General features: G+C 41.1%; 3 protein-coding genes across 10 annotated transcripts; 2 read left to right on the top strand and 1 right to left on the bottom strand.

Annotated features, from left to right (window-relative positions):
* The first annotated feature begins 44,493 nt into the window (after window positions 1-44,493).
* Window positions 44,494-73,268, top strand: Rnft1 (ring finger protein, transmembrane 1). Of its 7 annotated transcripts, none has more exons than XM_090351144.1 (10): window positions 44,494-44,531; window positions 49,332-49,499; window positions 60,137-60,590; window positions 60,788-60,864; window positions 63,393-63,493; window positions 64,645-64,798; window positions 67,377-67,535; window positions 68,780-68,845; window positions 69,749-69,850; window positions 70,882-71,947. In XM_090351144.1, the coding sequence occupies exons 3-10, from the start codon at window positions 60,185-60,187 to the stop codon at window positions 71,014-71,016; spliced, it is 1,200 nt and encodes a 399-aa protein (XP_090207270.1). In that variant the 5' UTR covers window positions 44,494-44,531; window positions 49,332-49,499; window positions 60,137-60,184; the 3' UTR covers window positions 71,017-71,947. The 7 variants fall into 7 exon arrangements, with proteins under 7 accessions (XP_090207270.1, XP_090207271.1, XP_090207272.1 ...); XM_090351145.1 differs by having other exon boundaries at window positions 49,332-49,515; XM_090351146.1 differs by lacking the exon at window positions 49,332-49,499 and having other exon boundaries at window positions 44,505-44,531.
* A 4,266-nt stretch (window positions 73,269-77,534) lies between these two features.
* On the bottom strand, window positions 77,535-121,815 carry Rps6kb1 (ribosomal protein S6 kinase B1). Its single transcript, XM_090351142.1, has 15 exons — window positions 121,604-121,815; window positions 111,683-111,732; window positions 110,345-110,465; window positions 107,459-107,527; window positions 99,242-99,389; window positions 95,814-95,871; window positions 94,297-94,397; window positions 92,297-92,387; window positions 92,003-92,093; window positions 88,816-88,923; window positions 85,864-85,926; window positions 85,611-85,688; window positions 83,236-83,343; window positions 80,419-80,531; window positions 77,535-78,491 (listed from the first exon to the last, which is right to left on the bottom strand). Exons 1-15 carry the CDS (start codon window positions 121,742-121,744, stop codon window positions 78,254-78,256), a joined length of 1,578 nt encoding a protein of 525 aa, XP_090207268.1. The 5' UTR covers window positions 121,745-121,815; the 3' UTR covers window positions 77,535-78,253.
* Window positions 121,816-124,106: 2,291 nt separating this feature from the next.
* Tubd1 (tubulin delta 1) lies at window positions 124,107-141,857 on the top strand. Of its 2 annotated transcripts, XM_090351141.1 has the most exons (8): window positions 124,107-124,335; window positions 125,902-126,049; window positions 128,078-128,294; window positions 130,290-130,521; window positions 131,867-132,031; window positions 135,612-135,752; window positions 138,127-138,310; window positions 138,818-141,857. In XM_090351141.1, the coding sequence occupies exons 1-8, from the start codon at window positions 124,164-124,166 to the stop codon at window positions 138,918-138,920; spliced, it is 1,362 nt and encodes a 453-aa protein (XP_090207267.1). In that variant the 5' UTR covers window positions 124,107-124,163; the 3' UTR covers window positions 138,921-141,857. The 2 variants fall into 2 exon arrangements, with proteins under 2 accessions (XP_090207267.1, XP_090207266.1); XM_090351140.1 differs by lacking the exon at window positions 124,107-124,335 and having other exon boundaries at window positions 125,906-126,049; window positions 130,290-130,524.
* Window positions 141,858-144,179: the final 2,322 nt, after the last annotated feature.

Raw genomic sequence — 144,179 nt, 5'->3', positions numbered from 1 at the left:
TTCCCTTCTTCAAACAATTTCAACAGGCTTCATTGTTCTATTTTCTTTTCTTTTTTTTTTTTTTTTTGGCCAGTCCTGGGCTTGAGCTCAGGGCCTGAGCACTGTCCTTGGATTTTCTCAAGGCTAGAGCTCTACCACTTGAGCCTCAGCACCACTTCCGTCTTTTTTCTATATATGTGGTACCGAAGAATCGAACCCGGGTCTTCATGCATGCTAGGCAAGCACTTTAACCACTAGGCCAAACTCCCAGTCCCTCATTGTTCTATTTTCACATATACAAAGTGCATCAAGCATCATCAACCTCCTTCACCCTCCGTGTTTACTCAATGCCCTCCCACAGATACCTACCCATCCCCCCGGAGAGCCCATTTTAGGTTCCTGTCATCTATGTGTGTGTGTGAGTATGAGTGTGTGTATTGATTTCTTCTGTTTTATGTCAGACCAGTGCTCTCTATCTTACCCAGAATGGGCTCAAAGTTCATGGTTCTTCTCTCTTGGCCTCCCAACTAGCTTAGATTGCAGCTGTGTGCTATTGTGCTTGGTATTAAATTTCATTTCTCACCTTGTATTTTAAGGTGCTATTCACATGTTTCTCCTTTTAGCCTAAAAATGAAGCATGGGTGGCACGGTGATGATTATATTCTCATTTTATAGCACAGCAAATAGGAACGAGAAGTTCACTTAGTGGGGGAGGTCCCGTAGACATAAGCCAGATCCCTGACCTCTAATTGAGTGCTTCCTTCTGCACAGTACTTAAGTTCTGTGACAGGGATGTTAGTGAAAGGAGAAGCTTTAAGGCTACGCTAAAGGAAAAAGCCTCGGCGATTTTCATCTAAGAATAGTTACTCCACTAGAAATATTGTGTGGGCATCTATTTTTGGCAGCATGCAAAGCTAGAGGGCCCATTAGCTGCAATACAATTAGATCTCTTTTTCTCTAGGCAAGCACTTCTCAGGAACCACACCTTTAGCCCTTTTTGCTTATGTGCCATTTTCCTAAATTATATTTTTATTATCTTTATTGTATTTTATTTTTAAGATAGGATCTCCCTAACTTTGCCAGCCACTGGCACCCTGCCTAGGTTTCTATTGTAATAAGAGAGATTTACTTCCTACATGGATGTTATTTGTACTAACCTAATTTACATATTAATCAATTTTAGTCAATTTTATGCAAATGTGTTTGCTGATATTTGAGTATTTTTCAGATTGTTTGGCAAAACTAAAATCAACATTTAACAATTAGAAAGTAAAATCAAAGTTATTATTTTTATTTTACGTCTGAGAGAAAAAAACTAAAAAAGTAGTGTTAATTCTTAAAATAAATTTCAACTTATTCAACCAATTTAAAATGATTTTCTTGTTTTCTTTATTTCCCTCATACTTTAATAGTTTCTAATTATCACTAAATTTATCTTTGAGTCGGATGAGTTACCTGGTTCCACTATAGTTTTACTTGTGTGTGTTTGTGCATATTTAATGTAATGAGGTTTACACTATCTTTTCAAAAATTACTTGCTCTTCCTTCAAAAATTCTATTAAAATTTTTCAAAATCTCTATGTCCTGTACATAGTTTAAATTTTTAATTTAAACCCCACTACCACAAGAAAAAAATTAGCAGCAGCCAACAACCTTCACCAACATAAAATGATCTATAGACAAAAGAAACAACTTATGTAAGAGGATACAAGAGAACTTTAAGCTGGAATCTGAATATACATATTGAGTTAAACTCTTTAGTTATATATAATCACTCATTTCATTGCATCTACCTAGTGATTCTTAGCTAACCTTTCCTAGAGCTCAGTGATGTCATGATATTAAGAATTCGTTTATTTGGACCAAGAGTTTGGCCTAGTGGTAGAGTGCTGGCCTTAGTATGTACGAAAACCTGGGATTGATTTCTCAGTACCACATACATAGAAAAATCCAGAAGTGGTGCTGTGGCTCAAGTGGTAAAGCTCTAGCCTTGAGAAAGCCCAAGAACAGTGCTCAAGCCCTGAGTTCAAGCCTAGGACTAGAAAAAAAAAAAAGAATTTGTATATCTGAGCAGGGTGCTGGAGGCTCACACCTGTAATTCCAGTTACTCAGGAGGATGAGATCTGAAGATTGTGGTTTGAAGCCAGCCCAGGCACAAAAGTCTGTGAAACTCTTATCTCCAATTAACCACCAGAAAACTGGAAGTGGCACTGTGGCTCAAATGGTAGAGCACTAGCCTTGAGCTGAAGAGCTCAAGAACAACGCTCAGGCCCAGAGTGTAAGCCTACAACCAACCAAAAAAACCAATCTGTTTATTTGTCAGGCACAGTAGCTCAATCCAATAACCCTAGCCATTTGGGAGATGGATGTCAAGAAATCATAGTTCAAGGTAGCCTGGGCATAAAGAGATCTCATGAGACTTCATCTCACTCAATGGCTGGACATAGTAGCACAAACCCTATCATCACAAACATGATAGCTTGTGGCATGGGCTTCTCATCCCCAGGGACACAGTGAAGGACAAGTAGGATCACAGATTGGCCTAGACATAAAATGAGACTCTACCTTGAGGCATGGTTCAAATGGGAGAGTGCCTGAGAGGCTTTGATTAAATACCTAAACGAAAGTTGCCTAACTTTTTTTTTGTCAGTCCTGGGCCTTGAACTTGGGGCCTGAGCACTGTCCTTGGGCTTTCTCAAGGCTAGAGCTCTACCACTGGAGCCATAGCACCATTTCCAGCTTTTTTTTCTTTCTATATATGTGATACCGAGGAACCAAACCTGGGTCTTCATGCATGCTAGACAAGCACTCTTACCACTAGGCCAAACTCCCCGGCCCCTAAACTTGTCTAACTTTTGCAATTCACAATTTTGATGTGCGTGTCAAGCGTGTGCCCCATAAGGGAGGCTACGTCTTCTTAGTTGGATGATGCACAGGTCATGCTGGGCAAGTAGAAGTAGAGGAATAATTAAAAGAACAAAAGAACTTCAAGGGGTCAGGAGTTTGGCCTAGTGGTAGAGTGCTTGCCTAGCATGCACGAAGACCCAGGTTCAATTCCTCAGTACCACATACATAGGAAAAAGCTGGAAGTGGTGCTGAGGCTCAAGTGGTAGAGCTCTAGCCTTGAGAAAGTCCAAGGACAGTGCTCAGGCCTTGAACTCAAGCCTAGTACTGGCAAAAAAAAAAAAGAACTTCAAGGTCCTAGCTTTCTGCAGCACCCATAAAATCTCCATTTCTGAAGCATCATACTGAAACCAGTTGCTTAGCTTTGTGACTTCCTTCTCTCAGAAGGCAGGTTAGGAAGAAAAATATACATGATTTAAAAATATATAAAATATACATAAGTCACTTCAGTAAGGAAGTGATTATAATTTTGTTGAATACATAGTATCTATGGGACTTGGGATACAAGTGTTCATTTAAACTATTTCTGGAATGAATAAACATTCAAAAAAGAGTAGGACAGGGGTGGTGGGAGGAAATGAGGACCAAGACATGAGAAAGGGTACCAATGTATGTGAATATAATGTAACCCTTCTATTAATTACAATAAAATATATGAAAAAAAAGAGTAGGACATAACATGCCTGAAGTAGCTATGACTGTATCATGTATGTTCCTTGAAATATTTTTTCATCTGATTTGCCTTTTGTGCAGTGCTGGGGACAGAATCGAGAGGTTCATATGTGATAAGCTCTACCACTGAGCTGCATCTGCAACCCCTTCTCTAATGGGAAAGTCATTCTGTCACTTAGCTATCCTTTAGGAATCAAGTTTAGATATAAAACCATGGCAGCAGGAATGTGGCCGTATAGAGAAGAAATCACCTGATACATCCCGCTAATGGCCACTGAGGTTGCCTTTAACCTAACCTGATAATCCAGAGCCAGTGAACCTGTAAATCTATGAGCTAAAGTCTCACCATAACCAATTTTATTTTTAAGAGTTTCTGAAAGTGTGCACATTTTTACAAAATTGTTGTTAGGCGTTTTGTAAGGGGTTACAGTTACATTCATCAGGTACTAGGTGCATTACTTCTCACACATTGATAGCCCTCTGAAAGTGTGTACATTTGTGTGTGTGTGTGTGTGTGTGTGTGTGTGTGTGTGTTTCAGCACTGGAGTTTGGACTCAGGGCGTAGCCACTGTCTCTGAGATTTTTTGCTCAAAGATAGTGCTCTACCACTTCAGCCACAGCTTCACTTCTGGCTTTTTGGTAGTTAACTAGAGATAAGTGTCACTGACTGGACTGGGAGTTTGGCCTAATGGTAGTGTGCTTGCCTAGCATGCATGAAGACCCGGATTCAATTCCTCAGTACCACATATATAGAAAAAAGCCAGAAGTGGTGCTGAGGCTCAAGTGGTAGAGTTCTAGCCCTGAGAAAGTCCAAGGACAGTGCTCAGGCCCTGAGCCCAGGCCCGGAACTGGCAAAAAAAAAAAAAAAAAGTACCACAGACTTGGCTGGGAGTTTGGCCTAGTGGTAGATTGCTTGCCGAACATGCACTAAGACCCAGGTTCGATTCCTCAGTACCATATACATAGAAAAAGCCAGAAATGGTGTTGTAGCTCAAGTGGTAGAGCTCTGTCCTTGAGAAAGCCCAAGGACAGTGCTTGGGCTCTGAGTTCAAGCCACAGTACTGGCAAAAACAAGTCTCACAGACTCCTGTCTTGAACCACAACACTCAGATCTCAGCCTCCTTAACAGCTAGAATTATAGGTGTGAGCCATCAGAACCCAGCTGAAATTTGTAATTTTGTAACTATCATTTTGCCAATATTAAAACTGAGGTTACATATAGGGTTTTCTATTACCTGCAGAACATGTACTTTGCTTTGGTGGCGTCGGTGTTTGAACTCAGAACGTCAGGCTTGCTTGATCATTTGCATCACACTTCTAGTCTTTCAGTTTTTTATTATTTTTGAATAATAAAAGGCCCATGATCTTTCTATTTACCATTCCCACATAGGATGACAGGCGTGTGCTACCATGCCAACCTAATTTTACTGCTGACACTTGGTCTTTTGAACTTTTTCTATGGTCTGGTCTGATCTAGAACCGGCATCCTTCTGGTATATATCCTCCTGAGTATAGGTATGAGGCACTGCGCCCCAACTGTGTTGATATATGTTTTACCTCCAGCACCTGCAAGAGCTAGGTGAGGAGTTTAGTAGTAAGTGAGCTGGATTGGTAGAAGTATTGGAAGAGTTGGGTTAGAAGAGAAAAAAAAGTATAGGAATAATATATCAGACAGCAAGTATATAATATATATATACAATATACAAATAATATACCAGAGACTGAGGGTTAAAATTGAGAAAAGACATGAGGGCAAGTATGAAACATAATTATGTTTATCCTATGATACAGTTATACTAAAGATAGAGACTGTATTTCTTCTCCAGCCCAGTCTCTCCACTCATATTAAACCTAAGCCTTGCACAGTACATAGAAGTCTCTTACCAGAGCCCCTCAAATGAAATTACATTCTTGGGAAAGGTTTCCAAGTCAAGAAAATATTATAAATAAATCCAGGTGTTTATGACAAATAGACAACTGTTACAATCCTCTCCTCTACCCAGCCTTCCTTCCTCTCTCCTGATCTTCCTTCCTCTCTCCTGACCTTCCTTCCTCTCTCCTGATCTTCCTTCCTCTCTCCTGACCTTCCTTCCTCTCTCCTGATCTTCCTTCCTCTCTCCTGACCTTCCTTCCTCTCTCCTGACCTTCCTTCCTCTCTCCTGATCTTCCTTCCTCTCTCCTGATCTTCCTTCCTCTCTCCTGACCTTCCTTCCTCTCTCCTGATCTTCCTTCCTCTCTCTTGACCTTCCTTCCTCTCTCCTGATCTTCCTTCCTCTCTCCTGACCTTCCTTCCTCTCTCCTGATCTTCCTTCCTCTCTCTTGACCTTCCTTCCTCTCTCCTGATCTTCCTTCCTCTCTCCTGATCTTCCTTCCTCTCTCCTGATCTTCCTTCCTCTCTCCTGACCTTCCTTCCTCTCTCCTGATCTTCCTTCCTCTCTCCTGATCTTCCTTCCTCTCTCCTGACCTTCCTTCCTCTCTCCTGACCTTCCTTCCTCTCTCCTGACCTTCCTTCCTCTCTCCTGATCTTCCTTCCTCTCTCCTGACCTTCCTTCCTCTCTCCTGATCTTCCTTCCTCTCTCCTGACCTTCCTTCCTCTCTCCTGATCTTCCTTCCTCTCTCCTGATCTTCCTTCCTCTCTCCTGATCTTCCTTCCTCTCTCCTGATCTTCCTTCCTCTCTCCTGACCTTCCTTCCTCTCTCCTGACCTTCCTTCCTCTCTCCTGATCTTCCTTCCTCTCTCCTGACCTTCCTTCCTCTCTCCTGACCTTCCTTCCTCTCTCCTGATCTTCCTTCCTCTCTCCTGACCTTCCTTCCTCTCTCCTGATCTTCCTTCCTCTCTCCTGACCTTCCTTCCTCTCTCCTGATCTTCCTTCCTCTCTCCTGATCTTCCTTCCTCTCTCCTGATCTTCCTTCCTCTCTCCTGATCTTCCTTCCTCTCTCCTGACCTTCCTTCCTCTCTCCTGACCTTCCTTCCTCTCTCCTGATCTTCCTTCCTCTCTCCTGACCTTCCTTCCTCTCTCCTGATCTTCCTTCCTCTCTCCTGATCTTCCTTCCTCTCTCCTGACCTCCCTTCCTCTCTTTATTGCCACCCATGTCTCTGGTTGACTGGACTTTTCTTGGTTCTGCCACCACCACAAGTAGGCTAGATGGTCACACAGAGTGTCTGGAAGTCTCCCATGGGGACAACGACAGCTGGCAAAGGCAGCATCCAGGTAGAGCAGGGAAATGGAAAAGAAGCAGAAACTAGACAGAGGAAAAGATGGGACCTGTCCTGCTCGTCCCTCGGGGGCTCCTGCAGAGCAGATGCTGTCCTGGGAGGTCCCAAGAGTGCTCTTCTGTCTTGGGACAGTGGAAATTCTCACCCTACCACCATCCTCGCCCCCTAATCACCCTCTCATTGCCCAAACCTCGGCCTTCAAACTCCAAATCAAAGAATGCTTTTTCAACTCTTCTCAGTCCCCTCTCCTCAATTCTCCTCACTTCTACCATCTTCCAGGTGAACCGTCCCTTGCCTCTGAATTTCTGGAAGAATCTATGCCTCTTTCTTTATAGCACAGGTCCACGGGAACCATGTCACATACTTTACACCCTTGCCTCATTGCCTTTCTTGGACAGGACCCATGTCCCCATGTCTGCTTTATGTCCACATTCCCCATGGCACCTGCCTCAGTGCCTTAACACAGCAGGTGACCGATAACATTCCATGAACCAATCGCCTAGCCCCTGCTCCACACAGAAGCATTCCCCTGGAGCATGGGTGTGTGCGGATTCCAATCCCCTTGCCTACTTGGGAATTTCCTGTCGCTGCTATCCTTTCTTCCAGTTCTTTCTCTCCCCTGCTGCCCAGCCAATCTCCTCATTAGGCCCACACAATGCTCCTCTAAAGACATGTTCTTTTGGCAGCTGCAAATCCCCCCCACCCCTTCTGATGTTTATATCCTTAATTCTACTGATACAGGTTGCCCCCAAGGCTCACTCTAACCAGACTTCACCTGTTCAAAAGTGACAGGCAGAAAGGCTTCACAGCAGCTTGCTCTGCCTCACCAGCCCTAGGGAGGGCTTATCTTGGCACTGAGCCTGACATTAATAACACGGTGAAGAGAAGAGACGAGAGTAGCACCTGCCTTGTAATCATTGTACATTAGCCTTTTTATGGAAGCAGTTTTTCTTGCAGAGGGCAAGACCTAACTTGTTCTAGAAATAAATTCATGTAATGATAAGCTGGGTTCTATTGTAACTTATATTTACTCTTTTGCTGATCTTAAAATACCAAACATGAAAGAAAATATGCCTATACGGACTGAATACTGTGATTTTGTTCAGTCAATGCCGAGTACACACACATACAACACACATGTTCGCACGCATGCACACACATGCCCCCCACGTGCATATATATACACACACATACTTTTTTAGAGAATTCTTTCTACCCATGACTCTGCTGCAATTAAAGAAGAGTTTGATCTGCCACCTCCTACCTGTGAGATTTCTGGGCTTATGGAGGTCTGTTGTCTGGTTCCAGGCCCTACAGCAAGTAATTAAATCTGGCTAGATTTTTTTTTTGTACAATAAATGGTTTTAGGACTTTCTTTGAACTCTTATCTCTTAATTTCTTATACATGACACCTACCTGAATTTCCCTTCTCAGGAAGAAGTTTCATGACACAGTGTGATGTAGGGTGAGCAAGTATAATGAATTCCAACACTAACTAAAGCATATACTACTAGCTGTCTTTCCCAAGTATGATAGATTCTTCTGCTTTTCTGACAGAATCCTGAATCATGAAAGACATTGACGTGGCCACCAAAAGACCAGCTTCCCTTATGAGCCTTAAAGGCCTCCTGACTGAATCCCGGCCACTTAGATAAAGTCAGTTGGAACAGGCTCCTTGGGTGTGAACTTAAATCAGATGGAGGTACTGTCAAGTCTCTCTTGGTTTTACTGAATTGAATATGGATAGAATGGCTGGATTTTCAGAACCATCTTCAACCATCACCAGCTGTGTACCATGATAACTGGTCTCTGAGAACTATGGAGCTGCCAGACCTGCCCTAAACATCTCCTTCATGTGAAAGATTAATGAGCTACCATATTAAACTATCGTTATCTTAAATTTTCATTTATGTACATCTGAATCTCATTGCCACTGACAAACATGCCTACTAACACATTTTATTGAGTTTTAAATGGACAAATCAGGATTTAAACATCTTTCTTCCTCTCAAATACATTATTAAATGACCACAAGCCTATCTCTTTTAATTTTTAAATAATTTCCTTTGAGGCTATAGTGGCTGTAAAGAGGCAGGAGGAAGCTTCTAGATGCTGGCCAAGTTTGTTTCTTGATGTATTCAGTTTGTGAAAATGTATTGAGTTGTACTTAAGGTTTATGTGTTTCTCTTAATACATTTTATACATCAGTAAAAGTTTTTAAATATATGAAATGTAAAAATTTTTAGTGGAACACCAATTTATTTAAGATTAGAGATCTTAAAAGGTAAGCTGGGTGAGATAGCTCACTCCTATCATCCTAGCTACTCAGGAGGCTGAGATCTGAGTATCACGACTCAAAGCCAGCCCAGGCACAAAAGTCTGCGAGACTCTTATCTCCAATTAATCACTAAAAACATGGGAAGTGGGGGCGGGGGGCTGGGAGTTTTGCCTAGTGGTTAGAGTGCTTGTCTAGCATGCATGGAGACCCTGCTTCAATTCCTCAGTACCACATACATAGAAAAAAAGCTGGAAGTGGTGATGTGGCTCAAGTGGTAGAGCATTAGCCTTGAGGGAAAAATAGCCCAAGGACAGTGCTCAGGCCCTGAGTTCACTCCCCAGGATTGGCAAAAAAAAAAAAAAAATGGGAAGTGGGGCTGTGGCTCAAGGGGTAGGATGGTAGCCTTGAGCTGAAGAGCTCAGGGACAATGCCCAGGCCCAGTGGTAGGGAGGTAACCTTGAGCTGAAGAGCCCAGGGACAGCACCCAGGCCCAGAGTTCAAGCCCCATGACCCACCAAAAAAAAAAAAAAAAGTAAAACCTTTAGAGAATTGTAAAGATAGAATGGTAAATGAAAAAAAATAAACATTGAGCATAAATTATTGAATATTAACCTATTTAGTTATGCATTGCATGAATATATTTGGAAAGCCTACTAGGCACTAGGCACTATTGGTAAAGTGAATTAGTGCAATTGCATTTTGTTTGTTTTTGTTTTTTAGTTGTGTTGTTTCTGTAGGCCAGGCTGCCCTGGTACTCACACTCTCTCTGAGTCAGCCTCCTAAATACCAAGTCCATATTACAGATGTGTGGAAGTACATTTACAGTTATATGCCATTTTATCTGGCCATTTAACTATCTTGTTGTGTTCCTCTTACTAGACCGCAAGCTTAATGGCAGCAGAGACTAATCTGTTAGGTTTATGTTATACACATAGTTATTTCTTGTCAGGCAAATGATAACTCTGTGTGTGTGTGTGTGTGTGTTAGCAAGGGGGCTTGAACTCAGGGCCTTGCATGCTCTCGCTTGGTTTTTGTGCTCAAAGCTGTTACTGTGCCACATGAGCTACACCTCTACTTTGAGCTTTTTGCTAATTAATTGGAGATGAGAGTCTCATGCAATTTTCTGCCTGGGCTTGCTTTAAACTTCAGTTTCAAATCTCAGCCTTCTCAACTAGGATAACAGATGTGAGCCACTAGTGCATGGCATCGAATGTTGGTCCTTAATGGAATGATCGAATGAATATATTATAGGTTAAATAACAACCTCTTTTAGATCACTGGGAGGATGTATTTTTAAATTCCAAAACAACTGTCTTGCGAGTGATCTTTTGGAATTCATTTGTAAATTAGGGGCAATCTAGGGCTCTCCAACATGAGTAGTAAATCATGAACTACAAGAAAATTTCAAGCAATTTTCTTAAAGCTTCAAAAATTATGTAGTCTACAACAGAAGAGGGTGAAAATCATAATGCAATTATCACAAGAAACCATCAAAAGCCTTTAACCACAATGGTTAAAAAGAGTGGAACAGATTAACTTTTTGATATCATAATGAGAATGCAAACACTATGACTAACACATACCATATCAAAATAGAACATTTTCATTGCATGGCAAAAAGAAAAGATGTCTGTGTTTTAAGCAATCAAAGAACAAAATTGAAAATGCAAGTGACTGGAAAATGGCAGTCCACAAAAATCCTCTGTTAAAAAATACAGTACATGTATAAATTAAAACTTTTTATTTAATTTTAAAATTTAAAAACTCCGGTTTTATAAAAAATTACCTAGATCTGTAACAGATCTATTTTGGGGTACATACTCAGCTTACAGTCCTTTCTGCTGAAATGGTTTCCTGGCAAAAGAACAGGCCTAGATAGTCATTTTTGTCAAGCACTTCAGCCACAGTTCTTTGGACAAATGGAGAATGCTCAACTCCCAAAAACACCAATCAGAATTTTTATTCTGAGAACATGAATCAGTATACGCTGAGTATATAGGTGGGTATGGACTTCATAACATGGCCTCAACTAGAATTGAGGCTGAGTTGGCATCCATGACTGACCAAAGTTTCATAAACATTAAAATTATAGTGACCAGAAAAGTAGAAGTGTGCAAAGAAAGCCTATTTTGAAACTGAGAAAGGGGAATCGATAGGCAGAGAAGAACAGAGGCATGAGCCTGTGGTCAGAGGGCAAGGTAAAGGAATGAGGAGTTCTGATTCAGATTTTTCAGTTCCCATGAGTAGAGGCTAACTCTTGTTTCTTGCTTTTCTTTTCTTTCTGTTTCGTTTTGAGACAGCGTCTCACCAGGCTGGCCTCAAACTCATGATCCTCCTGTATCAGCCTGCTGACTGCTAGCCTTAAAAACATTGCTTTTATGGGAGTAAATATTTCTTTAGTATTCACCATTTGCACTAAGGATATAGAAATTAAGGGCAAAAATTTCCTGAATTTATTGGGATCAAGTGGGGTAATTATAAAGAGTACAGAAGCAGATAATTATAACACAATGTAATGGGCACAACAACAGTAGAGAAAAGTGTGATAACATTACCATGAGAGAATATCTAGGGAGAAGCTCATCCAATGTTTTATTTGAATGAATTTATGTTAAATTTTACATCTTGCAATCAAGAGAATCTCTGCTTGAATGCCAATTTAAATAGATATAGTCAGGTGCCGATGGTTCATGCCTGCATTCTAGATATTCAGGAGTCTGAGATCTTAGGACAGTGGTTCAAAGTCAGACTGGACAGGAAAGTCTGTGAGACTCTTATCTCCACCAAAAAAGCTGGAAGTAAAGCTATGACTCAAGTGATAGAGCTCTAGTCTTGAGGACAAAAGCTAAAAGTTCAGTGTCTACACTCTGAATTCAAGCCCCAGTATTGGCACTAGACAAATAAATACATAAACAAATTTAAATATATAGGTATTAGACTTCTTTCACTTGCTTGTTCTCTAGGAGTTCAGGTTAATAAAGCAAGCAGATTACCTAGGTTAAAATTTAGATCAACATATAACTTAGAGAATATAAGTTATATATAACCTTTATGTACATTCGAGGGAAAAATTTCTCATGGGATTGCTATGAAGACTCATGGTAATTTATATGTGTAGCTTTGGAAGTCTATTTGACATTTGAGAAGTGCTCAGCAGTTGTTAGTTGCCATTTTTACGATTGTTGTGGCTGTTGCGTTAATCTTGTGTTTGTTGAAATTTGAAGAAATGTCAGCTGGGACAGTATGAGTAGCAGCACTTTTTCAGATTGCCTGCACATATTTAAGGTCTCATTCTCATCTTTGACAGTATGTATAAGAAACCAGCTTACTGTCCGTGTGTATAGGTATGTGTGTACATATACAGATCATACATATGTGCATATATAGCACCATTGCATATGTACATACACATATATATGTGTGCCAATTATTGATCACAATAAATTTGTATTGTCAAATAGTATGTTCCAGTAAGGTTGTGACTCTAGTGACTCAACTCTGCTATCAGAAACCCAACTACTCTCTTTATAAGTGGAGTAAAATATTATTTTTTCTTTTTCTTTTTTGCCAGTCCTGGGCTTCAGCTCAGGGCCTGAGCACTGTCCTGGGGCTTTCTCAAGGCTGGAGCTCTCACCACTTGAGCCTCAGCACCATTTCTGGCTTTTTTCTATGTATGTGGTACACTGAGGAATCGAACCCGGGTCTTTGTGCATGCTAGGTAAGCACTCTATCAGTGGGCCAAACTCCCGGCCCCAAATATTCTTTTTTTTCTTACTAACATGTCATTACTATTCTCTGGGAATTCTCACAGGCTACTCTGATTGAGTTCTGGGTGTGCCCAACTCTTTAGTCTCATTTTAGTGGTAGGTCTAATGTTCTTAATCATGACTGATTGTTATCTATCACCTGTATCACCTTTCAAGTCCTTTTTTTTTTTTTTTTTTTTTGTCCATCATGGGGCTTCAACTCTGGTCCTGGGCACTGTCCTTGGCTCTTCATCTCAAGGTTACCACCCTACCCCTTGAACCACAGTGCCATTTCCAGTTTTCTAGTGGTTAATTAGAGATAAGAGTCTCAGCTACTAGGACATTGGTACCTGCTGGCTTTGAAACTTGATCCTCAGATCTCAGCCTCCTGAGTAGCCAGGATTACAGGCATGAGTCACCACGCCCAGCACTTTCAAGCCTTTTTTTTTTTTTTTACTTTCAAGCCTTTTTATAATTTGAATTGTCACAGAAAATCTTGAGTTCAACTTAAGAAGAGCACTTACCCTTAGTATGAAGAATCATGTCAACTATTTAAAAATAATTTTATTCAATTTAAAATTACTATGTGCTTCTAGCCATGATAAAATGAACTTAATACCCTTTAAGTTGAGTCTAAAATTGTCTTCCTCCCTTCTTCTTGGAATCCTTGCTATTTAGATAACTCCAGAGGGGCAAATGCTTAAAGCATTGACTCATCTACATGAGAGAGAACACTTGGCACTTAAGTATGCTTTAATAGCGATCACTCCACAGAACAGATGTTTGTATGTTTCATGGGCATCATAAATATTAAGAATGATGCTATATAGTTTGGAAAGCATTTCCCATTAATTGTTAATGCTCACTGTGTAGATAAAAGAGAGAAATTCCTCAGGGGAAAATCAGGTAATTTTTATGTCTAACATTACTATATTTCAATTTCAGGGCTGATGCTGGAAAGTATTAGTCTCTGATTTCTGGAATATCATAGGAGATGTGGTGGAAGGAGAAAGCCGACCTGGATTCAAAGGCTATCATGTCTTCCTAGTTCAGGGACATGGACTTAGCCTCTCTGATAAAATTGAGGATAATAACATCTAGCTTAGAGATAAGATAAGTATATATAGTATAAATAGCTAGAAAGGCTAGGTAGATGTGTATGCTCATCTGGATTGTAGTTAATCCACTCTGCATCAAATTAGAAATAGCGAGTGCCTGTGAGCTATGCTGGTCAATCTGTGGCTGGAATTCTGTGACAGGATTGCTCAGTTTCTGACCATCACATGGAAGACTTTGCCTAGTAGGACATCAGATCCTTCACTGACGTCCCATACGCAGATTGGATGCCTATGGCTGTTTCCTATATGCCCACTGATTTATTATTTTGTGTATATGAGTGTGTGTGTGTGTGTGTGTGTGTGTGTGCACGCCCGAGCATGTGCACGCAAGCCCTGGGGCTTGAACTCAGCCAGGGTGCCATCTCTGAGCTTCTTTTGCTCAAGGCTAGTGCTCTACCACTAGAGTGACAGCTCCACTTGCAGCTTTCTTCAGCAGTTTATTGGAGATGTGCAGCGGACACACTTTCCTGCCCAGGATATGTTCAAACCATGATCCTCAGATGTCAGCCCTCCTCAGAAGCTGGGATTATAGGAAGGAGCCACCAGTGCCTGACCTTGTTCTTTTCTTCCTTCCTTCCTTTCTTTTCCTCCCCCCTGCTCTTCCTTCCTTCCTTTCATCTCTTCCTTCCTTCCCCTCCCTTCTTTTTCCCTCCCACCCTCCCTCCCTTTCTTCCTCCCTTCCTTCCTCTTTCTTTCTTTGAGGCAAGGTCTCACTATATATTCTGAGCTAGCTTCAAACTATGAATCCTTTTGCTTAAACCTCATGAGTGTTATAGGTATGCACTACCACACTTGGTTATTCATTTATTTATTATTTTTGTCAGTTGTGGGGCTTGAACTCCAGGCTGCTGTCCTTGAGTCTCCTTATGCTCAAAGTTAGTGCTCTATCACTTAAGCCAAGCACCAGTAGCAGTTTTTGAGCAGTTCAGTGGAGAGAAGAGTCTCACCTAGACTTTTCTGCCAAAGTTGGCTTCAAACCATAATCCTCAGACCTCAGCCTCATGAGTACCTAGTATTTCGGGTGTGCGCCACTGGTGCCCAACTTCATTCGAGGGTCCTTTAAGCACCCTAAAATCAATGTGAGTCTCTAACTTAAGCTCATGAACTAGTGGGATACATAGATGCAAAACCAATTAAAATATTATGCTAAGTACTATAAAAATCTGAAGGAACACATAGTACTGCTTAGGTAAGAGACATAGATAGATATTAAGAAATCCAGGAATCTACATATGGGGTATCATGTAAACCAGAAATATTCTGGTTAACTCAAGGTTCTGTCCAAACTCATTACTCTACAGATAATTTGGCTCTGCTTGCCCCTCAAAAGACAATACTTTCAGATGGAAATTAAACACACATGCACACGCGCACACGCGCGCGCACACACACACACACACACACACACACAAAAGTAGCAAACAAAAACCTCTCTAGAGCTGACCTATGTATGTTGATTAGTTTTGCCAATGAGCAGCTGCAGATGAAGTCAACTGAAATTCTGAAATCAAATCATGCATAGCACCAAGCTGTTTTTTCTGGAATGAATTTTAAACTGTTGCACTAAGTCTAAATTTTAAATCCTTTGGTATATCTCCCAAATAGTCTGATTCAGTAAATTGCAAAAGAAAATAGAAATGAGAACAAGAGTTATAGAAAAATGAGATTTCTTTTCAAACAACTTTGACTCTACATCAACCAGTACAAGTGGATAAAGCCCTCTTTTTATGTATTTTTTTTCCCCTTGGTGGCACTGGGGATCAAATCTTGTGCATGCTAGGCAAGCATCCTACACCTGAGTTACATCCTGAGCCCCCTCTTTTTATATATGTCATTAAAACACTGCTTACTTCCTAACTCCATCTAATAAATGTTGAACAATTATTTTAAGTATATTATTTGGACGAGGCACCCAATCATTAGTCTGCTTTCATGTCTCCATCTTTCCCCAGAAGAGGAGTAGAAAACACATCAGAGGAGATGACTTGTGGCTATCTACAGGGCTGAGTCTGACTTTAAAATGGTAGTAAACAGACAGATGCATGAGATGCCATTCAAAGAGACAAGAGCCTAAGAACTTGCCATGGTGAATCAGAGGGGTGGGGGAATAAAAATATTTATTTTTCTCTTGTTCCTTGCCCCAAACTTTTTATTTATTTATTTTATTTATTTATTTATTTATTTATTGCCAGTCCTGGGCTTAAGCTCAGGGCCTGAGCACTGTCCTTGGGTTTTTTCAAGGCTAGAGCTCTACCACTTGAGCATCAGCACCACTTCCAGCTTTTTTCTATGTATGTGGTACCAAGGAATCAAACCCGGGTCTTCATGCATGCTAGGCAAGCACTTTAACCACTAGGCCAAACTCCCGGCCCTGCCCCAAACTTTTTAAAAGGCTTGAATGTACTTGAAGTCTTCTATTCCTATTTTCTTCTAATCAATTCACTACAACCTGCACCATTCAACACAAATGCCCCATCCATAGTCATCAATGGCTTTCTTGTGTCAGTTGAGTATTTTTCGGATCTTGACTTAGTTGACTTGTCTATTTCCTCTCCCTGAGATGCTTTCTTCCCTTGGCTCTTTGGAATCACATCCTTTTGTCTTTCTGGTTCTTTCTTCTCAAGCGACTCCAAAGCTCTCCTTCCTTTCCCAAGTCTTACAGGTTTAGTGTTCTTAATGTTGGCCCCAAATCATGGGTATCTGCCTAATGCATGGGTGGCTTTCTCAGGCCTATGGCTGTCTCTACGCTCCCTTGACAAATGACTCAAAAATCTATCGTCTCTTCTCTCCTGAGATCCAAGCACTGTAATTATCTATCTTCTTCTGCATGGCCTGTAGGTACTCCAAGCACTGCCATGAACACATAATTTCACCTCACAATCTGTTTCTCCCCCAACATGGAATAGAGATCCACACTTTCCTCACAGAACACAGGACGCTGAGGTAGAAAGATTACTTGGGACCAGGAATTAGAAACAAACAAACAAAAATGTTTCTCTTCTAGTGTTACATTGTTCATTAAATGGTACTATCTACCATTAACTCAGTTGACCTGCCAGAAACTTGTTTGCCTTCCCATATTCCACACTGATCATTCTAATCAAAAACAGAAACAGTCTATCTTTTAATCTTAAGTCTCCCCCGCTCGCGCTCGCCCTCGCTCTCTCTCTCTCTCTCTGTCTCTCTCTCTCTCTCTCTCTCTCTGTCTGTCTCTCTCTCTCTCTCTCTGTCTGTCTGTCTCTCTCTCTCCTTTTAAAACTAGTAAAAGTGAAATTAGAAATTAAACTAAATGTGGTGATGCAGGCCTGTAATCACACATTTACAGGAAGGTTCACAGTTTGAGGGCAGCTCAGACAAGTCAGAAAGAACTTATCTCAAAAACAAAATAAGAACAAGATGGCTAGGCATGTATAAAGCCCATGTTCAATCCCCAACACCCCAAAGAAGTGTATGGCAAAATCAAACAAGTACAATTTCCCATTGTAATCACTTTTTTTTTTTTTTGCCAGTCCTGGGCTTGGGCTCAGGGCTTGAGCACTGTCCCTTGGACTTTCTCAAGGGCAGCACTCTACCACTTGAGCCTCAGCACCACTTCCAGCTTTTTGCTATGTACGTGGGGTACTGAGGAACTGAACCTGGGTCTTCGTACATGCTAGGCAAGCACTCTACCATTAGGTCAAACTCCCGGCCCCTGTAATCACTTTTCAGTGTAGTTGCATGGAGTTAAGGTCATTCACATGGCTGTGCAACCATCACCTTCACTCATCTCTAAAAGATGTTTTTCATCCTAATTCAAATTCTATACCTATTAAACATTAACTCTTCATTTCCTCTTCCTCCTCTTCCACTCCATCTGGCAAACATTATACTTCCTGTCTATGAATTTGACTCCATTAGAGGAGTCATGTAAGTGGAATTATGCTGTTTTCGTTTTTGTGACTGGTTTCTTGCACTTAGAAAAATGTCCTCAAGTTTCATCCATGTTGTACCATATGCCAAAGTTTTCTTTCCTTTTTAAAACTGAAAATTTCTTCCTTGTGGGTATATAGTACATTAAATTTATCCATTCGTCTGTTGATGAATAGTTGGGTTCTTTCTACCTTTCTGGCTATTGTGAATAATGCTTCTATGAACATGAATGTACAAATCTCTGAGTCTTTTTATTTCTTCTTTTTTTTTTTTTCCCCTGGTCATGAGGCTTGAACTCTGGGCCTGGACACTGTCCCAGAGCTCTTCAGCTCAAGGCTACCACTCTACCCCTTGAACCACAGCACCACTTCTGGTTTTCTACTGGTCAATTGGAGATAAGAGTCTCACGATCATGACGGGCTGGCTTTGAACCACAGTCCTAAGATCTCAGCCTCCTGAGTAGCTAGGATTACAGGTGTGAGCCACTGGCACCCAGCTGGAGGAGCTATTTATAAATTCTAGAATGATTTGAAATATTTTCTCCCATACCATATGCTGTTCTTTCAGTTTGTTGGTAGTATCCAACAGAAAAGATATTAGTTTTTTTTTTTTTTTGCCAGTTCTGGGCTTGAACTCAGGGCCTGAGCATTGTCCTTGGACTTTCTCAAGGCTAGAGCTCTACCACTTAGCCTCAGCACCAGTTCTGGCTTTTTTTTTTCTATGTATGTGGTACCGAGGAATCGAACCCGGGTCTTCACGCATGCTAGGCAAGCACTTTAACCACTAGGTCAAACTCCCGGCCCCAAAGATATTAGTTTTAATAAGATCCACCCTACCTATTTTTCTTCTTTTGTTTGTAATGTCATAGCCAAGAAACCTTGAGTAAATCCAATGTCATAAGTTTTCCCTTGGTGTTGTTCTCTTCTAAGTGTTTTGTAGTTTCAGCTCTAACATTTAGCTCATTAATCTATTTAGAGCAATGTTCTACCCTTCTACAAACTCAGAGTCTATACAGAGTTTTTAATCCAGTGAGTTGGACCATTAGACCCCCTAAATTGAGATGTAATTCTTAGCTGTAGAATTTTCCAAGTAATAAAATGTATAAAGTAATAAAAAATAGCATATGGATAAATAAAAAATGCAAATTTGTAAGAAAAAAATCTAGCATACGTGTATTTATATATTTAAGTAAGAAAATACAACTACTCTAATACTCAGAAAAGCATTTCAAACACAAGAAGCACTCAACAGATGAAAAATAGTAGAAATCAATGTGTCCTGTATTAGACACATACACAAATAACAATAAATGTCTAATGTTGTGCTGTTACGTTAGACTCATGTAATTGACAAAAAATTGATACCATGTTCATTTGTAATTAACAAATATTTGTTAATGATTATTTAGTTCCTGCAGGTCACATTTCTTAAAGTGATCAAAGAGGTAAAATATGAACTATCTATATGAATTTTTAAAATTATATGTAAGTTATAATTGCTCAGTTTACCTTTTAAATATATTTTTACTCAATGACCTACAAATCCTCAGCTTAATTTTAATTATGTTCTAAAATCTATGTCCCAGTAATTGTATATAGAGATTCCCTTCTTGAATACTTGTTAAATATGACATTAGAAATATGATATGAACATCAATGTTAATGAAATAGTTCAAAATATATTTTCACTATCTTTAAGCAGTTGTAAAAGGAGTTAGCATTCTCGGCACATCAGGTCATATGGATAATACATCATGATCGGTGCACCTCTCTCATCATCCTGCCCTACCTCAATTTAACTTTTGACCACGTTAGATTAAAACTGCATGATAAAATGGTAAAATCCAAATTATTGGCTTTCATATACTATATAGTCAATTCTTTCTTTTTTTGTACCAGTACTGGGGCTTAAATTCAGGGCCTGAGTAATGCCCCTTAGCTTTTGCTTCTCACTGTTAGGGCTCTACGACTTGAGCCACAGCTCCACTTCTGGCTTTTGAGTGTTTAACTGGGGACAGGAGTCTTGTGGACTCTCCTGCTTGGGCTAGCTTTGAAATGCAATCCTCAGATCTCAGCATTCTAAGTAGCTAGGATTACATGGATGAGCCCTGGATCCTTTTTTTTTTTTTTTTTTTAACTTTTTTTTTTTCTGTCGGTTGTGGGACTTGAATTCTAGGGCCTGGGCACTGTCCCTGAGCTCTTCAGCTCAAGGCTAGCACTCTACTACTTGAGCCACAGTACCACTTCTGGTTTTCTGGTGGTTAATTGGAGATAAAGGGTCTCACAGACTTTAATGCTCAGGCATGCTTTGAACCTCAATCCTCAAATCTCAGCCTCCTGACTAGCTAGAATTACAGGTGTGGGCCACTGGTATCTGGATCCTTTTTCTTAAAATGAATGGCCACCTGTGATTTGAAAGAAACCATACACAACAGGGTAGAATGCTTATTTTTTGTTTATAATTATTGGTAAATACAATATAAACTACAGTTGGTTTTTGTGCTAAATACCAATTGTTAATTAAATCATTATATTTTAAAAGCTCTACAGCACTGGTAGTACACATCTGTAATACTCTCACTCAGGAAACTGAGGCAGAAAACTAAGCCAGTTTGAGGCCAGCTTGGACTATATATAAAGACCTTATCTCAAAAAGCAAAAACATAAAAATACTAGCCTATCTACATTTTTCCTATGTAACATAACATATGTTTTTTTCAAATGAACCTCTCTCCCCCCATTTAAACACTGCTTTTTATATTTATGGAAGTATGGATTAAAAGCCAAGCTTGTAATTTATTCTATATTATGTCATAAGCAATACTAACAGAAATTCTTGATGATTTCTTCTCAAAGCAATTGAAAGTTCATACAATTTTATGAATTGGAAACATATGAAAGGGCACTCATCAAAATGCTAAAATCAATTATCTTGTGTGTGATGGTGTGAAATTATCAGCAATTTTATCTTCTTTTTATTCCTGTCCATAGCTTCTGATTTTTCTCAAGTAAACATGAAATGTAGAGATAACTTGGGAAAAAGAAAGCTATTGCATGAGAAATGATCTTTGGGATATTAAGCTTGACATTTGCAAGTCTAACTTTTCACTTAGCATATTTTATCACTAGCAGTGAGTTGGAATTCCAACTCACCTGGCCATCTGTTAAATGGGGTGAAAGAAACAGCCTTCTCTATACTTCTTCTGTACTGCCAAAACAGTACAGACAATATTTAAAGTACCCGAATGGTTGGCATTATTTGCTTAAAATCATACTTTTGTGATTATTAATACAGAGAGAACCTTTAAAAAAATCCTTCACTACCCTACACAAAGAAAAGCATACTGCCAAGTACCGGTAGCTCATATCTGTAATCCTAGCTACTCAGGAGGCTGAGATCTGAGGATCGAGGTTCAAAGCCAGCCTGAGCACTAAAGTCTGTGAGACTCTTATCTCCAGTTAACCATCAGAAAACTAGAAGTGGTGCTGTGGCTCAAGTGGTAGAGTGCCAGCCTTGAGCTGTAGGGCTCAGGGACAGTGCCCAGGCCCAGAGTTCAAGCCCCACGACCAACAAAAAAAAAAAAAGAAAGAAAAGAATTTCATGGGCTTTCTTGCCTAAAACGGCTTCAGATTATGATTCTCAGGTCTCAGCCTCCAAATTACAGACATGAGCCATCAGCATAGTTTTATTTTGAAATTTTTAAAACGGAAAAAAATGTTTAAGAGAATATGTTTTAGTAAGCTTTTCTTTTCTTTTTTTTCCTGTCAGTTGTGAGGCTTGAACACTGAGCATGGGTGCTGTCCCTGAGCTCTTCAGCTCAAGGCTATCGCTCTGCCACGTGAGCCACAGTGCCACTTCTAGTCTTCTGGTGGTTAATTGGAGATGAGAGTCTCACAGGCTTTCATGCTCTGGCTGGCTTTGAACTGTGATCCTCAGATCTCAGCCTCCTGAATAGGTAGGATTATAGGCGTGAGCCACAGCTCCCAGCTCATGAAATTCTTATCTCTAACCACCAAAAAGCCAGAAGTGGCTCTATGGCTCAAGTAGTAAAGGGCCAGTGTTGAGCAAAAAACTAAGGGACAACACTCAAGTCCCTTAGTTCAAGCCCCAAGACTGGTTCAAAATATGTATGATAATTTTCAACAGAATGAAATATTTCAAATGTACTGAAAAATAACAAGAGAAATTGACCTGCTTTCTCACTCCTCCTAACAATGGAAGACTATAGATTCAACCCTAGCACTAAGCTTGCCAACTCTCCCCAGAGATACCCAACTGCTCTTCTGTCATTTCTACACACATTTGTACTCTTTTACTTATGTTCACGCTGTAGGTACATGCTATCAGTATCCACATTCATATTTATGTCCATAAATAATACATTCATTTGTTTTAGCAAAGAAGCAGAAAGCCTAACCAGAAATTATTGCTATCTAGAATGTCCCCATTTTCAACAATACTACTTTTTTTTTCAGTTATTGGGGTTTGAACTCAGGGTCTCATGTTTCCTGGGCAGGGTGCTCAACCACTTCAACCACTCCACAGTCCTCTTTTGTGTTGGCTGTTTTCAAGCTAGGGTCTCACTTTTTCTCCCTATGGATGCTTCCCCGCATCATGCTTCTTTTATAGCTTGGGGTGGATGACAGACGTACAAACTGCATCTGGTCATGGACTGAAATGGAATCTCACAAGCTCCCTTTTCCCAGACTAGCCTTGAACTGTGGTTTAGCATTTTGCTTCATAAGGAAACGGTGTTATAGGCTTGAGAGATCATGCACAGTTGCAGTTTATCTCCTTTTCTTTTTTAAATTGGCATGTTATACAGGAGTTTGTACAGTAAGGAGGCTCATTGTGACATCTCCAGACACACACACACACAATGCACTACAATCAAACTCCTTTCTTTCTTGCTTGCTTGCTTTCTTGCTTTCCTTTCTTTCCTTTTTTGCCAGTCCTGGGGCTTGAACACAGGACCGGGCACTGTCCTTGGACACATTTTGCTCAAGGTTAGCCCTCTGCCACTTGAGCCACAGCCATTGTGGCTTTTTCTGAGTATGAAGTACTGGGGAATTGAACCAAGGGCTTTGTGCATCCTAGGCCAGCACTCTATCACTAGGGTACTTATACTCGCAGTACTGCATTTCTTTTTTTCTTTTTTTTTGTGGGTCATGGGGCTTGAACACTGGACATGGGTACTGTCCGTGAGCTCTTCAGCTCAAGGCTACCACATTACCCCTGAGCCACAGCCCTACTTCCCATTTTCTAGTGGTTAACTGGAGATAAGAGTCTCTCATTCTTTAGTGCCTGGGGTGGCTTTGAATGGAGATCCTCAGATCTCAGTCTCCTGAGTAGTTAAGATTACAGGCATGAGCCACTGCCCGTGGCTACATTTCTTTTTAATAAAACTTAACTTTATTTTGTACATTAGTGGTTCATGCCTGTAATCCTTACTACTCAGAAGACTGAGATCTGAGGACTGTTACTCTTAATTTCAAATAACCAGCAAAATGCTAGACTGGAAGTATGGCTCACCATGGTACACTGCCAGCAGTGAGCAAGAAAGACAGGTGAGAATGAAAAGCCACTGCTTTCAAGTCTTAGTACTGTCATAACAAAAGTACTGAATTTATAAACTGCATCCCACATTAATGCGTTTAGATTTAAACCAATAAAATTACAGAAGCTAAGCCAAATCTCTCTGAAGGTTCTCTGTGGAAGAATTTGTAATCCTTCTAATTACAAGTTGAAAACATAGAACTTAGAAAAGTAATTATATCTTAATAAGTTTGTTTGCTTTTTAAATTGGGTTTTACTCCAAAATATTTACATTGTTAGCAAACAAAATAGATGTAATTAGTCAATTTAGCAAGGGACTACAATTATACCCAGCATTGTTGGAAAAGAATTACTAATTCTCCAAATTATTATAGCAATTTCATCCTTCTAAATATTGTTCTTCAACCTAAAAATGTAATTTATGCAACACTGGTATTGTCAACTATTAAACGAAATTAGCACAGCTATAGCAGAAAACCACTAATAAGTAAATCTCACTTTGAATAGTGATACATGTTCCCTACATCTTCCTCCATAATCACAAATCATCCACCGTATGTATGTATATATGTAAGGATATAATTGTGAGCTGGGCACGGTGGCTGTAATCCTTGCTACTCAGGAGGCTGAGATCTGAAGATTGAGGTTCAAATCCAGCCTAAGCACTAAAGTCCATGAGACTCTTATTAACCACTAGAAAACAGGAAGTGGAGCTGTGCCTCGAGGGATAGGGCAGTATCCTTAAGCTGAAGAGCTTGGGGACAGTGTCCAGGCCCTGAGTTCAAGCCCCAAGACGGAACAACAACAAGAAAAAAAGTAAGTGTGGGGGGCCGGGAGTTTGGCCTAGTGGTAGAGTGCTTGCCTAGCATGCATAAAGACCCGGGTTCGATTCCTCGGTACCACATACATAGAAAAAAGCTGGAAGTGGTGCTGAGGCTCAAGTGGTAGAGCTCTGGCTTTGAGAAAGTCTAAGGACAGTGCTCACGCCCTGAGCTCAAGCACCATGACTGGCAAATAAAAAAAAAAGTAAGTGTGAATGTATGTATCTTATTAGGGTTTTTTTTGGTGCATTTATTTATCTATTTATTCATTTTTTGCCAATCTTGGGGCTTGAACTTGGGCCTGGGCAGTGTCTTTTTTTCCCAGTCCTGGGCCTTGAACTCAAGGCCTGAACATTGTCCTTGGGCTTTGTCAAGGCTAGAGCTCTACCACTTGAGCCACAGCATTACTTCTGGCTTTTTTCTATCTATGTGGTACCAAGGAATCAAACCTGGGTCTTTGTGCATGCTGGGCAAGCACTCTACCACCAAGCCAGACTCCTGGCTTTCTCAAGGCTAGTCAGTGAGATGCTTATCTCCAGTTAACCACCAGAAAACCAGAAGTGGTGCTGTGGCTCAAGTGGTAGAGCAGTAGCCTTGAGCTGAAGAGCTCAGGGACAGTGCCCAAGCTCAGTGTTCAAGCCCCATGACTGACAAAAAAAAATCATTCTAACATATGTATTCACTCCTGTATATGTAATAGTACAGAGAGAGAGAAAAAAAAGAGAAATACCATATACACTTTATACCATACACATAAACCTTAACCATATATGTGGATAAACATAGTATATGAGTCTAACAAAGGGACTACTTAGGAAGAGAAGGAAGGGGAATGGGAAAAGGAAAGATAAGAAAGTAAACAATTTTAAGATCTACTTCAGCTATATGTGAAAACAGTATAAAGAGCCACAATGAAGCCAGGTGCCAGTGGCTCATGCCTATAATCCTAGCTACTCAGAAGGCTGACATCTGAGGATCATAGTTCAGAGCCTCCAGGACAATTTCAAGAAATTCTTTTTTTTTTTTTTTTTTTTTTGCCAGTCCTGGGGCTGTATCTTGATGGTTGATTTATCTAGGTAATGTAGTATTATTTTCCCTGAAAAAAAAACATATTAAATCCAAGGTTCATCTTATAATCACTGGCATATCAGAAATAAGGAAATTAAGTTGTCAATAACAGCTTACTGTAAAAAAAAATCTGCGTCATCAGGAAATGTGCGAGGTATATGTAGAAGTCATTTGAAATTGTTAAACCAGTAGAAGACAAAATAGACCAGCAGGGATAAATTATAAACTCTTAAAATGAAGTCTAAAGATCACCTTCATAAGTTCAAGATGAGGGCATAACTTACAGCATTATGAGGCTAATGATTTAGGTGTTTCAATGAACTCCAGGCTTCATTAGAATAAATGATGTACCAGGTATGGTGCCACAACCAGAATTCCAGCAGTCAGAAAAATAAGGCAGGAGAATCATAAGTTCCAGGACAGCCTGGGCTACATGGTAAGATTGTGTAAGAGGCCAGGCATGGTGGCTCATGTCTGTGATGCTGGCTACTCAGGAGACTGAGATCTGAGGATAATGGTTCAAAGCCAGCCTGGGCACTAATGTCTGTGAGACTCCTATCTCCAATTAACCATTAGAAAACTGGAAGTAGTGCTGTGGGTCAAGGGGTAGGGCAGTAGCTTTGAGCTGAAGAGCTCAGGGACAACACCCAGGCCCAGAGTTCAGCCCAATCTGTAAATTAACAAACAAAAAAGACTGAATAAAGCCAAGCCGTGGTGGCTCATACCTGTAATCCTAGCTGCTCAGGAGGCCGAGATCTGAGGATCAGGGTTCAAAGCCAGCCTGGGCATAAAAGGACCTGAGACTCGTCTCCAATTAACCTCTGGAAAATGGGAATTGGACCTTGGGTGGTAGCCTTGAGCTGAAGAGCTCAGAGTCAGTGCCCAGGCCCAGAGATCATGCCCTATAACCCCCCAATCTCCGCCCCCCACACACAAAAAAATATTGCCCCATTCGTAAGGAAATGGAAAGGCTTGGAAATAAATCCTATTAAGTGAAGTAAGCCAGAGCCAAAGGAACATAGGTTCCACAGCTTCCCTCATTTGTAATAATTACTACACATCTAGGACTCTCCTAGCAGAGGATCACTATAGCTCAAAAGTTATGTACATAAGGTCATTCAAGATGAGAGTAAATGAAATGAACACTAGGATATGGAAACAAGAGTTTTATCTTTGTGGTTGTTGTTCTTAATGTACTATGTGAAGTTAGTTCTTTTCTTTTTTTTTTTTTTTTTTTTTGGTGGGTCATGGGGCTTGAACTTGGCCTGAGCGCTGTCCATGAGCTCTTCAGCTCAATGATATGACCCTACCCTTGAGCCAAGCCCCACTTCCTGTTTTCTAGAGGTTAGTTGGAGATAAAGGTCTCAGGTCCTTTTATGCCCGGGCTGGCTTTGAACCTTGATCCTCAGACCGCAGCCTCCTGAGTAGCTAGGATTACAGGAGTGAGCCACCATGCCAGACTGTAAAGTTATTTCTTTTCTCTTTTTTCCACATATGGTTAATCTCATGTGGTTACTGTATGTGACTTTGTTACCTGGTATATTGTATATACATTTATTTGTTTGAAATAGGGAAGGAAGGGAAAAACAAGATGATTGGGAAGGGGTTGAGGGAGAGTAAGGGGGGCAAAAATATGAGGAGTAGCAAAGTTCAAGAAGTAATGTACTGGGGCTGGGAGTTTGGCCTAGTGGTAGAGTGCTTGCCTAGCATGCACGAAGACCCGGGTTCGATTCCTCGGTACCACATATACAGAAAAAAACCGGAAGTGGTGCTGAGGCTCAAGTGGTAGAGCTCTAGCCTTGAGAAAGTCCAAGAACAGTGCTCAGGTCCTGAGCTCAAGCCCAGGACTGACAAAAAAACAACAACAAAAAAAAACAAAAAAAAAACCGAAGTGATGTACCCATTACCGGACAAATGTCACTGTAACACCTCTATACATTATCCAACAATAAAATACAAACAAACAAACAAAAAAAATCTTTTAAGTTGGCCAGGAGTTTAGTATAGTGGTAGAGTGCTTGCTAAGCATGCATGAAGACCCAGGTTCAATTCTTTGGTACCATAGAGAATAAGCAAGAAGTGTTGCTCTAATTCAAGTGGTAGACCACTAGCTTTGAGAAAACCCAAAGACAGTGCTTAGACCCTTTAAGCCCCAGGACTGGCCAAAAAAAAAAAAAAAAAAAAAAGGCAGAGCGCTAGTCTGGATCTGAAGAGCTCAAGGACAGCACCCAGGCCCAGAGTTTAAGCCTCACAACTAACAAAAATAAATAAATAAATAAATAAATTATATATATATATATATATATATATATAGTATTTTTTAAAAAGCTTTTAAGAATTGTCATAATATGGCACTATGGCTTGCCCTTCTCTTTCTTTTATTCCTCAGTCCTCCTTTGAACAGGTCTTGCTAGACTAGCCAGGCCTCAAACTCATGATCTTCTTGCTTCAGCCTCCCAGATACCTGGAAATCTAGGCATATGCCACTGCCACCTTCTTTGTTATTTCTGAGAGTATAGAACTGGGATAGAACAAGGCCCAAAGAAACATGCTAAGATCTACTTGAAAATAAGTAATTCACGAAATTGTTTACATTGGCAGTATCGACAGAGTTCATGGTTTCATGCTTGACAAATTTCTTTTGCACTGCAATATGAAGGTAAATCAGGCAAATGCATTCATGTTTTCTAATGTCACCTGGACAGACCATTGTATATATCAATGCCGACTGCTGAATTAAAAGATGAGAAAGAATTATTTGAGGTATGTTTTACACCTACAAAATAATCAAGTAAATTGTTACTATTGCTTTCAATAAGATAGATGATCAAAGACATCCTTTCCTTTTGATTCCAGTCATTCAGATTTCTGTGGCCTTCTTCATCAATGAGAATTTGCAGCTCTAGAATCTGCCAAACCTCAGCAATCATCAGGCAACCCCACAGCCATTTAACTACATTACTACCACTTTACACCACGGCATTCCTGCACTGAAATGACGATGTCAAATGAAAAATGAAACACTTGTCAACCTTAGAAAGATCTGAGCAGTTACACACCTGGCTCTTTCCAGTGGGTAGTTCAAAAGAAAAGCTATCCAGTCACAGGGAGGGAGGGAGGGAGGGAAGTTAAACTGAAATTATGACTACTCAGTATTTTTAGGACTTTGAAGACCAAAGTGTGTTTGATCCTTGTTTTGATTCTTGCTTCCTGGTAACTCTATGGATGAGATATCGTATAACACTATAAGCATTGCTACTCATCCACACACACACCGTTGTGTTTAATTCTTCACCATGCCTCCTTTCCAAACAATCAAGAGAAGCAAAAAAAATAGAAAATACTGTATTTAGTGAATACAAATGACAGTGTGGCAAATAAGTACTTCCCTTTGAAAGGTCGTATCTTAAATTTACTTAGTATAAAAGGAATAGCTAGCTAGCTGTTCATTATAGAAGATTTTGAAAACAACCAAAACAAGCTATCAGGCTGGGATATAGTTCAGTGACAAAGCACTTGCCTAAGCAATTGCAATATCCTAGGTTCAAGTCCTTAGTATAAGAAAAGAAAAGGAGATAGATAACAGATAGACAAATAGAGATATATAACAAAAAGACTTAAAAAATAAGAAATTTAAAAAATTACATTGCCACTGGGAGTGTGGCCTAGTGGTAGAGTGCTTGCATAGCATGTACAAAGTCCTGGGTTTGATTCCATAGTACCACATACACAGAAAAAGCCAGAAGTGGCAGTGTGGCTCAAGTGGCAGAGCACTAGCCTTGAGCAAAAAGTGTTCAAGGATAGTGCCCAGGCACTGACTTCAAGTCCCAGGACTGGAAAAAAATTACATTGCTATGCATCATCCAAAAGATAATGATTAATAATGTTTCAATGTATTTCTTTTGAGTCTTTTATTTAGGTGCAATTTAAATTTAGCATGCTCATAGTGCTGTGATCATGCTAAATATAGAGAGGACATATATACTTTTGTGTCCTATTTTCACTTCCAGTTATAACCCAACCAAAAATAAATGCATAGATTGAAAATTGATGTTAATTCAGAACTCTGAATTACACATGTTTGTCTCAACAAGAGATTGCTTCTTGTTATTGCTGTTTTGGTTGTCATTTCCTTTTGTCTTATTTGCTGGTTTATTTGTTTTGGGATGGGAAGAGGGAGGCATGGAAAAGGTGGAACCAAGCGTGAACAAATACAACAATGGTATTCACTAGACACTATATAGAAAATGCACCATATATCTTGTGGCTGGGGATGCCAGATAAAAACTGGGAGAGAGTGAGGGAAAGGGAGATATGGTTAAAAAAGAAATGTACTCATTATCTGACTCCTGTATGTGACCTCTGTATGTCCCCTTTACATTAACAATCATACACCTTTTTAACAAACAAAATATGTCTCACTTGAATTGGAAGTCAAGATTATATTACTCTGAACATCCTATATTTTCTTACTATTTGTCCAGTTCCATTTGCATGTGTAAAATTAAATGTATCTTTTCTAGATTTTCAGGACCTCTATTTTGAGCAACAAATATTATTAGAAGTTATTGTATTTTTGACACAACAGATTTGAATGAAAAATATTATTTTTAAACCTGTTTGCATGAGGCCTAATATTTACATCACAAAATATTCCATTTGCTGATACATTACCAGACAGCTAGACAATAAAATAATTGTCTGTCTTATAGTAATAGTCTTCTATGAATCAATGAACTCTATATTACAAATATTCGTTAAACTCTCAATATTATATCAGTTTTCTTCTCACACACCCATCCTGCAGTCCTGCCTATAAGACACATAAGGAATAGTGATCAAGAACTAAATTTTTCTCTTTAAAAACTGTCAAAAGCTTGCGACATCAGCATCCAGAGACAGGAGGAGAAATGTCTCCAGTCTACTATACTCCCCTGCGAGCCAGGTTTTAATTTGTTGAGAATGGGCGGGGGAGCCTATAAAAATCTTGGCAAAATACAGAGCTGCTAATTTAATCAATTTTAGTAGTTAAAGCAGTGATTTCAAGTGCTAACACAATCTGTTGGAAGAACTAATTTCCAAGGTAGGGGAGATTCATTTATTTCTACTTTTTCTTCCCAGTTTTCGAATCTAAAGACATGTGGGAAGCCATCATGCACTGAAAGATCTCCTCCCAAGACTCAGAGACTTAGGTTCTGACTCAAAGCCCAGAGGAGAGAAATGGGCTGTCCTGTTTCCCAGGGAGGCCTTTTCTTGTGTACTTGAAGTAGACCTCAACTCAGGAACACCTGCAGTAAGAGAGACTTTCTTGTGGGCCTGAAAAGAAATGAAACCAATGAAACACAAGAAAAGCCTGAGGATTTCTATGTACTGCCCTGAAAGAGAAGGGGTTCATTGCCTCTCCCTGATGCTGGCACTTTCCTGTTCTCAGCCTCTCCTCATAGAACTTCTTTTTTTGAGCTCTGGGCCTAGGCGCTGTCCCTGAGCTCTTCAGATCAAGGCCACCATCCTACCTTTGAGCCACAGCACCAGTTGGAGTTTACTGCTGAGTAATTGGAGATAAGAGTCTCATGGACTTTTCAGTGAGGGGCTGGCTTTGAACCACAATCCTCAGATATCAGCCTCCTCAGTAGCTAGGATTACAGGTGTGATCCACCTTACCCAGCTGCAACTTTTTTTATTTTTTTTTGCTAGTCCTGGGCTTGAGCTCAGGGCCTGAGCACTGTCCTTGGACTTTCTCAAGGTTAGAGCTCTACCACTTGAGCCTCAGCACCACTTCTGGCTTTTTTCTATGTTTGTGGTACCGAGGAATTGAACCTGGGTCTTCGTGCATGCTAGGCAAGCACTCTACCACAAGGCCAAACTCCTGGCCCCATGGAACTTCTTTCAACAGCAGTAGAATGACACTCTAGTTTGATGTGCTTCTCATAACTGGTGCTTCTTTATACCCTGACTTAAAACTATACTGTGAGGCATTCATTACCTGGAGAACATTTGCTACAATAGGAATATGATCAACCCAAGAAAATCTCAGAGCACAAATATGAAAGATCTATGTACCACTTCACTTGAGCCTGAAGGATAAAAAGAAAAATGGCAAGAAAAAAGATCTAGACACTATTGTGTCCCAAGAAAGGGTTCCAGAGCCAAGCGTGGTGGCCCCGCCCTGTAATCCTAGCTACTCAGGAGGCTGAGATTTGAGGAGTGTGGTTCAAAGCCAGCCCAGGCACTAGAGAACAAGAGACTCTTATCTCCAATTAATCACTAGAAAACAGGAAGTGGGGCTGTGGCTCAGAGGTAGAGCAGTAGTACCCTTGAGCTGAAGAGCTCAGGAACAATGCCCAGGCCTAGAGTTCAAGCCCCATGACCCAAAAAAAAAGGGGGGAAGGTCCGGGAGTTTGGCCTAGTGGTAGAGTGCTTGCCTAGCGTGCCAGAAGACCCGGGTTCGATTCCTTGGTACCACATACACAGAAAAAAGCTGGAAGTGGTTCTGTGGCTCTAGTGGTAGAGCACTAACCTTGAAAAAGTCCAAGGACAGTGCTTAGGCCCTGAGCTCAAAACCAGGACTGGAACAAAACAAAAAACCAAAACAAGAAAGGGTTCCAGGATCTTTTTCAACTTCCTAGCAATGAGTATGAAGAACCCAAAGGCAGAAGAATGATGCAGCCCTGAGATAGAGCCCAAGGCGGTTTCTCAACACCATACTACTTCTCATCCAGCCTGGTCAGGGCTGGTAAATAGAGGCAGCCTCAATACATCCCTTTAGGCCACAATGCTGTGTGGGGAGAATTAAAGGTTTTCTACACACCTGAGAGTGACACCTAAGGCAAGGGCTTGTACAGCCTGCCTAGTTTTGCTGTAGTCCAGGAATGTGGAAGCATAGAAGCTGGGAAAAAGCCTATTAGGAGAGGATTTAAGGCTGGAGGTATTAAGCTCAAGTAGTTGAGTGCCAGCCCTGAGTAAGAAAGTTAAGAAAGAGCATCAGGATATAAGTTCAAATCCCAGCACACAATCCCCCCCACCCCTCCCCCGACACTCACAGCCTCAGGCTTTCAATTCAAGCTCCTGTATGGGCAAGAAAAAGAGAGAGGATCTACTGTCAGAGATCTACTGGACCAAGCAAGGAAGCGGGCAGGATGAGGGTACATTGTGGTACCTCCAGGGCTTGTGGACAGCCCCACCCTCATGCTGGGGCACTACATATGTCCCTAGAGCTCACAGGAAAAGAGCAGTGGAACCCTAATCTGACTATGATTTAGAATTGGTCCTTGGGCAGAATCAGGTTCATAACAGAGACGGAAGTAGAAAAAGGATAAAGGTACATATGTTACAAAGTAGATGCATAGGGGCTGGGAATGAGGCTTAGTGGTAGAGTGCATACCTAGCATGCCTGAAGCTCTGGGTTTGATTTCTCAGTACCACATAAACAGAAAAAGCAGGAAGTGGCCCTGTGGCTCAAGTGGTAGAGTACTAGCATTGAGCAAAAGAAGCTCAGGGACAGTGCCCAGGCCCTGAGTTCAAGCCCCATGACTGGCAAACATCAACAACAAAAAAGTAGATGTATATTGTGAGATGTGTACCAGTTATGTGAATACCACATTTACAATAATTGTTCGCCACAGACAAGATTTTTAAACTGTCATATGTTTTAGACTTTTAATAAGAGTTGGACATCATGTAGGAGAAAAAAGGAACATCTTTGTTGTATTCTGATCAATATCATCTTCAGATTGGAATCACAGCTTTACTGTATGTCTTTGGGGCTGGGATAACTGTTTTCCTTATTTTTTCAAGAGTAGATTGACTGATTCATTAAGATTGTAGAAATAACTGAAGGATTGTATTATACCACCTGCTCTCATTAATTGCTCAGTTGATGGACTGACAGAGCTCTACAATAATGATTTCTTAATTCTTGAGATAAAATAATCCTGCGTGTCATTACTGTCATTCATTTCCCCACCAATGTCTATGCCTTTGACATGCCATGATGACCTGGGATAAAGGCAACAGATAGAGACAACAGCTGTCAGAAACTGTAGGTAAGATATTATATAAGAAAGAACTTTAAAAGGCCAATTATTTCAGCTCTTGTTTTCAAGATACATGAGAGAATTTTAAAAGACCAATTATTTTAGTTCTTGTTTTCAAGTTGGCTGGCTCCCAAACTCTTCAAGAATGATTGGACTCAACATGATAACAGAAGCCTGGAATCCCAGCCCTTGGGAAGTAGAGGCAGACAGACTATGACTTTGACACCATTCTGAACTATATACTGAGACCCTGTCTCAAAACAAAACAAAAGATTTATCTATATTCTATGTTTAAAAAATTCCAAGGAAGGCAATCTCTAATAACCTATTTTAATTTGTTCTATATTTTGAAAAGTATTCTTTTTATGAAAGCCAATCTAAACCTATCACTTACTGTTTTCTTAGTGAACTGTGATAGTTCTTGCCTATAATCACAGCACTGAGAAGCCTGTGGCAGGAGAGTTGCAAGTTTGAGGACTGGTAAAAAAAAAAAAAAAGACAAAACAAAAGCCGTTATAAAATTCCATTTTGAAATCTAGTCTTTTATTCTATCACTGTCGTTTTGCCAATCTTCATCAGCTTCTCATTGTCTACAAAATAAAGTCCTAATTTCTCAGCCTACCTCCTACTATACATGTGAGCAAGGTCTTATAGCTCCTTCATGTATACTTCCTTTTTCTCAGCAAGTCTAGGACTTTCTCCTGCTGGTTAGATATTGTTTTTTCTTGTTGTTTTTGTTTTGTTTTTGCCAGTTCTGGGCTTGATCTCAGGGCCTGAGCACTGTCCTTGGACTTTCTCAAGGCTAGAGCTCTACCACTTGAGCCTCAGCACCACTTCCTACTTTTTTCTATGTATGTGGTACCAAGGAATCGAACCCTGGTCTTTCTGCATGGTAGGCAAGCACTCTACCACTAGGCCAAACTCCTGGCCCCTAGATATTGGTTTTGTATTTAGAAGAAATGGTAGTAGATCCTATGGAGGGCATGAGATGTCCTGAAAGGCAGAATCCCCTGTATCAAAGACCTGGAATGACTATTTTCCAGATTGACTGATTCAACAAGACTATAGAAATAACTGAAGGATTGTATTATACCACCTGCTCATGAATTGGACTTTTTTCATGTGGTTAGATTCTGGCAACAAGAAAGTTGCTCTAGCTCCAGTTATTACATTAGTGGTCAAGGCAGGAGGGAAGGGAACTAGAAAGAACCAGCTGTGCTCTTTGTATGTATGTGTGTGTGCATGCATGCGGGTGTACACGCGCACACAAGCACACGTGCAGGTGTGCATGCACGTGCCCACACAAAAATGTTTCAGTACTGGGGCACTTTTGTTTGACTTTTTGCTTAAGGATGACCCTTTACCATTGGAGCCACAGCTCCATCCTAGCTTTTTGGGAGTCAATTGAAAAGCCATAAATTTTCTTGTCCCAATTCAGCCCTCAGTCTCCTCAGTTTCATCATTCTATCTAAGATTATATGTGTGAGCCACCAGCAACCAGTTTGTTTCCTATTTCTTTTTAGAAGGAACAATAGTTCTTCAGAAGTGGTGGCTCATGCCTGTAATCCTAGCTACTTAGGAAGCTGAGATCTGAGGATCACAGTTCAAAGACAGCCTGGTACTAAAGACCTTGAGACTCATCTCCAATTACCACTAGAAAATGGGAAATGGGGCTGAGGCTCAAGGGGTAGGGTGGTTGCCTTGAGCTGACGAGTCCAGAGACAGTGCCCGGGCCAAGTTCAAGCCCCAGGACCCCCTCTCGAAGAAGAAGAAGAAGAAGAAGAAGAAGAAGAAGGAGAAGAAGAAGGAGAAGGAGAAGGAGAAGGAGAAGGAGAAGGAGAAGGAGAAGGAGAAGGAGAAGGAGAAGGAGAAGGAGAAGGAGAAGGAGAGGGAGAAGGAGGGGGAGGGGGGAGGGTGGAGGGGGAGGGGGAGGGGGGAGGGGGAGGGGGGGGAGGAGGAGGAGGAGGAGGCGGCGGCGGCTCAGGGGCCATGCCCAAGCCTTGAGTTCAGGCCCCAGGACTGGCACAAAAAAAAAAAAAGAGGAAAAAAGAATGTCAGGTGTCCTACCACTTGAACCATTCCACCAGCTCTTTTTTTTGCAATAGTTACTTTCAAGATAGAGTCTTGCTTTATGTCCAGATTGGTCTGGATTATAATTTTCCTATGTGTACTTCCTCAAATCACTACAAAGACTGGGTGCAGTTCATGAGATAGAGTCTCATGAACTTTTTAAATTTTTGTCCAAGTTGCCTTGACCTGAGATCTCTCATCCTCCACCTTCCAAGTAGCCAGGATTTCAGGCTTCAGTCACTGAGCCTGTGAAGTTTATTTCTAAGGGCTAATTCCTTATTTTTGTTCTCAGGCCTCTAAGATCTCAGGAGACATAAGTTATTCAGACCAGACAGAGAGCAAAGCTAGAATTCACAATAGACTTTGCATGGTTAGCTGAGGAGGTTAGATTTCGTTTAAGAGGCTGTGAAGGACAATTAGACAGAACTGTGTTAAAATTAACCCGGAGGTCCATGTAAAGAAGTCAGAAAAGAGAATGCTCCAGGAAAGAGTGACCAATTAAAAGATTATTACCATAGTCTGTAAAAGAAGACATAAGGAACTGAAATAGGATGGTAGCATTGAAAATGGAAATGAAGGGACAGATGTGAAAGAGATGCTTGGCTACAGAACTATGCTAAGATATATAAAGCATCTGCTTGCCCAAGTCTTCAGTGTGTTCAAGTCCAAATCATAGAAATGAAGCAAAGCAGCACCTTGCAATATGCAATCCAAGCGATCAGATTTCTTGGGGTTGTTCATATCTATTGTTCTAAACAATTAAATCGTTTTTCTAGACTAAACTTCTAAGTATTTATTTGAGCAACACACTGAATGATAATTTGTTACCACAAATATCTTAAGTAATTTCCTATTCTCAGATCAATTTACACATGTAGATGTTAAGCTTTTTACCATCTGTTGATGCATTAAAAATCAAATAAATTATTAACAAAATATGTGATAAGAGGTAAATATACTTAACAAACCATCATTATTTCTGAGCTGTAGCTAACAAATATCCAGTTCTGACATCAGTGGTTTAGTTTTCTTTCTTATTGTTTATTCTCTATTCTAAGAAAACATAAAAAATAGGAGAAATAGAAATATGACAAATAAACTTGCTGAGAATTTATAACCACACCAGGCATGATGGTACATGTAGTACTCCCAGCCCCTATTACCAACATGGGAGGCGTTTAAAAAAAATCATATTGAGATTCCATTTTCAAGGGGCAGAAGGTGTGGCTTGAGTGACAGATCACTTATGAAGCACAAAGCCCTGAGGTTAAACCCCAGTACTGAAAAAAAAAATTATTTCCCGAAAGCAGGGGCAATGGGGCTGGGAGTTTGGCCTAGTGGTTGGTAGAGTGCTTGCCTAACATGCAAAAAGTTCGATTCCTCAGTACCACATATATAGAAAAAAGCTGGAAGTGGTGTGGAGGCTCAAGTGGTAGAGCTCTTGCCTTGAGAAAGTCCAAGGACAGTGCTCAGGCCCTGAGCTCAAGCGTAGGACTGGCCAAAAAAAAAAAAAAAAAGGCAAGGGCAATTGCTTCTACCCATAATTCGGACTATTTGTGAGACTAATAACAGGTAGAAAGAAGTTCAAGCCCAGGCAAGACAAAACATTCATGAAAACCCATCCTAGCCAAATCTTGGGGACAGAAGGGGCATGCCTAGAATCCCAGCCATGTGGAAAGCATGAACAGGAAGATCATGGCCAACTTAGGCAAGAAGTGAAAACTTATTATTTTTTAAAAGCAAAAAGGGTTAGAGGTACATCTCAAATGGTATAGCATCTGCCTAGCAAACACAAGGCCCTGGGTTCAAGCCCCAACACCACTGAGAAGGAATACAAGCATAAAAAGAATTTCCCAGAAATTGCAACAGAATAATGAGATTGACTTGGTTAAAAAAAAAGAAAACCTCATGTTCATTAACTGCATATTATAGCCCTCCTGTTAATGAGAAATCATTTAAATTTTTTTCTCTCAAATTAAGTTGAATTCTGGGGAAAAAAGTCCAATTCTTTGTGACTTTTTTCTGGAATGCAATAAAAATGTGCTAAAATACAAGATTGCCAAGAATGATACTGGCTTTTGAAAGAATACTAATAACTTTTTAGCTGCTAAGAGTTTCTTTTTATACATAGAAAATACTCTTGCTATTCTTGAGATCTTCTTTGAAGATCCAAAGAAATAATTTTGATTGTAGCTTTTATACAACGTTGCCATTATTTTTCATGATGCTATTGCCAAAAAAGAGGGAGGATGTAGCATATGAATACTATAAGCAGCTTGTGAATATCTTTGCTTACAACAGAATTTAGAAGAAATGATAAATTTGTGCCATTTAAAATAAGGATATTGTGAAAGAAAATTGCAATGCTTTATGGCAAAATGGATCCACCGAAATAGGAGAGTTTTAAGTTAAAGGAAAAATACATCACTATGGTTTCTCTTACTTTGCCTTGACTAAGTAGAAGTAAGAAGTTGAGTGTAGTGGGTATTATTTTGGGACTATTCAATGTTCTTGTTCTCTGCTTCCTTCTTTTTTTTTCTGTCAGTCCTGGGCCTTGAACTCAAGGTTTGCCCATAATCCCTGAGCTTCTTTGTGCTCAAGGCTAGGGCTCTATCACTTGAGCCACAGCACCACTTCTGGCTTTTTCTGAGTAGTTTGTTTGAGATAAGAGTCTCATAGACTTTCCTACCCAGGCTGGCTTTGAACCATGGTCTTTAGATCTCAGCATCCTGAATAGCTAGGATTACAAGCCACTGGCACCCAGCTTCTGCTTCCTTCTTTTATCAGTCATTCTATCTTCCTCTGTAGTGAATTTCATACCCTGGCACATTCATCCCAATGCTGATGCCCCACACTGAAACACCAAGGCCCCTTGGTACCCCTGCAAAACAGACAAATGTCTGAGCTTGAGCAATACAACATTCCTTGCATTTTGGGTTAATGCAATGATAGTAAAGCTGAAAGTCAGCTTGCACTAAGAAGCAAGAGCATGACTGAGTTGTGGACTCAACAATAGTTCCCAAGAAAAAGTGTCTTCCTAGTCCTCGAGGTGCTTTTAGTAAATTTTTAATTGCTACTCACCTATTGAAATAGGAATTCAGGGGCTGGGAATGTTGCTTAGTGGTAGAGTGCTTGCCTAGCATGCATGAAGCCCAGGGTTTGATTCCTCAGTACCAATAAAAACAAAAGGCTGGAAGTGGCATTGTGGCTCAAATGGTAGAATGCTATCCTTGAGAAAAACTAAAACAAACAAACAAACAAACAAAAAAAAACCTTAGGGACAGTATCAAGGCCCGGAGTTCAACACCTGGGACTGGTTAAAAAAAAAAATGAAATAGGCATTCAAATAACCAAAATATAATGGGCATTTAAACAAGTCACAAGTTGTTTTCCACAAAAAAGTTTGAATGTAAGTATTTAACAGTGCTATAGTAGCTCTACAGTCACCTGAAACTCAAAGTATTTCTAGATCTCTAAGGTATGGACCAAGTTGGAGCTTTAGCTATCACACATGATAGAGAAAAAAAAAGAGGCAGCATCTACCTTCATCCTTTAACGGTAAGTCTAGGAATTTCACAAACTATATCCATTTAAAGTCAGAATGTAGTCACATACCCAGCTACCTCCAAGGATGCTGAGAAATATGTCAAGTGCTTTCATGCTGAGTAAAAAGGAAATAATAGAAACTGAAAAAGAATAAGCATTCTTTCACAATTACTTTTTTTTTTTTTTTTTTTTTTGGCTGGGTTTGGGGCTTCAACTCCCGCCGGGGTGCTGTCCCTGAGCTCTATAGCTCAAGGCTACCACTCTACCCTTGTAACAAGCCCACTTCCTGTTTTCTAGAAGTTAATTGGAGATAAGAGTCTCAGGTCCTTTTGTGTGCTGGCTGGCTTTGAACCTTGATCCTCAGATCTCTACCTCCAGAGTAGCTAGGATTACAGGTGTGAGCCACCATGCCCAGTCACAGTTACTTTTTTAAATAACCAAAAATTATATCTGAAGAATCTAGGAACAGAGTAACTTAGTTATTGCAGAGCAATCTCTGACATCACCACATCTCACAAGAGAAGAGCACAAGTCATCCTTAATTGCTGCTCTCCTGCATCCAATCAGCCACCCAAGAAAGCAGTAGACCCTAGGTTCAATTCCCAGGACCATCAACAAAATCTCATTCAGGTCCCTTCTGTTTCATTTTAGCATCCTGTCTTCTTAGATCAAACCTTTGCTTCCCTCACTCCCCACTACTCTTTCCTCATCCATCCATCCTACCACTTCCTGGGGAAGCACTCTATCTAAAATTGAAACCTGTATACTGTTTCTTTGATTTCACTGCATAATGCATTAATTAATTCTTAAAGGATAAAATCCAAACCTTCTGGTGTAGCATAGAAGGCCTTTGTGTCTCTTTCCATCTTCTCTCCAGACAATTCACCATTGCCCTTGGACTTCTTCCATCTGTCAGAAAAGCCTGCGTTGATGAGAATCATCCTACTTTGCCTGGCATATTCAGGTAGGCTGGAACTACAAGTTCAGTGCAGCAGAGCGAGAGGCTGGGAGCAGCAAGCTGTCCAGATGAAGAATTGCCACTGCTCCCTTCCTTTAACGACTTTCTTGTGAATGGAGAGGAGCACAGTAACCAGACTGATATTTATGCTGGTTTCCATCCTTAGTCCTAAATATCAGACCAGCTCCCGACAAAGCAACATCAGGATAATGACAAGTTAGCCAGAAATCTTAGATAACACTGGATGTGACCATATTCTCTTATATAAATACAGTAAACATTTCTCAATAATTTAACTCAGGTTGGGAGTGTGGTCTAGTGGTAGGAGTGCTTGCCTGGACCGGGACTTTGGCCTAGTGTTAGAGAGCTTGCCTAGCATGCACAAAGACCCAGGTTCAATTCCTTGGTACCACATACATGGGAAAAAAACAGAAGTGGTGCTGAGGCTCAAGTGGTAGAGCTCTGGCCTTGAGAAAGTCCAAGGACAGTGCTCAGGCCCTGAGCTCAAGCCCAGAACTGGCAAAAAAAAAAAAAAGTGCTTGCCTAACATGCACAAAGACCAGGTTCAATTCCTCATTATCACATACATAGAAAAAGCCAGAGTGGTGCTGTGGCTCAAGTGGCAGAGCTCTAGCCTTGAGAAAGCAAATGGGGTGGGGGGTAGTGAGGGGAGAGAGAGAGAGAAAGACAGAGAGAGACAGAGAGACAGAGAGACAGAGAGAGAGAGAGACAGAGAGAGAGAGAGAGAGAGAGAGAGAGAGAGAGAGAGAGAGAGAGAGAGAGAGAGAGAGAGAGAGAGAGAGAGAGAGAGAGAGAGGGAGAAGCAAGCGCAGTGGCTCACGCCTATAATCCTAGCTAGTCAAGAGGCTGAGATCTGAGGAGGTTCAAAGCCAGCCTGGGCACTAAAGTCTGAGAGACTCTTATCTGCAATTAATCATTAGAAAACGGGAAGTGGGGCTGTGGCTCCAGGGGCAGGGTGGTAGCCTTGAGCTGTAGAGCCCAGAGTTTAAGCCCCATGACCCACAAGGAAGGAAGGAAGGAAGGAAAAAGAAAGGAAGGAAGGAAAAAGGAAGGAAGGAAAAAGGAAGGAAGGAAGGAAGGAAAAAGAAAGGAAGGAAGGAAGGAAAAAGGAAGGAAGGAAGGAAAAAGAAGGAAGGAAGGAAGGGGAGAGAGAAAGAAAGGAAAGCAAGCAGCTAATATGTTCATATAACATAATGATGAATATGAAATTGATGTTTCCTCATCAGGATGAGAGTAAATGAAATGAAATTATGGTCTAAGGCTATTGGTCGCATAAGCTTCTTCAGTAGAATAAATCCCCATATGGAATAACAAGTCAGAGGAAATAGGATTAAATAAAGAAGCTGCTAGTGAGAGATCATTACAAAAACAGATTATTGAACATACCTTAGGCCCTTCACTGGAAACTATGATGATTTAATCATGGTGCAGCCTAGACGAGGCGGTATGGACACCACTGAACCAGACTTTAGAGTCCTCGTGCAAAGAAAATAAAAGTTTGGAATTTAAATATACTGCAAGGCTTACAGTGACATATAAAGATCGAATTGTTGGTTTATATAGAGGAAATCTGGAAGCTGTTTCATCACTACTTTCAAGTTCTAGTCTCCCACCATGGGCTTTGAGGAGTTGCTGGAGGTGGCAGAGGGGCAAGAGAAGAGTGGGTGGGAGCCGCTGTGACATCAGGGACTGCAGATGTCGGCGATGTTGGCTCCACTAGACTCTCAATTCTTTCTAATAGCACTCTCTGGAGGCTGACCTGCGTTACTGCCAAGGTATCCTCTGCCATCGTTTCTCAGGAAATCCTAACTTCGCACCAAGATGATCATTAGGAATACAAGTTTATTGAGGTATATATCCGCACAATAGAGTAGAAGCAGCAAAATCTGACAAGGAAAGCTTCAGACTATGATGTAGATCTAAGGAGGCCTTGGCTAGCGTTGGGGAACTTCAGAGCAAATACGGCATATAACGGTTGTATTAGGCAGAAATGGTCAGGCCTTAATACCTTGCTGTGTTCTATCATGGTCTAGGAGCCATCCTGGAAAGTACCAACTGCAGCGCAAGTGCAGCATCCCAAAGGTACTAACCTCCAGAGGCTTCCAGCTCATTGTCCTTCTTGCAGCTAAAAGGTTCCTTCTGGAAAGGATGTCTGGGCAGCTGATCAATGTGATTGTGTAGGTAGGGATTATCCTAGGTGATAGGTAGCCTTCTCCAGGCTGCTTGCTGCAGGCTTCTGTGCTGTCAGATCTTCTATGTGAATTCTTTGGAGGGTCTGGAAGCCTACATTGTATACACTTCCTAGTTTGAGGAGATCTGGTTTGAGCTATGCCTCTCTCTAGCTCCCATGGCGCTGGAAGACACCCACAACATGATTTTAACAGGGAACCTTCAGTCAGGTAATCCATTGTGTACAAAAAGCATGTGGCATATGATAAGAGTGAATTCAAATGTCCCCTTGGGGGTTGGGCTTAGACTTTCTATTGCTACACTGATGTCTTCCATGTGGGCTTTTTAAAATAGTAAAGATATTCAAACATATGCACACAAACAGAAACATGATATTCCAAGAATTAAATAGATGGTGCTGTCGATTTGCCTCCAAAAATTTTTGGAAACACAAGAGTGTGAAGATGCTTTCCTTTGCAGGGTATCATTCAACTGAATTGGGATGCCAGTACGTCAAAATTATGAACCAGATTCTTGGGTGGTTTTCTTCACAATTTTTTAAGGCAGTCTATTTCTTTGTGTATTATGTTATTTTTATGTCACTAATTTAAAATTTTATGAAGCCACCTCCCATATACTTTCCCTATATAGCTACCTAAAAAAGCACATGCACAACACAGAGACAAATTTCTCTGTTATTTATGTCTTTTGCTTCTCCAATTTATTTACAGATTTATGGCACATTGACTTTCACAGTTCAAAAATTAATGCTAAATCAATACTTTGTATAAATTTATTATAATTTTATTGTAAATTATTTTGCAATAGATTGTTTGACTGATGTGCTGCAAAACTTTATTGTATATAAATGAAAACATTAAGCAAGTTGGAGGCATAAAATCAGCTAGCACCCTAATATAGCAGCTTTTGAGTGAGAAACTATACAGCGTTTTTATGTAGCATATGGGAAAACCACAGAGCATGGGAGTTTTTAGCATTAATTCCACAGTTGCACTAAATCTAACATGTCAGTCTCTAGCTAAAATCCAGCCAGATTGAAAGTGCTAAGTTTTCTCTGCTGTAGTGCATGTCGAATTCTCTAACATGGAAGTATTCGAGGAAGACTAGCTTCCTAACGCAAGTCTAGACTATTGAGCTTCTATACATAGAAATCATCTGAATGATGGGGTGTTCCAAAAAATAATTCCCCTTCAAATTCAGGAGTCTTTCAAAAATTTCCTCACGTTTTGAGCCTTCTATTATCTTTTAAGTAGAAACAAAACTATCAGTTTAATAAAAGGAGAAGGAAATTTTGATTCTGATCAAAGGATTTACCTTTTATTTCTTATATACTTTTCTGTTTTTGACAATTTTTAAACTGGGAAATGGCACGATCTGCTTATATAAGAAAGTATACAGGTTAACCATAAGTTTGGGATTTGTTTTGCTTTTTTTTTTGCAGAACTGTAGACCAAACTCAGGGCCTTGCACTTACCAGGCAAGTGCTCTTCCACTTAGCTAAATCCCCAACTCTTAGCCACAGTATTATTTAAGGCACATATGCAATAGTTCAATGGACTTTCAGAAAGTGAGCCATCCCAGGGCGCAGTGTAATCCTAGCTACTTAGGAGGCTGAGATCTGAGGTTTACGGTTTAAAGCCAGCCTGGGCACTAAAGAACATGAGACTCTTTTTTTTTTTTTTTTTTTTGCCAATCCTGGACTTGAGCTCAGGGCCTGAGCACTGTCCTTGGACTTTCTCAAGGCTAGAGCTTTACCACTTGAGCCTCAGCACCACTTCCGGCTTTTTTCTATGTATGTGGTACCGAGGAATCGAACCTGGGTCTTCATGCATGCTAGGCAAGCATTCTACCACTAGGCCAAACTCCCAGCCCAAGAACATGAGACTCTTATCTCCAATTAACCTCCAGAAAACTTGAAGTGGTGCTATGGCTCAAGGAGTAAGGCAGTAACCTTGAGCTGAAGAGCTCAGGAACAGTGCCCGAAACTAGAGTTCAAATCCCATGACACATACACACACACATACATACAAAGTTAACCATCATATAATTCATGACCAAATCAAGACACCGAATATTATGAACTCCCCCAAAGCCCCTCTGTACATCTTTAGACACTAGCTAACCTCAAAGTAAGTACCATCCTGACTTCTATTTGATCCATTATTCTTGCTTGCTTTTGTACTTTATACAAACAAGACATGACAAGGTTAAAGGCTTAGTTCAAGTGGTAACAAGCCTGCCAAGCAAGCATGAGGCCCTGGATTCAGGTCTCAGTGCCACAGAAAGAAAAGATGGGTAGGCATTCTTGGTATTTTTGGGACTGCACCTCCACTTAATTTAGGCTTCTGAGATGTAGCCATGATGTTGTGTAGGTGGCTCCTTCCATTTATGACATACCATTCCAGATTCTAAACCGGCCATCACTTATCTATCCAGACTACTGCTGGTGAGCATTTGTCAACTGTGAATATAGTTTTTTTGTTGTTTTTGTTAGATATGAATCAATGTAGTGGGTTTTTTTGTTTGTTTGTTTTGTGGTTGTTGGTTGTAGGGCTTGAACTCAGAGCCTGGGGGCTGTCCCTGAGCTTCTTTTGCTCAAGTCCAGCACTCTATCACTTGAGCCACCGTACTCTGGTTTTGAGTGGTTTATTGGAGATAGTCTCATGGGACTTTTCTGTCTGTGCTGGCTCAGAACCGCAGTCCTCAGATCTCAGCCTCCTCAACAGCTAGGATGACAGACATGAGCCACCAGCGCCCAGCTCAAAGTAGTGTTTTAATTCTACGAAGATATGGTTAAAACATCTCCCTTTCTAATATGTATTCGGCGCCATAGGCGATCAAATCTTTTTTCTATGATGTTAGAAAGGCAGCCAACAAATTTTTCAAATACAAAATGGTTATAGGGGTTTATGGACTTAGAGCCTCAATTCAGGAATATGAAAAAATAACTTTACTGGCCAGGAGTTTGGCCTAGTGGTTAAAGTGCTTGCCTAGCATGCGTGAAGACACGAGTTCGATTCCTTGGTACCACATATATAGAAAAAAAAGCCGGAAGTGGTGCTGAGGCTCAAGTGGTAGAGCTCTAGCCTTGAGAAAGTCCAAGGACAGTGCTCAGGCCCTGAGCTCAAGCCCAGGACTGGCAAAAAAAAAAAAAAAAGAAAAGAAAAAATAACTTTACTATTGTTTTGGCTGAGCTACATGTTTAGCCCTTTGTGCTTCAGTAATTTTTTAGATAATGGTTCATGATTTTGCTTAAGACCAGTACTGAATCACAATCCTCCTAGCTACATCTATCAAATAATTGGAGTTACAGCCATGCACTACCACACTTGACCCAGAAATTAATTTTTTAAGCTGTACTTCATTTCTACTTTTTGTCCCCAATTATTTTCTTGCTCAACTCTCATTTCTAGAGACAAACAAGATGCTGGGGCCAACATGTGCTGAGACAGTTCTTTGCTACCCTATATGGTGCCTAAGCTGAAGAAAAATTGCGTATAAAACAAATATTGGGGCTGGGACTTGGGTTTAGTAGTGGAGTGCTTGCCTAGCTTACATGAAGCCCTGGGTTCAATTCCTCACTACCACATGGACAGAAAAAGCCAGAAGTGGCCCTATGGCTCGAGTGGTAGAGTGCTAGCCTTGAGCAAAAAGAAACTCAGAGACAATGCCCAGGCCACAAGTTCAAGGCCCAGGACTGAAAAAAAACATAAACAAAAACAAACAAAAACAGATATTGCCACATAAAACGTTTTTTTTCAGACATCTAGATTTCATATTGTCATCACAGATACTCCCTAGTAAACTTTTTGTGGGTGCTTATGAACCTTCTTCGCTGAAAATTTATAGGTACCTGAGTAGCTTTGTATTTATATGAAAGTCAGGAAAAAAATAACTATATAGTTATCACAGATGAGAAAATAAGGATTATACCAAAAGAAGTCAAGTATGAGCTGGATAAAATATAAATGAAGTGAGGGGGCATGGCTAAAAAGGCAGAGAACTTGCCTATTAAGCATGAGGCCTCTAGTTTATACTCTAGAAGATTCAAAAAGAAGTGGGGCTGGAGGAAGTAGCTGAAGTGGTACAACACCTGTCTAGCAAGTGGGAGATCCAGAGGTCGAATGCTAGAACTGACCCTTTCCCCGCAGAAAGCATAAATGAAGCATAGTTAATATTTAGTGGAGCAAAACTTCATAAGCCTTTTTGTTTATTGTAGTGCTAGGGATCAAACCCACACCTCACTTGTGCCAGGCAAGAGCTCGACCTGAGCACATCACCAGTACTCTTCCTCATCTTATATAATGCTATCACCAAGCCGATTTATGACCGACATAAATTCATGACAATGGGAAGGATTTTAAATAAGAGTTATCAGAATGAGAGTCAAAATCCCACACCATAATAAATTCACCAACAAGGGATTGCTGTACAATCTTAAAAATCATAGCATCTACTTTATTCTCCAGAATAATAATAATAATAATCATTTTTGGACCTTCATCTGTAAAAGTATAGTACTAATTTGTCTTACAAAACTAATTCCTAGCAACACTGCTCATGCACTCCAAATTTTTTTTAACTGATTATGGCGCCCTCATGTGTCTCTTTGTTGTAATGCTTTAGATGTCTAAAAATAATAGTATTTATCTCATTATCTCCCATTTAGGATAGCTCTAAACGTTTATCAGTAAATGCTAAAAGGTATGTTTAATTATACCAAAGTTCACTACCATACTTCCTTATTTATATTTTGAGAATCTTCAATTTATAATCTTAGTGCCTTAGCCTAAGTACTAAGATTAAAGATATGAATCATAACTACCACGTTCTAATATTCCATGTCATAGTTTTGTTTTTTATTTTTGTTGGTCATGGGACTTGAACTCTGGGCCTGAGCATTGTCCCTGAGATCGTCAGCTCAAGGCTACTGTCCTACCCCTTGAGCCACAGCCCCACTTCTGATTTTCTAGAGACAAGAGTCTTATAGACTTCAGTGGCCTGGCTGGCTTTAAACTGCGATTCACATATCTCAGCCTCCTGAGTAGCTAGGATTAAGGCGAAAGCCACCATACCCAGCCCACATGACAGTTTCATGCTAAAACAAGGAAGCTCTTATTTTTATATTTTATTTATGTATTTATTTATTTATTGCCAGTCCCGGGTGTTGAACTCAGGGCCTGGGCACTGTTCTTGGACACTTTTTGCTCAAGGTTAGTACTCTGCCACTTGAGCAACAGCACAATTTCTGGCCTTTTCTGTGTATGTGGTAATGAGGAATGGAACCCAGGGCTTTTTTTGTTTTTTCCAGTCCTAGGCTTGAGCTCAGTGCCTGAGCACCGTCCTTGGACACCGTCCTTGGACTTTCTCAGGAATAGAGCTCTACCACTTGAGCCTCAGCACCATTTCCAGCTTTTTTCTATGCATGTGGTACTGAGGAATTGAACCTGGGTCTTTGTGCATGTTAGGCAAACACTCTATCACTAGGCCAAACTCCCACCCCTTGTTTATATTTTAATTTAATGACTTAAAAATCATTTATCTTACAACTTTTTTTTTTTTTGCCAGCCCTGGGGTTTGAATTCAGGGCCTGTACATACTGACCTGGGGCTTTCTCAAGGCTAGAGCTCTATCATTTGAGCCTCAGCACCACTTCCAGTTTTTTCTATGTATGTGGTACCAAGGAATCAAACCCGGGTATTCATGCATGCTGGGAAGGCACTCTTACCACTAGGCCAAACTCCTGGCCCCTTCCCTTACTTTTTTTTTTTTTTTTGTGGGTCATGGGGCTTGCACTAGGCCTGGGTGCTGTCTCTGAGCTCTTCAACTCTAGGCTACCATCCTACCCCAGGGCCTGTGTGTTGTCTCTGAGCTCTTCAACCCAAGGCTACCATCCTACCCTTGAGCCAAGCTCCCCCCCACTCCGTTTTCTACAGGTTAATTGGGGATAAGAGTCTCAGGTCCTTTTGTGCCCAGGTTGGCTTTGAACCTTGATCCTCAGCTCTCAACCTCCTGAGTAGCTAGGATTACAGGTGTGAACCACCGCCCAGCCCTCAACTTCCTTTACAACTTCTATGTTAAGCTTTTTATTATTTCAAAAATACTTTTAGCTCCTTAGATCATTGTAAAAAAGTTTTTTCCTACTCAAAAAGATCACATAGGGGGCCAGGAGTTTGGCCTATTGGCAGAGTGCTTGCCTAGCATGCACGAAGACCCGGGTTAGATTCCTTGGTACCACATACATAGAAAAAAAAAAAGCTGGAAGTGGTGCTCAGGCTCAAGTGGTAGAGCTCTAGCCTTGAGGAAAGCCTAAGGACAGTGCTCAGGCCCTGAGTTCAAGCGTCACATTGGGTTTGTTGCCTGTGACTCATACATGCAATCCTAGAAACTCAGGAGGCTGAGATCTAAGAATCTCAGCTGGAAGATAGCCCAGGTAGGAAAGTCCATGAGACTTTTATCTCCAATTAACCACTAAAAACTCAAGTGGTAGAGTGATAGCTTTACAGAAAAGCTCAGGGACAGAACTCAGTCCCTGAATTCAGGTCCCAGGACTGGACTGGTGTACACACACACACACACACACACACACACACACACACTTTTTTTTAAGGTCAGGTTGGAAAGAGCCAAAAGGGAATGTCTTTTAAAAAACAACTGCATAAATATCTAATTCTAAAACTCTATTCATATTTTTTTTTGCTTGAACTCAGGGCCTGAACATTGTCCTTGGGCTTTCTCAAAGCTAGAGTTTACCACTTGAGCCACAGAACCACATTCGGTTTTTTCTATATATGTGGTACCAAGGAATTGAACCCGGGTCTTCGTGCATGCTAGACCAGCACTCTATCACTAGGCCAAATTCCTGGCCCCTCTATTCATGTTTTAATCAAACCATTCAACAAATATTTCTTGATCCCTACCTTTTACCAGGATTGGAGAGATACAGTTAATAAACAAAAAATATTTCTGTAAAACAAACTAGTAATAGCTGTGTTACCTAAGACAGCTGCTATAAAAATCTAATAACATGACATATATGACCACATATTTTAAAGAGTGAGGTATCATTAAAATATTTACAAGAGAAACCTTGGTGATTCCAGGCACATATTTCAGGGATTGACTTGCATGTAGATAAACTTTGGATCTGAGGTTCTGCTGATTTTTTTTTTAAATTTAAAATTTTCAATAGGAGAGAAAGTGGGAAAACAGAATTATGTCACCTAAGAAGTCTCTCTTTTTCTAGGCAACACTTGGCACGGTTTAGTTAAGATGACATCAGTTAAGACAAGAAGTCATACTGGTTATACTGGACAAGCCAGAATGGAGCAAAGATTCTACTCCTGCAGAACCCAAGATTATCACTGACTAAAATTCCATGAAACCAGGCAGCAACCACCTTTGATGTTCAAGTGTATGTATCATATGAGGTATTCTGAGTGGTTCTATGATCCTGGGCCTAAGGAAAACTGAATAATCTATGGTGTTATCTCATCACAGATTAAAACCCATTTCCTTCTTATCCCTATTTTCCTGTCTCTCACACATCCAAACTTCCCTTTCTGTTTCCCTTTACCCATGAAGAATCCAATATTCTAGTCCAAGAGGAGAGTTCAAGTCCCCACAATTTCTTGTCTTTTCTAGGGCTGTATTTATTTACTTATTTTTTGCCAGTCCTGGGGCTCGAATGCAGGGCCTGGGCATTGTCCCTGATCTTCTTCGACTCAAGGCTAATGTTCTACCACTTGAGCCACAGTGCCACGTCTTGCTTTTTCTGCTTATTCGGTACTAAGGACTTGAATTCAGGGCTTCATGCATGTGGCAAGCACTCTACCACTAAGCCATATTCCTAGCCACCTAGGAACCAATTTAAATGACTGTTTCATATTGTTCAGCTGTCATTAACCTTTTTTCATCTGTGCTGCTTGTAGAGCCTAAGCTCAGGGCCTGGGCATTTTCCTTGAGCTTTCGTACTCAAGGCTAGCACTCTACTAGTTGAGTCACAGTTCTACTTCTGGCTTTTTAGGCAGCTAACTGGAGATGAGAGTCTCATAGATTTTCCTGCCCAGGCTGGGTTCAAACTGAACAGTGATCCTCAGATCTCAGCCTCCTGGCATAGTTAGAATTACAGATGTGAGCTACCAGACCCCATAGACATTAAAGTTTGATAATGTCCTCCCTGTTGATTTTATTAATTATGGAAAACTTTGATATGTCAAAAGTAGATAAAAGAGACAATGAAGCTCCACAGTTATCATCCAGCTTTAACATATGGAGAGAAATACCCTGAAATAAAAATTGCAATGCGAAGATTAATCACCAGAACAATCCAGCTGAAGAATTAGTAAATATGAAGGCAGTCCAAAGTAGCTACCCAGAAAGTATATGACGAACATCCAGCCACTTGTGGCTCACACCTGTAATTCTAGCAGCTCAGGAGGCTGACATCTCATGATCATGGTTTGAAGCAGGAAAGTACATGAGACTATTATCGTAAATTAATTATGAAAAAGCCAAAAGTGGAGCTGTGGCTCAAGTGATAAGAGTGCTAGCCATGCACAAAAAAACTCAGAAACAGTGCACAGGCACTGAGTTCAAGCCCCAGCATTGAAACACGAACACACACAGACACACAGACACACACACACACACATACACACAAATTAAATCATGGAAAAAAATTATAGTCACTGATGATATCAGTACAAAGGTCTAAGGTATACATTGAAGATTCAAATGGAAAAAATAGAAGGAATAGGAAAAAGTCTATATTTGAAATATTATGATTAAAAAATTTTCCAGAATCATTGAGACTATAATTCACCTGGAGAAACTCAATATATCCAACCTGGATGAATAAAAATAAATCCATAAATAAATAAATCAGTTAAGCCACAGGAGAACAAATATAAGAAAAAGATCACAGCTAGAAAGTAGAGCTTATACACAAAGGAACAAATGAAAATGGCATTAAATTTCTCAATAATAACAATAACAAAAGAGTACAACATAGGGAAGCAGAGGTGTGGCCCAAATAGCAGAGTGACAAATTTGAGTGAAAAGCCAAGCAGATGCATAAGATCCTGTGTTCAAAGTACAGTATTAGCATTCTCTATGTATTATTAATAGCTACATCGCTCTATCTGAATATCTCTGTTTTGATAGACACTCATATAAAAGTGTGACACAGGGCTGGGCATGTATATCTTGTCCTGCATACAAGATAAAAACAGCCCACACAGGGCTGGACTTTGGACTAGTGGTAGTGCTTGCCTAGCATGCACGAAGACCCAGGTTTGATTCTTGGTACCACATACATAGAAAAAGCTAGAAATGGTGCTGTGGCTCAAGTGGCAGAGTGCTAGCCTTGAGAAAAAGCCCAAGGACAGTGCTCAGGCCCTGAGTTCAAGCCCCAGGACTGGCAAAAAACAACAATAACAAAAACAACAAAAAACAGCACACACAAAATATAAAAACAGAATAAAATTATCATCATAGGTAACTTTATTTTCTAATAAAATCATCTTCCTAGGGGCCAGGGGTTTAGCAGAGTGGTACAGTGCTTGCCTAGAATGCACAAAGACCTGGGTTCGATTCTTCAGTACCACAAACATAGAAAAAGCTGGAAGTGGGGCTATGGCTCAAGTGGTAGAGCTCTAGCCTTGAGAAAGTCCAAGGACGGTGCTCAGGCCCTGAGTTCAAGCCCCAGGACTGGTGAGAGAGAAAGAGAGAGAGAGAGGGGGGAGGAGGCAGATAGGGAAGGAGGGGGGGAAGAGAGAGAGAGAGACAGACAGAGAGAGAGAGAGAGAGAGAGAGAGAGAGAGAGAGAGAGAGAGAGAGAGAGAGAGAGAGAGAGAGGGGGAGGGAGGGAGAGAGAAAGGCCAGGTGGCTCACTCCTGTAATCCTAGCTACTCAGAAAGCTAAGATCTGAGGATCAAGGTTCAAAGGCAGCCCAAGCACAATTAACCTCTCGAAAACAGGAAGTGGGCTTGGCTCAAGGCTATAGGGTGGTAGCCTTGAGCTGAAGAGCTCAGGGACAGTGCCCAGACTGAGTTCAAGCCCCACTTTAAAAAAAACAAAAGAAAGAAAAATATTAACAAGCCCAGTATGGTAGTATGAGCCTGTAATCCTAGCAGAGTTGAGGCAAGAAAACCTTAAGTACAGGCTGGGCTACACAGTGACATGCTGTCTGAAAAAAAAACAAAAAGAAAAAAATTATACATGAATGTTCAGAATAATAAAAAAGCAAGAAAGAATTCAAATACCCATTATCTATTGAATGTGTAAATATCTACACAATGGAAAGTTATTTGGTAATAAAACACTGATGTAGACTGGAACATGGATAAAACTTGACAGCGTGTAAAAGAAGCCAGCCATTCCACTTATGGGACATGTCCTGGCGAGGCCAACGCACAGAAAGTAGGCTAGTGATTGTTAGTGAGCAGGGGAAGGGGAAGTGGGAGAGGACTAGTTTCTTTTTTGAGTGAAAGAAAATGTTCTAAATGTATAATGATGATGATTATGTAACCCTGTGAACACACTAAAACCCACTGAATTGTATACTTCAAAGGGTGAATTTTATACTAGATAAATCTTAAAGCTGTTATGTTAGAAAAACACACTTGGGGTTTTCTGTGTGGAACATCGAGGTGACCTTCAGCTTCATGCTGATAACAAGAGTAGGAAAAGCAACCATGAGCCATAGCAGCCACTGCTAAAGAAACCCCAGAAACCTCAGGGACCTCGAATTTTATACTGGCCTGCACTAGCTGGTTTTCCTAGCTTTTGATGATGCTATTCGAGAAGTGAGCACAGAAAAGGCTTTACATTTTATTATAACAGCTAAACTGGGAAATAAACTCACCAATTTCTCTTTACCAAAGGAAATAAGCTAAAAACACCATAGATGTAAGTAGAACGTAAATAAACCTTTTCTCAATAAGATGAATGTGCTCATAGGGAGAGGAGAGTAAGGTAGTAAAAATAACGTACATTACTTTAAAAGCATTTTGTTTCATTTACTGAAGATGGCAGCAACCATCAGTCTCAAACATATGGTAAATTTATTGGGAAGTAAAAAAGAAATAACAGGTTGTTCCATTTTCATATTGTTCTAGCTCATTTCTTTACTGAAAATCATTGTGGGAGAATGTTAACTTTGAAACAAATTGAAAAACTACACAGAAGTATTCACAAATTATTTTTCATATTAGGATTGCTCCTACAAACTTTATGAAGAATATTATGGTCTGATATTATATATTGTGTAAATGAAATGTTTATAAAATATATGCAAGAGCCAGGTGCGGTGGCTCACGCCTGTAATCCTAGCTATTCAGGAGGCTGAGATCTGAGGATCAAGGTTCAAAGCCAGCCCAGGCACAAAAGGACCTGAGACTCTTATCTCCAATTAACTTGTAGAAAACGGGAAGTGGGGCTTGGCTCAAGGGTAGGGTGGTAACATTGAGCTGAAGAGCTCAAGGACAACACACAGGCCCAGGGGTAGGTGGTAGCCTTGAGCTGAAGAGCTCAGGTACAGTGTCCAGGCGGAGTACAAGCTCCATGACCCACAAATAATAATAATAAATATATATATATGCATGTGTATACTATATTATATGTTATTGACACTTTTTCCTTTACAGCCCTACTATTGAGGTTTGAATTCATGGCCTTGCACTTGGTAAGCTCGTGCTCTACAATTTGAATCACATCCATAGCTCTTTGGCTTTAGTACTTTTTCAGACAAGGTCTCAGTTGTTGCCTCAGGTCTGATTTGGACAGCAATCCTTCTACCTAGGTCTCCTGAGTAGCTAGGATTAAAGGTGTGTATACCCCCAGCCAATATGATTTAAAGATACTTTTCAAAAAACATACTTTTCTTGGATCTGAAGAAATTGGGAGTTCATTTCTTGAGTAAATAACTCTTTTTCCTCTCTCTTTTTGTGTGGGTACTGGTACTTGAACTTAGGGCCTTGCACTCTAAGCTTTTTTCAAGGCTGGAGCACTATCACTTATGCCACACCTCTACTTCCAACTTTTTGCTGCATAACTAGAAATAAGGGTCTTCAGATACAAGCCTGCACTGGTTTTGAACAGATCTCAGCATCCTGAGTAGCTAGAATTACATGCATGAGCCACTGGCACCTGGCAAAAAGATCTTTTCAAAAGTGAAAAAACATGGGCCAGGAGCTCGCCTAGCATGCACAAAGCCCTGGGTTCGATTCTTTGGTACCATATACTCAGAAAAAGCTGGACATGGTACTGTGATTCAAGTGGCAAGGCACTAGCCTTCAGCAAAAAGTGCCTGAGGACAGTGCCCAGGCCCTGAGTTCAAGACCTAGTACTGGCAAAAAAAATAAAAATAAAGAACAAAAATCAAGAAACCTACTAATAAAAAAATTGAAAAAAATTTAAGTAAAATTTTATAATCTTGGGGGAGGGAAATGGGGACAAAAACGTAAGAAAGGCTATCAATGTATAATGTACCTACTACCTACCTGGTGAATGTAACTGTAACCCCAATATACATTACCTTGACAAAAAAAATAAAATTAAAAAAATTATATTCAACTTCAGCTAGTCTTTGCTTTTACACTGTTGTGACATTTTATTTCTCTTCATAGCACCCTTTTCATTTCTAGTTATAACAAGTAAAAAGACTTGAGAAAAAATATATTCTTCATGATAAAATATCTGGAACTGGTAAGGACTGAGTCTCTTTTTCTTTTTTTCTTCATTTTTAAATTTTTTTTGTGTGGGTCGTGGGACTTGAACTTGGCATCAAGGCTACCACCCTCCCCTTGGGCCTGGGCGTTGTCTCTGAGCTCTCCAACTCAAGGCTACCACTCTACCCTTGAGCCAAGCCCCACTTCCCATTTTCTAGAGGTTAATTAGAGATGAGTCTCAGGTTCTTTTGTGCCCAGGCTGGCTTTGAACCTTGATCCTCTGATCTCAGCTAGTTTGAACTGTGATCCTCAACATTCAGGCTCTTCAGTTGATAGGATTACAGGCATGAGCCACTGGCACCCAACACTCTACTTTTTAAATACTTTAAAGCTAGCCAGGTTCAGTGGCTCATAGCTACAAGGGAGGCTGGGATCCAGATCACAATTCAAGACCAGCCTAGGCAGAAAGTTCATGAGGTATCATCTCAACGAATAAAAAGATGAACATAGTGGAACATGCTTCTTTGTCTCAGCTATATGAAAACATAAATAGAAGGATCATAGTCCAAGCAAGCTCAGGCATTAATGTGACATACTATCCCCAAAATAAAGCAAAAAGTAAGAAGACTGGTGTGGTGGCTCACGCCTGTAATCCTAGCTACTCAGGAGGCTAAGATCTGAGGATCAAAGTTCAAGGCTAACCTAGGCACTAAAGGACTTGAGACTCTTATCTCCAATTAACATGTAGAAAAAGAAGTGGAGCTTGGCTCAAGGGTAGGGCAATAGCCTTGAGCTGAAGAGCTCAGGGACACCATCCAGGCCCAGAGGTAGAGTGGTAGCCTTGAGCTGAAGAGTTCTGGGACATCCAGGGACATTGCTCAGGCCAAGTTCAAGCTCCAAGACCCACCCCTCTCCCCCCCCCAAAAAAAAGTGGTAAGAGTGCTTGCCTAACATGCATGAAGACCGAGGTTCAATTCCTCGGTACCACACACACAGAAAAAAAGCCGAAAGTGGTACTGTGGCTCAAGTGGTAAAGCTCTATCCTTAAGAAAAAAGCCCAAGGACAGTGATCAGGCCCTGAGTTCAAGCCCTGGGACTGGCAAAATAAAATAAAATAAGGGCTGTTAAACGGTTCAGATAGTATAGTACCTGCCTTGCAAGCATGAGGTCCTGAGTTCAAACTTCAGTATGGTAAAACAAATCATAAGCAAACAAACTAGAGTTCTAGGCCAGCCTGAGTTATATAGCGAGAACTTAACTCAAAAAGAAAACCAGTGGCCAGGAGTTTAGCCTAGTGGTAGAGTGCTTGCCTAGCAAGCACAAAGACCCAGTTTCAATTCCTTGGTACCATGTACATAAAAAAAAAAAGCCAGAAATGGTGCTGTGACTCGTGGTAGAGTTCTAGCCTTGAGAAAGCCCAAGGACAGTGCCCAAGCCTTGAGTTCAAGCCCAGGATTGGCCAAAAAAAAAAAAAAAAAAAAAAAAAGCCAGAAAAGACCACAGGAAACTAAGTCTTTAAAGGGGGCTATCGTATTTCAATACTATCAATTTCTAACAAATCTATCTATCCTGCCCAATTTTTGTTGTGGTGTCCTGGCAATTTTCAAGATAGTTTTCAGTCTTTATTTGAAATGCCACAAATTTAATGAAGTGTTTCTTTTCCAACAAAATTAAAGGCTTCGCTTACTTCTTTTGCATCTCAAACAAACTTCAATTATAGTATTTAATCCACTATACTGTAATTATTTTCTTTCATGCCTTCTAATCACTTATGTTTCACTCTGGGATAGGGACTGCATCATTATTATGTATCTTTCCAATATCTAATGCAATTCCCTTTTTCTTTTATTTTTGGCAATCCTGGTGGGGCCATATTCCCAGCCCTCACACATATATATATGTGTCCTGGGACTTGAACTCTGGGCCTAGGTGCTGTCCCTAAGCTCTTCAGCTCAAGGTTACCATTCTACTACTCTAAGCCACAGTGCCAAGTCTGCTTTGCTGGTGGCTGATTGAAGATAAGAGTCCCAGGGACTTAAGTGCCCAGGCTGGCTTTGAATCACGATCCTCAGATCTCAGCCTCCTGAGTAGCTAGGATTACAGGCATAAGCCCCTGACTCTTGGCTTCCAAAACTTTTTTTTTTTTTTTTTTTTTGCCCGTCCTGGGCTTGAGCTCAGGGCCTGAGCACTGTCCTTGGGCTTTGTCAAGGCTAGAGCTCCACCACTTGAGCCTCAGTACCACTTCCGGCTTTTTTTCTATGTATGTGGTACCAAGGAATCGAACCCGGGTCTTCATGCATGCTAGGCAAGCACCTTAAACACTAGGCCAAACTCCAGGCCCTCAAATATGTTACCTTTTTAAAAACATGTTACTTTTGCCAGGTTCACACCTGTAATCTTAGCAACTCAGGAGGCTGAGAACTGAGGATCAATGTTCAAAGCCAGCTGGTGCACAAAAGGACTTGAGACTCTTATCTCCATTTAACCTGTAGAAAATGGGAAGTGGGGGTTGGCGCAAGGGTAGGGTGGTAACCTTGAGCTGAAGAGCTTAAGGCCAGCGCACCCAGGCTGAGTTCAAGCCCCATAACTCACCAAAAAAAAAAAAAAATTACTTTTTAATCATTATTTGAGTCAAATGTACTTGTCAGATCTCCATATATAGTGATACATCTTTAACTGTTCTGTTTAAATAAGCATATAAACATTAGGTATACTAAATTTACTAGTGTATCAAATGTTTCAAAACTGTAAGTGTACTAAGACATTTGTACTAGGGCCAGGAGTTTGGCCTAGTGGTAGAGTGCTTGCCTAGCATGCACAAAGACCCGGGTTCAATTCCTTGGTACCACATACTTAGAAAAAGCCGGAAGTGGTGCTGAGGCTCAAGTGGTAGAGCTCTAGCCTTGAGAAAAATCCAAGGACAGTGCTCAGGCCCTGAGCTCAAGCCCAGGACTGGCAAAAAAAAAAAAAAAAAAAAGACATTTGTACTAAAATATTTGTGCTCCATTGTGGCTGGATTATGTGATATTATATGATATTCTTTCTTCCCTCATATCCTTATCATTTAAAAGGTTTTAAATTCATATGACTGGAATGGCAATATACAAATAAGTTTCTGAAAAACTAACTACAGCCCAAGTTTGTCCCTCAGCCTTACAGCCTCAGATAACTAATTTGTCGAGAAGCTTAGAAAGCTCAGGAGATGAAAGGTAGAAAAAGGAGAAGAAAAAGAGGGTTCTGAAAGAACCACCACAATGCTTGCACGGTCATCTTTTCTAGTAAAGAAAGGTATAGCCAACCCTCTCGCTGAGTAGTCATTACCTCACATGAAATCCTCCACCTCTTTAACACACAGCGGGACGACATTCAGGAACGCAGACACAATACACTGGGAACCATTTCAAACAGACTTCGGGAAGAAGCAAAGCACAAATGACCTCTGTTAACCTTGCACGTTGAGGGCGAGCCCCCGCTTCTGGCAGGGCCGACTAGCTACTGCGAGCCTTGGGGACTGCAAGGCAACTGGCCTTCAGATGAAACTTGCGCGCGGCGGCCGCGAGCCCCACCGGCAGGGGGTCGCCCGCGTCCCCGAGTCCTGCCCCCCGCCGAGGCGCGCCCGGCCCCCGCGGCGCCGGCCCGCCCGGCCCCGGCGGAGCTGGGAGCCAGGGAGCCGAGCCGGGGGCTGGGCCCACTTCGGTCCCCGCCTCGCAAGGCAGCGGGCTCCCTGGCCCTACACACTTTTTAACCTCAAAACGTCCGGCATCTCAGAGGCTAGTGGAAGACGACACGGGCGCGCGTGACGCGACCGCGACGTGCTGTTGTAGGGACGCGTCCGCGGCCGGCGCCCGGCACGCGCCTCGCTGAGAACTGCGGAAGCCGGCGGCGCCGCCGGGGGCGGGGCCGGGGCGCGCGCGCACGTCCGGGGAGCGCGCGCGCCGCCGTCGGGCCGGGCGGAGGTGGTGTGTGGGCGGGGGTGGGGGGGTGCGAGGCTCTCGCCCGGCCCTCGCTCGGCTCTACCTGCCGGCCTGGGCGCCGAGCGTGCGGCTGTTCCCGCGGAGGCCTCCTTCCGCCGGAGGTCATGAGAGGTCAGGGCTGCGGGAGCCGGCGGAGAGGCTGGAGGGTGGGGGACGCAGGGGGTGGAGGTGCGGACGCGGGTGAAGAGCTGCCGTCGGAGAGTCCGGGAAAGTTCCTGGTGTTGGCTTCTCTCCCTTTCCCTTCCCCTCGTCTCCTGGTCCGGCCTGGCGGAGATCCGGAGGGCTCGGCGTGGATCTTTACAGCAGGAGGCCGCACTGTCCCGCCCCAGGTGGCCGGGGGGGGGGGGCCGGGAGGCAGGACGGGGCTTGGCCCCCAGCCCAGCCCACGGCGCGCTGCCCGGGCCGGCGCTGCGAGGTGGGCGTGAGGCCCACGGCGCTTCCTCCCGCCGACGGCACAGGCCCCGCCGTCCCACAGCTCAGCGCCTCGCCCCGGCTCTTTGGGGGGGGCCCTTCCCGGTGGCCCCAACTCCTCGTTGGGAGTGAAGCGTCACGCGGCGATTCCGGGGGACGCCCCAGCACGCCTGGGCCCACTGGAGAAGAGTCGGGTCCTCGGAGCGCCGTTCATCGCTGGGGAGGCTGTTCCACAGGAAAGGAAATGCGCAGCTCACTTGAGAGTCTGTTTTTTCTGTCGACGAGGCGATGAAATTTAGGTTTAAGTTTTTCTTCCTGGTATTTAATAACGTTAAAATGCTTGCTCATTACCTTCGTGCCAGGACTAGGGCTTGCACGCAGGACCTTCAACTCTCAAGCCCTCAGGTGGTTTTGTTTAAGTCACAGGTGGTATTCCACGACGTGAGCCAGGCCTCCAGTCAGTCTTTGGCTGGGTGATTGTGAGTGTGGAGAACTTTCCTCGAATGCTATTCTCAGATGTCAAGTCTCCTGAGTAGCTTTACAGGTGTGAGCGATTGGCACCAAGCTTGCGTCTCTGTTTTTGTGTTTTTCCATAATGAAACTGTGTTGTAGAACCTATCTGTGCTGAAACGGCTGCACTGGAGGACAGTGTAAGTGTCCCACAGTATATAGTGTGAGTGCTAGTACTGTATTAACATCTGTTGGACACTGGGTTTATTACTATTTTGCAGATACCTTCTCGTATTAGAGAAAGAGAGAACAATTTTTAGGCTGCAAACACTCCTTTAAAAAAATCCACAACAACAAATACTGTATAGGGCAGCAGAGTCTTGGCATTAAAAGAGGAGGAAGAAATCTACCAGTACAGGATAACTTGAGGATTCATCAGGGATTATCTAGTGAATAGAACGACACCCAGTGAGCATCGTACTGTCTGTATTTAACTTCACTTAACACTGTTTTCTGTTTTTTGATTTTTTTTTTTAAGGTGACAGAGCCCTGACACAAAGAAATCTGGATCAGAGAAAAAGTATCGAAGGGCCATGCAAGCCAGCTGTAACCAACTGTACAGTCCCCCTGGGGCTGCAAGTGGTCAAGACGCCGCGGCCTCGCAGTGTGTCCATGTACCAAGACTGACGGGAGAAGGCTCCTGTCTTCATTCTGGAGATATCCATATCCAGATCAACTCCATACCTAAAGAATATACTGAGCATTCAAGCTCCAGAAATACAAGGTCAGGCGTCCACAGCTGTAGCCACGGATGTGGACATAGTCATTACCGGAGTCCCGCACACAGCGAGGCACGGCAGCCTGAGGATGCTCCAGCCGAGGCTGGAGAGCATGGAAGCAGCTCCTTCTCCGAGTTCCGCGCTCTCTTCAAGTGGTTGCAAAAAAGTCTTCCTTATATTTTGATTCTGAGTGTCAAACTTGTTATGCAACATATATCAGGTAGGACCTATAAAGAAAACATTGATTGCTAGATTCAGGAAATGTTTTTTCTTTATTGATAATCTATGCTAACTTATGCATTTCAGTTACTTATTTTCTGTTAGCTTTTAGAATTGGAAGTTAACCTTAATTCATGTTATTTGATTCATGTTATTTGCTTTTTTCATTTCAATTAATTGGAACTTATTTTCTAACAGGAATTTCTCTTGGAATTGGGCTGCTAACAACTTTTATATATGCAAACAAAAGCATTGTAAATCAGGTTTTTCTAAGAGTAAGTATAACAAGCAACTAAAATATTATTATTAACTCTTTCTCCAGAACTAGAGAAGTAATTTTGAAATAGAAGTAACTTCTGAGAGAAACAGGAAGTAATAGCATATATCATAATATCCTTGACATACTTGATTTTGTTATCTAAATCATTTGTAATAAATTACCTGTTGTAATGCTGACATGTCTCGCCTTATTTTCTTCGTATGTTTTCCTAACAAAGAAAAACTAGAAAGATAAAGGCTATTTGAAATGGTTGGCAAGGGACTTTATGTTCTGTGAGTTAATATGAACATATTAAATAATTTCATTGTAAACTTCCAGTACATAGAAGATCAAATAACTGAATACATGTAGCATTGAATAAGAGAACTAGGTATTGAAATGTTTTATGTCTCAGAGAAAAATTAAGTTTTTCTCAAAAGAATCTTAGTCATATAAGAAAATAAGAGAGGGGCTGGGAGTTTGGCCTAGTGGTTAAAGTGCTTGCCTAACAAGCACGAAGACCCAGGTTCGATTCCTCGGTACCACATACATAGAAAAAAGCTGGAAGTGGTGCTGAGGTTCAAGTGGTAGAGCTCTAGCCTTGAGAAAGTCCAAGGACAGTGCTCAGGCCCTGAGCTCAAGCCCAGGACGGGCAAAAAAAAAAAAAGAAAAGAAAAGAAAATAGGAGAAATTGGAGGATCTTATGAAATTTTATCTTCTTAAGGCCATTTTAAAGGGAAGGACTATATCTGTGTAAAAGTAAAACCTACTAAAAACTATATTTAATTCATGATTTCAAATTAATATAGGTAAAATATCCTTTATATGAAATTCTTGCAACCAAGTGTTTCGGATTTTTTTTTTCAGACTTTGGATATTTGCATATACATAAGATATTTTGAGAATAAGTCCCAAATTTTAAACGATATTTATCTATAACTTATATACCTCTTATACATTATAACCAATAAGTAATTTTATATGGTACTTTAAAAAATACACCTGTGATTTTTGACATAATATTCAGTTATGGAATTTTCCATTTGGGGTTTCATGTTCGTGCTAAAAATTTCTGAATTTTGAGTTGTTTGGGATTTCTGATTTGGGGATTAGGATGTTCTACCTCTTAAACTTCCAGTAAAACTAGTAATTAAAACTTGAATTTAAGAAATGAAGAATATTAAACCAGTGCTGGTAGCTCATACTTATCATTGTATCTACTCAGGAAGTAGATCTGGAGAAGTAAAGATCTGGAGAATCATTGTTCAAAGCCAGCCAAGTCATTGTTCAAATCTGTAAGACTCCAAAGTAACCAGCAAAAAGCCATGCTAGAGGGATGGCTCAAATGGTAGACTATAGCTGAGTAAGGCCCTAAATAAAATAATCTAAATATTTAAACTTTGATTTACTTTTTTTTTTGCCAGTCCTGAGGCTTGAATTCAGGGCCTGAGCACTGTCCCTGAGCTTCTTTTGCTCAATGCTACCACTATACCACTTGAGCCACAGCGCTACTTCTGAGTTTTTCTGTTTATGTAGTACTGAGGAATTGAACCCAGGACCTCATGCATGTTAGGCAAGCACTCTATCACTAAGCTACATTCCCAACCCCAATTTACTTAATTTTTGAAATTCTGTTTTGTGGAGGAGGTACACACAAAAGGTGCAGGAGTATCCTAAGCTGGTTTTGAACAATCCTGTGTATCAGTATGTAGAGAACTGAGTGTCTTTGAAATAGGTCATGTTTTTCATATTGTGAAAAAAATAGTATTTTAAAATTTTGGTTATTGAGCACAGAGATACTCAGGTCCTGAATTCAAGCCCTGGTACTGGGGAAAAAAAATGGCTACAGAGTTCTATTTTGGCCAGGTGCTGGTGCTCATGCCTGTAATAATGTTAGCTACTCAGGAGGCTAAAGATCTGAGGATCACGGTTCAAAGCCAGCCTGGGCAAGAAAATCTGTGAGACTCTTTATCTCCAGTTAACCACCAGGAAACCAGAAGTGGCGCTGTGGCTCAAAGTGATAGAGTGCTAGCTAGCCTTGAGCTGAAGAGCTCAGGGCCAGAGTTCAAGCCTCATGACACACACACACTAGAGTTCTATTTTGCTCACTAAAGGTATATAGAAAACTGTCTGTGATAATGATGTATAATTTAAAGATATTTTAGCTGGGTGCCAGTGGCTCAAGCCTGTAATCCTACACTACTCAGGGGCTGAGATCTGAGGATCATGGTTCAAAGCCAGCCCCAGGCACGAAAGTCTGTGAGACTTACCTCCAATAAACTAAAAATACCCAAAAAGCCAGAAGTGAAGCTATGGCTCAAATGGTGGAACACCAACCTTGAGTAAAAAGGTTCAGGAACAGCCCAGGCCCTAAGTTCAAGCCCTACCATGAGCAAAATTTAAAAAAAAAAAAAAAAGATTCTACATTTTTATTAAGATTAATAGAGAAAATATTTTAAATTAGTAACTGATATAATAGTTTAATAATATTTGAAGTTCTAGCATAATTCAGAGTAACAACTTATAAAATTGTTTATTTTTCAGGAAAGGTCATCAAAGATTCAATGTGCATGGCTACTGGCATTCTTAGCGGGATCTTCTGTTCTTTTATATTACACCTTTAATTCTCAGTCACTGTATTACAGGTAATCAGAGAGCCTACTAAACATTTTAAATATAATTACTCATTCCATAGCACTTTAAATCTTTTACCTGTTTATAATGCTTATAGTATATTTCAGTTTACTTCTTTGTGGAGCTGGGATGTCAATTTAGGGCTTTCTGCGTGTTAGTCAGGCAGTCAACCACTTGAGTCAGGCTTTCAGCTATAGTTCAGTTTTTGTTATTCTTTTTTTGTGGGTCATGGGGCTTGAACTCTGGCATGAGCGCTGTCCCTGAGCTCTTCAGCTCAAGGCTACTGCCCTTCCCTTGAGCCAAGTCCCACTTCCCGTTTTCTACAGGTTAATTGGCTTTGGGTTTGGTGCTTTTTTTTTTCTGGAAAATAAAGGGTACATGAAAATTTGATTATTTGATCTTCAGATATAAAGAGAATTTCAAGAGGCCAACTTTATCAGCACTGAAAAAGAATCTTAATGCTACTCAGGAGGCTGAGATTGTGGTTTGAAGCCAGTTTAGGCAGGGAAGTCCATGAGATTCTTATCTCCCATTAACAGTGAAAAAGCCAGAAGTGGAACTGTGGCTCAGGTGGTAGAGTGCTAAACTAGCACTGAGCAACAAAATGCTCACAGACCATACTCAGGCCCTGGGATCCAAGGGGAAAAAATTTAAGTGCACAAAACTTACAGTGAAAAAAAAATTGTACTTAATATGTACAACAGTGATAAATCTGATTATCTTCCATCCTTCCCTTTTAACAAAAGGATACATAAACTTTAATAAATCTGAAAGATATATCTGATGTTCCTTACAATTTTGGGCATAGATATATTTTGGTCTTATTAGGCTTTAATGTGATTATATCATATAAATCAATTTTACAGTCTTTTGTGTGCCAGTCCTGGGGATTGAACTCAGGGCCTGGGCCCTGTCCCTGAGGCTTCTTTTGCTCAAGCCTAGTGCCACTTCCGGTTTTCTGGTGGTTAATAGGAGATAAGAGTCTCACAGACTTTTGTGCCCTGGCTGGCTTTCAACTGTGATTCTCAGATTGCAGTCACCTGAGTAGCTAGAATTACAGGTATGAGCCACTGGCGCCTGGCAAACCCACATTTTTTATATACCAAAATATTTGTAGCAAATTTTAATGTTCTAATAAGCTATGATGTTTTTCTCTGTGTAGCTTAATTTTCTTAAATCCTACATTGGATCACTTAAGCTTCTGGGAAGTACTTTGGATTGTTGGAATTACAGACTTCATTCTGAAATTCCTCTTCATGGGCTTAAAATGCCTTATTTTATTGGTGCCTTCCTTCATCATGCCCTGTAAATCAAAGGTGAGAAACTTTTTTTTGGAATGATTTTGGTAAGTCATATTAATATTTATTTTAGTCTTGTTTTAAATGTCTCTTTACTAATTTTTCAGTTTGCTAAGTAATTTAATTTTGATTACCCATCATTATCTCAGCTCAGCGGCAAGTTGCTGTTGGATAAAAGCAGAATTCTATTTGCTTTAACATAATTGAAAGATCAGGGGGCCGGGAGTTTGGCCTAGTGGTTAAAGTGTTTGCCTAGCATGCATGAAGACCGGGGTTCGATTCCTTGGTACCACATACATAGAAAAAAGCCAGAAGTGGTGCTGAGGCTCAAGTGGTAGAGCTCTAGCCTTGAGAAAGTCCAAGGACAGTGCTCAGGCCCTGAGCTCAAGCCCAGGACTGGCAAAAAAAAAAAAAAAAAATTGAGGGTGTGGGGGGGAGGGTAATGGGTTCCAAGACATGTAAAAGGGTATCAATGTATGTGAATTAATGCACCTTCTATCTGGCAAATATCCTGTAACCCTTTTACTAATTACAATAAAAAAAAGAAAAAAAATAAATGTATAAATAAATTTTAAAAAAAAATTGAAAGATCAGGACCAAAAGCATGGCTTAGTGATAGAGTATTTGCCTAGCATGCACAAAGCCTTGGGTGCAATTTCTGGTACCACATAGACAGAAAAAGTGGGAAGTGGTATTATGACTCAAATGGTAAAGCGCTGGCCTTGAGAGAGAAAGCCCAAAGACAGTGCCTAGTCCCTGAGTTCAAGCCCCAGGGTAGCAAAAAAAAATAATAATAATTGAAAAATCAGTCACCACACCATACTTTTGTTCTCTTTTAGGGCATTATCCATTGAAAACTGACTCTAATATTTTATTCATTGGCTTCTCATAGTTGATAAAAACTTTAACAAAATTTTTACAATTAGGGTCGGGCATGGTGGCTCATGCCTGTAATACTAGCTACTCTGGAGCCTGAGATCTGAGGATCACCTTCAAAGCTGCTAGAAAGCGGGAAGTGGGGCTGTGGCTCTAGGGATAGGTTGGTAACCTTGAGCTGAAAAGTTCAGGGACAATGCCCAGGCCCAGGTATAGGGCCATAGTCTTGTATTGAAGAGCTCAAGGACAGAGTCCCAGGCCCAGAGTCCAAGCCCTGTGACCCCTCTCCCCACAAAAATAACAATAAATAAATTTAAGTTTGTTTTCAGTTTTTGTTTTTCTGGCAGTGCTAGCATTTGAACTCAGTACTTTGCTTTTGCTAGGGTGGTACTCTGCCATTTGAGCCATACTTCCAGTCCATAAATTCTCCATAGGTTGTGCGTTTGTGTATGTGTGTATACATGTACTAGGGCTTGAACTTAGGGCCTGAGTACTGTCCATTAGCTTTTTTTTTCAAGGCTGGTGCTTTACCATTTGAGACACAGCTCCACTTTGGGTTTTTTGCTGGTTAAATATCTCTTAGATTTGTCTGCCTGGGCTGCCTTTGTACCCAATCCTTAGACCTCAGGCTTCTAAGCAGGTAGGATTACAGATTGTGAGCTATTGGCACCCGACTTTCACTATTTTCATGCTTTTTATTATTATTGCTTTTGCCAGTCCTGGGACTGTTTTTTTTTTCTATGTATGTGGTACCGAGGAATCAAACCTGGGTATTCATGCATGCTAGGCAAGCACTCTACCAGTAGGCCAAACTCGCGGCCCTTGACTTCTGATTATTAACTGGAGGCAGGAATCTCATGGACTCTCCTTTGGGCTGGCTCCAAACCACAATCCTCAGATCTCTGAGTAGCTAGGATTACAGGTGTAAGCCTCCAGCATGTAGCCTCACTAGATTCTTGTTTTGTTTTGTTTTTGTGGATCCTGGGGCTTGAACTCGGCCTGGGGCCTGGGTGGCGCTGTCCCTGAGCTCTTCAGCTCAAGGCTACCACTCTACCCTTGACCAAGCCCCACTTCCCTTTTCTAGAGGTTAATTGGAGATAAGAGTCTCAGATCCTTTTGTGCCCAGGCTGCATTTGAACCTTGATCCTCAGATCTCAGCCTCCTGAGTAGCTAGGATTACAGGCGGGAGCCACCTCACTCAGGTACTAGTTATTTTTGAGAAGAGATCTTACTTTCCATTTGGACACATACCTAGGCTGTGGTCCACCTACTTTAGGTTTCCAGTTGTTACTGGGAATTGCAAGCATACTCCACAGCATCCTACTTCACTGAGGAGAATGGAGTCTGGCACTCTTTTCTGCTCTGGCTGGCCTGAAACTGATTCTCAAAGTCTCAAGTCTCCTATAAAACAAAAGGTACAATGCCACTGTGTCCAGCTACATGTTGAAGAGGAGGCTCTGCGTGGGCTGTTTTGAACTGAGGGCCTTCCACTCTCAGCTTCTCACATAGCTAAGATTATAGGCAGGAGCCACTGTTGCCCTACTACAAGTGTTAGTTGTAATATACATAAAAAACAGGTTGAAATTATCAGTCATAAACATTACAGTAGTACATATACTGTGTTACTAAATTATATATTCATGATGCTCTCAGTCCACTATTAGACTGTGCTGTGTACTTAAGTAGCTCCATTTGGTTTTTTCGTTTCCCATCTTTTTAGGGTTACTGGTATATGCTTTTAGAAGAATTATGTCAATACTACAGAACTTTTGTTCCCATACCAGTTTGGTTTCGTTATCTTATAAGCTATGGGGAGTTTGGTAACGTAACTAGATGGAGCCTTGGAATATTGCTGGCTTTGCTCTACCTCATACTAAAAGTAAGTGTCTTTATAAATCTTGATCATGGCATAATGATTCATAACAATGATTAGTGAATTTATATACTAAAATTACTGTCCTTAACTCTGAAGTAATGCTAGATTCTTAATAATGAAGAGCTGGGTATAATGGTATGTACCTGTAATCCCAACTATTTATCAGACTGGTGCAAGCCTGTGTGACTCAAGACCATATCGTTTAAAAAAAAAAAAAAAAAAGAGGGACAAGGGAAGAGTGAGAAAGAGTGAGGAAGAAAACAAATGTACTTCCTCTGGATAATAAAAAAGAGAGTAGTTTCCAGTCTTTTGTTGTATTGTTGAGTTCTTTCTGTGTTGCCCAGGCTTCCATACCACTTGAGGCTACAGATGTCAGTTTTTATGAGGACAGGGCGGGGGGGAGGGGTTTAACCTCCACAGCATGGATGACATAGGATACATGTCCTTCACTGTATCATTATCACATACACAATTAAGAGAACAAATTTAACTTCTAGGTATTTAATATACTTTCCTCTTGGTTAAGAGTTAGCTCAGATCTATAAAGCAGATATTTAGTAACTAGATTTGAGATACACTGTGAAATGATTAGCTTAGATATACAGTGAACATTAGGTTACATGAGAATTAAATGAGAATTGTTTGTTGGTGCTAGTACTAAGGCCTCATGAAACAGGGCTTCATGTTCTTGCTTTGCTTTTTCTGCTCATGGCTGGCACTATAACACTTGAGCTGTGTTTCTACTTCTGGCTTTTTTGCCTGTTAATTGTCTCATGGATTCGTCTGCCAGGGCTGACTGAGCCACAATGTTCCTATCTCAGCCACTTGAATACCTAGGAGAATGGGCCTGAGCCAACAGTACCTGGCAGGGATTTCAGTTTGGGGGTTTTTCGGGGGGGGGGGGTTCATTGTGGGGCCTGAACTCTGGGACACTCTACCACTTTTTTTTTTCCTTTTTGCTAATTTTTTTTTTTAATTTTGTTGTCAGGGTAATGTACACAGGGTTACGATTATATTCACTAGGTAGTGGGTAGCACTTGAGCCATAGCACCACTTTTGTGTGTGTGTGTGTGTGTGTGGTTAATTGGAGATGGACTTTGGTGCATGGGCTTGGCTTTGAACCTTGATCCCCAGATCTCAGAATCCTGAGTAGCTAGGATTACACTGGTGAGCCACTGGTACCTGGACAGTTTTGATTTTTTGGTGTATCACATAGGGCTCTTTGAACTAATTATTTCCTTTTTCAGCTTTTAGACTTTTTTGGACATCTGAGAACTTTCAGACAGGTTTTGCGAATATTTTTTACACGACCAGTAAGTACTTCTTAACAATTACGAAATGGTACTTTTTCCTTTCTTCTTTATAAAAAGTAATTAAGGTTTTACATGTATGGATTTAAGGAGATATTTTTCTTTTGAGATTTTTCTAATATGTTAGCATTTCTGACTTTAGTAATGTAGAAGTTTACTAAAAAAAAAACTGGTATTCTAGTTTCTTACATTTCACAGCTGCCCATTAATAACTGTAATGCTTATGTATTTGAATGCCTCTTTCAAATCCTTTGATGTTGTTCATTTGATATGTGTGTGTGTGTGTGTGTACATATATAGACAGATATATATATATACATATATATGCATTTTTTTTTTGCCAGTCCTGGGGCTTGAACTCAAGGCCTGAGCACTGTCCTTGGGCTTTCTCAAGGCTAGAGCTGTACCACTTGAGCCACAGCACCATTTCTGGCTTTTTTCTATGTATGTGGAATCAAATCTGGGGCTTTGTGTATGCTAGGCAAGCACTCTACCACTAGACTAAACTCCTGGCCCCCCAGAAAACTTGTAAAGAAAATTCCCCATATGGATTACAATATGGATTACATTTAGCTCTTCACTTTACAAACCACTGCCATAGGTTAATTTACCTTCAAAATCCTAGATAATACATGAATTTAAATTCTATAGTATTTACATTTCAAGTTGCTCAGTCTCTTAAGCCAGATGTGTTGAATGTGAAGCATTGTCATCCTCTGTCAATCCAGTGGATCTGGCGATCCTCCATGATCTTATGGTTCTGATATACTGTTCAGCTGGGCAATGTTTGTATTCTATGAGAAAGTCTTGAAATACTTAATTCCAATGAGATTTGACAAGTTCAGCATCACCTATTATTTGAGAAACAAGACAGAATTCATAGCTGAACAGAATTTGTCTTCATAGAGTTACGGGGTGGCTGCCAGCAAGAGACAGTGTTCAGATGTGGAAGATATTTGTTCAATATGTCAAGCTGAATTTCAGAAGCCAATTCTTCTCATCTGTCAGGTAATATTAAGCAAAATGAATGCAGCACTTACGACAGTCACATTTATGTTTATTTTTTGCCAATTCTGGGGCTTGAACTCAGAACCTGGGCACTGTCTCTGAGCTTATTTTGCTCAAGACTAGCATGCTACCCACTTGAGCCACAGCACCATGTCTGGTGTGGTACCGGGTAATCAGACAAGCTAGGCAAGCACTCTATTACTAGGCACATGCCCGGCCTTATGTTTATTAATTACATGGTAAAGAAAAAAAGAAAACAAAACTCTGCAGTATTTACTGGAAGGTAGCATTCCAGTAGTGTATTAATGATAAGGACCTGAGAAGATTGGCTGAATCACTTTCCCTTAGGTTATGATGACTTCTTTTAATGCAGAGAATATGAAAGGAAAGAAAGAATGCACACAGCAGACTGTATACAAAAGTCATTGAAAAACAAAACTTTTTATAATTGGATAATAGTTCTATAAGAACAGTACCAACATTTATTATTGGAATGTATGTCATTCTTTTCTATACTTAATTCAGTCTATCATTCTCTAGACACAGGTTATATTTTGTTAGTAATAATTCAAAGGATAGAATTTAAATACCAGTGGCTCTACCACTAAATCACTGTCTTAAATATGTAATATTTTCTCATTTGTAAAAGTTGAGGATTAGAGCTGGCGGTGGCTCACGCCTGTAATCCTAGCTACTTAGGAGGCTGAGATCTGAGGATCAAGGTTCAAAGGACCTGAGACTCTTATCTCCAATTAACCTCTAGAAAACGGGAAGTGCGGCTTGGCTTAGTAAGGCGCCTTGGTAATGCAGTAGCCTTCAGCTCAAGGACAGCGCCCAAGCGGAGATGTGGAGATCAAGCCCCATGACCAACAACAAAAAATTTGAGGGTCAGGGAAAATCCCCATGGACTTGAAGGAAAAGGACTGAGGGGATGGCTCAAGTGGTAGAGCATTAACAAGAGGCCCTATGGGTTTTCCCTTTGTTGTAAAATTTGTATCAAGTACAAAATGTTGCTCTTAATTCCCTTACAGCACATATTCTGTGAAGAATGTATTACCTTATGGTTCAACAGAGAGAAAACATGTCCACTATGCAGAACTGTGATTTCAGATCAAATAAATAAATGGAAAGATGGAGCCACTTCATCTCATCTTCAAATATATTAATTGTATAAACTATTAAAGGCCACAAAATGCTAATATCATTTGGTTACAGTGATTATTGATAAAGGCATTCAAGTGTATTTTCAGGGCTGGAAAAAATGCTTCCAATTTTACATTATTGTGTAGCCCAACTTTTTTCTTTTGTGTGTTACTTGTAGGTCTTGAATTCAGGGCCTGGGCACTGTCTCTGAGCTCTTTGGCTCAAGGCTACGGCTCCATCACTTGAAAAACAGTGCCACTTCTGGTTTTCTGGTGGTTAATTGGAGATAAGAGTCTTAGGAACTTTTGTGCCCAGGCTGGCTTTGAACTACAATCCTCAGATCTCAGCCTCCTGAGTAACTAGGGTTACAGGTGTGAGCCACCAGTTCCTAGCTCACTTTTTTTTTTTTTTTGCCAGTTGTGGGGCTTGAACTCATGGCCTGAGCACTGCCCTTGGACTTCTTTCTCAAGGCTAGTGCTCTACCTCTTGAACCACAGCACCACTTCCAGCTTTTTTTTATTATGTATGTGGTACTGAGGAATCGAACCCCGGTCTTTGTGCATGCTAGGCAAGCACTCTACCACTAGGCCAAACTCCGGCTCCCCGGCTCAAAATTTTTAACTTTTTTTTACAAGTACACACTTGACCTAATGAGTATGTAATATTCTATACTGTCTGCAGTATTAAACTGTAAATGTCTTTCCTTATTACCAAACAATAAATTGGAACTAGAATGAGTAATTTTAAAAGATGTTCAGATATTCATTCCTGACATTGTTTTTGGAATATTTTTCGTATTTTAAGGTACTATTTGAAAGAATTTTTCTCAAATACTTTTTATAATTCCCAGTCTAAAAATGCTTTTTCATAAAATTTGTATTTTTAAAGTCTGAATTCTCTATTTTACCTGTAACGATCACATAAGATTTACTGCAGATATATTTTAATATTGTATTGCTCTTTATAATTAGTAGCAATAAATAATTAAAATTCAATTTGTGGATGCTTCTTGCCATTACATGTTTGAAATGTTGCGTTTCGTACAGCCATGGATTATCTTGAGGGATAATCAATTAACTGACAGGAGATCTGTAGTTACTCAAGGTAAAGTAGAATCTTTCAGTACCACAAAAACAACCAATTTACAAACCACTGGCTTTCCTGATTTGAATCATACAACAAACAAGATCAACCCCCTAAAAAAAATCTTAGTTTAAAAAAAAATAAAACTGCCATAGTAACTAATCTCCAAGAGTTTAGAATTTAGTCACCATTGATATTAAAACTTGAACTCAAGACCTGGGGGTTACGGTTTAGTGATAGATGATTCCTTAACATGCAAGATGCTTTGGGTTTGATTCCCGCGAGAGAATGGGATAGTAAGAAGTTTTCACATAGGAGCAGCCAGAAGGACTGGATAGGGTGGGTGAGCTGTTTGCCTTTAGGTAGTTTGGGTTGGATATTAGAGAATGAGAGCCAGGCACTGTAACTCATGCCTTTAATCCTATGCTACTCTGGAGGCTGAGATCTATGGATTGATATTCAAAGCCAGCATGGACACTAAAGTCCCAGGGACTCTTATCTGCAACAAACTAGCAGAAAATCAGAAATGGTGCTGTGGCTCAAGGGGGTCGGGCAGTAGTCGTGAGCTGAAGAGCTCAGGGACAGTGCCCCAGGCCCAGAGTTCAAGCTACACAACCCATAAAAAGAAAAAGAAAAAAAAAAGATTAATGGGATAAACTCTTAACCTGCCCATTCCTGTTTCCTGCCCCTACTTCAAATATCAATGCTCAAGGGAGTGTGGCTTAGCGGTAGAGTGCTTGCTTAGCATGTGTGAAGCCCTGAGTTCAATTCCTCAGGACCACATGAACAGAAAAAGCCGGAAGCGGTGCTTTGTCAAGTGGTAGAATGCTAGCCTTGAGCAAAAGAAGCCCAGGATAGTGCCCAGGCTCTGAGTTCAAGCCCCAGGACTCACCCCCCACCCCCCCAAAAAAGGTACTTCCAATGCTGGCTGAAGATGAACTACTGAAGTCGTCTTCTGATGACATCATGCCATGTAAAAATCTCTCTGAATTTCTTTACTATAAACTTTCCTGTTACTTAAAGCACTTTTCATAGCTTATCAATTTCTTTTGTCAGACGCAAGGGCTGCTGCCTTTCTATTAACAGTAGGAAGATGATGGAAGAGGCTGAATAGCATCCCAAACTGACAAAAAAAAATTATTGTATTTTCTGCCATGTACATACTGCTTGGTTATAAATACAATTATTTCCACTCATTTAGTCACAATGTCTGAAAACTCTCATATACTTTAAGATAACCTGAAAATATTAAAACAAGCTTACTTGGTTTTACAACATTTTCCTGCCTGCCTGTGGTGAAGCTTAGTTGTATTTAGGTATACAGCAAGGTATAGGTGAGTAAAGCTATAGGGATTAAAATTTGCCTTTGAAACCCAAATGCAAGACTTCCTACACAGAACACAAGATTAGCACTCAGTGCTATCACAATACCTATCTACCAAACCTCCTTACTTAGTGCCTATTCAGACAGCTTTTATTTCTTAACAGGATTAAATCAAGTAATAGAGGAGGTTCCTGGTGGACAGTGGTGGTATTTCCGGGTGGAGGTGGTGAATTGAAAACTGGGAAAATACAATAGTAAGGCCTTGTCATCCATTATTGATCATGAACTAGAAGCATTTCTCTATTACACCTACCTTCTATTCTTTAACTTCAAAGAAAGGAACACAGCTACAAAACTCCAATTATTCCGTTAATTTAGATAGATAGTGCAGGCACTAGGTGAAGCTGCCAAGGGTCAGGAATACAGCTCAGCGCTACAGTTCTTGCTTATCATGAATAAGACCTGAGTTCAGTCCTCTGTGCTCCCTGTCACCCTAAAAAGAATGTTACCATATTTTACACTTGGAGAATGTTTGTATACCTTGGCTGCTATAATGTAAATGCCTCCAAGATAAGTCGTCTATAGAACGTGCCCATCTTATTCTAGATTAAATGTGTGCACTATATTGCGCATACACACCAAATTATCAGAGGCAGTTAAGTATAGCTAAATAGATTATTAGCACAACAAACTTTTTGTTGCTGTTTGGTTTTGTAGGTCATGGGGCCTGAACTCGCTGCCCACCGTGGGCACTGACCCTGAGCTCTTCAGCTCAAGGCTACCACCCTACCCTTGAGCCAAGCCCCACTTCTCTCTTTTCTACTGGTTAATTGGAGATAAGAGTCTCAGGTCATTTTGTGCCCAGGCACGCTTTGAACCTTGATCCTCAGATCTCAGCTTCCTGAGTGGCTAGGATTACAGGTGTGAGCCACCCCACTTTTATCTGAACCTAACCCAGCTAGCTTCCACATAATTTACTGCATGAGGTTTTTGGTTTTTTTTTAAATTTTGTTTACTGTTTAAGTTGAAAATGAGGTATATCTCATAAAATCAATCTAAAACTTAATACTCAAATAGCTTTAGTTTCTAAGCAAAAAGTTTACAACTGTCTTTACATACATAAAGGATTTAGCAAACATGAAAACTCGAACATATCTGATAGGCTAATCAAAAACTGTAAACCAGATATACACTAAATGATTATTTTCTCTCTTTAGGAAGTAAAAAAAAATCACTTCTATTTTATGTTCATTCAAATTTGCATTTAATTTCTATTTACATTCATTCAATCAGAAACCAAAAAATCTTAATACAGTAAACTAAATACAAGATGAAAAGCAGAAAAAGTGTTACCCTCATAGCATTCCTAATAAGGCAGCTGAAGAGTTTTTTTTTTACTTTAATAGATGCAAAGCCAACTGGGGACAGAGGAAACAATAGTTTAAAGGGCAAACACAAACAGTGATGAACCCATCTTTTAGATGTTACTTCAGAGAATCCACTGAGATACTTGTAGTGTTAGGAACCATACAAGAGGAAGTACTGTAATGTAATCAGCAACAGACCACAGGTTGTGTGACAAATGCTATTGTGATCATTTTCTCTACCTAGTGTCTGTCCGCTGTGGATGCTTTGAGAAAATATTTTCAGACTCAAAATCTATTCTTCATAAATTCAACATTTCTTGAGGAGATAATTTGAGATCTTAGATGTAGCTTTGTGAGCTAGGAACCAAAAGAGTAATTGAATATTCAAAAAATAAGTTCTTTGCTATATATGACATTTAAGATTCAAGATACTAATACTACCTAGGATGCATCTTGTTTATAATTTATTACCTGTAGTATAGAAAGTTGAATTTATGGAGTCTCATATATGCATCTCCGCCCCTCCATCTTAAATCATCTTCTATTTCCAAAAACAGTATGGAAAAATCCTTCTTGAAGGATTCAAATTAGTCAAGATCATGAAGATGAAAAAAATAACAAGTTTCCTAAACAGCTGGGTTAGGTTCAATCCTTTTACACTGTTAATCACAGCTGATTTATAAATCCAGTTTAGTTATTCTATAATGCTACAAATCTTATAAAAGCAAATTGGTTGTGTTTACATCTTAATTAAAAAACAGCATGTATAAAATAAAATATCCTGTTGATTTTAACGAAAATAATCAAGTGTTGAAAGAAAAGCACTTGTTTTTTTTTTCTTTTAAAATACACTTACCTGGTATAAATCAAGACTAGTAATATTGACACCATGTATCTTAAACTATGCTTGGATTTTTACAAATAAATATAGGATAAGCCATATTGCATAGGTGTGTGCTTTCTGACACTAGTATGACACATGACATGTTTTCACAGTCTTGGCAGAGATATTCACTCAAGAAACAATGTTTCAATAAACTGGCCACAACATGGAAATTAATTTCACTTAGTAAATGTTAGAATGGAAAAAGTATGTATTTGTATGGTGTAGATGTGCAACTAATGCTTCCTATGCAAAAAACTTGCAGTGTTTGCCACTATCACTAGCAGTTCTTAATTATGGAAAAGTTTAACTAGACAGTTAAAGTAGACAGTTCTAGCCAGCCAATCACAGTATACATGTTACTAGCAAATAGGACCGAGGAAGAATATTTAGGTGTAAAAGTTTCACTGGGATTTGGTCAGGCAGTCAATACTGCAGCTAATATACACTTTGGAAACAAGTACTGCAAACCACTTACAGTCTGAAATAAGGCCTACACAAATTACCATAGCTTCTTGGGTACTGTTCCCTTCCCCCCCACCCCAAAAATTACAGTTCGTCCGACAACAAAAATCTGGACTTTAAAATTTCTGCCCTTAATCAATATGGTAGCTTCTAACTTAGCCACAATTACCAAATTCTTAGTAGGGAGATGCAATAAAGGGGATCTAGAGGAAGTGGTTAAAATAAATAAAAAGGTTTTCTGTTCAAAGATAAACTTTTATCAATTCTTTCATTTATTGCCACAATTGAAAAAGTTCATTTCCAGTAATTTTCCATGGTTCTGGTTATGCTTACTATCAAATGATTTTTATCACATCTCATTTGAACTACAATTTAAATCAGCAAAGTCTTGCTCTGTTCTGACTCAATTCAACATGCATAAAGAATTTTATGGCTTGGATCCTATGGCTCAAGAAGGTTTGGAGACTATAGCAAGCAGCATTTATTTTAAAAAATTCTAGGGTTGCAAACTATTATAAATTAACTTTGTACAGACTGAAGACATTAAAAAGATCAACAAAAAACAAATGATAAGACTCAACTGTGACTGCATGACCATCTACTTACACCAGTATGCCATGAAACATATCTTTATAAAGCTCTGCAGATATTAAACCCTTTCACCAGCTAGTGTCATGGAAAAGCTTTCTTTAAGGCAGGAAGTATTTAAGAAAGGTAAAGGTTCCTTTATTTTTATTCTTTGTACCTGTAAATCATTTCTGTAGATTTTGTTACAATTTCAGAAACATTGTCTTGTTAACATGTATCTTAAATTAAGCCACTAAGTTTTCTTGGTTCACTATGGAAGACATTCATCAAAAGGCCCTCAAGTATTTTCACAATAACAAAAATAGCCCCAGTATAGGAAGGGAAAAAATAATTGAGGGGAAAAAAAATGGTAAGGAAGGTAGAGAGCAAAAATTGTAAAAAAATAAAATAAATAAAATAAAACTTAAAACCTTACCAATTTGCTGTCAAGAGATGAGACAGTTGTGATTATTGCAACACCCTCCTCTTCCCCTGGACATCCCTACCTTCCCCACTCTGCCGCCCTCAGTATGCATTTATTTTATCCTGACTCTCTTCTGTCCTTCCTCAACCATAGGCTGAAACATTTGGCATCTTGAACCAAATACTGGTATAAGAACAGTTGGCAATTTTTTCCAGTGCAATGCAGGAATGGGACAAGGATGAAAATGTAGGACATACAGTATATGCCCATTCCAAGGCTTCCAGTTAAGCTTAGCAAATAGCAGAACTGCAAGTAGAAATAGATTCTTTTCCCCCAACCCCGCCAGTACTACAGACAAGTATTGCAGCAGGGTTACTAAACATAAACCCAAGGTCCACCCCAAGCCCTCAAAGGAGCCACAGCTGTGGTTAACAATGATTAATTTGCATTTTATTATTTCATCAATAAGAGAAGAAACAGAAGCTGTCTGGTCTTCACACCAACCAATTCCGCATTTTAAAGTTTTGGGATGTTTTCCATAATGAGCTGAATCAAAAATCTATTTGAAAAATATATATTTATATAAAAAAAAGATTCAGGTTGTTTGCACATAAAACATCAATTGGTAAGTTTCTTTTGTCTTTGATTCCATATTCTGGAAAAAGTTTGACCAAGCTTGCATGCTAATTTGTCTTTAGTTGCAAGTATTATAGGCAATTTCATACTTTGCCTAATGAAAGGATAACTCTTCTTCAAAACAATCAGAATCCCAGTGATTCAGAAGCAACATATCCTTAATACTGTCAGTGTGGAGCCATCAACATGAAAATCCTTGATAAGGTTGAATAGACGTCACTAGGAATCAGGTGACTGATGTGCCTAAGAGTTCCACAATACTATTTTGCTTAAGTGGGTTTTTTTTGTTTTTTTTTGTTTTTTTTTTTGCACCATTGATTGATTTTTTAAAAATCCATGTTTATTTTTCCTCCAGTCAAAGTGTTCTAGGTAAAGACACTGACTCTTGAGACTATTGTTTTGTTTCTTCTGGTTTCATGTTGCCAGATGCTCACCTATCACTTCCCCTAATTTTTTCTTTCTTCCTTCCTCTCTCTCTTTTTGCTTCAAGTCCATTAGAAGCATTGTTTTGTCATAGATTCATTCGCAGGTGCTCTGGCCGCTTGGAGATCATGGGGAAAGCCTGCTTTTTGTATGGTCCAGAGTTCGGCTGTCGTATTGGAAGAGGAGCTGATGCTTCCCCACTCACTGTCACATCCATCTGCTCTATTCCACTAGTTTCCATTGGGTACTCCGAGGGAGTCTGAGGAGTTGCTGTGCTGGCTGAAGCAGTTCTTCCCCAAAAATCCCCAGGAGAAAATTTGACGGGGCTTTAAGACAAGGAAGAACTATCATTTATAAGTCTCAAGAAATATTTCCATCACATTTAAAAGGAGACAATAATGTGACACTGTTTCATTTAAGTTTATTTTCTTGTGGATTGGCACAAAGGCAATGGTTGAGCCACCTTTTCCATAGATGAGTTAATTGTTAGTATCCAAACTATATTTACCCTTGACTCCTCAAGACCTAAATGATAGTCTTTTGAAAATCATTACATAGCTGGGTGCTGGTGGCTCAAACCTGTAATCCTAGTTTCTCAGGAGGCTGAGATCTGAAAATCAAGGTCCAAAGCCAGTCCAGGCATGAAAGTCCATGAGACTTTTATCTACAATTAAACACCAGAAAACCACAGTGGTGCTGTGGCTCAAAGTGGTAGAGTGTAGCCTTGAGCTGAAGAGCTTGGGGACAGAGCCCAGGCCCAGAGTTCAAGCCTCAGGACTAGCCCCACCCCACCCCCCAATAAAAATCATTTCATCTCCCTACTTAAAACAACTTTGCATTGTAATTAAAATAAAGTACATTTCCAAATCTTTGCCATTCTCCTCTTCACTTACCACACCTAAAAACACTGGCCCTTCCCTTCAAGAATACATCCTGTTTTCCTAAGGGTTTTCATACTTGTTCTATTTGCAGTGTTTTTTTTTTTTTTCATCTCCTACTTCAGTTAGCTAGCAAAATGTCTGTATTTCTTGATGTTACCTTACCAGGGAGGCCATTATTTGCCACGGTGAGTAGGAACTCATTTATTTATTGTTTTTGTTTTCTGCTTTCTACTGTTGTACTTTATTTTAAAAACTTTTTTTTTTTTGGTTGTGGGACTTGACCTGGACACTGTCCTTGAGTTCTGTAACTCAAGGCTACCGCTCTACCCTTGAGCCACAGCACCACTTCCAGTTTTCTGGTAATTAATTGGATAAAATCTCATGGCCTTACTGTCTGGGCTGGCTTTGAACTGCAACCCTCAGATCTCAGCCTCCAGAATATCTAGGATTACCGGTGTGAGCCACCACCACCTGGCTTTTTAAAAAACTTTTTTCTTGTGGGTCATGGAGCTTGACCTGGGTGTTGTCCCTGAGCTCTTCAGCTCAAGGCTACAGCCCGACCCTTGTGTCACAGCCCCACTTCCCATTTTCTAGAGGTTAATTGGAGATAAAGAGTCTTAGGTCCTTTTGTGCCTGGGCTGGCTTTGAACCCTGATCCTCAGATCTCAGCCTCCTGAGTAGCTAGGATTACAGGTGTGAGGCAACACGCCGGCTTTATTTAAAAATTTTTAAACTTTTTTTTCCTCCTTTTTATTTTGTGCTGGTACTGGGGCTTGAACTCAAGGTCAGGGCACTGTCCATTAGCTTTTTCACTCAAAGCTGCTACTCTACTACTTGAATCACACCCTTTTTTGGTGGTTATCTGGAGTTAAAGAGCCTCATGGGCTTTTCTGCTTATGTTAGCTTTGGGTCAAAATCCTCAGATCTCAGCCTCTTGAATAGCTACTGGTACCTGGTACACTTCTGTTTTAACAATTGCACAGCTTGTAATTACTTCTTTTCTGTGCATATTCCTATTTATTATGACTGTCTCCCACTTAAACTTTACCAGATCAAGAATAACTTCTATGTTGAATACACTATACTCACATGCATACAACATGTATTGCAGCCCAGGTGCACATAAAATCTTGAGAAAGTGCACAAAAAGGGCATTTATCAGTATACCAGGATAAAAGGCAAAACTATATAACCTCTATGAACTGAGACACAGACTAGTCCTTTACAATATATAAACATATTGATGCTGTGTTTATGTTAACCAAAAAGAATATAACAGATCTTTCAATTACATAACTTCACATTAATTTCATAACCTATGCTCCTTCTAGGTTTAAACAAAAAAGATGGAAAATAACATTGTCTGAAATACCTGACTGGTGTTCGTGGACTACCAATAAATCTTCGAGGAGATCGAATTTTTGGTTCAAAGGAAAACTTTTCTTTCACACTTTCAAGTACAGATGGAGCCACATATGTAAAACCCTGAAAGACAGTAACAATGGACTACAGAATGGCATGTTATCATACACATTAAATACAACAACAACAGTTTTTGTTTCATTTTTTGATAGAGGCTATGTAAGCCCAACCTGCTCTTGAATGTTCAATTCTCCTGCCTGAACCTCTTGAGTACTGGGATTATAGGCATGTATCACCATATTTTTTATTCTTTGTTTTATTCTTTGGTAAAATGGGTTGTTTGGTGTCTGAGTACCAACATAACGATGTACACTTAAAATCACTAATGCATACATTCTCCCATTTCCTTGAGCTCATTTCATACCTGTTAACTTCTTTCCAGCCATTTTTTAAGGCATAGACCTCAGGAAAGCAGAATTCTATTCAGCCCCATATGCCAACACACAAAATTCTCCACTATTATTAGGAGAAAAAAAAAAAAACAGGAAGAATGTAGGCTTCATATTATAGTTTTAAGTAACACAGAAATATAAGCAATAAGAGTAGAATAAGCAACTAAGATAATCACTTTCAAAACAGTTTCTTGCAGGGTGCTGGTGGTTCACAACCATAACTCCAGGAGGCTGAGATCTGAGGGTCACGGTTCAAAGCCAGCCCAGGCATCAAAGTTTGTGAGATTTTTATCTCTAATTAACCATCAAAAAGCCAGAAGTACAGCTGTGGCTCATGTGGTAGAGTACTACCCTTGAGCAAAAAAACTAAGGGACAGTGCCCAGCTCTAGAGTTCAAGCCCCAGGACCAGCACAAAAAGCAAAACAACAAAAAACCAGTCTCTCATAATGAGGTCAAAGCAAAACCAGACTGAATTCTCTGACTTAGTATGGGTGATCTTTCTGATTTTGCACCAATGATTATACAGCATTGGGCATGTTGAAGCTAACTGGCAGATACCTGTTCAGCACATGTGAGGTCTGAGATTCAAACCCCAGTACAGCCCAGCCCCTTCCCCCCAAAAAAAGGGTTTGGTGTTTTACTAATGAGCAGGTATCAACATTATGCAAACCTTCCACTGTAATAGACAGCAGTAGAGTTTTATTAGCTTTAGCTCTGTCTTGGACTTTGCTCTTGTGCTATGACTGTCATTTCCTTAATCATGTTTAACAGTAAGTCCTATGCTGATTGTCTCTTCCATTTACAATTAACTATATGTGAGCATTATGGTTCTAAGTGAAATCTCAAATAATAATATACAGTATATATACTCTGTGATTTCAGAAAATATTGGGCATATTCAGGGTAGGAGGATCACAGATGCTGTGACTTCAGAGGCTTTCTTCCTATCGTCTAGTAGACAAAAGCTGTACTTACAAAGACCTGTCTTAGAACCAAAATGTCGAAGTAGGTGGGGATTTTATGGATTCTTTTTGTTGTTAGTTATGGGTCTTAAACTCAGGGCCTGGCTCTGAGCTCCCTGAGCTCTTGTATTCCAAGCTACTGTTTGCCTCTTTGAGCCACAGCTCCACTTCCAGTTTGTGAGTGATTAATTGGAGATAGTCTCATGAGGACTTTTCTGCCTGGGCTGGCTTTGAACCGTGATCCTTAGATCTCAGCCTCCTGAGTAGCTAGGATTACAGGTATAAGCCATCGGCACCTGGCTTTAAGGATTCTTGTCACTTTCTATTGGGAGTCAGAGTGGAATCAAACTGTACCTTGATTTGCATCAGACAATTGCTTTATGGTCTTATTGTTTTCTGGCCTTATTCTGTTTAAATGACCTGAGATTTAGCATATGAATGTAACACCTGGAAGTTCCCTGGTTTCTAGAAGGGATATAAGCCTGGAGTTGAAAATAAATGAGGCTGCAGTTTTTACCTGGGCTGCAGTTTTTACCTGGGCTGCAGACCTCCCGGACCCCATGTGTTTGTCTCTCTTCTATTTTTTCCAGTCCCTGCCCCCTATTTCAGGAACCCCAATTTGCTGCCGGTAGGCCCCGGCAACTTTCTTGCAGTATAGGGGATTTATCTAGAACCTTGTACATGACAGGTAAGTGCTCTACCACTGAGCTGTGTTTCTGGCTCCTATTTAAAAGGTCTGAAGGGTAGGGTGTATACTAAAATGAATAATGTATTACCACATAAAATTATCTATCTATCTATCTATCTATCTACATATATATATATATATATATATATATATATTTTTTTTTTTTTTTTTTGCCAGTCCTGGGCTTGAGCTCAGGGCTTGAGCACTGTCCTTAGACTTCCTCAAGGTTAGAGCTCTACCACTTGAGCCTCAGCACCACTTCCAGCTTTTTTCTAAGTATGTGGTACCAAGAAATCGAACCTGGGTCTTCGTGCATGCTAGGCAAGCACTTTAACCAGTAGGCCAAACATATATTTCTATGGACTTGGGTTAGAATGCTAATCTATGGCTGCTGCTCTTTTAAGAATAAAACTGATTTTTCCCATTGAAACTGCTGCTTGGTTTTTGGTTGAGATGCAAACCCAAATGTTTCAAGTTAGTTGCTTGATTACAAAAATGGATCACGTACTCCAAAGGTCATACTTTTCATTTTAATTGCTAATATGCTATGTCAAATTATGAGAATAAACTTGGAGGTACTAGAAGGTTATAATAGAATGGCTTTAAAAAGAAGTTAATCAGGTTACCTTATATGAATTTCAAAATAAGCAAACTGATTTCTTTTTTTAAATTTCAACCTCATACTTAAAATTTCCCATGGCTACATGAAAAACCTTCCACTTACCAGAAAGACCTGATTGGCACTTTCACTGAGAGTTGAGTCATCTGGGCTGTCAACAGGTGTCTGACGTGTAAACTTTGAATCAAATTGACTCACATCCTCTTCAGATTGCTTTATAAAAACAAAATGGTTAGAAAATGATGAATAGTCGATACTTACTCACACCAAACACCTCTGTTGCAAGCTCTAAATAGAGGTCTTTTAGAATTCACTATAATCCTAAGCCTTAGAAGAGCAAGGCACTGGTTGCTCACCCCTGTAATCTTAGCAACTAAGGAGGCTAAGATCTAAGGATCGGAGTTCAAAGCCAGACCAGGCACGCAAGTCCATGAGATCCCCCACTTTTTTTTAATGTATAGAGGGGTTACAGTTATATTCACCAGATAGAAGGTGCATTACTTCCCACACATTGATACCCCTTCTCATGTTTTTTTCCCCATCATGAGAAACTGGAAGTGGTATCGTGGCTCAAGCAGTAGAGTGTTAGCCTTGAACTGAAGAGCTCAGGAACAGGAACAGAACACAAGCCCAGAGTTCAAGCCCCATGACCACCACCACCAACAACAAAATCAGGTAGGAAATATCAATTATCTACCTCTGTAACATTTTCTATTTATGGAAGAATTCCAGCTATAGAGAAAAAAATGAGTAACAGAATAAGTCCATTTTGCAAATCCTTAATGAAATCATGGAAATAATGTCATTACTGACATTTTGAGCCTGATAATTCTTTTTTGTTTTTTCTTTGTTGGTTGTGGGGCTTGAACTCTGGGACTGGGCACTAGAGCTCAAGGCTACTGCCTTACCCCTGGGCCTGGGCATTGTCCCTGAGCTCTTCAGCTTAAGGCTACCGCCCTACTCCTTGAGCTACAGTCCTACTTCTGGTTTTCTGGTGGTTAACTGGAGGTAAGAGTCTCACAGACTTTAGTGCCTGAGCTGCTCTGGGCTGGCTTTGAATGGGATCCTCAGATCTCAGCATCCGGAGTACTTAGGATTATAGGCATGAGCCACTGCGCATAGCTGGTAATTGTTTGTTATAGGAAATTGTCCTGTGCTGGTCAGTCCCTTATGTCCTAGTATCCTCCCTCCTGCAATTCCTTTTTTTAAAATTTTTTTTGCCAGACCTGAGGCTTGAACTCAGGGCCTGAGCACTGTTCTTGGGCTTTCTCAAGGCTAGAGCCCTACCATTTGAACCACTGCACCATTTCTGGCTTTTTCTATATATGTGGTAGAGTGACAATCTTGACTAAGAAAGGCAAGTTGGAGCTCAAGATCCTGAGTTTAAGTGCCAATTCTGGCACCAAAACTAAACTAAAAAAACAAAATAAAACAAAAAAACCCACAAAATAAAATAGTCTAATTTGGACCAGACCAAGCTCCTAATTCTAACTACCAGGTTTATGGTTTGTTTTTGGTCTGGGTAATGTCTCTGATTTTTTGTGCTCAAGGCTAGCGCTCTATCACTTAAACCACAGCTCTACTTAAATCTTTCTTTGTCATTAACTGGAAATAAATTTCATGAGTTTTTCAGTTTAAGTTGGCTTAGAACCATGATCCTCAGATCTCAGCTTTCTGAGCGGCTAGGATTATAGACCCAGTTGTAACTACCAGTTTTTCAAAACAAAAGTAGTTCTATTTTACACTAGTCTCACTTTGGACAGGGTTATGCGTTCAAGGCAAATCTCCTGTTCTATATTTCCAATTGTAACCGAAATGATAAGTTCATGACCCTACATACAGCCATACAACTTTTCCTCCTTCCTTCCTTCTTTCTTTTTTCTGCCAGTCCTGGGCTTTTAGCTCAGCACCACTTCAGGAATTTTTTCCATATATGTGGAACCAAGGAATCGAACCTGGGTCTTCAATCATGCTAGGCAAGCACTCTACCACTAGGCCAAACTCCTGGCCCCACAACTTGATTATTTGAGATGAAGCTTAATGAAATGCTTTCTGTTTGTTTTGTTCTTTTGCCCAGGATGACTAGCCAACTCCATGGCTGCCATCCACACAGCTAGGATGACAGGTGTACACCACCACTCCCAGCTATTTGTTGAAAGGGGGCCTTGTAAATTTTTTCTAGTCTGGCTTCAAATCATGACCTTAGTTGAGCACCAATGAGGCTCACACCTGGAATCCTATCTACTCAGGAGGCTGAGATCTCAGGATGGTGGCTCAAACCCAGCTGGGGCAGGAAAGTACATGAGACTCTTATTTCCCATTAACTAACAAAAATGCTATAATTAGAGCTATGGCTCAAGTGATAGGATGCTAGCCTTCAGCACAAAAGCCCAAGAACAATGCCTAGGTCCTGAGTTCAAGTCCCAGGATCAGTACTAAAAAATACTAGGTCATAAAATTATGTTTTCATATAAACATACCAACAGAGGCTTAAAAGGGGGTTCCACCTTCCGAGCTAGAAGTTCTTCCCAGTTAATGTGTCTGAAAAATGGATGAGCCTAGGGAAAAGAATGGGAGAAAAATTACAAGGAATAGACTACCGAAATAACCACTGTACTCTGGAAGTTATAAATCACAAAATAAGACAAACTTATAAACAATTACATATAATCCTCACAAACAAATAAAATTAGCAGTATCTTTTCCCAAAACACCAAATGTGTCAATCCGTACTTGAACTTCTCCAGCATCCCCAGGACCAGCTCCAAGTCGAGAAGCAGCATTCCTTTTCAGCAGCTTTAGGAAGGAAAAAAAAAGTACCCATAAAAAAACTTTACACATGGGGGGAGGGAAATGGGGACAAAAACATCAGAAGGGATATCAAATGTGAGAAGTAATATACCTACTACCTGACAAATGTGACAGTAACCCTCAATACATTTTCCTAACAAGAAAAAAAGAACACAAAACAAAACAAAAAACAAACTTTTGACAGCACCTAGGACCTAACTTCAAGCCCCAAGACTGGGGGAAAAAAAAAAAAGCCAGTGCCAGTAACTCGCGCCTGTAATCCTAGCTACTCAGAAGGCTGAGAACTAAGGACTGTAATACAAAGTCAGCCCATGCATGAAAGTCTATGACTGTTATCTCCAATTAACCACCAGAATGCCAGAAGTAGAACTATGGTTCAAAGTGGTAGAGCACTAGCCTTCAGCAAAAATCTCAGAAACAGTGCCCAGGCCCTGAGTTTAAGCCCCATGACTGAACAGTTACTTTTGTTTATACAATTTACTCATCTATTCTGCCTTTAAAAATGTAATTAGTGTGGGCTGGGAGTTTGACCTAGTGGTAGAGTGCTTGCCTGGCATGCACGAAGACCTGGGTTCAATTCCTCTGTACCATATACATAGAAAAAAGCCAGAAGTGGTGCTGAGGCTCAAGTGATAGAGCTCTAGCCTTGAGAAAGTCCAAGGACAGTGCTCAGGCCCTGAGCTCAAGCCCAGGACTGGCCAAAGAAAAAAACCCAACAATGTAATTAGTGGGTCGGGAATTTGGCCTAGTGGTAGAATGCTTGCCTAGCATACATGAAGATCCGGGTTCGATTCCTCGATACATATAGAAAAAAAAAGTCAGAAGTGGTAGAGCTCAAGCCTTGAGAAAGCCCAAGGACATTGCCCAGGCTCTGAGTTCAAGGCCCAGGACTGGGGAAAAAAAAAAAAAAATACATATATATATATATATATATATATATATATATATATATATATAATTAGTTAAGCAGGGCGCAGCGGCTCACACCTGTAATCCTAGCTACTCAGGAGGCTTGAGATATGAGGGCTGCAGTTCAAGGCCAGCCCAGGCAGTCTCAGTCCCTGAGACTCTCATCTCCAATTAATTACCAGAAAACCAGAAGTTGCACTGGGGAAGGGTGGTAGCCTCGAGCTGAAAAGCTCAGGGACAGTGCCCAGGCCTAGAGTTCAAGCCCCATGACCCACCCCCCCCAAAAAAAATTACAATTCCATAAGTAAGGTTATAAGTACAACATATCTTAATCAATGTCACCATCTTCATTATACTACACCTCCAAAACCCCTTCCCCCATTTAAAATTTTTACTTTATGTTCAAAAACCACAGACTTGTGTGGATGCCGGTGGCTCCTAACTATTCCCAGCTACTCAAGAGCATGGGAGGAATGAGCTTGCTGGTCGCCTTGAGGAAAAAGTTAGCTGGATGCCCATCTCAACCAAAACCTCAACTGTATGGAAGGAATAAATAAAAAGGATGGCAGCTGGGAGCGGGGCCCATTGGTAGTGCTCGCCTAGCATGAATGAAGCCCTGGATTCGATTCCCAGGAACCACATACACAGAAAAAGCCATAAGTGGCGCTGTGGCTCAAATGGCACAGTGCTAACCTCGAGCAAAAAGTGTCTAAGGAGAGTGCCTAGCCCTGGGTGAAAAAAAAATAAAATTAAAAAAAAAGTAGGATGGCAAGGCAAGTTAGTTGGATAGAAGTTCAAGAAATTCTATTTAAAAACAAAACAAGGGGCTGGGAGTTTGGCCTAGTGGTTAAAGTGCTTGCCTAGCATGCATGAAGACCCGGGTTCAATTCCTCGGCACCACATACATAGAAAAAAGCCAGAAGTGGTGCTGAGGCTCAAGTGGTAGAGCTCCAGCCTTGAGAAAGTCCAAGGACAGTGCTCAGGCCCTGAGCTCAAGCCCAGGACTGGAAAAACAAAACAAAACAAAACTACTAAAGAATAAAGTATTAAGGGGATTGCTCAAGTGGCAAAGCTCCTGTCAGGAGTTCAACTCGCAAGTACTGCCACAAAAAAAAAAAAAAAAAAAAAAAAAAAAAAAAAAAAGCAGGGCACTGGTGGTGGATACCTTATATAGTTACTAAGGAGGCTAAGATCTGAGGATTACAGTTCAAAGCAAGCCCTAGAAGGAAAAGTCCAGGACACTCTTATCCATTAAGTCACTAAATACTGGAAGTGGAACTGTGGTTCAAGTGCTAGAGTGCCAGTCTTGAGTGAAAAAAATTCAGGAACGGAATCCAGGTCCTGAGTTCAGGTTCCAGTGCTGGTAAGCCACAGATCAATTTATAGGCTTTGCGTATTCTGGTCCTGGAGCTTGAACTCAAGGCCTGAGCACTATTGATGAGCTTTTGTGCTCAAGGATAGGGCTCTAAAATTTGAGCCACAGCTCTACTTCTAGTTCCTTCTTTTCTTTCTTTCTTTTTGTTGGTTGTGGGACTTGAACTCGGCCTGGGTGTTGTCCCTGAACTCTTCAGCTCAAGGCTACTTTCCTACCCCATGAGCCATAGCATCACTTCCGGTTTTCTAAGAGTCTAACAATCTTCAGTGTCCAGGCTGGCTTTGAACTAGAATCCTCAGATTTCAGCCTCCTGAGTAGCTAGGATTATGGCATGAGTCACCTCATCCGACTACTTGTAGCTTTTTTGATGGTTATTTGGCGGTAAGAGTCTCAACTGTCTTTCTTGCCCGGGCTGGCTTTGAACCATGGTTTTCAGATCTTAGTCTCCCAAGTAGCTAGAGTTACAGGTGTGAGCCACTAGGACCCAGCTGCAGACTTTTTTGTTGTTGTTCAGTATATAGGTATGATTATCTATTCAAAATATATTAAATCTTAAAGCGTATGCACTAGTGCTCATTTAAAGAACCTACCTTTTTAAGGAGATCTCTAGCTTCTTGTGTGAGGTAGGGAGGCAAATTAAGTTTACATTTGAGGATTTTGTCAATTGTTTTCTTTCTATTCTCCCCAGTGAATGGAGGCTAAAGATAGAAGACAATGAGAACAATTAGGACATAAAACATAAATTTAATTAATAATGTTATCCATTTCCATGGATACAGAACAGATATGTAGGCTGTGAACTAATTAATAAAGAACTATAAAAATTTTTTCTTAAAAAAAATTTTTTTTGGGGGCCGGGAGTTTGGCTTAGTGGTAGAGTGCTTGCCTAGCATGCACGAAGACCCGGGTTCGATTCCTCGGTACCACATACATAGAAAAAAGCCGGAAGTGGTGCTGAGGCTCAAGTGGTAGAGCTCTAGTCTTGAGAAAGTCCAAGGACAGTGCTCAGGCCCTGAGCTCAAGCCCAGGACTGGCAAAAAAAAAAAAAAAAAATTTCTTTAGCAGAACTGAGCTTTGAACACAGGGCCTTGTATATGCTACGCAGGCAGTCTACCATTTGTCCCATACCCCTAACAGACTAACAACTGAAGTTTTAGGGAAGGTGTATGTGTATGTGTGTGTGTGACAGTACTAAGGCTTGAACTCATGGACTTTCATGTCACTCAATTTTTTGCTCATGGCTAGTGTTCTACCACTTGAGGTATACCTCAACTTTTGGCTTTTTGTTGGTTAATGTGAAATAAGAATCTCTTGGATTTGTCTGCCTAAGCTGGCTTTGAATCTCAAAACTCAGCCTCCTAAATAGTTGTGATTATAAGTGTCAACAATCAATAAACGGCTAGGAATGGTAGTTTTTTTTGTTTTGCGGGTTTTTTTTGACAGTCCTGAGACTTGAACTCAGGGCCTGAGCACTGTCCTTGGGCTTTCTCAAGACTAGAGCTCTATCACTTGAGCCAAAGCACCATTACCGGCTATTTTCTATATACGTGGTACCGAAGAATCGAACCCGGGTCTTCGTGCATGCTAGGCAAGTACTCTTATCACTAGGCCAAACTCCCAGCTCTAGGACCTGTAGTTTTTAAGCAACAGTACAGAGGAATGAGCAATGTTGATTAACCAGGCATTATAATTTCAAGAGGATTATTTTTCATTTCTCCTTTTTTTTGTTGGTTGTGGGATTTGAACTCTGGGCATGGGCATTGTTCCTGAGCTCTTCAGCTCAAGACTAGTGCCCTATCCCTTGAAGCCACAGCTTTACTTCCGTATTCTGGTTAATTGGAGATAAGACTTGGAGATATGACTTCAGTGCCCGGGTTGGCTTTGAACAGTGATCCTCATATCTCAACCACCTGAGTAGTTAGGATTATAGGCATGAGCCACCTTGCCCAGCTTCATTTCTCCTTTTTAAAATGAGTGTATTATTTAATCCCCCATTTCACACAACTCATTTAAGTCAAAAATGTTTTATAAGCTGGGTACTGGTGGGAGGTAGAAGCAAATGGATCTTCAAGTTCTAGGCCACCCTAGGTAAAGGAACATTGGCTCATACCTGTTATCCAAGCTACTTTGGAGATAATCATAGGTACTTGAGAGACAAAAATCAAAAAAATCTCAGTTTCAAGTCAGCAAAAACTTCAGAAGATTCTTTCTCACTACCACTACAAATATAGGAGGATGAAAATGGAAAGATCAAGGTTCTAGACCAACCTTCAGATGAATGTACGTAAGAGTTTGTAAAACAGGGGCCGGGAGTTTGGCCTAGTGGTTAAAGTGCTTGCCTAGCATGCATGAAGACCCGGGTTCGATTCCTCGGTACCACATACATAGATAAAAGCCAGAAGTGGTGCTGAGGCTCAAGTGGTAGAGCTCTAGCCTTGAGAAAGTCCAAGGACAGTGCTCAGGCCCTGAGCTCAAGCCCAGGACTGGCAAAAAAAAAAAAAAAAAAAAAAAAAAAAAGAGTTTGTAAAACAGGCCTGTAATCCTAGCTACTCAGGAGGCTGAGATTTGAGGATCAAGATTCAGAGCCAGCCTGGGCACAAAAGGACCAGAGACTCTTATCTCCAATTAACCTCTAGAAAACAGGAAGTGGAGCTTGGCTCCAGAGTAGGGAGGTATTACTAGAGCTAAAGAGCTCAAGGACAACACCCAGGCCCAGGGGTAGGGTGGTAGCATTGAGGTGAAGAGCTCAGGGACAGCACCCAGGCCAGAGTTCGAGCCCTATGACCACACACACACACAAACCCCAACTACTCAGGAGGCTGAAATCTGAGGATCAAGGTTCAAAACTAGCCCTGGCACTACAAAGCCTCAAGACTCTTATCTCCAATTAATCATTAGAAAATGGAAAGTGGGGCTGTGGCTCAAGGGCAGGGCAGTAGCCTTGAGGTGAAGAGCTCAGGGATAGAGCCCAGGCCCAGAGTTCAAGTTCCATGATCCACACCTCCCCCCACAAGTTTGTAAAACACTATCTCAAAAAAGATGAGCTTGGTGGTAAGCAGCTATCTTTTCAGTATACAAGATTTTGGTCTGGGAATGGGTTCAGAGAGAAGAAAAACTATTTTTGGTGGGGGGGGGGAAGAGTTTGGCCTGGTAGTAGAGTGCTTACCTAGCACTCTCAAAGCCCTGGGTTGGATTCCTTGGTACCACATATACAGAAAATGCCAGAAGTGGTGCTGTAACTCAAGTGGTAGAGTGTTAGCCTTGAAGAAGTTCAAGGACAGTGCCAAGGCCCTGAGTTCAAGCCCCAATACTGGCCAAAAGAAAAAAAAACTATTTTTAAAATAATCAGTACAAAAAAGGGGATGGAGACATAGCTCAGTCGTAAAATGTCTACCTAGCAAAATTGAAGCTTTTATTTCAAATTTAGTACTCCCCAAAAAACAAAAACAAAAAGAAGAGTGGGAAAGAATAAAGTACAAAAGTACAAAGTCAATGGGCTGGGGGGGGGGGGAATGTTCAAATGGCAGAGGCAATTGAGGCAGAGAACTTGCCTAGAATAGGTGTGAGACCGTGGGTGGTTCAATTTCCCAGTACCACATAGTATAGAATCCCATATAATCATAAGACAATATACGTAGTAAACTGCTGGTAAGTCTTTATGGCTTTGTTAATAACTGCTTTGGCAATATTTTCAAAAAGTAGAGGAAAAATTTCTTGCTATAGTAGTTCAGCAATGACTCAGTACAGAACACATGCAGCTTGTAACAGTGCACCTACTGCTCCAGTCAGCATGTCATACATTAATGCTCCCAGACTCCACCAGTCCACAGCACGATTGTGGCCACTTCTCATCAAGATTTCTGGGGCCCTACAATAAGAAACAGATGCCTCAACATGTATCTGCTTGCATAACATCTGAAATAAAATATTAAAAATAATATAAATTCAAGCCCCAGGACCAGCACAAAAATTAAAACAAAAAACTATTTAACAACAGTATAGAAAGGCAATACTACTGAAAACCATGATACTATTATTTAAACCAGAAGTTTTTTTAACATGCAAACTCACATGTATTCTATTGTTCCACAAAATGTGTGTGTGACTGTTCCATCATGAATTGATTCTTTGCATAGTCCAAAGTCTGTTAGTTTCACATGACCTATAATGAGATTTTACAACATGATTATTCTAAGAATTTAAGTGTGTACAATGTTTGAACATATACGACAATAACCTATTATTCCATTTAAATTATCCTGCCTTTAGCTTTTCTTAAAGAATTAACTTGGAAGCCAGGCGTGGTGGCTCACACCTGTAATCCCAACTACTCAGGAGGCTAAGATTGGAGGATGGCAGTTCAAAGTCAGCTCCGGCACTAAAGTCCATGAGACTCTCATCTCCACTTAACCACTAGAAAACTGGAAGTGGCGCTTGATGCAAGGGGTAGGGCAGTAGCCTTGTGCTGAAGAGCTCAGGGACAGTGCCCACGCCCAGAGTTTAAGCCCCACCACCGACAAAAAAGGGGGGGGGGCTAGGTAGAGTGCTTGCATAACAAGCACGAAGCCCTGGGTTCAATTTCTTAGTACCGCATAAACTTTAGAAAAAGTGGAAAATGGTGCTATGGCTCAGTGGTAGAGTGCCAGCCATGAGCAAAAGAAGCTCAGGGACAGTGCCCAGACCCTGACTTAAAGCCCCAGGATTGGCAAAATAAATAAAACTACTTGATGTATTTATATGAGTCCCAACTGTCTATTATTTTCTGCCTGAGTTTGGAACCGTTAACTACCTTATGGACTTTTACTGCTAGATACTCTGGTATGCTGGTTGCTCCTCAGGGGTCTGAATGAAATGCATGTCCACTTATCCCAGATAACTGTAGTACAAAGTGAAGTCTGTAGGTGTCATATAGTTACAACCAGGCTCACTTTTTGCATTCCTATAAGCTACACAAAATTTGATTGTCTGGTGTTTACTGTCACAAACAAAAGAAACTGCCCACAGAACATTTTATTTCTAAGGTTCTATCAAATAGTTCAATTTTAATCTTTTCCTTTTTCCAGCATTAGAACAGTTTATTATAAGAAGTACTGTTTTGTCCCGGATGAAGCTCAGGGACAGCACCCCAGGCCAAGAGTTCAAGCCTCATGACTGAGAAAAACACTCGCAAGCAAGCTGGATATGCATGGCTAATACGTGTAATTTTGGCTTCTCATCAGACCTAGATCAAGAGGAATACAGTTCTAGAAGTCTAGAAGTCAGCATGGGCAGAAAGGTCCTCCAGACTCCAACTTCAAAATACCAGTTAAAAGCCAGGCTGGTCAGGCCTGTAATCCTAGCTACTCAAGAGGCTGAAATCTGAGGATCCCAGTTCAAAGCCAGCCCGGGCACTAAAGACCATGAAACTCTTATCTCTAATTAATCAATAAAAAATGGGAAATGGCAGTGTGGCTCAGGGTGGTAGCCTTGAGCTGAAGAACTCAGGGACAACACCCGGGCCCAGAATTCAAGACCCATCACACACACACACACACACAGAGCCAGCACACACACACACACACAGAGCCAGCACACACACACACACACACACACACACACACACACACACACACAGAGCCAGCACACACACACACACACACACACACACACACACACACACACACACACACACACACACACACACACACACACACACACACACACACACACACACACACACACACACACACAGAGCCAGGCTGGAGCCATGGTTCAGATAGTAGAATGCTAGCTGAACAACAAGCTGCACCAAGTTCGAGACCCTTGAGTTCAAATCTCAGCACCATCAAAAAATGAAAAAAGGAAGAAAAGGCTAAAGAGTGGCTACTCTTTCCAAGTCTAATGTCTTCAGTCTTAGATAATACTATCAAATATCTAAATAACATCAGCAGGTATTAGAATGTATAAATTCTGGAGGACAAAATATATGGTAATAAAAGACAGAAATTGGAAGCCTTGAAAATAGCCATGACCTGTGTGGGAGGGTTTTAAGATGATTAGTTACTACAGAATTGTTTATGACATATCTCCACCTTGGTGATTAAGCATGATGTTCTCCGGTTTCAGGTCTCTGTAGATGATCCCCTTTTGATGTAAATGCCCCAAAGCCATGGAGATTTCTGCCAAGTAAAAGCTGAAAACAAAAATGATTTAATAAAATTAAGAAAAGTAATCTACCCAAGGCAGATTATGTATGGAACAAAATTCCTTGAAAGAAACAGACATGCACCAAAGACCAAATCAGTGGGGAGGGTGGGGAATGTGTAAGGAAAAGAGATGGTACTAGATGCTAGTAAAAGGCATGGGGAAATTTGTTTCACTTGTTTTTCAGTGAAACTAGATGCATTACTTTGGAATATACCATTAGAATATACTATTCAAAATTGCAAATGTGCCTAGAAGATACCCAACTATCATTGACCATATTCTGTTTGTTCTGTATAGGAATTAGGCCAACAGTCATTCACAGCAGATTCCTCCCATCCACCCCCAATTTTAACATCCCTTAACAAATGAGAACTTCGTTATTTTCAGAGATCAAGTCTAGATTTAAAAAGTTACCTTAAAACCTGATCCTTAGAATTCCATTCATCCCTTACATAATACAGCTGTCTATACACAGCTATGCCCATAATGTCTACCCTCCCTCTTGCCAGCCAGCCCACAAACTACAGACTGTGTGACACTCAAATTTATCTACCTCAAAAGAATAAAGGGCTGAGTCAACCCTGTCTGGATTCGAAAAGCACAAGGCACTGCAATACTGGCTGCATAACAATGTTGCAATCCTGCAGATTACTCCAGGATGGAGAGGGTGTGTCCTAGAGGACTGAGGCAGTTTCACAGCCAGCAGGACCACAAACACAGCCTCCAACATGGCTCAGAGAGCCTCCGCCAAAAAAGGGCACTTCATCCCTAAGGCTCTTAAATTCAGCGTCTGTGTTAGAAAAGGCCTGAAATTAAACAATGAATGCAGTTTGGTAATTAAGATAGGAAAAACATTTAAGTGTTGTTTTCTATTCAATTAATGTGTAGGATTAACTAATTTACCATTACCCAATATTATCACTTTATGACAGGATGTACACATTTGTTATTTGAAGCAGATGCCCCATTATGAATAGGAGGGTCGATCCCATCCTGGCTATCTAGTCAACCACACATGATATGTTCCCAGGCACATAAACTCCCCAAAACTGGAAAGTCCTTTTTAAAAAAAAAAAATGATTTCTGATACCTTCTATTGCTTGATATACAAAGTTTAGCCTGAAAACCATATTCAAAGCCAAGGAAGGCATTTTACAGAGTCAAGGGAAGAAAAATCCTAAAGAGAATGGTTTTGGTAGGACCAGCTGTAAGAAGCGCAATCCACCCAAAGTCTGGGGCAAAGGAATGACTGTCTCAGTCCCAAAGCTATTTGTCCTCCTTGAAGTTCTGAGTTCCACATCAATTTATTGAATCAAATGGCTGCCTACAGTGCGAATGGAACTTTGCTTTTAATTATATGAATCATTACCTGGATCCATGAAAACATAAAAATTTCACTCACCAGGCTGTGTCTTCCATAAATATTCCCTCTCTTTCTAACTGCATAAATAGTTCTCCTCCTGTAGAGAAAAGGAAAAATCATTAGAAATAATTTTTATTTCCAACTCACTTTGAATGAGTTTGTGCTTTCGTTCTAACTATAATAAAAGATATTAGCTCCTTCTAAAAAAATCCTCCAAATTATGTTTTAAAACAAAATCTGCAAGGTTACATTTTAAGCAATATTATTATTAGGGTACCTATAAAGTTTAAACATTAAAACTGGCTGAAAATGCTAGAAACTTGAAAATACACACAGATTTCAGACCTTTAATCTGAAAAAGTATCTTGAGTAAAGTTTAACATTTCACTCTTATGTAAAAAAATGTAATTTACTACCGTAATTTTAGTAAATGCTAGTATTTCATATTTTCAGAGTTCTTAAATGGAAATGGCTCTGTGATAAGCATGGCACAATTTGGGGATGAAAGTAAGTAATAAAGGGTTATATTTCACTTAGAATCTTAGAATCTAGGAGTCCATGATGAATAGATAAATGAAAAATGCAATTTTTAAATGGGGCAGAAAGCTCTTTAATACACTAGAATGCCAAGTAATAAATGAAGAAGGCATGATGGAATAAGAAAAATCACTTGCCAAACATCACAGTTAATTACAGGCAAGAATCAATGGATGCCAAAACTGAATATGAAAGCTTGATGAGATGATATATTTAAAGAATTTCAAAGTATCTCCTTAGAAGATACTTATTAATTACAAAGGGAAGAAACTGGCAGACACCATCTAACACATATGACCAAAGTGAGATCAACAATAGTGGAACAAAAAATATAAATACTATGTACCTCCTGCTCAGAATATTGAAAAAGATACAATGCCATTTCTACGATCTTGAATGCAAAACTTGAATGTAATCCTAAAGAAATATCAGATAAACCCAAGTTGATACACTCTACAAAATAACTGCCTAGTTATTTTTATTATTCTAATGTCAGTTCTAGAACTTGAACACAGGTGCAGGGCACTGTATCTAAGCTTTTTTGTCCAAGGCTAACACTCTACTAGTTGACCCACAACTCCACTTCTGGCATTCTGATGGTTACTTGGAGATAAGAGTCTCAATGACATTCTTACCCAAGTGGCTTCAAATTTTTATCTTTAGATTTTAGCCTCCAGCTAAATTATAGCTAAATTATAGGTGTGAGCCACCAGCCCAAGGAGACAAAAAGAAACAGATCCACATTGAAGAAACTAAGGAAATTTGTGTGCATGTGTGCACACCCTGCCAGCACACATGCCTTGAGTTATTGCTTGGTTTTTGTGCTCATGCCTGGTACTCTAACACTTCTTAAGAGTCTGAATGTCAAGAGTTGTCTGCCCAGGCTGGCTTAGAACTGTGACTTTCAGACCTCAGCCTACTGAGCAGCTGGAATTATAAGCATAAGCCACCAGCATCCAGCTAATTACGTACTCTTTGATAATTTTAATAGTTATCTAAAACATTGTCCTTGAATTTAGAAAGCTAGCACTGAAATTTTAAAAGTAAATATCTGAATTACTTTTAAAATAGTTTGAAAAAATATTCCTATGTGTATGCATAAAAAGAGGACAATGAGGGGCTGGAGTTTGGCCTAGTGGTACAGCCAAGCATGCACAAAGACCCAGGTTCGAATTCTTGGAACCACATACATAGAAAAAGCTGAAACAGTTGTGGCTCAAGTGGTAGAGCTCCCAAGGACAGTGCTCAGGCCCTGAGTTCAAGCCAGGACTGGAGGTGGAGAGTGTAAAACAAATAAATAAATAAATGATAATAAAAAAACAAATAGCTAGTGCGGTGGCTCATGCCTGTAATCCCAACTACTCAGGAGGCTGAGATCTGAGGATCATGGTTCAAAGCCAGCCCAGGTACTATAAAACTGTGAGATTCGTATCTCCAATTAATCTCTAGAAATTGGGAAGTGGAGCTGTGGCTCAAGGGTAGGACCAGAACTCAGGCCCAGAGTTCAAGCCCCATGACCATGCCACCACCACTACCCTCCGGCCCCCCCCTCCCCCCGGCCAAAAAAAAAAAAGGAGGTTGGCCTCCTGCCTCTTATCTACCAAGTTCTGGGATTACAGGTCACCATATTTAACTTTGTACAGTTGTTGAAACTTTTTTATTTACGTCCAATATTATATTATGTAAAAATGAAGTTAACCAAAAAAACTATAGCCACAGAAATTTGCAAAATTCTACAGTTTTCTCTTCCATGTCATGAGCTATTTTGAAATCTGTTTCTTAGAAATCCCAAGGGTGAGCCAGATACCAGTGGCTCATGTCTATAATCCCAGCCACTCAAGAGGCTGAGATCTGAGATTGCTATTTGAAGCCAGCCCAGGCAGGGAAGTCTTTGAGACTCTTATCTCCACTAAAACTACCAAAAAAGCCAGAAGTGCTGCTGTAGTTCAAGTGGTAGAGCACAAGCCTTCACACAAAAGCTCAGGGTCAGTGTTCAGGTCTAGAGTTCAAGACACAGAACCAATACAGAAAGAAAAAAGAAAAAAAGAAAGAAAGAAAGAAAATACACTCATGATTTAGAAATGAGAAGCAACAGGTTTGCAGCAGGTGGTAAAGTGTAGAAAATATGGATGATTCCTACTACCCTATCATTAAAGTTACATTTTGTGGTGGTATGTTGGTGGCTCTCAGTTCAAAGCTAGCCCAGGTAGGTAAGTCCCTGAAACTCTTATTCCAATTAACCACCAGAAAACCAAAAGTGGCACTGTGGATCAATGCCTTCACAAAAGAGCTCAGGGACAGTACCTAGTCCCTGAGTTCAAGTCCCATGACTGATAAAAAACAAAAGAAAAAAACTCTTTGTAGAAAAATATAATTTCAAAACTATTTGGTACCTTAATACTTTCAGTACGTTTTCTCACTTGAGTTTAGAAATAAATGTTTTAGGCCGGGAGTTTGGCCTAGTGGTTAAAGTGCTTGCCTAGCATGCATGAAGACCCAGGTTCAATTCCTTGGTACCACATACATAGAAAAAAGCCGGAAGTGGTGCTGAGGCTCAAGTGGTAGAGCTCTAGCCTTGAGAAAGTCCAAGGACAGTGCTCAGGCCCTGAGCTCAAGCCCAGGACTGGCAAAATAAATAAATAAATGTTTTAATGGTTTATTTGAATTATATAATTTTACTCCAGCACAACAAATTAAGATTATTTTAAGTGACTTATTACAAAGGGACTAAACTAACCTTTTACAGATAAGAAAACAATAGTTTCTTTCCTATTTGCAAACATTTACATATGAATTCTTTACTTCACTGTGCTCATTAGTATTAAGAATTATTTGATCACAAAGGGAAAATGCATTTTTCCATTGGAAAATAATGTTTAGACCCAGTTTCTGGAGCAAATGTAAAATAATTACACAAACTGTGTACTGACCACTGAGATACTCAAGGATGAGGTAGAGTTTTCCACCGGTCTGAAAGGCATAAATTAAATCCACAATGAAGGGATGCTTTACTTCCTCCAGAATATTCCGTTCTGCTTTTGTATGAGCTGTATCTTTAGCATTTCTTACTATCATTGCCTAAAGGAAAAGAGATGATCTATAAGAACAAAATAGTGAACATTTTAATTCTGTAGTAACTGAAAAATCCATTAGAAACTGAGATGGGGAAGTAGAAGATACTTGCTTCTTATCTAAAGCATTTGATTATTTGGCGATAATCTACCTAAGAAATCTCTAGGCAAGTCAAGTTTATACACATATTCACTAACTGTTAAGTATTTCCATGCTCTGTGCCAAGAAAGCAGAACTAAAAGGAGGAGCACCCTCAAGTATAATGGAAAAAGATGAGTCAAGGGAAGTAAGCATAGACCACTTTGAGTGAACTTCATCCAACTGGCAAGAAGTTTTCCTGGAGGTATTTGAGCTACACCTCAAAAAGATACAGCATAGAAGGCAACTAATTGAGACATTCCAATGGAAAAGATACTGAACAGGATATATCCAGGCAATCTACACAGTTTAGTACAGTAACAAGTGGTTAAAGGCTGGAGAAACAGAGGCCAAGAAATGGAGGGTCTGAACATCTAGACAAAGTTTCTGGAAATTTAGAAATCTTGATATAAGTATATCAAAGAATCTTTGGCTTTGGGAAAAAAAACACTGGTAGTAACAATGTGGAATTTGAGACGAAAGGAGACTTAGAAAGCTAGCATAGGAAAAAAGTAAGTAGGAGCATTTGTAAATAAGAAATCGAAGTAAAAGAATAAAAATGAAGACTAAAGAGACGTCATGTACTTGCTGACTAGATCTAAGAAGACATGATAACACTTGCTGGATACACACTAGGGTCATTCAATAACAGAATGGAAGTGGGAAGTGATTTTGAGAAAATGACATACTGTGTTGAACATGCCTAGTCTATACTCTAGGAAGTTACCCTGTAGTACATCTCTAGGAATATGAAAAGCAAATACACAGGTACTAGTCACAACATTATGTGCAAAGTGAGATGCTTGGAGGGGAAAAAAGATCCATAAAATGTTGTCTGAAGACATACAGAAAATACAGTGTGTAGGGAAGTAAAGCTATGAAAAGAACAACGAACACCTCTATGAAAGCAATATGCAAAAATGTATATAAGATATTAGCAACTAACTATCAAATTACACAACAAAAATTAAGTAACATTAGGCAAGTGTTTGACCTCTAACCCTACTGAGGAGGCCAAGACCTGGAGAATCATGGTTCAAAACCAGCAAACAGAAAAGTACTTGAAACTCTTTCACCAATTTACCAGTCAAAACGCTGCACCAGAGGTATGGGTTCACGTGGTACAGCAAGTGCAAATGCCACGCAATAGCATGACCACAGCCTTGAGTTCAAGTCTCGGTGTTACACCAAAAAAAATTAAGTAAAATTAATAGACACAAACACACATATGGGAGATGCAGTAGGAGAGACAGATAAAACATGATGAAATGGTAACAACTGGTGAGCATGACACTATTACAACTCTTAAACATACAAATCACTTGAAATGCTTTTTTGTGTTGGTCATGGGGCATAAACCCAGAGTCTATGCACTGTCCTTGAACTTTTTTTCTGCAAGGCTAGTATTCTATTACTTTGAGCTACAATACTTCTGGTTTTCTGGCGGTGAACTGAAGGTAAGAGTCTCAAGCACTTCCCTATCCAGGCTGGCTTCCTGAGTAGCTAGGATTACAGGTGTGGGCTACCAGACCCTGGCTGATTTTTTTTTTCTTTGCCAGTACTGGGCTTGAGCTCAGGGCCTAAAAACTGTCCTTGGGCCTTTTCAAGGCTAGAGCTTTACCACTTGAGCCTCAGCACCACTTCAGGCTTTTTTCTATGTATGTGGTACTGAGGAATTGAACCCGGGTGTTCGTGCATGCTAGGCAAGCACTCTACCGCTGAGCCAAATTCCCAGCCCCGTGAACGAAAATTTTTATTTTTATTTTTTTTGCTGGTCCTAGGGCTCAATCTCAAATCCTGGGTACTATCCTTGAGCTCTTTTGCTCAAGCTAGTACTGTACCTCTTAAGCCACAGTTCCATTTCTGGCTCTGTGTCAAGGGTGGGGTGGGGGAGTGGATAGGTATGGTTATGGGTACCCAGACTTTTCCTAACCAGGCTGGCTAATAACCATGATCCTCAGATCTCAGCCTACTGAGCAGCTAGGAGTGCAGTGTAAGTGACCAGTGCCATCAACAGGTTTCATTTTTTTTTTTTCAAATCAGTTTTAAGGCTTGAACTCTGGCCCTGGACATTATCCTTGAGCTCTTCAGCTCAAGGCTAGAACTCTACCACTTTGAGCCACAGTACCACTTCTGGTTTTCTGGTGGTTAACTGTAGAAAAGTCTCACGGCTGGCTTTGAATCCCAATCCTCAAATCTCAGACTCCTGAGTAGCTAGGGTTACAGCTCTAGGCTCAGGTTTGAAATTTTTTTTTTTTTTTTTTTTTTTTTTGCCAGTCCTGGGCTTGAGCTCAGGGCCTGAGCACTGTCCTTGGACTTTCTCAAGGCTAGGGATCTACCACTTAAGCCTCAGCACCACTTCTGTTTGTTTTTTTCTATGTATATGGTACCAAGGAAGCACTCTACCACTAGGCCAAACTCCTGGCCCCAGGTTTGAAATTTTTTTTTTTTTTTTTTTTTTGCCAGTCCTGGGCTTCAGCTCAGGGCCTGAGCGCTGTCCTTGGACTTGAGAAAGTCCACGGTAGAGCTCTACCACTTGAGCCTCAGCACCACTTCCGGCTTTTTTGTATGTATGTGGTACCAAGGAATAGAACCCGGGTCTTTGTGCATGCTAGGCAAGCACTTTAACCACTAGGCCAAACTCCCGGCCCCAGGTTTGAAATTTTTAAATAAGCAATTGTGGAGGGAGTCTGAGAGGCCAGGGATTCAGAGACTAGTTGAAAAAGTAGTAAAGCAGAATCACAGCAGTCAAAGCAACATTTCAAAATGCTGTGCTTTGATACAGCAAAAATGTAAATTAAAAATTAATTAAAGCTGGCTGTGCACATTGGCTCCCGCCTATAATCCTAGCTAGTCAAGAGGCTGAGAGCTGAGGATCAAAGTTCAAAGCCAGCCCAGGCACAAAAGGACCAGAGACTCTTTGAGGCTTGAACTTGGCCTGGACACTGACCCTGAGTTAGTCAGCTCAAGGATACCACCCTACCCTTGAGCAACAGCCCTACTTCTAGCTATCTAGAGGTTAATTTGAGATAAGAATCTTGGATCCTTTTGAGCTCAAGCTGGCTTTGAACCTGATCCTCAGATCTCAGCCTCCCTAGTAGCTAGGATTATAGACGTGAGCCACCATGTACCCCCATGCCATACCTCCCCCCACATATGACCAGAGACTCTTATCTCCAATTAACACCTAGAATATGGGAAGTGAGGTTTAGCTCAAGGGTTAGGTGGCAGCCTTGAGCTGAGGAGCTCAGGGACAGTGTCTAGGCAGAGTTCAAGCCCCATGATCCCCCTGCCCACCAAAAAAAAATTCTGAACACCTGTAGTGGATGGACAGATGTATCTAGGAAATTTCAAAGATAGTTGGGAAGTCCCAGTTTCAAAAAGAGTTCTGGATCATCAACTGGAGTTATAGATTATGAATTTTCCAAACAGTACTCCACAAATTTGTGTGGTTTCTGCCAGCTTTCCTTTGCAGTTGAGATACAGGAATAAAGGAGTACTGACTACACTGGCTCAAATTATGACTTGCCTTAGCATAAGGTCAAAGGGGCTAGTGAATGAATGATAGGGCAGATCATACTGATTAGGCTGAATTCAGAGAAAAAAAAAATCAAGAGGCTAAGAATGTGGCATGGAAGTAAAAGTAGATGGACTTGGCATCATTAAAGAATTAAGGGGCTAGAGGGGCCGGGAGTTTGGCCTAGTGGTAGAGTGCTTGCCTAGCATGCACAAAGACCCGGGTTCGACTCCTTGGTACCACATACATAGAAAAAAGCCAGAAGTGGTGCTGAGGCTCAAGTGGCAGAGCTCTAGCCTTGAGAAAATCCAGGGACAGTGCTCAGGCCCTGAGCCCAAGCCCAGGACTGGCAAAAAAAAAAAAAAAAAAAGAATTAAGCGGCTAGATTATTTATGATGCCTGTGATACAAAGACAGCGCAGATACATAGGATGGTGAGACTTGTTCACAGAGAGAAAGGTCTGAATTACATATTCAAGTCTTCGTGAATTTGAGAAAAAAAAAAAGAAGAAGGAAATAGAGTACAAAAACAGGGGAAGTAGGAACAGGCGATTTCTCAAAGGAGAAAGGGGTTTCCCAAAGGGCACATAAGGAATTTTAAAATTAAATTCATTCACACTTCCCTTGAATAATAAATACAGTGAATAAAGTAAGAAGCAAAGACTACATTTCTCTTAGTATCTACATCTTGTCTGCCATATAGAAAAATGGTCAATGAAAGGTAGAACAGAAGACACACGACACAGCTAATCTTGCTAACCAACTTTGTTTTTATGGGGATTTGGGGTTTTTTTTGTTTTTGTTTTTGGCCAGTCCTGGGGCTTGAATTCAGGGCTGGGGCACAGCCCTTGGACTTTCTCAGTGCTAGTGTTCTATCACCTGAGCCACAGTACCAATTCGTGCTTTTTTTTCTCTGGATGTGGGACTAAGGAATCAAACGAAGGGCTTTGTGCATGCTAGGCAAGCACTCTACAAGGCCAATCTCCCAACCTAACTATGAGCTTTTGACCAAAGGGTCTAAATTTTATAATGGAGGTGAATGAATGCAAAGAATGAGGGTATTTTCTTTGAGAGTACATTTTTTGTTGCAAATATATAGAATAAGGAGATGGCTGGTCAGTGTTTTCTTCAATATTCTACCATAAGTAAATACCCAAATGGGACCATTCCTATGAAAAGCGTATAATCTGGTTATGTCTAGGCTGATGTGAACAACTCACTTAAGAAAATGGGAAATCAGGGGCCAGGAACATAGCTGAGTAGTAAAGTGCTTGCCTAGCACGCACAAAGGCCTGCATTCGATTCCTTGGTTCCACATATACAAAAAAAGCCATTAGTGGTGCTGTGTCCAAGGCCCTGAATTCAAGCCCCAGGACTCTCTGCCGCGCCCCCCCCCAAAAAAAGCAACAACAAATGCCTGTAATCCTAGCTACTCAGGAGGATGAGATCTGAGGATCAAGGTTCAAAGCCAGCCCAGGCACAAAAAGACCACTTAATCTCTAGGAAATGGGAAGTCAGGACTGACTCAAGGGTTAGGGCGGTAGCCTTGAGCTGGAGAGCTCAGGGACAATGCTCAGAGATAGGGTGGTAACCTTGAGCTGAAGAGTTCAAGCCCCATGAACCAGGAAAAAAAGTTGAAAAGTGTGATTTTCATATCTATTCTTTCATTCAGCTCCAAAATGCTTCTTCTTCTTCTTTTTTTTTTTTTTTCTTTTTTTGCCACTCCTGGGCCTGAAACTCAGGGTCTGAGCACTGTCCCCTTCGGCTCTACCACTTGAATTACAACCACTTCTGGCTTTTTTCTATGTGGTGCCAAAGAATTGAATCTGGGTCTTCATGCATGCTAGGCAAGCACTCTACCACTAGGTCAAACTCCGGACCCCAAAATGCTTTTTTCAAACAAAGAAACCAAATAGTGCACCTCAGGAATGACTATAACCACTATTACATGTAGTAGGCTCTTGGTCCATTGTCAGCTAAGCATATGATTGACCTAAAGAGTAGCCTACACATAAACTTTGAAGAAGCTTTTCAGAGTTCCCAGCCATGTATGGTAGTGTATGCTATAACCCCAACACTAGGAAGGAGTAGGAGGATTTTAAGTTTCTGTGTTACATTTGCTTTTTATTTTGCTATGTATCAAGACTGCTAAAAGTATACCCTTCATCCAAAGAGAACAGAAGTAGTAAGGTAAGGCATAGTGGGGCATACCTTTAGTTCTAGTATTCAGGATGCTGAGGCAGGAGGATGGAAAGCTCAAGAGCCCCAAAACAAGGCACCCAAAAGGTAATGATAAAAATATAAAATACACTAGGCCTGGGCGCGTGGCTCATGCCTGTAATTCTAGCTACTCAGAACGCTGAGTCCTGAGGATCAAGGTTCAAAGCCAGCCCTGGCACAAAAGGACCTGAGACTCTTATCTCCAATTAACCTCTAGAAAATGGAAAGTGGGGCTTGGCTGAAGGGTAGGAGGGTTAGCCTTGAGCTGAAGAGCTCAGGGATAGCGCCCAGGCTCAGAGTTCAAGCTCCACAACCAACCAAAATTTAAAAAAAACAATAATAATAGATAGACAGGCAGACAAAATATGTCATTCACAGGAGGCTCACGCCTGTAACCCTCGCTACTCAGGAGGCTGAGATCTAAGGATCACCATTCAAAGCCAGCAGGAAAGTCTGTGAAACTCTTATTTCCAATGAGCCACCAGAAAACTGAAAGTGGTACTGTGGCTCAATGTGGAAGAGCTAGTCTTGAGCAAAAGAAGCTTAGGGACAGCAACTAGGCCAAGTTCTAGCCCCATAACCAAAGGAAAAAAAAAAAGGGGGGGGTGGAGACACATTTCATAATACACATACACACACACAAAAAAAATCATCAATGTATGTGAATTAATGCACCATCTATCTGGCAAATATCATGTAACCCTTTTATTAATTACAATAAAAATATATGAAAAAAAAAAGAAAAAAAATCAAAAGAATAATAATTAAAACCTTCAAAGGTACTGAGGAGTAGTCCAGTAGTATATATAGTCTATACAGTAGTACAGTGCTTGCCCAGCAGTACAAAGCTCTGGGGTCAATGCCCAGTTCCATCACTGTTAATGTTCACACTTGTATACATACGATCAAGTATAAAAGTCCAATAAATGCTCAACTATGCAACATATCATATTTAAAATTTTTTTCCTTGTACCCTTTCTCAAGAGCTATATGCAGATCATAACTGCATCAGGGAAACAGAACATAAGAAAGAGAAAAGCATGAGATCTAAAAAATAGGATCCAGTATTGAAAGAGCCAAGATCTGGGGACCATGGTGAAGGGAAAGTCTAAATGACTTCTATCCCTAGAGAGCTATAAGCACAGATAAGAATGGGGAACAAAAGGTTCCTAAAGATAGACCTCTAGCAAAATAAATGAAAATGACAGATAATCGAATAAGTCTGACTAAAGAACATGGGACAGGTGTTTTAGAGTTGTTGGAAGGTGTGAGAACATAGAGCCAATGAAAACAAACCAAAATGAAAGGGAAAAGAAAAAGGAGAGAGGAGTAAGAGATTAAAAGTCTTAATTTTCATAATAGGAACCCAACACATTATTCTAAAACTACTCAAGTGAGCTGTACTATGTATATTACTTAAAAATATGGAGACTAGGGGCTGGGAGCGTGGCCTAGTGGTAGATTGCTTGCCTTGCATGCATGAAGACCCATGTTTCATTCCTTGGTACCACATACACAGAAAAAGTGGTGATATGGCTCAAGTGGTAGAGTGCTTGAGAAAGCTCATAAACAGTGCCCAAGCTCCAAGTTCAACCCCAGGACTGGCAAAAAACCAAGAACAACAACAAAAATGGAGAATGGATAGCTAAAATAATTACCTCAGAGGACAATTTAAAATGTTCTCCTTTCTATGCTCACAATGCATAAATAAAGCAGGAGGGGCAGGGAGTTTGGCCTAGTGGTAGAGTGCTTGCCTAGCATGCACAAAGGCCCAGGTTCAATTCCTCGGTACCACATACATACAAAAAAGCCAGAAGTGGTGCTGAGGCTCAAGTGGTAGAGCTCTAGCCTTGAGAAAGTCCAAGGACAGTGCTCAGGCCCTGAGCTCAAGCCCAGGACTGGCAAATAAATAAATAAATAAATAAATAAATAAATAAATCAGGAATAAAAATGCAATATATTTCACATTCTGAAAAGTGGTAGTACTGGGATTTGTACTCAGGATGCAGGCACTCAATCATTTGATCTATGCTGATAGACCTTTTTATCCTTTTATAGTGCTGGAGATAGAACCTTTGATATGCTAAACATGCACTCTACTAGTGAGTTACATCCACAGTCTCCAGAAACACATTTTTTTTTTTAGAATCTTATACCAGATTTTTACAGCAATTTAGAAAAGAAGGTAAAAGAAGAATCACCTTTTTAAGCACCTTCATGGCAAATATTTTTCCAGTATTTGCTCCTGTTACTTTTCTTACTTGAAAAACCTAGATAAAGAAATAAGTATTTTTGTGTTATTAAAAGCCAAACTATGTAAATTATATTACCTTAACGTATTTATAAGTATATAATATTGTAGACTTTATTATAAAAACTAGCACCATAAAAGACTATGCTCAAAAATGACTGGCTTTAGAAACATATTTTATTTGTTTTTTGTTGTTGTTGCTGTTTTGTTTTGTTTTTGCCAGTCCTGGGGCTGGAACTCAGGGCCTGGGCATTGTCCTTGGGCACTTTTGCTCAAGGCTAGTGTTCTGCCAGTTGAGCCACAGTACCACTTCCCATTTTTTCTCAGTATGTGGTACCGAGGAATCGAACCAAGGGTTTGTACATGCTAGGTGAGTGCTCTTACCACTAGGCCATGCTCACAGCTCCATGGAAACATATTTTAAAATTTTACTAGTATAGGGGCCAGGACTTTGATCTACTGGTAGAGTGCATACGTAGCAAACACAAAGACCGGGTTCAATTCCTTGGTACCACATACATAGAAAAAAGCTGCTTGGAAGTGATGCTGTGGCTCATGTGGTAGAGCTCTAGCCTTGAAAAAGTCTAAGGAGAGTGCTCAGGCCCTGAGTTCAAGCCACCGGACTACTAGCGTAGTCTAGCAAACATGGGACTTTATGTTTGGTCTGCTGCCACCTGGTGGTGATGTTTGGAAGTAAACATTAGATAATGAACTATACCTGTTATTTTATATATAAAATCCTAGTTTACTTAAAAGCATAGTCAGGGTTCTCAAAAACATAATAACATAGTTAATAACTACTAAATTGTTTCATATAATCATCCAGGAAAAGACACAAGAACAGGCATATACTGTTCTTGTTTGACATAAAGCTAATTATAGGTGACAAAAAAATTACCATTTACCCATCCCATTAAGTGCACATTTTCAGAAAATAGCTAAAATCTTTAAGATTCAAGGTTGAGGGCCGGGAGTTTGGCCTAGTGGTAGAGTGCTTGCCTAGCATGCACGAAGATCCGGTTCAATTCCTCGGTACCACATACATAGAAAAAAAAAAAGCCAGAAACGGTGCTGAGGCTCAAGTGATAGAGCTCTAACCTTGAGAAAGTCCAAGGACAGTGCTCAGGCCCTGAGCTCAAGCCCACGACTTGCAAAAAATAAAAATAAAATAAAAATAAATTAAAAAAAAAAAAAGATTCAAGGTTGAGATTGAGCCAAGAACTGGTGGCTCAACTGCCTATAATACCAGCTATTCAAAAGGTTAAGATCTGGACTGGGAGTTTGGCCTAGTGGTAGAGTGCTTACCTAGCATGCAAGAAGACCAGGGTTCAATTCCTAGGTACCACATACATAGAAAAAAGCCGGAAATGGTGCTGAGGCTCAAGTGGTAAAACTGTAGCCTTGATAAAGTCCAAAGACAATGCTCAGTCCCTGAGCTCAAGCCCAGGGACTAGCAAAAAAAAAAAAAAAAACTTAAGATCTGAAGACTTGTGGTTCAGAGCTATCCTGGGCAGGAAAGTCCATGAGATTCTTTGTTGTTGCTGATAGTGGAGCTTCAGCTTTTTCTCTAAAGACTAGTGCTCTACCATTTTTGAGCCACAGTGCCACTTTCTGGTTTTCTGGTAACTAATTGGAGCTAAGAGGCTGACGGACTTGCTGCCGGGGCTGGCGAACATTATAGGTCTGAGCCACCAGTGCCTAATTGTCAGACTCCTACCGTTACCAAAAATAAGAGTGGGAAGATGTACCTGTGCTCAAATGGTAAAGCACTAGCCTTGAGTGTGAAACTTCAGGGACAGTGCCCAGTCTGAGTGCAAAGCCCCAGGAAGGGCACAAAAAAAAGGGAATGAGGCATGGTTCTAGCAGTAAAACTTGCCTCTAGTAGTGCCTTCCTACCAAGCACATATCCTTGAGTTCAAATCCCCATCACCAACAAATAACAAAGTGCATGACTTACACATTCAGGAAGAATACATTACAATGTGTCCTTATACTTCATAATACATTATAAACCATACATTTTTCAGAATTAACACTAATAATATAGTTATTAGTCTTCACCAAGTTGCCATCTAAATTATCTGTTGAAAGGTAATAGTGAGGTGCCGGGAGTTTGGCCTAGTGGTTAAAGTGCTTGCCTAGCATGCATGAAGACCCGGGTTCGATTCCTCGGTACCACATACATAGCAAAAAGCCAGAAGTGGTGCTGAGGCTCAAGTGGTAGAGCTCTAGCCTTGAAAAATTCCAAAGACAGTGCTCAGGCCCTGAGCTCAAGCCCAGGACTGGCAAAAAAAAAAAAAAAAAAAGGTAATAGTGAGATATAATTTCTTCAGTAGGATATATAAAGATGAGATCTTAAATTAGAAATCCTTGGGTAAAATCAACAGACTCCCTTTCTGTATTTTTTTTCAGCTTTCCTAGTTTAGTTTGTCTAGATACTACAAGTCTAAGAAAATCAATCCCTATTAAGGTCTCAGGAACAGATAATTTAGAGTATATGTCTCTTGAAAGCAAGGAGTGATTTGTTGGTTGGTACTTAATGACAATACCTACATAAAGTACCATTTAAACAAAGGAAAGAATCAATCCTCTAATAACTGGTTTTATCTAGCACAGCTATTTATTTATTAATTCATTCAACAAATACTGACTATCTATTATGTGTGATAGAAGGAAAAGGAAGAAAACCCAAACTTCTCACATCCTTCAAATTATACCAAATTATGTTCAAATCCTTTGTTGATGTTAAACCAAGACTGAAGATGATTCCTGGAACCACAGTATAAAAATCAATCTACTCATGAAAGACAATAGCTAAATCAAAGACACTTCCTACCTTTCCATAGCCCCCTTTACCAAGTACCCGAAGTAGCTCAAAACATTCTGGTCTGATCTTTTCCGGCCCTCTGTTCACGCTAGTTTCTGAGATTTCAAATTTCTCACAATGTTCCATGCCACTGGGAAGAAAAGTAAAACCAAAAGTAAATTTACAAAAAATTAAATTCATGTTTATCAGATTAGAAACGAGAAATGGAATCCAGTTAAGTAAAAAGAAAAAAAATAGTAAAGTAGTAGCAGTAGTACACGAAGTAAAAAGTACTACATGTACTATATTTTGACATATATCTGAACTACCAAATCAAGCCAATGAGTAATAATACAGTAGGTCAAAATTAGGATAGATTAAGTTGGAAACTGGTGGCTTACATCTGTAATTCTAGCTACTCAGGATGCTGAGATCTGAGGATCGCAGTTCAAAGAAGCCAGCCAGAGCAGAAAAGTCCCTGTGAGACTCTTATCTCCAATTTGAGCTGTGGCTCAAAGTGGCAGAGTGCTAACCATGTGCAAAAGAGCTCAGGGATCATGCCTAGGCCCTGAGTTCAAGCCCCATAACCAAAAAAAAAAAAAGATGGATTAGTAATTGATTATGAGCATGTTTGTAGACACAGTACAAACTAAAATAATTTATGAAGGAAAAAACTTCATTCAATGTTATCTAACATCACTTGACAACCTGAACAAAAAATCTGGGATCTTTTGAAAACCACCCAATTAGTTTACTGTTTGTTAACAGAAATACTTGATAATAAAATATACCCCTCTATCTTTCCGTATCTCATTTCTAAGTTATTCGCTTGATTTAAGCACTCTAAAAGTGGCAGTTGTATCTGTCATTTAAATGCTTCCTACAGTCGATATTTTAAGCCCCCTCTTATTCCAAGGCTTTTTAGCTAAGAATGAATACAGACACAATGAATCACCAAGCTCAATTAATAGAACTGTTTAATATGACTCAAGATTGCATGAATCTGTCTGAATAGTGTATTATAAAGCATAACTAGAAGCATTTAACAAATTTTTCAGAATGAAGCTAGAAACTTTTCTAACTTAGTTTTCTATATTAAACTAATACAATTTCCGACAGGAGCCAGTGGCTCATGCCTATAGTCCTAGATACTCAAGAGGCTGAGAATTGACAATCCAGATTCAAAGCCAGCCCAGGGAAGAAAACCTCATTAATTTCCAATTAACCACCAAAAAGCTGGAACAGGAGCTATGGTTCAGATACTGGAGCATTAATCTTCAGCAAAAAGCTTAGGAAAAGTGCCCAAGCCCTGAGTTAAAGCCACAGAACCAGAATACACACATACACAAACCAAACATATGAACTTACAGTTCATATGGTCCAACTCCTCCATGGTCCATGCTTTCATTTAACTGACCCTGAAAAAGACACATTAAAGTTTCAGAAATTATCTTTCATAAACATGAAATTTTAAAATTTGTTCTCTCAAAACTGACAGAGAACAAGACCAGCTTAAACTTTTTCTAAATCTCATAATAGGAAAGCATTGTAAATAAAATAAAGTGTGTGTGTGTATAAATAAAATACTATGATGGGTTTACTTTTTTTTTTTTTTTGGTTGGTTGTGGGGCTATAACTCTGGGCCTGGGTATTGTCTTTGAGCTCTTCATTTCAAGGCTAGCACTCTACCACTTGAGCCACAGTGCCACTTCCAGTTTTCTGGTGGTTATCTAGAGATAAGAGTCTCACAGCTCGGGGCTGGGAGTTTGGCCTAGTGGCAGAGTGCTATGCTTAGCATGCACGAAGACCCGGGTTAGATTCCTCCATACCCCATATACATAGCAAAAAGCCGGAAGTGGTGCTGAGGCTCAAGTGGTAGAGTGCTAGCCTTGAGAAAGTCCAAGGACAGTGCTCAAGCCCTGAGCCCAAGCCCAGAACTGGCCAAAAAAAGAGAAAAAAAGAGTCTCACAGCTCTTTTATGGTAATGCTGGCTTTGAACTAAGATCCTTAGAACTCAGCCTCCTAGCTACTAACTAGGCTGAGAACTGATGATCTGGGTTCAAAACCAGCCCCAGCACTAACCATGAGTATCTTATCTCTAATTAACCACTAGAAAACCGTAAGTGTCCCTGTGGCTCAAGGGGTAGGGCAGCAGCCTTGAGCTGAAGAGCTCAGAGAGAGCGCCCAGGCCCATACTCCAAGTCCCACGACCAACACCCACCCCCCAAAAATGAAATTAAGGTAACACCATTCACAATATCATCAATAAGCTTAGAAAAAAAATAACGCAAGTGTAATGACTTATAACCTATGAACTATAAAACATCAATGAAAAATATTTCAAAGAAGGATCTAAATGGGAAGATATTCCATTTCTACAGAAGAAAAAACACTCATAAGCTAAAAATACTAATTAAATTTATCTATAGAGTTCATCTGACTTGTGTCAAATTCTCAAGAAATCAGGCCGGGAGTTTGGCCTAGTGGTAGAGTGCTTGCACGAAGACCCAGGTTCGATTCCTCGGTACCAGATACATAGCAAAAAAAAGCTGGAAGTGGTGCTGAGGCTCAAGTGGTAGAGTACTAGCCTTGAGAAAGTCCAAGGACAGTGGTCAGGCCCTGAGCTCAAGCCCAGGACTGGCAAAAAAAAAAAAAAAAAATCTAAAGAAATTCCTTACCTGTAGAAACTGAGATGCTAATCTTAAAGTTTACATAGACATGCAAGTTATCCAAAATAGCCAATAAAACATTGAAAATAATAATGTTGGATGACTAACTTTTCCTGATTTTAAAAGTTACTACACAGCTACAGCAATCAAAACAAGGAGGTGGGCCAGATGTGGCTTAGTGGTAGAGTGCTTGCCTAGCATGCATGAAACCCTGGATTCCTTGGTACCATATACCCAGAAAGAGCCAGAAGTAGAGCATGGTTCAAAATGGTGAGAGCGTTAGCCTTGAGCCAAAGAGCTCAGGGATAGCACCCAGGCCCCCAGTTCAAGCCACACACACACACACACACACACACACACACACACACACACACACACTCCAGCACTAGCAGTTCGTATCTGTAATCTAACTTCTCAGGAGGCTGAGATCAGAGAAAAGCAGTTCAAAGCCCAGTCCTAGCAGGAAGTCCCATGAGACTCTTATCTCCAATTGCCCACCAGAAAACTGGAGGTCAAGCTGTGGTTCAAAGTGGTGGAGTACTATCTTTGAGCAAAAAGCTCGAGGCCCTGAGTTCAAGCCCCTACAACATGCATGGATATGCACATACAACACCATCAAGAAAAAGAACCCACAGGTTATAAATATGGCTCAGTAACAGAGTGATGGCCTAGCACATGTAAGGTCTTTAGTCAATCTACAGCAAAGCACACTCACAAAGCCCACCAAAAACGTGTGCTGGGCGCAGTGGCTCATGCCTGTAATCTTAGCTACTCAGGAGGATGAGATCTGAGGATCCTGGTTGAAAGCCAGCCCGGGCACTAAAGGTAATGAGACTTATCTCCAGTTAACCACTAGAAAACCAGAAGTGGTGCTGTGGCTCTAGTGGTAAGGTAGTTGCCTTGAGTGAAGAGCACAGGGACAGTCAGGCCCCATGATTGACCAAAAAAAAAAAAAGCCAGAAGTGGTGCTGTGGCTCAAGTGGTAGAGGACATGCCTTAAGGAAGCCTTGATGAAAGCCCAAGGACAGTGCTCAGTGCTCAGGCTTTGAGTTCAGTCCCCAGCAAAAAAAGAAAAAGAAAAAAGAAAAAGTAGGGAAATTGTAAATACAGTATTAGTGTTTGTTTTTTGTTTTTTTTTCCTGTGGGTCATGGGGCTTGTACTCAGCCTGCACACTGGTGTTGTCCTTGAGCTCTTCAGCTCAAAGCTACTGCTCTATCCTCGAGCCAAGGCCCACTTCCCATTTTCTAGAGGTTAATTGGAGATAAGAGTCTCAGGTCCTTTTGTGCCCGGGCTGGCTTTGAACCTTGATCCTCAGATCTCAGCCTCCCGAGTAGCTAGGATTACAGGCGTGAGCCACCATGCCCCGCTAATATTAGTTGTTTTTAAAAGAATAAAACTTGTGGGCTGAGAGTTTGGCCTAGCATGCACAAAGACCTGGGTTCGATTCCTCAGTACCACATACATAGAGAAAAAGTGATTCTGAGACTCAAGTGGTAGAGTGCTAGCCTTGAGAAAGTCCAAGGACAGTGCTTAGGCCCTGAGCTCAAGCCCAGGACTGGCAAAAAAAAAAAAAAAAAAGAATAAAATTCAGCTGGCACTAGTGGCTCAAGCCTGTAATCCTAGCTACTCAGGAGGCTGAGATCTGAGGACTGAGACTTGAGTAAGTCTTGAATATGGTCTGTTTATGAATCCTTTCAGTTTAAGCAAAAAAAATATATATATATATATACATCTATATATATTAGAATAAACTCAAGTAATACATGTCAAAATTTTAAGACTAATTCAAAACATTGTGAGCTTATTATTGTTCTTTTTTTGTGTGTATGTCAGTTGTGGGGCTTGAACTCTGGGCCTGGGCCCTGTCCCTGAGTTCTTCAGCTCAAGGTTACCACCCTACCTCTGGGCCTGGGCATCTTCCTTGAGCATTTCAGCTCTTGACTATGGCCCTACCCCTGGAGCCACTTCTGCTTTTCTAATGGCTAATTGGAGATAAGAGTTTCATGGACTTTAGTGTCTGGCTTTGAACCATGATCCTCAGATCTCTGCCTCCTGAGTAGCTAGGATTACAGGAGTGAGCCACAGGGGTCAGTTCTTATTATTCTTAAGTTCTTAAAGGTACCAAGACATACAACACAGTATTTTGGGGGGGGGGGTCATAGGGCTTGAACTCAGCCTCAGTGCTGTCCCAGAGCTCTTCAGCTCAAGGCTACCACCCTCCATTGAGCCAAGCCCCACTTCCCATTTTCTAGAGGTTAATTGGAGATAAGAGTCTCAGATCTTGGGGCCGGGAGTTTGGCCTAGTGGTAGAGTGCTTGCCTAGCATGCACGAAGACCAGGGTTCGATTCCTCGGTACCACATACATAGATAAAAGCCAGAAGTGGTGCTGAGGCTTAAGTGGTAGAGCTCTAGCCTTGAGAAAGCCCAAGGACAGTGCTCAGGCCCTGAGCTCAAGCACAGAACTGGCAAAAAAAAGTCTCAGGTCTTTATGTGCCCGGGCTGGCTTTGAACCTTGATCCTCAGATCTCAACCTCCAAGGATTACAGGTGTGAGCTACCATGTCAAGTTTTTTTTTTTTTTTTTTTTTTTTTTTTTTTTTGGTTTAGTTATGGGCTTGAATTCAGGGCCTGGGCACTGTCCCTGAGCTCTTCAGATCTACCACTTGAGCCACAGCACCACTTCTGGCTTTTTCTGTGTATGTGGTACCAGGTAATTGAACTCAGTGTCTCATGTATGTCAGGCAAGGACTCTACCAGTAGGCCATGCTCCCTGCCCCCAAAAAGTATTTTTATAGAATGGTCAAATGCCTAAAAAACAAAAACGGCTTAGTCATAACTTACTCAGCATGTGAACAGGTCATGTTGCATATAGCCACAGGATTTATGTTTCATAATTAGATTAAGGTTAATGGATGGGTTGCTATTAAGGGGAAAAGTAATCATCAGTTTCAGTGGATAGTTTTGGTAGGGGGAAATAGGGATGACTATGCTTAAATGTCTTTGGTTTCTGTTGCTCCATCATCATCTATGGTGGCTTTACCTTAAAGACAAAAGTCCAACTTCTCTCAGATGTCATAACATTGGCATTACATAATTTGTTTTTCCTTTAATGTTAGTTTTACTTAATTCTAAATTAAAGACATACAGGAGGGCCGGGAGTTTGGCCTAGTGGTTAAAGTGCCTGCCTAGCATGCACAAAGACCTGGGTTCGATTCCTTGGTACCACATACATAGAAAAAAGCCGGAAGTGGTGCTGTGGCTCAAATGGTAGAGCTCTAGCCTTGAGAAAGTCCAAGGACAGTGCTCAAGCCCTGAGCTCAAGCCCAGGACTGGCAAAAAAAAAAAAAGACATACAGGAATTAACACTAAGCCATGGCTTTGAAGCCACCTCACAAGATATACCCTGTGGCTATGTTTCATTTCCAGAGCTGGCCAGGCAGTAATACCACCTGCAACTTCCTACCGTTACCTTCTAGAGTACGAGTATGTGAAGTACAATTCTTTTCTGATGCTCAAGTATCTAGCTAACATAACACATACTGACATTCTTTCACAGAAGTTTTTTTTTTTTTTTTTTTTGCCAGTCCTGGGCTTGAGCTCAGGGCCTGAGCACTGTCCTTGGACTTTCTCAAGGCTAGAGCTCTACCACTTGAGCCTCAGCACCACTTCTGGCTTTTTTCTATGTATGTGGTACCGGGGAATCGAACCCGGGTCTTCATGCATGCTAGGCAAGCACTTTAACCACTAGGCCAAACTCCCGGTCCCTCACAGAAGTTCTTTATTCAGACTTTTTGTCTTCTGCTACATGATTCATCCAATTCACTTTCTGTGTGCTACTATGGCAATCTTGCTCATCTAAGATACTATCTGAAGTTGGGCACTGGTGTCTCAACACTGTAACCCTAGCTATTCAGGAGGCTGAGATCTGAGGATCGCAGTTCAAAGACAGCCGAGGCACCAAGACCGTGAGACTCTCATCTCCAATTAACCACCAGAAAACCCAAAGTGGTGCTGAGGTTCAAGTGGTTCAGCTCTAGCCCTGGCTGAAGAGCTCAGGGCAGCCCGCAGGCTCAGAGTTCAAGTCCCACAACCCCAAAATAACAAAACAAAACAAAAAACAAGATACTATATGAGTTACACTGTTTCAAACTAACCCATCAGAATGGTTGTTTGCAAAGTGTTAAAAATACATGAACCATAAGTCTATAATCCTAACTACTCAGGAGGTTGAGATCTGAGGACAGTGGTTTGAGGCCCGCATAGGCAGGAAAGTCCCTCATATGCTTAGTTCTAAACTTCACAAAAATTTAAATAAATTGACTCACAAGTGGTGCACCATCCTTAGTCCAGATATTCATTAAATCAATTACTCAAAACAGATACGGTGACATAATTATAATCTCACACTCAGGAGGCTAAGGCAAGAAAAATTAAGTACTAGCCTGCGTTCCAAAAAAGTCAATTATCCAAATCCAGCACTTTCCTAGCATGGGTATGATGCCCTGGATTCAATCTCCAGCACTGAAAAGTGCTTTTAGATTTTTCTTGTGGGGGCTTGAATGCAGAGCCAGGGTATTTTTCCTTAACTTTAAACTTAGGCTGACAATACTACCTGAGACACAGCTCCACTTCTGTCTCTTTGCTGGTTAATTGAACTTTCTTGATGGAACTCTCTTTGAACTTCAACCTTAAATCTCAGCCTCCAGAGTGACAGAATTACTGGTTCTTGTCTTTCTCTCATTGAAAGAGTTAATGAATTCAAGTGGTGCCAGTGTCTTAGGCCTATAATTCTAGCTACTCAGAAGGCTGAGATCTGAGGATTCAAGTTCAAAGCCAGCCTGGGCCTGAAAGTCTATGAGACACTTATCTCCAATTAAACCACCAGAAAACTGGAAGTGGTGCTGTGGCTCAAATGGTAGAGCTCTATCCTTGAGTTGAAGAGCTCAGGAACAGTGTCCAGGCCCAGAGTACAAGCCCCATGACTGACCAAAAAAGAATTCACTTTTTCACATACCCCAGTGAGACACAATGTAAGACTAATAAATTCCATCAATAATCTGTAAGCTTGACTAAGTAGATAATAAATGAAAGACCAGCGCTTGTAAGGTAGAGGCAATTAGTGGTAGAGGGTTTGCCTATCATGCACAAGGTCTTAGGTTCAAAGCCATAGGTTCAATCCCAACACTAGGAAAATGAATGCTGAGTAAAAACTTCATTCTGTTCTAAGGACATTACCACTCTGCAATTGTGAGTTATCACCTTTCTAGCCTATGTCTCATTTTCCTTATAAAATGAAGAAAGAAGGTCTTATATGTAGTTTTCTTTGGTTTATATAATTTAAATGCAAATTTATAACAGGAAGTGTTGGAAGATATTCTATTCCTGTATTTCAGACTAAAAACTTTTTTTTTTAATTTCAGAGTAATCCTGGATGTCACAAAAAGTCTTTAGGTTACTAAGCAAATCCTATTACAACTCTTTTCCCTTGTCCACCTGAAGGCACCTCTTAATAAAGCACTCAAGTAACATTTCCATTCCCAAAGGCTCTGATATGTAAAAACATGTATTACTAGGCCAGGAGTTTGGCCTAGTAGTAGAGTGCTTGCCTAGCATGCACAAAGACCCAGGTTTCATTTCTCGCCACCACATACACAGAAAAGCCAGAAGTGGTACTATGGCGCAAGTAGTAGAGTTCTAGCCTTGAGGAAAACTCAAGGACAAATCAAAAAAACAAAAAACATGTGTTACTAAAGACAATTCTCAAGATCCTCTCTAATTACCTGCACTCTTTCTTCGAAGTTCCTCTCTCCAATATAATAGCCACATTTCTGTTTCCCATTTTTTCTGGTCTGTCCTCCACACTCTCAGAATCCTATTTGCTTTATACAGTAAAACAAAAAAACCTCAAGAAAACAGGCACCAGTATTTCACACTCAGATTCCTAGCTAATCAGAAGGCCGAGATCGGAAGGTGGAAGCCCCCAGTCAGCCCAGGCAGGAAAGTCTCTGATCTTCAGTTAGCCAACAAAAAGCTGGAAGTAGAGCTGTGCCTCAAGCGGCAGGGTGCTAGTCTTGAGCTGAAAAACCCCAGGAACATAGTACACAAGCCTTAAGTTCAATTCCCAGGAATGGTACAAAAAAGAAAAACAAGCCAGGAGCAGTAGCTCACATCTGTAATCCTAACTACTCAGGAAGCTGAGATCTGAGGCTCAAGGTGTTCAAAGCCAGCCTGGACACAAAAGGACCTGAGACTCTTATCTCCAATTAACGTCTAGAAAATGGAAAGTGGGGCTTGGCTCAAGGAGAGGGTGGTAGCCTTGAGCTGAAGAGCTCAGGGACAGTGCCCAGGCCAAGTTCAAGACCCATGACCCACAAAAAAAAAAAAAAAAAAAAAAAGCTCAGGAGCAAGCCAAAACTGGAACACCTCCTGCTCCTAAAACACATCAGAAGAGTAAAAAGAAAAATGAGGTCTCAGGCTCATAAGACAAATCTCAATACATACTCTTTTTTTGCGTGTGGGTCATGGGGCTGGAACTTGGCCTGGGCACTGTCCCTGAGCTCTTCAGCTCAAGGCTAACACCCCATCCCTGGGCCTGGGCATTGTCCCTGAGCTTTTCAGCTCAAGGCTACCACTCTACCCTGAGCCAAGCTTCACTTCTCATTTTCTAGGGTTAATTGGAGATAAGAGTCTCAGGTCCTTTTGTGCCAGGACTGGCTTTGAACCTTGATCCTCAGATCTCAGCCTCTAAAGTAGCTAGGATTACAGGCGTGAGCCACCATGCCCAGCTCACATACTCTTACTTTCAAAGGAGGATAAACATATATCTGAAAGCATTCTTCCTATCCAATTGTCTCCCCAAGTCCTACTCAAGAAATCCACTGCCATATGGAACCAATATAACTGATCAGAGTATGGTACATAAAATAAAAGCAATATTGTATTTGTTTCAAATTGCTTTTAGTGTTCCCTATGTTCAATTAACAGAGTAATTAAGACTTTAGGTGAAAATGTACCAGTTTAAAAAGCACTTAATTGGAAGTGGCTGTGGCTCAAAGTGATAGAGTGCTAGCCTTATGCTGAAGAGCTCAGGGACAAGTGCCCAAGTTCAGAGTTCAAGCCCAATGACCTGCAGGGATCAGGGGGGGCAGTGCTTGCCCTGAGTTCAATTCCTTGGTACCACACACACAGAGAAAAAGCTAGTGGTGCTGTGGCTCAAGTGGTAGAGCCTTGAGAAAACTGAAGGACAGTGCCTAGGCCCTGAGTTCAAGCCCCAGGACTGGCAAAAAAAAATTAATCTCAATACCCACCTTGTCAACTTTGTGATTTTAACATTCATTGGCTTAAGGAAACCATACAAATTTACCTCATTTAATTTCATAAAGTGATCAAAGTTCATTATACATATTGTATCAATATTTTGTCAGCAGTTGGCAGAATTTACTTGTCAAAGGAAGAAAACTGGAGGTAAGAAAAGAGAAAGGAAGACCTATGCAGTTATGGAAAACATCTGACATCAGTCATAATTTCTGCACTCATTAAAAAAAAAAAAAAAACCGGAGCTTAGGATTTAAACACCATAGATTCATTACTGATGGTCATCTGTCCAAACTCAGTGCCTTAATCTGACATTGTTTTGAACTTCAGGTGCAATTTGTGATTTTTTACCAATACATTTGTCTTAGGGAAAAAAAAAAAAAAAGATACTCCCTAAAGTTAACAAAGTACGAAAGACAGTTAAGGTAAAAACATTATGTGCATTAGGAAAAACAATTCTAAATTTAGCACTCTAAATTGCTGTCAGGGAAGCCCTCACACCATTATTCACAAGTCTCAGCTCAAGCAATGTATTTTTGGCAAGCCTAGTCACAATTGCCAACATTTTTCCCTCCACCTCAAATCATAAAATATTCTGAAAAAAAAAAAAAAGGAAATGGAGAAAATTAAAGCCACAAATGCCGTAAGTTGTTCTACATGTGCATACGTGTGTGTCTATGTAAGTCATACGGAAAGGGCTTTAAAAAAAGAAAAAAGGCAAACCAACCAACGGTGGAAGACGCAGCAGAGCCCCCTGGCCCCCGAAATAAAATTTCTGGTGGCTGTAACAGCAGCCCGCGGCAGTGCTCCTCGCGACACAAGTTTTCAGCTGTCACTTCTAACAGCTGAGCGCTTCCTAGGGCGAAGCGGCAGGCCGAGAAAGAGGTGCAGACCGAAGATGGAACCCTTGAAATGCCTCGCGTTTCCCCTGCGCTGACGGGACCCCCAGCGAGCTCAATGGTTTCCCCACCCACCTGCCCCCCTCCATTTCTCCCCACCACACGCTCACGCCACCTGCGCCCCGCCACATTCAAGTCCACTCGTCGACCACGCGCCCAGCCTCCTCCACACACGCAGCTCGCGCAGCTCGGGGCTGAGGAAAAGGGCGCGACCTGCACCTGCACGCCCCGCAGAGGCCTCGGACCCGGGGCCAGGGCCGCCCCGCCCGCTCCCCAGCTCGGCCGCGCGGCGCCCCGGCTCCTCCGCGAGGGTCTCTGCGCTCCGGAACACGCCGGGTTTCCGGGGCCCGCGCCGCCGGCCGGGCCCTGTCAGCTCGCCTCCCACCCCCTGGCCCCCGGGCCTCACCCCCTCCTCCAGCTCATCCTCAGAGCCTGCGTCCTCTGGCTGGTCCAGGTCTATGTCAAACACTCCTGCCATGTCTTCAGCTTCCCTGTCTCGGAAGTCAGGCGCTGTGTAAAAGCCGTCCCGCCTCCGTCGTCGCCTCATGGGCCCGGCCCCGCTGCAGCCACCACCACCACTGCCGCCATCACCGGCTGCTTAGGCTCAGTGCGTCTGCGCTTAGGCCCCAACTGGCTCGGCAAGTTCAGGACTGGAGCATGCGTACAGGGTTCCGTGAAGCCAAACTGTGGGCAACGGACATGCGCGATGGTCCTTCCAGGAGCCAAGTACTGGCAGGAGCATGCGCGGAATAGCGTCCGAAGCCCGGCAGGAAATCGGAGCATGCGCATTGTCACTAAAGACGCTGATGGATTGTGGTCATGCGTGCCATATCTGAAGTTGATAAATTGAAATCGTACATGCGTAATTTTGCCTTTCTGAATAAGGGGCGGGGAGGTGTGGTGGTGCAGGACAAGCCAAGCTCCTCGTTTATGGAACATGCGCACTCGTTCTTGGTAGCTTTTGCGTGTTGAAAGTGAGCATGCGCATGTGAGAGGGCTGGTCCTCCCAAGTTTGAACGCGATGGAAGCAGCGGGCTGTTAGTGAGTGGGGCTAGTGGGGGAAATCTCCTAGGACTAGTGGGAAAAGGGGAAGCCTCTGGCTTTTCAGTTTACTAGTTCAGTAGCCTTGGGAAAAGCACGTAACCTTTTCTCGGTTTCCATGTCTAAAGTGTTAAACCTACTTTGCAAGTTAATAATGTTGAGAACCCCAGCTAGCTCAGAAGCCAGTATTGCATAGGCCTGGTGTGGAGGGCTGGGGGGGGGGGGCTGCTTTGGTTTGCATTGTGTGTGAGGTGTGTGTGTGTGTGTGTGTGCGTGTGTGAGTGTGTGTGTGAGTGTGCCAGTCTTGGGATTTGAACTCGACCTGAAGCCTTCTCCAGGCTTTTTTTTTTTTTAACTCACAGCTGGCACTCATCACTTGAGCCGTACTTCTGATCCACCATTGTGCTAATTCATTGGAGATGGGCCCTCTAGGACTTTTATGCCCTGGCTGGCTTTGAAAACAGTGAACTTCTAGATTTCAGCCTCCTGAGCCACTAGCCTGGTACTCTGCTTGTTAAAAATAGAGATCAGGGCGGGAATTTGGCCTAGTGGTAGAGTGCTTGCCTAGCATGCGTGAAAGACATGGGTTCGATTCCTCTGTAGCACATACATAGACAAGGTCGGAAGTGGTGCTGTGGCTCAAGTTAGAGCTCTAGCCTTGAGAAAGCCCAATGACAGTGCTCAGGCCCTGAGTTCAAGCCTGAGACACACACACACACACACACACACACACACACACACACGTGCGTTCACACACTTACATACATGATTGTAAAGATTGGGCCCTGGACCTGGGGTTTATGCCTGTAATCCTATAATCATGGTTCTAAGCCAGTCCAGGCAGGAAAGTACCTAAGACTGTTTTCTCCAATTAGCTGGAAGTAGAGCAGTTACTTTGAGCAACAGAGTTCAGAGACACACCTTAGCTTTGAGTTGAAGCCCTAGAAGTTCTAAATATGAGTCCTTCTTATTAATCTTAATTATAGTTACCAGTCAGAAAGGTAATTGGATGAAAGAAAAAAAAGTCATTACTTAGAAAATAAAAATATTGTGCCTGGCGCAGTGCACTGTGATCCTAGCTAATTAGGAGGCTGAGATCTGAGGATCTTGGGCACTAAAGTGTGTGAGACTCTTATCTCCAATTAACCACCAGAAAGCAGGAAGTGGGGCTATGGCTCAAGAGAAGATAGGGCTGAAAAGAGCTCAGGGACAGTGTCCAGGCCCAGAATTCAAGCCCCACAACTGACAATGATAGATAGATAGATAGATAGATAGATAGATAGATAGATAGATAGATAAAATGTATGTACAGTTGTTAAGCTAATTTCTGGTGTTCCTGTGGTGTGAAATGCATGCACTAGTTCCTTCAGCCAGCAATTTTTTTTGTTTGGTTATGGGGCTTGGACTCTGGGCCTGAGTGCCGTCCCTGAGCTCTTCAGCTCAAGGCTGCCTATGCCTTGAGTCCAAACACCACTTCCAGTTTTCTAGTTATTAATTAGAGATAATAATAATCTCTCCATCTTTAGTGCCAGGGGTTGACTTTGAACCTCGATCCTCAGATCTCAGCCTCCTGAGTATCTAGGATTACAAGTATGAGCCACCGGACTAAACTAGCATTTTTATTATTATTGTTATTATTATTTTTATTTTTGCCAATCCCAAGGCTTAAACTGAGGGCTGAGCACTGTTCTTCGGCTTTTCTCAAGGCTAGAGCTGTACCACTTGAGCCACAGCACCACTTTCAGCTTTTTCTATGTATATGGTACCGAGGAATCAAACCTGGGTCTTTCTGCATGCTAGGCAAGCACTCTACCACTAGGCCAGACTCCTGCCCCTGTTATAGTGTTTCTTAAATCTGATTTTTTTTTTTTTCTGTTTCAGGTTGCTGACCTTTCTTGAGGGACGAGTCTTAGACTGTGGTCAGCATGTCAATAGTAACAGTGCAGCTTGGCCAGTGTGGCAACCAGATTGGTTTTGAAGTGTTTGATGCTTTATTTAGTGATTCACACTGTTCCCAGGCACTCTGCTCTAAGAGAGAGAATGAAACATACCAAGCATCTTGCAAAGAAAGATTCTTCAGGGAAGAAGAAGACGGAGGTATATATGGTAGTCTCTCCTTTTTTTTTTTTTTTTTTTTTTGCCAGTCATGGGGGCTTGAACTCAGGACCTGAGCACTGTCCTTGGGCTTTCTCAAGTCTAGGGCTCTACCACTTGAGCCGCACCACCACTTCCAATTTTTTCTATGTATGTGGTACCGAGGAATCGAACCTGGGTCTTCGTGCATGCTAGGCAAGCATTCTACCACTAGGCCAAACACCTGGCTGCACAGTTTCTCCTTTACACTGACAAAAACCTCTTCAAAGCCTGGCCCTCTACAGGTATCTGACTCACTAGGGAATGAGCTTTCTCTTGGCCCTTTGATCCTTTTCTTTTTTCTTCTTTTCATCATACTATTCCATCCAATCCTTACATATGCTTGGCAAATGCTCTGCCATTAGGCTACATGCTCTTATTTCTATGTTAGCAAGCTATGGCTGTGTAGGTATATCCACTCACACCTCATTCTAGTTTAGGAGTATAGTTAGATCTCACCAAGTTAAACCATCAAGTAAGGGCTTTCTTTGCCCTTTAAACAGAATCTCTGAGGAGACCCATCTTGTTTCATTCCCAATACCACCACTGAGGCTGCTTTAAGTTTCCAGTTGGCCTCATATTTACCATATCCTTTTCATCTCGGCTTTGAAATTTCTCCTCAGTCTCAGATTTTTTCTTCTCTGTAGTGTATTCCAGCTCTATTCTTCCTCACACAGGTAGATCTTTCTGGATAACTTTCTTCCAGGCTGATTTGTGCATATCTCCCCGTGCATCTCCAATGAGCCTTACACTCAACTCACCCATAACCAAGACATTCCTTATCTTGCCTTTAAAACTTGTACCCTGGCTGAGTAGGGTGTCACATGCATGTAATCCAAGCACTAGGGAGAGTCAGGTTGGAGGATCTTAAGTGGGAGGCCAGTGTGATAACAGTGTCAGAAGTTAGTGGCCTAGGTCTACCTAGCAAGACCTTACGTTAAAAACAAAGCAAAACAAACACCTTATTTGAGTTGGGGATATAGAGCAGTGGTAGAATGCTTACGTAGCACATCTAGGCACTGGGTTTTCTCCCTAGTACTTCAAAAGAAAAAAAGAAATCTAACATTTTCCCTTATTTAAGGGCTTTTTTTTTCTTCATTCATGGGCTTGAATTCAGGGCTTGAGTGCCGTCCCTGAGCTCTTTTGCTCAAGGCTGGCACTCTACCACTTGAGCAACAGAGCCACTTCCAGGTTTTTAGAAGTTGATTGGAGATAAGAGTCTCATGGGGCCTTTTCTACCCAGGATGGCTTTGAACTGCGATCCTCCAATCTCAGGTTACTGAGTAGCTAGGATTACAGGTGTGAGCCACCAGTGCCCGGCTCCCATTTTAGTCTATACAGTTTCACCCTGCTTGCCAGAATCCTAAGTGTTTCCTGCTGCTGCAGCATGAGCAGTATGACTGATCTTTCTGTCCCCAATTCCTGAGGGTTTCTTTCTGGACCTTAAGGCTGGAGATAGGGCTCAGTGACCTAGAACTTTTCTCTGTGTAACCCAGATATAACAAAAGACTTTCTGTTTTTCTTTTTCAGTTCCAATTGCCCGGGCTGTGCTTGTTGACATGGAACCTAAGGTTATCAATCAAACACTATGCAAGGCTGCCCATTCTGGACAATGGAAGTATGGCCAGCATGCATGCTTCTATCAAAAACAAGGTTCTGGAAACAATTGGGCATATGGGTAAGAATAGTTCCTCATGGTTTTCAGTTTTAGCAACAGCTGCCTAGTCGGTAGACAGTGTTATTGTAACTGCATTACGTTGATACATGGAGCACACAATATTGGAATTGCTATTTTAAAATTTGGGATTTGATTTCACTCAGAAGAGACTCTCATCTTTGACTGTGTCTTAGGTATGAGCTAATGAAGAACCATGGACCTCAGCAGCAGGGGTTTTCATCTTCTTCACTGTTGTGTTACTAACTTATCCACATAATATTATCTGCCACATATTCCTATGCTAAGGAATAACACTACATGGCAGTTGTTCCCATCATAGGATTTTCGGGAGTTGCTGTCCTATGATTTTCAACATAAGGGACCAAAGTAAGAGAATCCCGAGTCTAAGGCCAGCCTAAATCATATAGTGAGACCCTGTCTCAAAAAACAACAATAGTAATACCCTAGGCTTACTTCTAGAGAATTTAATTGGTATATGTGTATGTATGTGCTCATGCAGATGTGCGTATGAATACCTGCCAGACCCGGAGCTTAAACTCAGGGCCTGGGCCCTGTCCTTATCCTTGAGCTTTTTTGCTCAAGGCTAGTGCTCTACCACTTTGAGCCACAGCACCGCTTCTGATTTTCTGACGGTTCATTAGAGATAACAGTTTCATGGGTTTTCTTGCTCTGGCTGGCTTCAAACCGTGATTCTTAGGTCTCAGCTACCTGATGAGCTAGGATTACAGGTGTAAGCTACTGGTGTCCAGCCTGAAATAGGATTTTCATGTGTTGTCCAGGCTGTCTCAGCCTCCTTCTCAAGCAGTGGGATTACAAGCATGCAGGATCATGCCTGGCCTGGGATTTTGTAAATCTCCTCTGTCAGTCTGTATTTTTTTTTTGAGGGTCTTAGGGCTGGAACTCAGTCGGGGCACTATCCCTGAGCTCTTCAGCTCATGGCTACCACCCTACTCAAGGGCCTGTCATTGTCCTTGACCAAGCCTCACTTCCTGTTTTCTAGAGCTTAATTGGAGATAAGAGTCTCAGGTCCTTTTGTGCCCAGGCTGGCTTGAACTTTAAACCTCAGATCTCAGACTCCTGAATAGCTAGGATTACAGGCGTGAGCCACCACACTCAGCTGGGTTTTTTTTGTTTTTTTGTTTTTGCCAGTCCTGGGCTTAAGCTAAGGGCCAGAGGACTGACCTTGGATTTTTCTCAAGGCTAGAACTCTACCACTTGAGCCTCCGCACCACTTCTGGCTTTTTCTAAGTATGTGGTACCAAGGAATTGAACCCGGGTCTTCGTGCATGCTAGGTAAGCACTCAACCACTAGGCCAAACTCCAGGCCCCTGTTTTTATCTTTTTTTTTTTTTTTTGGTACTGGGGATCAAACCCAGGACATTGCACTTGCGAGACAAGCATTTTGGCATTGAGCTACATCCCAGCCCTCCCTTATGATTCTAATGTGTAGCAAAGTTGAGAACCATTGTTCTAGGATTGTTGGTATGGATATAAAATATTACATTGTTTTACAAATGTGTAGAACTACTGGGTAATTAAAAACTCAGTCAAGGACATGGCCTATAAAAAAAGAACTTCCTAGATCTTGAGGATTTACTCTTCTAATAGATCTATTCTCTCTATATATATATAACTTGTATATTTTCAAATTTGCAAAGTCATGGCACCTGTAGCTAGCATGAAAGTTGGTTTACTTTTACATCTGAGAAAATCTACCTTCAAACTTGGCATGGTGGCTCACACCTGTAATCCTGAGGAGGACGCTGAGATCTGAGGATCAAGGTTCAAAGCCAGACTGGGCACTAAAGTCTGTGAGACTCTTACCTCACAATTAACTACCAGAAAATTGGAAGTGGTGCTGTGGCTCCATGGGTAGGGTGGTAGCCTTGAGCTCAGAACTCTGGCCCAGGCCCAGAGTTCAAGCCCCACAACCAGAAAGAAAAGAAAAGAAAAATCTTTCTTCTGTCTTTTTCCTGTGCATTGCATCTGCTTAAAATGAAAGGTATTTTTGTTCTTTTGCTATTGCAGTTACTCTGTGCATGGACCCAGGCATGAAGAGTCTATAATGAACCTAATCCAGAAGGAAGTGGAGAAGTGTGACTCTTTGAGTGGCTTTTTCATCATCATGAGCATGGCTGGGGGCACAGGATCAGGGCTGGGAGCCTTCCTTACACAGAATTTACACGAGCAGTACCCACACTCTTTGAAAATGAATCAGATTATATGGCCTTATGAAACTGGTGAGGTAAGAACTTACTAACAGGAAATGTTATGTTTTGTATTCTTTGTATTGAGATAAATGTAAGTTAAAGGTGAGTTTCTGTCTTTCTTTGGAAATGTGAAATAGTTTCAGGTGTCATTATATAATAGGATGATATCATGCTTAAATTTTTCCAAATATATGAGATATTCTTGTTTTTAAGTTGCTTTTGTTTTGTTTCTGCTTTTTGGTTTGCTTTGTTTTAATTAAAGTAGAATCTACCTTTGTATCTTAGGATAACCACAAATTCAAATGTCCCTGCTTTAGCTTCCTAAATGCTGGGATTACAAAGTGTGGACCACTACACTTGGGTGAATATTTATTTTTTTCAAATTCCATAGATGATGGCCGGGGATGTACTTCAGTGGTAGAGTCTGCTTATTAGCATGTGCAAGGCCCAAGTCTTAATCTCCAGCACCAAAAATAAAAAAGGAAAAAATTCCAAAGGGCTGGGAATGTGGTTTAGTGGTATGATACTTGCCTAGCATGCATGGAGCTCAGGGTTAGATTCCTCAGTGCCACAAAAACAGAAAAAGCCAGAAGTGCTGCTGTAGCTCAAGCTATACAGTGCTAACCTTGAGAAAAGAAAAGACGTTCATGGACAGTGCCCAGGCCAAAAAAAAATGCAAGTTAGTCCTTCTGTTTATATGGCCAGCCTTTAAATGATTTTCAAGCTAGGTGCTTGCAACTCATGCTTGTAATCTAAGCTACTCAGTATTATATACATAGAAAAAGCTGGAAGTGGTAATGTGACTCAAGTGGTAGAAGAGTTAGCCTTAAGAAAGCCCAATGGGGACCGGGAGTTTAGCCTAGTGGTAGCATGCTTGTCTAGCATGCACGAGGTTCAATTCCTTGGTACCACATACGTAGAAAAAAGCCAGAAATGGTGCTATGGCTCAAGTGGTAGAGCTCTACTCTTGAGAAAGCCCAAGGACAGTGCCCAGGCCCTGAGTTCAAGCCCCAGACTGGAAAAAAAAAAATCCCAAGACAAGCCAGATTACAGGCTCACACCTGTAATCCTAGCTACTCCAGAGGCTGAGATCTGAGGATCAAGGTTCAAAGCTAGCCTGGGCACAAAATGACCTGAGACTCTTATCTCCAGTTAACCTCTAGAAAAAGGGAAATGGGGCTTGAGTCAAGGATAGGGCAGTAACCTTGAGTTGAAGAGCTCAGGGACAGTGCCCAGGCCCAGTTCAAGCTCCATGATCCACAAAAAAGAAAGAAAGCATGCAAGCCAGCCAGCCCAAGGACAGTGCTCAGGCCCTGAGTTCAAGCCTTGGCAAAAAAAAAAATTACAAAGATGAATGATATAGGGGCCGGGAGTTTGGCCTAGTGGTAGAGTGCTTGCCTAGCATGCACAAAGACCCGGGTTCGATTCCTCGGTACCACATACATAGAAAAAAGCCGAAAATGGTGCTGAGGCTCAAGTGGTAGAGCTCTAGCCCTGAGAGAGTCCAAGGACAGTGCTCAGGCCCTGAGCTCAAGCCCAGGACTGGCAAAAAAAAAAAAAGAGATGAATGATATAAATCAAGTATTATAGCACAAGCAAAAAAGATATTATGCTAAGTGTTTGTGCTATAATGGTTGTATTATATCAATCATCTTTAAAATTCTTTTTTTCTTTGCCAGTCCTGGGGCTTGAACTCAGGGCCTGAGCACTGTCCCTGAGCTTTCTCAAGGCTAGAGCTCTGCCCCTTGAGCCACGCACCACTTCTAGCTTTTTCTTTGTATGTGGTACCAAGGAATGGAACTGGGTCTTTGTGCATGTTAGACAAGCACTCTACCACTAGGCCAAACTTCCAGCCCCTCATCTTTATAATTCTAGGAGGCTAATATAAATATTATCTCCAAGGTTAGAGGCAGGGTGCAAGGGCACTTGCCTAGCAAGCAGCAGCTAGAAGTAATTGCCAAGGATGAACCTGGAGAATCTCTACCCCTTTTTGGTCCTGCCTTTCTTATCTCTGGCATTTTTCTCTCCAGGTCATTGTTCAGAACTACAACTCGGTTCTGACCCTCTCTCACTTGTACCGATCTTCAGATGCCCTCCTCGTTCATGAGAATGATGCTGCCCATAAAATCTGTGCAAAACTAATGAATATAAAGCAGATCTCCTTCAGCAATCTAAATCAAGTCCTGGCACATCAGCTGGGCAGTGTGTTCCAGCCTACTTATGCTGCCGAAGGCTCATTTCACTACAGAAGAAATCCACTAGGTAGTTGTTCCCTGGGGATTATTTGTAGGATCATCTAATGTCCAGAAAGCCTCCAAGTTATTCTTTACTATCCATTACCTTTTTTTTTTTTTTGGTGGGTCATGGGGCTTGAACTCGACTTGGGCATTGTCCCTGAGCTCTTCAACTCAAGGCTAACCTTCCTACCCTTCAGCCAAGCCCCACTTCCCATTTTCTAGAGGTTAATTGGAGAGAAGAGCCTCAGGTCCTTTTGTGCCAGGGCTGGCTTTGAACCTTGATCCTCAGATCTCAGCCTTCCGAGTAGGATTACAGGCATGAGCCACTGGCTATCCCTTTCCTTTTGCCTGAAGGCATACTCAATTCTCCTTCACCTCCAAAACCTTTCTTTCAACCTCTATTCCTCTGAGCATCTTCCTGAAGTGTAAAGAACTTGCTGGCTGGGGCACATGGCCAGCTAGTAGCACTCTCCTCTCCCACCCGCCCCGGCCCTGCATGGCGCCTGAGATCAAACCCAAATCTCACACATTCTGGCACTCACTGTATGGTGGTTGCTGCTGCTGAAAGTCAGGCCTGGAATGTGACCCAATGGCAGACTGCTTGCCTAGCATGTTGGATCTCTAGCACTGGAGGGATGTTGGGTTCAGGTGTGTGTGTGGGGGGGGGGGTGAGGAATGGCTTTCAGAAAACAGAATGAGAGAGGGAGAGAGAGTAAATTAACTATGGTGACACATGCCTGTAATTCCAGTATCCTCGAAAATGAGTAGGAGGATTTTGAATTTGAGGCTAGATTGAACTCATAATGAAATCCTGTCTCAAAAATTTCTTCGTAGGCTGACCTCAAATTCTTGGGCTTACTCAGAAGGGAAATGTCATTTTCCTGTCTCTGAAGAAGCTGGGATTGCAGGCATGTGCCACCTTACCCGGTTCCTTTTTGTTAGTGTGTCGATGGTGGTGGTGGTCTCACTACTGAATTCCAACCCAACTTCCCCCAGATTTTGGTTATGATTCAATCAGATTATGTAAATAAAAGGTCTACAGAAGCTGCCAAAGGAACATTGAATGAACACAAAATGACAAAAGCATATTAGCTCTCGAGCTTTCTTTGTTTACCTGTTCAAGTATTCATTTGCATTTCTAGTTACTCAGCTTCTAATTCTTATTTCCTTTTTGGTAAAAGTATTTTTTTTCTTGTGCTAAAAGGAACCAGGATGTAATCTTATAATAGACATTATCTTTCACATTATATTATTTTAATGCTGAGTAACTGGCCTTGAAGAAAACACATTTGACCTAGAAAAAAAAAATTCCCAAAGTATCAAATCTGTGTGGAGTGAATTTAGGTTCACTTTTATTCCCCCCTATACAGGAGACTTGATGGAGAGCTTAGTTCCCCATCCTGAATTCAAGATGTTGGGTATTCGTAACATTCCTCAAATGTCTGAGAACTCTCTAGTATATAGCACATTTACTTGGGCTGGCCTCCTCAAGCACTTGAGACAGATGCTCATTTCCAACGCAAAAATGGAAGAAGGTAAAGGGTATTTTAAAAGTATGCAGAGGGGCTGGGAATTTGGCCTAGTGGTAAAGTGCTTGCCTAGCATGCATGAAGACCAGGGTTCAATTCCTCAGTACCACATACATAGAAAAAAGCAGGAAGGGGGTCGGGGGAGGGAAATGGGGAGAAAAACATGAGAAGGGTATCAGTGTGTGTGAAGTAATACTCCTTCTATCTGGTGAATATAACTGTAACCCATCTATTAATTACAATAAAAATATATTTAAAGAAAAAAAAAAAGCTGGAAGTGACGCTGTGGCTCAACAAGTGGTAGAGCTCTAGCCTTGAGAAATCCTAAGGGTAGTGCCTAGGCCCGAGTTCAAGCCCTAGGACTGGCAAAAAAAAAATCTGTTAGTTGTCTTAGTGGGAATTAAAGAATGGCTGCAAACTGGTGTATGCTTATGTAGTCTGTCATGTAAACTAGAAAGCACTATGTATTATTTTAGTAACATGCTATAATGCAAAGTAAAATAACAGGTTTTAATATTATGAAAGTGGATTTTCTCCACATGTGCTTTTACTAGCTTGTGGTTTTTGGAATACAGTGCTAGGCGTCTGGAGAGAGTATAAAGCTCATGTCTTAAAGTAGTACTTCCTGAATTTTTCTGGCCACAATACTTGTTTTTCTAGCAATACCTGTCAATATCCCATGAACATAATGTTCCTTAGGGTAGTATGAGATGTACCCTTTGTTTTCTTCCGTCAATAAACCAGAGTTTCATCATTTTCCCATGTGGGACTTTAGGCTGTACAAATTTTTTCCCAGTTAGTTATAGATACAGTTTGAACATATGAATGAGGATTTTAGGGTTTCTTTTGTTTGTTTTTGTGTTTTTTTTTTGTTTTTTGCTAGGCAAGACCGTCAGACCCCCTAAAAAGTAATCCTCCAAAAGCCCTCAGCTAGATGTGTGAATGCACACTTATACACCTATCAGTTACTTGTGAGGTTGGGGCAGGAAGATCACTTGAATCCATAAGTTTACGACCAGCCTAGGCAACAGAATAAGATTTTTTTTTTTTTTTTGCCAGTCCTGGGCTTTGGCTCAGGGCCTGAGCACTGTCCTTGGACTTTCTCAAGGCTAGAGCTCTACCACTTGAGGCTCAGCACCACTTCCAGTTTTTCTATATATGTGGTACCGAAGAATCGAACCCGGGTCTTCGTGCATGCTAGGCAAGCACTTTAAGCACTAGGGCAAACTCCCTGCCCCAGAATAAGATCTTATCTCAAGGGAAGAAAATAAATCTGTCCTGAGTTTTCTGACATGCCTTGATGGAGATTTTATTTTATTTGCCTTATTCAGTGATAAGTACCTTTATCACCCTGGAAATTCCCTTTGCCTGTCCTATTGTCTATCCTACTGGATAGACACAGCCCTAGTTATGTGGGGGTGGTAAAAGTAAAGGAGAAAAACCTTAAAAGGAGTACCCGGCCTCAACCCTGTGTCCGGCTTTCCTCTACCTCAGCCCCTCCATTGACTAGATCCTCTTCAGAAGTTAAACCCTTGGCTTGTGCTGGGCAGAGAAGAGGCAGTTCTCATGGTCTTTAGAACAAGCTTGGTGGCATTCCTCCAACAGAGAACTATGAGAACTGCATAACTGCAAAGGCAGCTTCAGGCCCTGGCTTTGTTTTTTGTCATCAATTCCCTTAAGCACAGTTATATCACCAATGACCTGGAGGCACAGAGAACAAAAACAAGTTAAAACTGGGGCCAGGAGTTTGGCCTAGTGGTAGAGTGCTTGCCTAGCATGCACAAACACCTGGGTTCAATTCCTCTGTACCACATACATAGAAAAAAAGCCAGAAATGGTGCTGAGGCTCAAGTGGTAGAATTCTTGAGAAAGTCCAAGGACAGCGCTCAGGCCCTGAGCCCAAGCCCAGGACTGGCAAAATAAAATATATCATTTGTTATACTTTTAGTATATGCTTAAGACTGATACAAGGCTGGGAATGTGGCTTAGTGGTAGAGTGCTTGCCTAGCATGCATGAAGCCCTGGGTTCTATTCCTCACTACCACATAGAAAAAGGCAGAAGTGCCACTGTGGCTCAAGTGGTAGAGTGCTGGCCTTGAGCAAAAGAAACTCAAGGTCAGTTCCCAAGCCCTGAGGTTAAAAGAAAAAGAAAAAAAAAAATAAGTAGGGCACCAGTGCCTCATACCTATAATCCTAGATACTCAGGAGGCTGAAATCTAGGATGTGTGAGACTCTTATTTCCAATTACCACCAAAAAGATAGTTTTGGTTTAGTTTGGTTTGGTTTGATTTGTTTTCTTTGTGGGTCATGGGGCTTGAACTCAGCCTGGGCATTATCCCTGAGCTCTTCTGCTCAAGGCTGCCTCCCTACCCTTGAGCCAAGCTCCATTTCCTGTTTTCTAGAGGCTAATTGGAGAGTCTTTGGTCCTTTTGTGCCCAGGCTGGCTTTGAACCTTGATCCTCAGATCTCAGCCTCCTGAGTAGCTGGGATTACAGGCATGAGCCACTGCACCTGGTACCACCAAAAAGTTTTAAGTGTAGCTGTGGCGCAAAGAGTAGAGTACTACCCTTAAGCACTAAAGCTCAGGGACAGCATTGAGTTCAAGCCCCAAGATATGCACAAAAAAAAGGATAAAAGTAAAGGCCAACCATAGTGGCATCCATCTATAACTCCAGCATTTAGGAGATGAAGGCAGAAAGGTCTCAAATTAGAGGCCTGGATTATATCCTGAACAGCTTAGGCTACATAGGGAGACCTGTTTCAAACCATTTGAACATTAAAGAATTCTGTTGGGGCTGGGTGAGGTGGCTTCCGCCTGTAATCCTAGCTAGTCAGGAGGCTGGGATCTGAGGATGAAGGTTCAAAGCCAGCTGGGGCACTACAAAGCCATGAGACTCTTATGTCTAATTAATCACTAGAAAACAGGAAGTGGGGCTGTGGCTCAAGGGTAGGGTGGTAGCCTTGGGCTGTAGAGCTCAGGGACAGCACCCATGCCCAGAGTTCAAGCTCCTTAACCCACTTAAAAAAAAAAAAATTCTGTTGAGGGCTGCAAGCATGGCCTCATGGTAGAGTGCTTGCCTAGCACCAAGGCCTAGGTTTGATTCCTTGGTACCACACACAGAGAAAAAGATGGAAGTGGTGCTGTGGCTCAAGTAGTAGAGCTCTAGCCTTGAGAAAGCCCTAGGACAATGCTCAGGCCCTGAGTTCAAGTCCCAGGACTAACAAAAAAAATTCTATTGGTAGAGTACTTGCTTAGGATATCTGAGACCTTAGATTCCATACAAACTCAACATTACACACACACACACACACACACACACACACACACACACACATGAAATCTAACCACTAAGTAAATTTCTGATGGAATTTAGTCAACATTTTCTGTTTGGGGTGTAGCTGAGTGGTAGAACATTTGCCTTCCCTGTGCCATGCCCAGTGTTGATCCTTGACACTTTAAAAAAGGAAGAAAGAGATATTTAGAGGAAAATTCAATCCATACGTAGTAAATGCTTACATAAAATCTACATGTATGCCATTTTTTGCATCATGTTCAGTGTCAATTGTTTTTCTTTTCTGGTGGCAGGTATTGACTGGCAAGTACGGCCTCCTTTAGCAGGAATTCCACCTCTTGGCAAAATGTGTCCCAACAAGGAACTTCAGTTTAACACTTCCATTGCAAACTTGCTTGTTCTTCGTGGGAAAGGTGTACAAAGTGCAGATGTGGGTAAGCAGAAGTCAAGGTGTACATTTGGACCATGTTAGAGTGACTTCTTTTTAAGTCCCTATCTTTTTCTTCTCCTCCCCCTCCTTCTTCATCTTCTTTTGTTTTCATTTTTGTTTTGTGGATCATGAGCTTGAACTCTGGACCTGGGTGTCATCCCTGAGCTCTTCAGCCCTATTCCTGAGCCACAGCGCCACTTCCCATTTTCTAGAGATTAACTGGAGATAAGAATCTCACATTTGGGGGCCAGGAGTTTGGCCTAGTGGTAAAGTGCTTGTCTCTCATGCACGAAGACCCGGGTTCAATTCCTTGGTACCACATACATAGAAAAAAGCCGGAAGTGGTGCTGAGGCTCAAGTGGTAGAGCTCAAGCCCAGGACTGGCAAAAAAAAATACAATTACAAAACAATATTTGGGGCTGGGAGTTTGGCGTAGTGGTAGAGTGCTTGCCTCGCATGCATGAAGACCCGGGTTTCATTCCTCGCTACCACACACATAGAAAAAAAAAAAGCCGGAAATGGTGCTGAGGCTCAAGTGGTAGAAGAGCTCTAGCCTTGAGAAAGTCCAAGGACAGTGCTCAGGCCCTGAGCTGGTATGAGCTACCAGCACATGACCTTTTGGAATTCAAAATCCTGCTTTTGCCTGAGAATACAAAGCATGTACTCATACCTCCAATAAACCAGCAACCACCTCTAGATTCTTAGAGAAAGACAGTTAGCAGCTTCATTGTTTAAGCCTGTGAGCCTTCCTACTCTGGAGGCTGAGATTTGAGAAATGTGGTTAAAAGCCAGCCTGGGCAGGAAAGTCTATGAGACTTTTATCTCCAATTAACACCCAGAAATCCGGAAGTGGCACTGTGGCTTAAGTAGCAGAGCACTACCCTTGAGCAAAAAAGTTAAGTGACAGGGCAGGCCCAGGCCCTGAGTTCAAGCCCCAGGAATGGCAAAAAATAAAAATTTAAAAATTAAAAAAAAAAAGCCATAAAAGTAACTGAAATATCTATTGTAAGAACTTCTCAAACTGGAATATAAGAAACTTTAATGATAGGTGGTCTTTATTGTCAGGCAAAGAAGATTATGACTCATTGGTGAAAGGAAAATGCAGAGTTCGTTACCTAGTAAGGGCAAAGTCCTGAGTTCAATGTCCAGTACCATATTCTTTTTTTGGCCAGTCCTGGGTTTGAGCTCAGGGCCTGAGCACTGTCCTTGGACTTTCTCCAGGCTAGAACTCTACCACTTGAGCCTCAGCACCATTTCTGGCTGGTACCGAGGAATCAAACCCGGGTTTTCGTGCATGGTAGGTAAGCACTCTACCACTAGGCCAAAATCCTGGCCCCCCCAGTACCATATTTAAAACAACAACAAGCCGGGTACATTGGCTTATGCCTGTAATCCTAGCTCCTAAGGATGCTGAAATCTCAGGATCCAGTTCAAAGCCAGCCTGGGCACTAAAGACTCTTATCGCCAATTAACCACTAGAAAACTAGAAGTAGGCCGGAGAGAGCGGGGCCAGGAGCGTGCGGGAGCGAGCCTGACCGGAGCGAGCGGGGCCGGAGCGAGCGGGGCCAGAAAGAGAAGGGGGCCCCAAAAAAAAAAAAAAAAAAAAAAAAAAGAAAACTAGAAGTAGCACTGTGGCTCTAGGGTAGGGCGGTATCCTTGAGCTGTAGAGCTCAGGGACAGTGCCCAGGCCCAGAGTTCAATCCCTGTGACCCCCCCCCCCCAAATAAAACAACAAATAAGAACAACAGAAAAAAAAACCCCACAATATGGCTACGTATTTGGGTAATGAATATAGATAATTTATCTAGAAGCAATATAATACTACTTGATAAAAGGACTTGGTATTTTTCACTAGAGCTCTTGCCTGGAATGAAATAGGTGTTGAATTCATTCCTCAGCATTTGCCAGTAACTTAACATGTCGTAACCCATGCCAATAATCATAGCTCTTTGGAGGCTTAGGTGGAGGATGGCAAGTTTGAAACCAGGCTAAGCTACATAGAGAGACTCTTTTTTGTTTCAAAAAGCAAAAAACCAGGGCTTGGAATGTGGCTTAGTGGTACAGTGCTTGTCTACTTACTATACTTGAAGCCCTCAGTACTGCATAAACAGAAAAAGCCAAAAGTAGCACTGTGGCTCAAGGGGTAGAATGCTGTCTTTGAGCAAAAGCAGCTCAGGGACAGTGCCTAGGCCTGAGTTCAAGTCCCAGGACTGGCAATAAATAAATAAATAAATAAATAAATAAATAACAAAAACAAAGGATGGTTCATGTTGGTTTTCCATTTTTCTTATTAGTATGTATTAATTGTGTAAAATAATGTTTTATGACATTTTCCTACTTGCATAGAAAGTACTTTGATTATATTGTCTTGTCTTTAGAGGGATTTAAAGATCCAGCTCTCTACACTTCCTGGTTAGACCCTGTTCATGCTTTCCATGTGTGGAAAACCCAGCGAGCCTTTAACAAGTATGAGATGTCAGCGGCATTGGTCAGCAACAGCCAGTTCTTAGTAAAACCACTTGATAGGATTGTGGGTAAAGCATGGAATATGTTTGCTTCAAAGTAAGTAGAAGATACACCTACAAACCTTCCTCACATTGGCAGAGAGTAGAGTGGTAAAGTACGAAACAGACGGTGGGGGAAGCATGGCTACCAATTTGGAGGTGTGAATCCTTGAGCCTGTGACTTCAGGCGTCTTTCTTCTTCTGTGCCCGGGAGTTTACCTGTGACACTGTGGTGAGGGTTAAATGAGATTAAAATACTTAGTATATTACCTGGCTAATATGTGCTTGATAGTTATCCTACACTAGTATTAGTATATAGATACTGTTGACTAATTTCCTTTCTAAGCCAAAGGAAATCTCATTATAACACAGGGACAATAGAAGTTTTCAAAATAAGACCTTTGTGGGAGGAAGATTCTAGTTTTTGTCCTCTACCAATTGATACTTACTATCAAAGTCAAATTCTTCAAAAGAGCTCGGTCTGTTTAGTATTTAAAGTTATTCATTCGACCGTAATTGTCTCATTTTACATTTTTCATTTTTGCTTTTATTCCCCCTCCACTAGGGCCTATATTCATCAGTACACAAAATACGGAATTGAAGAAGAAGACTTTTTGGACAGTTTTACGTTGTTAGAACAAGTTGTTACCAGTTACCGTAATCTCTGATCTTGAACAAAGGGGACAATATTCTAAGGCATTTTTGAACTAAAATATTCACAGTACTTTGTCAATGGGTGTTATTTAAAGTAATCAAATAGAATGTGGATTCCATTATTTATACTGTACTCAGCTGGGGAAGTGGAGAACACTTCAGATGGAGGAAGCTCATTTTGGCAACAGAAACACCTACTTGTCTTCATAAATAGGATGAAAAAAAATGGTACTTTTGGAAGGACACAATTCTTGCCAGCGTCGCCTAGGCTGTTTACAAGGGATCCACCTTTGTCAACCTCCCCAATAGCTGGTATTTGCTACTGTGTCAAGCTTCAAAGAACTTTGCCAAGATGTTGGAACTGTGGAAGTATCCAAGAGAAGAGAATTGTCTATTTGTCTATAATGTCTATATTTCCCTCTTTACACCACAAAAGTTCATGAAGTAATAACTAAAGTTTCATAGCACAGCTATAAATTCAAGAATTTGGAATTCTACACTTGATAATTGAAGTAAGCACTTTGAACCACAAGAGGGAGACATTGTCAAATGAGCCTGGAAATCTATCTATATTGACTAGCCTAACCTGTTGTTTTATGCCTATAATCCTTGCTCTCAGGTAACTGAGACCTTGGAGAGATCATAGTTCCAGGCCAGCCTGGCAGAAAAACCTGAAGACTCCATCTTCTATTTAACCAAGAAAACAGTGACCTCAAGTGGTAGAGGGCCAGCCAAGATTTTAAAAAGGTTCAAATAAGAGCATGAGGTCATTTAAGTGTCTCAAGTGGTAGAGCAAAAGCCTTGAAGTGAAGAGCTGAGGGACAGTGCCCAGGCTCAGAGTTCAAGCCCCACAACCAACAACAACAAAAAAAAAAGAAGGCAGGTTTCAAGGCCTAATACTGGCACAAACTACACATATTTGCATGTACACTACTTTTCCTCTTTCCATTAATCTTTTTTTTTTTTTGCCAGTTCTGTGGCTTGAACTCAGTGCCTGCGCACTGTCTTTAGGCTATCTAAAGGCTAGTGCTGTACCATTTGAGCCACAGCACCAAATCTGGCTTTTTCCATGTATGTGGTACCAAGGAATTAAACCGAAGGCTTCATGCATGCTAGGCAGGCATTCTACCACTAGGCCATGCTCCTGGCCTATTTTTTAATTTTTTTGTAACTGTTGTGGGGCTTGCGCTCGGGCTTGGGAACTGTCCCTGAGCTGCTTCTGCCTAAGACTAGCATACTACTGCCTGAGCTACTGCACCACTTCCAGCTTTTTCTGAGTAGTTTATTGGAGGTAAGAGACTCATGGACTTGCCGGCCTGGATTGGCTTCAAATACAGATCCTCAGATCTCAGCCTTCTGAGTAGCTACGATTACAGGCATGAGCCAAGGGTGCTGGTTCTTTATCTTGAGCGTAGGATTGTGGCTTGAGGCTAGCTTCAGCAGAAAAGTTCAAGCAACTCTATCCTGAAAGAACAGGGTTGATGCGAGACTCAGGTGGTAGAGCACCAGCCTAGCAAGCTTGAGATCCTTAGGTTCAAAGCCATTGCTACCCATGTATCCCCATGAAGAAAAGGCAGAGTTGGTGAGGGTAGGCCTGAGGATTAGTAAGAGTTTGGATAATAGATGCTTATACGTAAATATAAAAATAAACATGCAAATGTGTGCTTTCTGTGCATGATTAATTGGATCATATTGTTTTTGAAGCTTAGAATTTCCAAAATAGAAAGTGATTTTATTTAATTACTTTTTTTTTTTTTGTCTAGTCCTGGGCTTGAGCTCAGGGCCTGAGCGCTGTCCTTGGACTTTCTCAAGGCTAGAGCTCTACCACTTGAGCCTCAGCACCACTTCCGGCTTTTTTCGTTATGTATGTGGTACCGAGAAATCGAACCCGGGTCTTCGTGCATGCTAGGTAAGCACTCTACCACTAGGCCAAACTCCTGGGCCCTTAATTACTGCTTTTAAGTGACTTGTAGGTATTTAGCAGACATAAGAATTTAATGTGCTTTGTAGTAAAACAGGTAAATGCTGTCATTTTTCACTAAACACGAGCAAATCACCTGGTTAATATATTACTTGATAAAATTAACACAAGGAGATATTAATTTTACTCAGAGAATCCAAACACATGAAAACTGGCAACTAAGTTGAAAAAGAATGGTGTATTTCATGAGCACACCACGCAGAGTGTATTACCAGATATAAAATGGAAGCTAGGAAATGTTCCTAGCTTTCCACTAGTGATTTGTGGCTGACTATGGAAATGTGACACCTCACAGCTTTACTAGTTTCTTCCTTTTCTTCCCATATGGGAATGATTCCCTTTTTGCTGTTTTTCTTATCAACTGTTGCTATGATTTAAAATACTGGACTATATCTTATTTGTAAGGAATGTAAAAAGTGAACTGTTGAGCTTCTAGAAGGCACACCCACTGCTGCATCTTATTAACTCAAGCATACTTGAAAATAATTAGATCACAATGTTTACAAAACAAGGCTAACATAAGTGTGGAGCGTTGAGGAGATCCAAAGACAATTTCCCAGACTAAACCAGGAGTAATGAAGATCTGTTAACAAATGATCTCACAGGGGTGATTTGGAAGAATCTCGTAGGGAGTTCAATCTAAAAAGTCTTAGGCTGAAATCATTTGATATTTGAGAACTTATCAGTTACAACTGGACAAGGCAATCCTGGAATCAAGGCCAACTGGATATTAGAAGTACACTCTAAGTAGCTCTGGATCTATTCACTTGTATGAATCAACCTTTCCTTTTCTTAAATGATTGTTCACTAACTGATACACGTGGATACCTAAATATTTTTAAGCTTGTCTTAAACATTTACATGTAAAATAGTGGGATTTTTTTCTATTTGACTGAAAATACTTGTTACTGAGTTATAGTTCTAATTAATTCATTTTTTTTTTTTTTGCCAGATCTGGGGCTTTAACTCAGGGACTATCCCTGGGCTTGCTTTCTCAAGGCCAGAGCTCTACCACTTGAGCCACAACACCCCTTATGGCTTTTTTCTGTATATGTAGATGGTACTGAGGAATTGAACCCAGGGCTTTGCACATGCTAGGCAAGCATTCTACCACTAGGCCACACTCCCAGCCCAGGAGTTTATAATTTTAAATTGAAGATAAACATAAAGGAATGGTTGTGATAGGCCCCTGTAATCCAAGGGACTCAGGACAGGTAGATCAAGTGAGCCTAGTAATTTAAAGCCAGCCTAGGCAATAGAGTGAAATCCCCACTCCTTTCTCTAAATAAATAAATAAAACAACCAAAACACAGGACTAAATTGACAATAGAACTGTGGGGTGTGGGGGGGAGGGAAATGGGTACCAAGACATGTGAAAGGGTATCAATGTACGTGAATTAATGCACCTTCTATTTGGCAAATATCATGTAACCCTTTTACTAATTACAATAAAAAAATGAAAAAAAAAAAAAACAAAAACTGTGCTACAGGGGTCAAGAGTTTGGCCTAGTGGTAGAGTGCTTACCTAGCATGCATGAAGACTGGGTTCGATTCCTTGGTACCACATACATAGAAAAGCTGGAAATGATGCTGTGGTTCCAGTGGTAGAGCTCTAGTCTTGAGGAAAAAGCCCAAGGACAATGCTCAGGCCCTGAGTTCAAGCCCAGGACAGGCAAAAAAAAAAACCCCAAAATAACCTGTGATACAAGGTGACGTGGGAAAATATGGTTGGAGCAGTGCTGAGCCAGGAACAACATTAGACTCATACATAAACGACTCGAAAACTTTTAAGCTATTATTTTTTTAAAGACTAGGCACTGGGCCCGGGAGTTTGGCCTAGCGGTTAAAGTGCTTGACTAGCATGCACAAAGACCCGGGTTCGATTCCTCGGTATCCCACATACACAACCAAGCCGGAACTGGCAGAGACGAGACACAACCAAACCGGAAAAGTGGCAGAGACAAGACTGCGACGGCGACAGAGAGTGAAAGAAGCGAGCTGAGCTGAAGTGAACAGAGCCCAACCGAGTGGTGGCCGGAGCGAGCGGGGCCGGAGCGAGCGGGGCCGGAGCGAGCGGGGCCGGAGCTGGACGGGGAGCCTAGCCGGGCCGGAGCGAGCGGGGCCAGAAAGAGAAAGGGGCCAAAAAAAAAAAAGACTAGGCACTGGCGGGGCCGGGAGTTTGGCCTAGTGGTTAAAGTGCTTGCCTAGCATGCATGAAGACCCGGGTTCGATTCCTCGGTACCACATACATAGAAAAAAGCCGGAAGTGGTGCTGAGGCTCAAGTGGTAGACCTCTAGCCTTGAGAAAGTCCAAGGACAGTGCTCAGGCCCTGAGCTCAAGCCCAGGACTGGCAAAAAAAAAACAAAAAAAAACGGTACAAGCTGCCATACCTTCTGTGAGCAGAAGATGTAGACCAAAAAAAAACAAAAAAAAACAAAAATCTAGGCACTGGCAACTGTTGTTAATCAGATTATCCAGAGTTAGGATGTATCTCAGGTAATACAATTTCAGCCTTTTCACTTTTGCCTCCCCGATTTGTGCTTTGACTTGAGAGCTTTGACTTGAGAGCTCTGCTGTTTCGGAGGTACTGGCTCATGTTGACTACATTGAGCCTCTTCTTGCATTCGTTTTTGAGGGAGGCTCTCACTTTACGGCTGAGGCAGCCTGAGCTGCAATCCTCTTGGGTGGTGATTACAGGCACACACCTAGGCATTGGTTGAGATGGAGTGTCACCAACGTTCATGCTTGGGCTGGATTCAAACCCCAGTCTTCTGGTTTTTAACTCTCTATGGCTCAAGTGGTAGAACTCCAGCCTTGAGCAGAAATAGCTAAGGGACAGTGCCCAGGTCCTGATTTCAAGTTCCAATACACACACACACACACACACACACACACACACAGTGTAGTTTTGATTTGCATTTCTTTACAGCTAAAGATGTTGAAGGCTCTCTTCTCAACCCACCACCCTCAGCCACTTTTTTATTTTATTTTATTTTTGGGTCATGGGGCTTGAACTCGGCCTGGGTGCTGTCCCTGAGCTCTTCAGCTCAAGGCTACCACCCTATCTCTGGGCCTGAGTATTGTCCTTGAGCTCTTCAGCTCAAAGTTACTGCCCTACCATTGAGCCAAGATCCATTTCTCTTTTCTAGAGGTTAATTGGAAATAAGAATCTCAGGTCCTTTTGTGCTCAGGCTGGCTTTGAACCTTGATCCTCAGATCTCAGCCTCCTGAGTAGCTAGGATTACAGGAGTGAGCCACCCTGATTGGCTTTTCCCAGCCACTTTTTATTGG

The sequence above is a fragment of the Megascapheus bottae genome, chromosome 17 (genome assembly GCF_031878675.1).
Source record: "Megascapheus bottae isolate mThoBot1 chromosome 17, mThoBot2.hap1, whole genome shotgun sequence".
Classification (NCBI taxonomy): domain Eukaryota; kingdom Metazoa; phylum Chordata; class Mammalia; order Rodentia; family Geomyidae; genus Megascapheus; species Megascapheus bottae.
This window is presented reverse-complemented; position numbering and strand designations above follow the sequence as displayed.

Excerpts from the sequence above, each read along its gene's own strand:
- Rnft1 (XM_090351144.1), top strand. The coding sequence starts at position 60,185 with ATGCAAGCCAGCTGTAACCAACTGTACAGTCCCCCTGGGGCTGCAAGT. Across the intron at positions 64,799-67,376 it reads TCATGCCCTGTAAATCAAAG|GGTTACTGGTATATGCTTTT; the intron begins GTGAGAAACTTT and ends CCATCTTTTTAG. Across the intron at positions 68,846-69,748 it reads GAATATTTTTTACACGACCA|AGTTACGGGGTGGCTGCCAG; the intron begins GTAAGTACTTCT and ends TTGTCTTCATAG.
- Rps6kb1 (XM_090351142.1), bottom strand. The coding sequence starts at position 121,744 with ATGAGGCGACGACGGAGGCGGGACGGCTTTTACACAGCGCCTGACTTC. Across the intron at positions 99,390-107,458 it reads CCATGAAGGTGCTTAAAAAG|GCAATGATAGTAAGAAATGC; the intron begins GTGATTCTTCTT and ends CTTTTCCTTTAG. Across the intron at positions 83,344-85,610 it reads CCCCTTTTAAGCCTCTGTTG|CAATCTGAAGAGGATGTGAG; the intron begins GTATGTTTATAT and ends GTTTTTATAAAG.
- Tubd1 (XM_090351141.1), top strand. The coding sequence starts at position 124,164 with ATGTCAATAGTAACAGTGCAGCTTGGCCAGTGTGGCAACCAGATTGGT. Across the intron at positions 128,295-130,289 it reads GGCCTTATGAAACTGGTGAG|GTCATTGTTCAGAACTACAA; the intron begins GTAAGAACTTAC and ends TTTTCTCTCCAG. Across the intron at positions 138,311-138,817 it reads TGGAATATGTTTGCTTCAAA|GGCCTATATTCATCAGTACA; the intron begins GTAAGTAGAAGA and ends CCCCTCCACTAG.